Consider the following 121896-nt stretch of genomic DNA (forward strand, 5'->3'; position numbering starts at 1 on the left):
TAAAACTGGCAACCAGTTTGGCACCAAGTTTGGCACCCAGTGTGGCACAATCCAAAGTAGATGGCTTCTAGAAGCTGGAAAAGGCAAGGAAACTTGCCAGTTTTAGACTTCTGGCTAAAGTTTCCTTGCCTTTTCCAGCTCCTAGAAGCCATCTACTTTGGCTTGTGGTTTCACTTCACTGCAACCTCTGCTTCCACTGTCATATGTCTCTGACCTTGCCCCTCCTGTCCCCTTCTCTCTCTTACAGGGACTTTCATGATTGACTGCATTGGGCCCACCCAGATAATCCAGGATAATTTCTCCATCTCAAGTTCCTTAAATTTAATCACATCTGCAAAATCATTTTGCATGTACAGTAACCTAGTCACAGGATCTGGAGATTAGGACATGCAGGTCTTTGTCATTTAGGGGGACTTGGAACTACAAATTTGTGACAAGTACAAGTATGCTGGGGTGAAAATATAGAGAAAATAAGGAAATAACAAAAATGGTTTTTTTTTCTGTGAAAAGTGATCGTGGTGGGCACTCGTGCTAATCTTTCTTTTACTTATGTTTTGAAATCTTCCATAAGAATTTTTTGTATCCATAATTATGTATTTTAATTTTACATTTTTATGTTTATTAAGTTTTTTACTTTAATTCCAGTATAGTTAACATGCAGCGTTATATTAGTTACAGGTGTACAATATAGTGACTCAGCAATTCTGTACATTAGCAGTGCTCATCATGAATAAATGTCCTCTTGATAAGTATGTGATAAGTGCACTCTTGATCCCCACCATTTATTTCACCCATACCCCCACCCACCTTCCCTCTGGTAACCATCAGTTTGTTCTCTCTAGTTAAGAGTCTTTTTCCTGTTTCTCTCTCTCTCTCTCTCTCTCTCTCTCTCTCTCTCTCTCTCTATTTTCCCCCTTTATTCATTTGTTTTGTTTCTTAAATTTCACATATGGATGAAATCATGGTATTTGTCCTCTGACTGACTTATTTCACTTACATAATACTGTCTAGCTCCGTCTATGTTGTTGTAAATGGCAAGACTTCATTATTTTTATGGCTGAATAATATTCCATTATATTAAATATTAAATATACACTGAATATATATACTACGTCTTCTTTATCCATTCATCAGTCGATGGACACTTGGGCTGCTTTCATAATTTGGTGAATGTAAATAATGTTGCAAAATAAATATAGGGATACTTGCATCCTTTTGAATCAGTGTCTTCGAATTCTTAGGGCAAATACCCAATAGTGAATTACTTGATCATAGGGCAGTTCTATTTTTAACGTTTTGTTAAAAGTTTTGTTTTATTGTTTTCCACGGTGGCTGCACCAGTTTTCATTCCCACCAACAGTCCATGAGGATTCTCTTTTTTCCACTTTCTTAAATATCTGTTGTTTCTTGTGTTTTTGATTTTAGCCATTCTGTTAGGTGTGAGATGGTATCTCATGATAGTTTTTATTTGCATCTCCCTGATGATGAATGATGTTGAGCATCTTTTCATGTGTCTATTGGCTACCTGGATGTCTTCTTTGGAGAAATGTCTATTCATGTCTTTTGCCCATTTTAATTAGATTATTTGGTTTTTATTGTTAAGTTATGTAAATTCTTTATATATTTTGCATGCTAATTCTTCATAAGTCATGTCATTTGTAAATAATTTTTCCCTTCAGTAGGTTGCCTTTTAATTATCTCAATTGTTTCTTTTGCTGTGCAGAAGATTTTTTATTTTGATGTAGTCCCGATAGTTTATTTTTGCTTTTGTTTCCCATGCTTCAGGAGACATATCTAGAAATATGCTGCTATGGCCAATGTCAAAGAAATGACTGCCTGTGTTTTCTTCTAAGATTTTTATGGTCTCACATTTAGGTCTTGTAACCATTTTGAGTTTATTTTTGTGTATGGTGTAAGAAAGTGGCTCAGTTTCATTCTTTTGCATGTTGCTATCCAGGTTTACATAAAAAGAATTTTTTTAAAGAAAACCTTGATTCCACCAGACTAGATGTGTTTGGTTGCGTGTAACAGAATACCTAAAGAACAGTGGCCAACTTCATAATTATATTTACTTTTCACTTCACAGGAATTCCAAACAAAAGGTTGCCATTATTAATTCAATGCTTCCATCCAGTACCCACATTCTTTTTTTCTTTTTTTGAGAGAGAGAGCGAGAGAGCACACACAGAAGTGGGGGGGCAGGGGAGAAGGAAAGAGAAAATCTCAACCAGACCCCCTGCTCAGTGTGGAGCTGGAAGTGGGACTCGATCTCCCAACCCTGAGATTATGACCTGGGCCAAAATTGAGTCAGATGCTTAACCACCTGAATCACCCAGGCGCCTCCAGTACCCATGTTCTTTTTATCTTCCTGCTCTGTGTTGACTTTTCATCCTCTTCCTTGTCACTGCAGGGTCTCAAAAAGATTGCTATAAGTGAAGATGCTGTAACCATGCTTAAGGCAGGAAAGAAAGAAAGAGACAATCTCCAACCTTGTCAGTCCTTATTGTAGGGAAAGCAAGTACTTTTTCAGAAGCCAGCCAGCCCACTTGCCCTTATGTCTAGTCTGTTAGAACTGGATCACAAGGCCATTCCCAGGTGCAAAGGGGATGAGAATTCCAATAGATGGTAAACCAGCAGCAAATTGTCCTAATACAATTGACCAACCATGATTCATCACTTTCTTGACCAGGTCTTATAGGCCAGGAAGAAGGAGAAATGACTGTCAAGCAAAGAACTACACAGGTCTACCTAGCTGCCATTTTCTACTGAATAAACTAGCAGGGCATCCACGGACCTGCAAGATCATCTAGATGCATAGTCTCTCCCCAAGCATGCTTGACCGCAGTGTCCATGCCTCATTCACTCCAGCCTTCTCTAGTCCCACAGACATGTCCACGTGGTCCTGTTTTTGAGTCTTGTTTCAGGTTTATACTTGGCTGAGAATCCTCCCCCAATGCTCCCACCCACTGAACCCCTTCCCATTTGGAGAAGCTCTACTTAAAGGCTGCTTTCCACTTCCAGATGATTGTAGTCACTAGCATCATTCACTGTGTTTCTTCATGGTTTAGTTATTTGTGTGATCTCACCTCTTCTATGAAATTCCTAGATCCCGCAAAGCAGAAGCAATGCCCTCTACATTCTCATAGCCTTCTGATTCACCCACAGTGACCAGCACAGTGTCCATACATAATAAGTACTCAATACTCTTCTGTACAGTTGAACCCTAGTGAGTTCCCTTGTAAAGTGGAGAATCCAGTTATAATAATTATAATGAAGACCAGCACTTGTATAGCACTATATTCCAGGCAATTTGAAATGCTTTACAAAGATTGACCCTTTACGATAATTCTGTGAGGTAGGTATTATTATTCCCATTTTACAGATAAGGAAATCAAGGCAAAAAGGTTAGGTAACCTTCCCAAGATTATAGCTAATAAGGGATAGAAACTAAAGGTACAAATTTGGGCTGTCTGGCCCCAAAGTCTATGCTCTTGGCCATTCTTTTATATTTCCACATATGGCATAAAAAGTCTAACACCATGATTGTATAGAAAGTATTCAGTGAATGCTGGTTGGTTGACTGGCTGATTAGTTTACTGTAAATAATTATCCACATCTTTTGTTTCATAAGTAAAGTTTTTGAATAATACTTGCAGATGAAGCACTATTGTATACTTATTATGCACATGTATATCAGATCAATAGCTTTACTACATGACTACTTAAATACGTTTTTGGAGAGGAACACTACATAATCGGCTCTAGTATCAGGTATATGCTTATTTAATGACACCACAATGTAATTCCACAGTCTTTACTCTAGAATGACATTGTAGTTCATATCCACCACCTGCCTGGTCAATATTTATGTTCAAATTCATCCCCTACTTTGTACAAGGTCCTTCGGATCAACTCAAAATAGATGAGCACTTTACGCCATCTAGTGGGGACACATTTGGAAAAATATTTCCAGTGAGTTACTTAGCGAAGAGAATTATATATTGATAACATCCAAATGCCACAGATGGACTTACAAATCACCGTAAAAGCAGGCCCTTCGAATAAAACTGGAATCTTTGCTCCAATTATCAGTGGCTGTAAAAGTCATTCTCTCAACTCTTCCAGACTGCTACCCCCTTTTCCTGTTTCTGTGTAGCAGCTACCTACTAAAAACACTCCAGTGTTTCCTGGAAGGTACTATTCTCCTTATCAGTTGACCCCAAAGATTTATTTTCTCCATAATATGTTGAAAGGGCTCCTGGGAAAGTCACTGTTGTGTCTCGTGTCTAGAGGAGAGGACTGTAGGGTCTGGTCGAAGGAGCAAACTTGTGATTTGCAGTAACCCTTTGTCAGCTGGTCACCTTTGCTATCTAGGCCAATGTCATTTGAATGCACTATTTTCTGCTTGATGGGGCTGCTCAAGCCCCTCCCCTCACCCAGATTTCTGCAAATTCTGGAGCTGATTCCTATGGTAACATCTACTTTTATTTCCACTGAGCTCCTAACTTCTGGTTGCAGATATCAGTCTACACAAAAACCTAGCTTCCTTCTATTTCTAGGCATAGTGAAAGACAGCAATCCCTTGCCCTCTTGAAATGAAGTGTGGCCATGTATGTGCCTTGCTCTGGCCAATGAACTATGAATGGAAATCACATGTGTCACCTCCAGGTAGACACATATTCTTCATGTTTCCATTCTCCCTACCATGGCTTCCTCAGCCTGGGCCTCTGAATGAGGGCGATGGAGTACAGAACCCTCTGCCCATCTACAATGGACAGTTGTAAATATGTCTGAACTCTGTTGTTCTAAGCCAATGGGATTTAGGGATTATTTGTTACCTAAACATAGCCTAGTCTATACTGACTCATATACTTCCCAAAGTAATTCCCTTGCTCTCGATTGCTCTCTCTCTTTTACCACCCACTCACCCTATCTCTCTTATGCACTGATCTATCCATGAAATATACCTCCTCTTTTTTTTTAAATTCTCCAAAATACCACTTTTGAAATCTTCCATGAGTATAAAAAACATTTTTTTTAAGATTTTGTTTATTTACTCATGAGAGACACACAGAGAGAGGCAGAGACATAGGCAGAGGGAGAAGCAGGCTCCCTACAGGGAGCCCCATGTGGGACTCAATCCCAGGATCCCAGGATCCCAGGATCACGCCCTGAGCCAAAGGCAGATGCTCAACTACTGAGCCACCAGGGGCCCCAAAAACATTTTTAAATTAAGCATTATACATTCTTGTTCTTGAAGATTCTTTGTCCACATTCTCATCACACTTCTTTCTCTCTTCTCTCCCCGACTGCTGGTACCTACAAAGCATGTTAGCAACCCCTTTGTCTTATCTCCTTTTAAACCACTTGTTTTCAACTCTGTCAGACTTAATATCCTGCTTCTTATAATAAACATTATAACACTCCCTTATGACCTTGAAATAAAATTCATCGATAGTCTACCTACACCCATAATTTTTAAACCTCAATATAAACTTTTTACTGCATTTTAAAGGAGAAAACAATCTACAGTAAAATCTAATTTTCAATAGGAATCCTTACACTGGTACAGATTACTGTAACTTTGACACCACAAATGCAGGGTGACAAAGATATGTGATGCTAGTGATGCAGATTCCATAAGCAGCATTGTCATCAGTGACGTTATTTTCCAAAATGATGAAAACTTCTTGGTTCAAAGTACAGATACCTTAATGTACGCAGTAGTTGCACGTCCACAAATTTGACGTGTATGAAAACATTTTAAAAATATTATGTATTATAGAATTATGTTGTAGAGCCAAACAACTTTAAACATAAATTTCCATTTACACAAATGTCTGGCAGGGCATTCAAATGTCTTGTGAACCTCAGGACAAGACCTTCTTATTAGGTACCATCCTGTGCGTAGCAGGACAACTAGCATTCCTGACCTCTCCCAGCAAATTCTACTAGCAGCACCTTTCAATTATTAGGACACCCCCAAAAATGTCTCCATAAATTCCCAAAATGACCCCTAGTGGAGGCTCACTTCACTGTTCTAAGACATTTTAAATGGGGTTTCATTTTTACCGTAAAGTAAGATGTTGTGTAGTGTAGTAAATTCCTTTATATAGATCAGATCCTACTGAAAAAGTAAGGCCATACATATCTTACAAGGGATTTTGTTTGTTTGTTTGCTCTAACTGAAGAGTATCATAGAACCACACTGACCCAAAATGCTTCCTTTTGGGGGTCACCTGGGTGGCACAGTTGGTTAAAGCCTCTGACTCTCAGTTTCAGCTTAGAACTAACCTCAGGGTTGTGAGATGGAGCTCCTCTGGTTAAAGCCTCTCCCTCTCACTGGGGAGTCTGCTTGAGTTTCTGTCTCCCTCTCCCTCTGCCCCTCCCCCCTTGCTTCCTCTTTCTCAAATAAATAAATCTTTAAAAAAAAATTTTTGAAAACCTTATTTTGGTCGGCATTTTTGTACTGCTTTATTTTCAAAACCAGTCTCTCATGGGCTGTGCTATATAGAAGGGAAGAAAGAAGCTGAATGAAAGGAGGGTAGGTGCTCTGGGACAAGTGAGAAATGGGAGAAAGTCTTTTATTATCTTTTTATTGAATAATGAAAACTTGTAGTCCCTTAGAGTTTATCTTTCCACAGTTTACCCTCCCGCTGCAGGAATCTCTTCCAGTCTTTTCCTGAAATCTGATCTCGTGGTCTCTGTTTAGAGTTTAGACACTTTCATGACAGACATAGCATTAACAATAGAAATGATAATAATAATTTTATAATAATAGTTATGATTGCAGCAATTACTATTTAATAAGAACTTGCTATGTGTCATTTCAACTAACCATAATAACCTCCATTAGGCAGTCATTTCCACTTGTTATTTGGGAATCTCTGAAACTACCTTCCCTTTATCATCTCCTATCTCCCATTATTCCTTGTAGTGGATTGAAGGTGGCCCCAGATTCTTCACCATTCTTTTGATCACAGATGGAATCTATGTGCCCTCCCTTTGATCCTGGAGAGAGTGTCATTGTGTAACTTCCAAGGATGCTTCTATGAGATCTACAGCTTCCATTTGGGCACACTTGGAATGCTCCTCTGGAAACCCAGCTGCTATGCAGGGAGAAGCCCAAGTCATATGGGGAGGCCACATGGGGGAACACTAAGATGTTCTGGTCAGTAGTCTAGGATGAACTCCTAGCCAGCACCAACACCAGCTGTGTAATGAGCTGTGTAGGATGTCATAATCCATCTAAGCCTCCAGTGGACCATAGGCACAGCCAACACCACATGGAGCAGAAGAACCACCCGTTGGAACTCAGTCAACCCACAGATCCAGGAAAAAATATCAAACTGTTGTTTTAAAACATTCCATGGGGTGCCTGGGTGGCTCAGTTAGTTAAGTGTCCAACTCTTGGGTCCAGTCATGATCTCAGGGTCATGAGATTGAGCCCTGAGTTGGGCTCTGTGCTCATCGAGGAATCTGCCTAAGATTCTCTCTCTCCTTTCCCTCTGCCTCTCCTCCCATTCATCCTCTTTCTCTTTTTCTAATAAATAAATAAAATCTTTAAAAAAAAAAAGATACTGTTCTTGGGAAATATGGTGACAACCCATCTCCACAGGACAATTTGGCCCAATTTACAACCAATGGAACCTCGTCCCTGCCTGACAAATCCTGCCAAATTGCACCTCAAAGGAATGTCCTGGCAGGCTCTCAGCATTCATGGTGTTAGTTCCAGAATGGCCTGGTTTTACCCATTTGAACCTCCCCTTGTTCACAGCCTCTTCATACAGTACTGATCTCGCTCATTCTTCTGCCACAGAGATGGGCTACCTGCCCAGCTTCTTCCAGCCTGTGATTTCCTGGATTCTAACTTCTTTTGTCCATTCTGGCATGAACTCTCTGCAGAACGATCACCTCATAATGAACCTCCTCTTTAGCCAAGAGGTTGCATATTTGGATGGCTGTCATATCCATCCCATGTTCTCATTTTTGCATGGCCTTTTTCTTAAGATGTGTATTAACATTATGTCCTCATATGGTTGTTTTCAAATCCCTAGCTCACCTGACTGCCCTCCCTGGTTTACCTCTAATTTATTAAAGTCCTTCATGATCCTTCGTTTAGAATTGGATGCAGTATTCCAGGTGTAATGTACATTGGAGAATGCACTCAGGCCTTACAAGGACTTCTTTCAGAATTTATTTTTGCCTATAAAGATGCCTTTGAATTTTCAGTCTGCCATCCAAAACATTAGGCATCCTTCCCAACTACCTGTCATCTGAAATTTTGTTCAGCGTTTAATTCGAGTATATTTTATTTTGAAGAGGTTCTGTGAATTTTTGGACCCTGTTTCTCACCACTAAACTCATTCCTGCTAGTTAACATCAATCTGTTCATCAAAGCTTTTCTGCTTGGATTTGTTCAAACAACTGGTTCTATAATTAACCAGTTGAACAAGCATTCTATTTTCATTTTCCACTTCACCCATGATAAGCACATTAAAATCCATCTATGCTTATCACAAATCTGGGTCTCCAGTTTGGAAACACCATAGTCAAAAGAAGTAAAATTCATTCAATTTGACATTAATCAAGCACTATGTCATCACTGATCCTTTAGGCAGGAAATGGCTCTTTGCCATTCACAAGCTCAAAAATCCAGGGAAAGAACTTGGCTATGACATCTGGGGGCAGTGTTCATGGATTATGTGTGTTCCTAGTTCCCGACTCTGCTGACAAATTAGTTTACCATTCAGTGCCCAACCTGGACCGGGTCCATGTCTCTGGCTTGGACTCAAGATGACATCAGCATACATCCCTAAAGATGTTTTCATTTCTCCTGCTTCCTGACCTTTCAGCATCTCTTTTTCAACAGTATTCTCTCAGCTGACCCTGGTTTTCAAACTTCTCTCCTGCTTCCTTTGCACTCACTCCCTAGTATTTTGGTGCCCAGGCTGTCCCCTGCCCTCTATGGCCCGTTGACCCTCCAACTCCTCACTGATTTCTCATCATCCAGTGAACCTCTCACTGTATTCCTGCCCCACATTTAATGAGCCGTAGTTGTCAAAGCCCCTCCACATAGATATAATCGCTGTTGTTGTTTTTGCAAAATAAAATAAACTTCAAGCTCCCCAAACTATAATTTGTAGAATCTAAATTTCTTCCTTTTTGGAAGAAAATTGAAGCAAACTGATAGCACTAATTTACAAGCACTTTTGAGCTAGAACTTCTTTTAGTTGCCTGGAGTGTCAAGAGTCTGGGCCTAGAAATGATTCATTTTAATTACTTCAGTGCTCTCTTATTATCCACATTTCTCTTGAGTTTATTATCCCCTTATCCATGGTTGTGCTACTCTCTCCAGGTTGGTGGTCGTATTCCAAGGAAAAACCCAGCTAAGTAAGCTACTAATTAACTTGACTGCCTCTCATCCTGGCTGTAGACCTACTGCTTTTCTTAATTTTTCCCACTTGTTCTAAACGTAGTTCTGAAAGTAAGTTTAGGTGTGAGTATCTCTCACAAGTCTCAACTTATTTCCTCTTTTAGACTTTCCAGCACTGCTCTTAAAGAGTGTTCCCCCTCTTAATTACAATTTCTTCATTCCACTTCTTTATCCCATGTCCCTCTCAACTTTAGTCTCAGTAGAAGCAGGGAGAAGAGTGCAAGTGATGGAGGATAAAGAAGTGTAGCCCTTGATAAAAAGCTAATAAGGACAGCCTTTCTCCTTAGCTACGTTCATTCTATTGAAATACCCTTAAGTCAGCCTGAGAAGACAAGAGAAATAACATGAAGTGAAAAAAACAGTGTGCTTACCTGAAGATCAGAATTCCCGGGACTGAATTTGCTTGAATACTAATGCTAATAATAGCTAACACTTAGCTGAGCACTTAATGTGTCCCAGGCACTGTTCTAAGTCCTTTACACGTGCTTGTATGTAAGTACTATTTATTATCCCCCTATTCCAGATGAGGACAGTAAGGCATGCAGAGATTTGCCCAAGGTCATGAAGCTGGCTAGTGAGCAAGAGAGGCAGGTTAGGGTTGTGGTTGGTAGGGTGGCTTTGGAACCAGATGGCCCAACTCTGATCCCATTGTCAGTACTGGCCTGCCCAATACCTTATCTCCGCCCAATACCGCTTCTCTAGCCACTACCAGCTCAGACAGCCCTGAGCCTCTTTTCTACCATCTTTTAAATTAATGGATAAGATAGATGACCGCTCACACCCCGTTGGCTCAGATATCCAAAGATACTCCTTGCCCTATTTATACCTCAGAGGCAGCCACAATAAGTCATATGAAGCTGCTTCCCAGCCTGGACACCGATGCCAGATCATAGTGTTATGGTGAAAGCAGCTTCCAGGTGAGGTCCCTCCCCACCAGTAACACCCAGATGCCCTGGGAGGAACTCTGGAAGTTGCTACACTGCAATTGACGTATAATGGCTGACCACCGGGCATCCCTGGGTCCCTGTCTCTACTCGGGCAGCAGGTTAGAATGTGAACTTCTGAGGGAACACAAAACAGAAAAAAATTGAAATAACCTAACAGTAAAGCCAAGTTTCCATGGTCCAAGAACAAGGATGAAATCAGTCTCATACTCTCTAATTTCATATTCTTGGCTTGTGGTACCTCTATCCAATTGCTAACATTTCTGTTCCAAAGCTTCTTTACATTCTGGACCCAAAATTCACTAACCTACACCTGTATTCAGTGTGAAAAAAAAGCAAAAGAAAAAAAGATGTGACATGATAATAGAATGCTGTCTTGAGAAATTAAAATAATCCTTGAAGAGCCTAAAACAAAACGACATCACTTCGTGATGAGAAGGTAGGCATGAGAGTCCAAATACGTGTAGAAAGTAGACTTTCTCCATGTTATGCCTCATCTGAACCAATGGACAGGCATGTAAGGGTCAGATAGAGATATTTGTAAGTTAGTTCACTTTTGACTTTAGACTTTAAAAAATACACTCTTTCACAAAGGTGAAACTAGAACTGAGTTTTATAAATGTGTGCTAGCTTTTGCCACACTGTGAGCTAGGCTACGATGACTTATATTCAGAGTCAGGAATCTCAAGTTTATTGATATTCCTTAGAATCTCACTGAGTACTACACAAGTTAGTAGGTGGTTTAAACATTATAGTATGGTGAAATTTTCTTCTTTATCCTCCCTATTGATTTTTCACAAATACACAAGGGAATATTCTTATGGCATTTGCAGGAGTGATTTCCATCCTACAAATCAGGAAAATTTAAGTAACAGTAGATACTGTCCATTCACCAATTATAGCTGCCCTGGCCTGAGGCCGACTAGGAGAGCCCCAGGTTCAGGACCCAGTGACCTGAATACACATCACCCAGATAGGGAGCCGTGGTGCTCCTGAACATCAAGGGAGATCAAACATGGTGTTTTTCCAAGACCTTGGGATTAGGACAGAGGCTTATCAGCACGGAGAGAAGGGTGACCCAGGCTGCTGCTGGTGTGGCTTGTGCCAAGGTCATTCTGAATATCAGATTACGATCAGGAGATGAAATGATCAAAGGAAGGGGCCATAGCTTTGGAAATCATAATTATTTCTGAAAAACATGCCATAGAGTCTCAGTTGCTCAGAGGCATTATCTCAGCAGAGAACGCAAAACTGCGACAGCGAGGATTGGGCTGAAACACCCACTGGGCTAAGAGCTCAGTCAGCCTGTCTACACAAAGAAAGGGAGGATTTGGTTTCTCCCTCTCATTATTCCAGAAAGTACATTTTTACAGAAGATACACCGCTGTGCCATTCCGAAGGGGGAAAACCTAGACAGAAAAGGAGAGACATCTCTCGGCTCCGGGCCCTATGACTAGACTTCACATCCCAGTTGGTTTTCTTTCACCGTCTAGAATAATGACAGTAATGACACAAGCCCTGTGGCAGCCACTTGCTTCGTGCCGGGCACCGTTGGCTGAGCCCCCACTCCTCTGTTACTGTGTCACAGCCCTGGGCCACTGATGTTACATCGCCATCCTACAGATGAGGAAACTGATTTGCAGAGAGACAAAGTAGCCTCAGGGAACCTGCTTTTCCCTCTGCCTGTGTCTCTGCCTCTTTCTGTGTGTCTTTCCTGAATGAATGAATGAATGAATGAATAAATAAATAAATAAATAATCTTAAAACAAAACACTGGGGTGACCACTGCACACAGTGCTGGCACACGGTAGGCTAGCTATGAATGGACATTGAATGAAGGAGTGTGTGGGGTCTGCACTTGGGAAAATTCTGCAAGGCACATAACACCCCTCCTTGCAGGGAAGTCCCCAGATGACACACATGGTGAATGCCAGCCGTAGGAACCCGTGCAACGTTGGCAGCTGCATAGCAATTAAGCCGGCATTGGAAGATGGGTATGATTCTAAAAGGTGGGCCCCGGAGAAAGAGAGGGCCCTTCAGGTGAAGAGAAGCTTGTGAGGGAAAGCACGCAGTACGAGCACTTGGGGATGAGCAAGGAGTCTGGCGCTGTGGTGCACAGAGCGTGTACAGACGTCAGAAATTCAGGCAGAAGGAGCGTGAGGGCTGAGAGCCTTACACAGCAGGAGAATCAGTGGGCTGGATCCTCTCTAGAAAGAGAGTAGGGATTAGAAGCTATTGTTCTGTGTGTTTAAAAATTACACTTTTAAGTTCTGAAGTACATCTCCCTCCAAGGCCCTTCCAAAAGTCAGCAATGGGATGCTACAGTCCGGGGCTGAGAAAGCCCTCCTCTCAGAGCTGGCCCTTCCGGTACCTACACGGCAGCCACAAAGTGTGGCTTGGTGACTCCCCTCCGCTGTTTCTTAAGGGGCTTCCATCACCCACATCTGGACACGTAAACCAGATGCCCATGTGTTACCTGCATCTCTACAACCCAGGTATTTGAATAAATGTCACCCAAATTCCTATTTTCAAACCAGGAATGTTTGACACCCCACTTTTAACTCTGTGGCTTCCCAGCTGTGAATCTCATTGGCTCCCACATTCTTGGATCCTGTGTCCACATAGGCCACCACTCAATCTTCCTGAGAAAGGTGGCCTCGGAACGCCAAGATCCATCTTGGAGGGGCTGTAGCCATCTGCTCCCGCCCTACCCCTGGCCCGTGCTGCATGCACTTTCCCCTCACTCAACCCCACCTAAAACATGAGAGGTGCCTGAATAAATACTGACTTCTTTCCTTTCCTTGTAAAATTCCTACCATCAAAATTGTCACTGGGTATGGGACACAGAGGCCACCCGTTCAAGTCCCCTTGTCCGTTTGGCTGCCTCACTAGAGTGGGGACAGCCCAGCAGGAAGCTCCAGGCCCTCCGAAGCTGGCCTGGGCATGAGACCCGCTGCCCCATTACAGAATCCTTCCTCGGGCCAAGAGCACCAGAGCCCCCATTTCTTGTGCGGTGCAAGGGAAAATAAAATTCTACCAGGATTGGCTAATATATAACATTTCTTCACTGCCTCTGTCTGAAATGGGGGAACAGCTTTTCATGCCGATTTTACAGGGGAAGTTTGATGATAAACAAAGCATAGGGATCCCTGGGTGGCTCAGCGGTTTAGCGCCTGCCTTTGGCTCAGGGCATGATCCTGGAGACCCAGGATCAAGTCCCACATCGGGCTCCTGGCATGGAGCCTGCTTCTGTCTCTGCCTGTGTCTCTGCCTCTCTCTCTCTCTGTCTCTCTGTCTCTCATGAATAAATAAATAAATAAATAAATAAATAAATAAATAAATAAATAAAAATTTAAAAAAACAAAGCATAAACTCTAAGGCTTATATTATGATTGATCTGTGCAGAAGAAACAAAGACCAAAAGGTAGTAGCAGCTAGGGACGCCTGGGTGGCTCAGTCGGTAAAGCATCTGCCTTCAGCTCAGGTCATGAGCTCAGGGTCCTGGAGTCGAGGCCAGTGTCAGGCTCCCTGCTCCCTCTCCCTCTGCCCCTCCCCCTGCTTGTGTTGTCTGTCTGTCAAGTAAATAAATAAAATATTGAAAGAAAAAAAATCAACGCCCTAATGATACAAGTAATTCACAACTCTAGCTACTGCTTATTGAGCAGTGAGTGCACACCCAGTATTGCACGAGCGTTACTGTACTTACCGCTCACAAGAACTGTGTAAGGAGATGTGAGGGTTCCGATGCGCTAGGGCTCCTCTAACGAAGCACCACACACAGATGACTTAACAACAGGCATCTATTTCTCACCGTTTTAAAGGCTGGGAAGTTTAAAACCAATGCTTCATCAGCCAGCTGGGCATCTGGGAAGCGGTCTCCTCAAGGCTTTGCAGACAGCCTCCTTCTCACCATGTACGGTGCACTCACCTGGCAGGGAGTCAGGGGCAGAGAGGGAGAGAGAGGACTCTCGGGTGTCTCTTCCTATAAAGACACTAATCCTATAGGATCAGGGCCCTATCTCTATGACCCTCTTTATTTTGTTGAAGATTGTATTTATTTATTTGACTGAGAGAGAACACAAGCAGGGGGAGTGGCACGCAGAGGGAGAGGGAGCTGAGCAGAGAGCCCAATATGGGGCTCGATCCCAGAACCCTGAGATCACGACCTGAGCAGAAGGCAGACGTTTCACTGACTAAGCCACCCAGGCGCCCCTTTATGACCCTCTTTAAACTTAATTATCTCCTATAGACCCATCTCCAAATACAGGTGTATCGGAGGTTAGGGCTTCAATGTAGGAATTTGGAGGGCACATAATTCAGTCCGTAGCAGTGGGAGATGGTTCTCATTTTACTAACAAGACTCAGATTACAAGGCCACCTAAGGTCTCACAACTAGTAAGTGAAAAAAAACAGAATTATGAACACAAGAAGACAGACTCCAGAGCCCAATGCTCTTGACCACTACCCTAAAGAAGAAAGAATAAATTGTCCATAAACCCCCCACCTAGATAGGACATTTTAGTCACCAAGATTTCTTGGCTATTTGACAACTTACACATCTTTTTATAGCTGTAAATGTAAAGTCCTCACTAATCTGCATCTGCATGCTTGCTGTTGAGCATTAATCAGTAATAATTGGCAATTTATTTCCTTTTTTTTTTTGAGAGAGAGAGAGAGAGAGAGAGAGAGAGAGAGAGAGAGCTGGGTGGGACAGAGGCAGAAGGAGAGAGAATCTTAGGCAGACGGAGCCGGCACAGGGCTCGATCTCATGACCCTGACATCACGACCTGAGCTGAAACCATGAGTCGCATGCTTAACCGAGGCACCCCTGGCACATACACTTCTGTGGATCAAAAGCACACACTTGCAAACTGACATAAATACAGCATTTTCTGGGAGCATCCTAATGATGGGTCCTCGCTGCTGCTGCCTTGTTTAGACCCTCATGCCGCCACCCCATGGGTTCCATCAGCCTCCTCAGGAGCTCCTTGGGTTTTGTCTTCCATTTCCATCATCCTAGCTGCACCCAAAGTGATTTTATAAAATGCGGATTTTGTCCTGCCTCTCAAATCCTCCGTGGGATCCCCACTGTCTGCAGCACAACGTTGAGAGTCCCTTGACACGGCATATCAGGCTCTCCGGCCCTGGTCCCGGTGGCCATCTCCCGCCAGCCTCAGGTACGCCCACTACCCCAATGCCCTTGCCACCTCTGCACACCTTGAGCTTGCTTCCTGGGTGGCATTCTCCCATTGTCAGCCTGGACAAATCTGCCCTTCCTTCTAGACCCAATGGAAGCAATGTCTCGTCTGTACAATGTGCATCCATGTCTCAAAGGGAGTTGGCCACACCTTCCCCTGGGCTGCCTTTGAGCCACGTCCTATTCTCCAGTTTATCACAGGTTCCTGAGTGCCCTTCACACATCCTTCTGCCCCACCATTCAGAGCCACTTGAAAATGAGAACTTACTGGGCACCTGGGTGGCGCAGGGCTTGAGCATCTGCCTTCAGCTCAGAGCGTGACCCCAGGGTCCCACATCGGGCTCCCCACTGGGAGAGCCTGCTTCTCCCTCTGCCTATGTCTCTACCTCTTTCTGTGTGTCTCTCATTAATAAACAAATAAAATCTTTTAAAAAAAAAAGATTTATTTATTTACTTTCAGAGAGAGAGCATGTGCATGCCAGCTGAGGGTGGGGAGGGCGAGCAGAAAGAGAGAGAGAGAGAGAGAGAGAGAGAGGAACAGACTCCTGCTGGGTGCAGAACCACCTTAAGGCTCAATCCTATGACACCACCCCAGGCCCCTACCCCCACCCCCAGATCATGAGCCCAGCCAAAATCAAGAGTCTGACACTCAACCAACAGAGCCACCCAGGCACACCCAGGCCGTCCTCTTGGCAGGTGACACAGCAGGGTGCAGCTTGCCCCCCTCAGCTCTATGCTCCCATCCCACCTCCAGCCCCCTTGAGCCAGTTACTTAACCTCTCTGAGGCTCCAGGCTTCCATCTGTGAAGGAGGGGCCAAGATGGATTGTGGCTTTCACCCGTCCTGGTAAATCCTAACCGGTTTTGCTCACCATGTGTATTCTATTCATTTTACTGTTTTCTTTCTTAAGTGCCTAAAAAAAGACCCAGCACCTCATGGCCTACCCAGTTTTCATCTCTCTGTTTAACAAGAAATTTTTCAAACTATTTATAAATGTTTACATATGATATGAGGCATGGATTAAAGTTAATTCCTTTGCATGCCATTATCTGATTGTTCCAGGAGCATTTATTAAGGATTAAATTTCTTCTGTATTGTTTTATAGCTATATAGCATATTCTCTATGACGTGCATTTCTGGACTCATTATTTTATTCCACTGAATAGTATCTATATTTTTAAGGCATCAAACCATATTTTTTAGACTTGTATTTTAAAACCTAAAACACTGGGCATAATTCTAATTGTTTAAAAACCATGTTTCGACGGGATGAGCACTGGGTGTTATTCTGTATGTTGGTAAATTGAACACCAATAAAAAATAAATTTATTATAAAAAATAAAATAAAATTCTCTAAGAAACAAAAGAAATAAAATAAAATAAAAAAAAATAAAAACCATGTTTCGGGGGCACCTGGTTGGTTCAGTGGTTGAGCGTCTGCCTTTGGCTCAGGTCATCACCTTGGGGTCCTGGGATCAAGTCCCACATCAGGCCCCCTTGCAGGGAGTCTGCTTCTCCCTCTGTCTATGTCTCTGTCTCTCTCTCTCCATGTCTCATGAATAAATAGATAAATCCTGAAAACAAAACAAAACAAAAAATCACCTTGTTTCTTTGGCTTTGTCTTTTCATCCCATAGGATTTTCCAGTTCCATAAACTCTTCTATGGGACACTACCATCAATATTTCTTTTTTAATTTTTTTACCATCAATATTTCATAAAATATTTATATGAATCTAACTAATGATTTAATTATTAGCTCCTTGAACTATTAGCATTAACAAGTAGCATTTTTTGGATGAAAGATCTTAATGTGAGACAAGATTCCATCAAAATCCTAGAGGACAACACAGGCAACACCCTTTTTGAACTTGGCCACAGTAACTTCTTGCAAGATTCATCCATGAAGGCAAGAGAAACAAAAGCAAAAATGAACTATTGGGACTTCATCAAGATAAGAAGCTTTTGCACAGCAAAATATACCATCAACAAAACTCAAAGACAACCTACAGAATGGGAGAAGATATTTGCAAATGACGTATCAGATAAAGGGCTAGTTTCCAAGAACTATAAAGAACTTATTAAACTCAACAGCAAAGAAACAAACAATCCAATCATGAAATGGGCAAAAGACATGAAGAGAAATCTCACAGAGGAAGACATAGACATGGCCAACATGCACATGAGAAAATGCTCTGCATCACTTGCCATCAGGGAAATACAAGTCAAAACCACAATGAGATCCCACCTCACACCAGTGAGAATGGGGACAATTAACAAGGCAGGAAATCACAAATGTTGGAGAGGATGCGGAGAAAGGGGAACCCTCCTGCACTGTCGGTGGGAATGTGAACTGGTGCAGCCACTCTGGAAAACTGTGTGGAGGTTCCTCAAAGAGTTAAAAATAGACCTGCCCTCCGACCCAGCAATTATCCTGCTGGGGATTTACCCCAAGATGCAGATGCAGTGAAACACCGGGACACCTGCACCCCAATGTTTCTTGCAGCAATGTCCACAATAGCCAAACTGTGGAAGGAGCCTCATTGTCCATCGAAAGATGAATGGATAAAGAAGATGTGGTCTATGTATACAGTGGAATATTCCTCAGCCATTAGAAACGACAAATACCCACCATTTGCTTCGACGTGGATGGAACTGGAGGAGATAATGCTGAGTGAAATAAGTCAATCGGAGAAGGACAAACATTATATGGTCTCATTCATTTGGGGAATATAAAAAATAGTGAAAGGAAATAAAGGGGAAAGGAGAAAAAATGAGTGGGAAATATCAGAAAGGGAGACAGAACATGAGGGACTCCTAAATCTGGGAAACGAACTAGGGGTGGTGGAAGGGGAGGTGGGAGGGGGGCGGGGGTAACTGGGTGACGGGCACTGAGGTGGGCGCTTGATGGGATGAGCACTGGGTGTTATTCTATATGTTAGCAAATTGAACACCAATAAAAAATAAATTTATAAAAAAATAAATAAATAAACATTATACCAAGTTCTAAAAAAAAACAAGTAGCATTTTTAAGAGTACAGTGCTCACTTTATTCATGGCTTCCTTGTTTTTACCAGAGTTTTAGATATTTCTTGTTATAAATCTCTGTCCTGACTTAAATTCTTATGTGCTTCTCATACAATTAGAAAAGAACTTCTTTGTGCTATTTCTGATGCAATCACTAATTAAAGGAAAGGTAACTGATTTTGTGGGTTCACCTTGTACCTCACTGTTTGGCTAAACAACTTTGCTATTACTAGTCATTTTTTTTAATAAGAGTCTCTAAATTTTATGGATTAGTAGTCTCACCCTCAACAAAAACTAATCTTTTGGTGTCTCTTTTTAAGAGAAGTGACTTTTCTGCACCATGTTTCTTAATCTTTTCCAACTTGACTCTTGATTTTACACACACACACACACTTCCCATCAAGTTAAAAAAATTGCCTCCTGAGACTAATATTTTATGCAGTTTCATCTGAAACAGATTATGGAATTTGTTGAATGGCTTCTCAAGAGCCATCGAGATAGTGAAAAAATTTTAGTATTTTTGTTGCTAAAGTTTTAATTTGATAAATTTTCTTGTGTAATACGAGCCTCAATTTCCTAGGCTAACCCACTTTTGCTATCCAGGATTATTCTTTTCTGGTAAGAAAATGTCCAGGATAATATCTACTATTTTATTTTTTTAAGATTTTATTTATTTATTCATGAGAGACACACAGAGAGAGAGAGGCCGAGACACAAGCAGAAAGAGAAGCAGGCTCCTTGCAGAGAGCCCGACGTGGGACTTGATCCCAGGTCTCCCAGGATCACACCCTGGGCTAAAGGCAGCGTTAAATTGCTGAGCCACCCGGGCTGCCCAATATCTACTATTTTTAATAATGTGAATTGGTCCTAAAGCTTTTTTAGTGTGTACTTCAGATATGTAGGTGAAGACAGTATCCACTATCTACCTCATTAAATGAATTAAAAACCATGGTGTGTTCTGTAAGCTGTCCAGATATTGTACATCCTATGAAGTTCCAAAAAAGTAGTAGGTTCAATGATATTTTTTTATGTCTCTTTTTCTATTTCTTGTTCTGAGTTTTTGTCTGTTTACTTCTACATCATTGATCATTTTAAATATTTTACATTTCATGTAAGGTGTCTTATGAATTTGACATACTGGTCAATTCATGTTACTAATATACATCTCACTTTCATTTTTTAATTTATTATCATATCTTCTGCATTCATTAATCAGATGGATCTCTGTCTGATTTATCTAATTTTAAAAATCTAATTTAAATTTCTAATTTAAAAAATCTTCTAATTTAAAAAATCAATATTGTATCATTTTTCTCCAAATTGTTGATTTCCACTCAAATTTAATTCTCTCTTCTGACTTTTTTGGGTTACTATTTGCTATGACACCTATTTTAACCTGATACTATCTTTGTAGAATCTGTTTTCAAATCTCTGAAATAAAGAGATGTTTTTTTAAGATTTGATTTATTTATTCATGAGAGACACAGAGAGAGGCAGAAACACAGGCAGAGGGAGAAGCAGGCTCCATGCAGGGAGCCTGATGTGGGACTCGATCCCGGGACTCCAGGACCAGCCCTGGGCCAAAGGCAGGCACCAAACTGCTGAGCCATCCAGGGATCCCCTGAAATAAGGAGATTTTTAATGCAATATCAACTTTTAGTCTGTTTTGTCTCATTGAGATAGTCTCTCATGGAGATAGCATGGGTTTGATCTTTTTTAAAAAAATTGTCAGTAACCCTTCCTAATCTTACAGGTAAATTTAACCTATATGCATTTTATATTCTACTTGAACCTGTACTTCAAACTATTTTTGGCATGTGCTTGGGGGTTATAAATAAAACTATATTTTTTTTAAAGTACCATCCAGCATATTTCAATTTACAGGATTATCTTTCTGGCATATTTTTAAAAAGATTTTATTTATTTATTCATGAGAGAAAAAGAGAGAGGCAGAGACACAGGCAGAGGGAGAAGCAGGCTCCATACAGGGAGCCTGATGTGGGACTTGATCCCAGGTCTCCAGGATCATGCCCTGGGCTAAAGGCCGTGCTAAACTGCTGAGCCACCTGGGCTGCCCTCTGGCATATTGTTTTACTTTCTTTTTTCACTTGCATTGTTTCTAAAATATTTTAAACCATTTCCCTTTAAACAAAATCCAACAGCTTTCTCAGACAATGGCCCTGTGTTCGATGAAACTCTCACAGTGAGTCTTTGAGGCTCGAGGGAAGCTCCCAAGTGTGATCACAACTGAATCTGCTGGAAAAAGCCTTAGAGCATCATGTTTGAGACACCATAGTAGACTTCCTATGTCTCTCTGGGTGTAAATTCCCCTGTGTGAGTGGACTTTTAGAGAGTGATCATTTCCAGCAGCGGGTCTGTGGCCAGGTGCTAAATCACAGCACATTAGGCAGGAAGCCATGTGTTCCATTCTGAGAAGGAAAGCCAAAAACAACGTGACCAAACTGAGGTCCACAGCATCACCCATGTGCAAGCAGATGTCTGCAGTAGAGGCTCAGGAAAAAAGACTCATCAAGTAGACTTGCTACCCATATGGGGGATTACAGGTGAATTCTAGTCTAGATTCACACCCAGAACACTGGTTCCCAGGGATGGACGGCAGGTTGTAGCTGCTAGGTCCATGTGGTCATGAAGAGCAAAGGCTTTTGGGTCAGGCCAAACTTGCTGGATCTGTGTCTTCACTTACTAACCATAGATGTGAATAAAACCTAGCCTCGGGGCACCTGGGTGGCTCAGTTGGTTAAGCATCAGCCTTCAGCTTAGGTCATGATCTTGGAGTCTCTGTGTCTGGCTCCCTGCTGGAGGAGGAGTCAGCTTCTTCCTCTGCCTCTGCCCTCCACTGACTTCTGTTTGCTCTCTTGCACCCTCTCTCTCAAATAAAGGAAATTTTTAAAAAAAAATACTTAGCCTTGTTTTCTTCAATAATAAAGGAGGACAAATATAGTACATACCTCACATGGTTCTTTTTTAAAAAAGATTTATTTATTTATCCATGAGAGACACGCAGAGAGAGGCAGAGACACAGGCAGAGGGAGAAGCAGGCTCCTTGCAGGAAGCCCAACGTGGGACTCAATCCCAGGACCCTAGGATCGCGTCCTGAGCCACCCAGGTGCCCCTGGTTCTTTTAAAGATTAATAAATAAAAGGATTAGAGATAATACAAGTAAAAGCATCCAATCCCAGGAGGCTCAATAAATCTTAGTATACATTTTTTAAATTTTTATTTATGATAGTCACAGAGAGAGAGAGAGAGAGAGGCAGAGGGAGAAGCAGGCTCCATGCACCGGGAGCCCGATGGGGGACTCGATCCCGGGTCTCCAGGATCGCGCCCTGGGCCAAAGGCAGGCGCTAAACTGGTGCGCCACCCAGGGATCCCTCAATAAACCTTAGTTAATATTATCATTACATCCAGACCACAAATGGGAAGGCTTAGTACATAGTGCTTCCAGGCTGGGTTTTCTCTGATTCTGGAACGGAGGAGAATTCTTCCCCACCCCCCACCCCCACCCCTGACCTGAGTGGGGCTGATCGGGGGCAGCTGCAGGGACAGACATTATTCTCTTAGTCAAAGACTTTCGGGTAAGGCCTCCCTGAAGAGCGTGCCTTTGCACCTGGCTCAGCCTCACCGCAACAGGTACTTGCTTATCAGAGAGAGAGAAGGAAAAACCTCCAGCCGCGAGTGCTTGGCTCCTAACACCCTTGTGTTTCTTTTTCCACTTTTGCTAAACTTCACTTGCTTTTATTTTAAATAAAAGGATCACGTTTCCAGAAATGTCATGCTTTCACCCATTTCTCTGTGACTTTATTTCCCCGTGTGGCTTCCCACCTGGTACTTCAAAGAGGATGCTGCTGCTCTTAGGGCTCTCTGATTCCCAGAGGAAGGGAAATAAGCAGGAGCCAAAGAAAGCGGGTCCCTCTGACCCTGCCTTGTCCTCACTGGCCCCGTGGCTCCCTGTGGCTTCGCTGTTTGAATAACCTCCGGGTGTCCCATCCACCCCCACAGCTCCAGCTTGAACTCCAGAACAAATATTTGTCCCGTTTTTTTGAACGAAGTTTGGGAGCTTTCTTCTTCTTTCGACTTCTTTTAAAACACGGGCTCTTTCTGCTGCTCCTTTGAACTGGGTTCAGCGAGGGGTAGGATCCCCCCGGACCCTGCTTGGCAAAGCCACGCAGCAAAAATGAATCAGCTCAGGTGCCTCCTCATCTGCTTCTTTGTTTCTGAAACACAAGGCTTCGAAATCCCCACCAATGGACTTCCAGAAGTAAGTACTTCCAGAAAACTCTTTGCTGTGGGCCTCTACGCAGGTTCAGTCAATAGCCACTGGAAAGGAAAGGAAAGGAAATTTATGATAAAATTCATCTGAGTAGGAATGTTCACGGTTCTAATTACCCGGAATGGGTATTTACCTTTTAAAGGATTAATGGGATTTGCATGAAAATTCAGTCCAATTCAATGGAGCGGCCCTGCGGTGCAACATTTACTGAACCCAGCCGTGCACTCCTTATCCTAACAATGGGGATAATTGATCTAACCCCCTCAAAGGGTGGTGGGGAATTAAATGACATATGTAAACTACCCGCACAATGCAAGGACTAGGAAGCACTTAATAATTATTAGCTGTGATGAGGATGACACATCATTATCACTCTTGCACTAAGAGTGTAAGAAAAGCCATTATCAGAGCACTATTGTTTTTCCTACCTAAGTGAACAATGAGTCCTGTCATGAGGGCACTTTAAATATTCCTGGTAAGAGAAGGGGGGAGATGGCAAGTGGGCTGTCAGATTGCAGGAATTCTCTCCAGGGAGCTCAAGGGTTCCACTTTGGTTCCTTGGCCATCCCCAAGATCAGGAAAGTCGTGGACTGAGTCATTTTTAAAGTCAAGAAGAGCTGTTTTGACGCCTGAAAAGGAACGTGAGTTATGGGGATATCCTAAGAGGTGCAGAGGCTTTATAATGCTTGCAGAGTGGATTACCCACACAAATGCCAAAGAACAGGAGGGCATATTTGCAGGGAAAAAAAAAAAAAAAACTCTGTCTGCTTAGAAATATCTTATTCTCCAATACCTTAAGGAGCACCCAAGTGCGTTGGCAATCTCATTGACAGAGCCGGGGGTTGAAGCCAGGACATCCAAACATGTTTGTTGTGCTCTTTCAGTCACTTCTTACCGGTATTCCTTTCTTATCAACATCTTTTTTCAACATTTTTATTTTTAATTTTAAATTTGTTTCTATTTAAGTTCAATTTGCCAACATATAGGTTAACACCCAGTGTTCATCCCATTAAGTGCCCTCCTCAGGGCATGGCACCCAGTTACCCCATCCCCCCCCCACACACCTCCCCTTCTGCAACCCTTTGTTTCCCAGAGTTAGGAATTTCTCATGGTTTGTCTCTCTAAATTTTCCCACTCATTTCCCCTCCTTTGCCTTATAATCCCTTTCACTATTTCTTATATTCCCCGTATGAGTAAAACCATATGATGATTGTCCTTCTCCAATTGACTTATTTCACTCCGCATAATATGCTCCAGTTCCATCCACGTCGAAGCAAATGGTGGGTATTCAACATTTTTAATTGGCGGAGACCTATGGACACATTTGCCTACTCACATGCTTGCTAATGCCAATGTCTACCCAAACCTGATCACTGGGTTACTATGAGCCCAATCTGTAAGTCCCCATCATCTCCTGTCAAACTAAAAAATACCTTCCTTCGTCCAACAAATTTGAAGATAATAGCTTCCATTTTCTCACCTCTTAGACCAACCAAGCAAATATAAATACATTAAAGAGCTATGTGTTAAGAAAGGGGGGGGAGGGGATCCCTGGGTGGCGCAGCGGTTTGGCGCCTGCCTTTGGCCCAGGGCGCGATCCTGGAGACCCAGAATCGAATCCCACATCAGGCTCCCGGTGCATGGAGCCTGCTTGTGTCTCTGCCTCTCTCTCTCTCTCTCTCTCTGTGACTATCATAAATTAAAAAAAAATGTGATGAATGACCTTATGCCTGTCCCTATCTGCCTCCTTTGCTCTAGATCATTTTTATTAATAGAAATAAATATTCTTAATTCTTTTTTAAGTTTGCAGAATATGGAGATCTTGTGGAACTGGCCCCAGGCAAATTTCAGTTTGTGCCAGAGAACCGGAGGTATCAGGTACAGTAAGCCTTAGTCTCAAAAGGGAAAATAAGTAAAAGAGATCATGACTGATGGAAGTAAGATTAGGATTAAGATGCTTTTTCCTAGATTTTCTCAGAGCTTGTTTTTTTTTTATCCTAATGGTCACCTTAGTTCCTTAAAGGATGAATAGCTATGTGTTCTCTTCAAATTTTAAGATTATGGGATGATTTTACTGCCTTTTCAGGAAAGATTTCTTCTGAGGAGGGCATTTTTTTTCCCCCAGTGGTGGCAGACACTGTCCACTGAGTATACACTCTCCTTGGATGGTGTAGCCTTGGGGTGCAGCCCAGGGAGCATAGGGACTGGCCATGTCCAAAGCTACATCCTGGATGCCGCCAGCAACAGCACAGATGCATCCTGTAATTCATAGGGGTGAATTCTCCAGGAGGCCAGGAAGGGTGTGGCTTCTCCCACATGGAGCCCACGCGCTGAGAAAGGGGGTATTTAAGGAATCAACGCTAAGCTGACCAATGACTTATTTCGTATGGGTGTGAATTTTTGACTTTGTATTAGTCCAGGTTTCTTGTAGACCGATAATATAAAAACCCAATGGGCAAACTCTCGTGTCATCTAGCCACAAGAGAGAAAACTTCATCGAGAATTGCATTCAAAAAAGTTCAAAAGAAGGTGCCTGTTGACCTCACAATGTCACATAACATGACCTAAGACCTTAGTTCACCCCAAATCAAGCTAGCTAGCCTTACATCCAGCACCTGACTTATTCTGTTAAAGTCCAACAGACATTAGATGTTCACTCATCTCTTTAAACCCAATTCAGCTTTCCATGCCCAGAAGATAGTTCTTCATGTGGATAATTCCCCAGCATAGCAGTGAGGGTATGGGATTTTCCACATGCCAGTCACTATGCCTGGCTCCAGGGCCACCCCAAAAAGGAAATGCCTCAAAATCCCTACCCTAATGTAGCTGAGTCCAATGGAGACAGACATGCACTCCCATTGTCTTGCTTGGAAGGAAGAGCTTAGCTGCCATGAAAACTTAATAAAAGAAGCTTATCTTGTTTGGGGGTGGGCATGAGATAATTTGTGAAAATCCCCCTGAGCTGAGATCTGAAGGATGAGTGAGGGCTGGGCAGACAAGGGCACCTGGAAATAAAGCACTACAAACCTTGCAAATGGCACGCCCAGAGCCCCGTGGTGGGCGGGGGCATCCAGATTACCATTCTACTAGATAAGAAAATAAATCAACTACAACAAAGGGGAGATAGGCCATGCAGCATGAGTTTCATTGAATATTTTCATTTAAAAATATTTGCTCTAGCATTCTATCAAAGAATGGTGTGCTTGCAAAGTGGCCAAGAAGTGTGTCCAGAGAAACACACCAGTGGGAAAACAGTATTTGAGAATATTTGACATTTATGTCTCAGTTCCAGTGAATGAATTGTAACTCAGTATTGAAGGGGAAAAAATATTTTTTTTTTTGACTGAGAGAAAGCAGTTTTTGTCCTCTAGGTAATAAGTAACACACTTTTGAAGAATGATTGTCTAACTTCCTTCCACAGAGAAGTGTTTTTGGAGAATCTGGAGAGGTGATGGTGAGTTTACTTTGATTTTGTTAAAAATTGATGACCAAATGATTTTCCTGTTACCTATTATCTGGAGATCAATATAGTTGCCTCCTTTGTCTCTATCCCAGAGAGCATTTACCTGACTTTCGAAATACCCTCTTGCCCAATTCTGCCTGGAAGGGTGTCTAGAATACAACATGAGAGGGTATAGTATATATGTAGCCAGGAGACATGTCACCAGGAGCTGAAAATGTCCTTTCTCTCTGTTTTCTCAAGTTTTGCCAACAACATGGGTTTCATCCAAGCATATGTATTCATTCCAACTTAGCAGTTTTAACTTAAAATATGACACCTAAAGGATTTGGAGGGGGAAAAAGAATGGGAAAGGAGCTCCCAAACATGAAATGGCCTGATTCCCTGAGATGTTCAAAGAAGTCCTTCCTGTGGTGATAAAACATCAAAAGGAAGTGGTTTACGTTGGCTTCCTGCTCTGAATTGACAGAAACTGTTAGAAGCACGCATTTAAAGGGTAGGAAGGGGGATCCCTGGGTGGCGCAGTGGTTTGGTGCCTGCCTTTGGCCCAGGGTGCGATCCTGGAGACCCGGGATCGAATCCCACGTCGGGCTCCCGGTGCATGGAGCCTGCTTCTCCCTCTGCCTGTGTCTCTGCACCTCTCTCTCTGTGACTATCATAAGCAAATAAAAAAAATAAATAAATAAAGGGTAGGAAGGGCTGAGTAACTCAGCCTGGATTTTGTCTTAGCTTGAGGTGACCTGGCTGTTACCGAGTTGGGAGGCTTACTCTTGGCGGACGAAGTCCCAGAGATGACACTTAGTGTGGAAATAAGCAAATCCTTTTAGAGCAGAAGGCAAAATCTAACAGGTCACCTAATTGCCATGGCCGTGAAGGAGCTTGCTGTTCTCAGGCATCTCCTGAAAGATGTGTGCTTCTAGGGCCTTGACTTTCAGCACAGTGACAGACTGATTTGTTAGAGGGGAGCTGCCCTAATCAGTAGGGATCGGTAAGATCAGTAGACAAGGGTTAGCAGAGCAGCTCCAAGACCAATCATGACCTCAACAAGATACTTTCTCTTCATATTCTAACGGCTGCTCACACCCATCAGTGTGTCATATTTGGCTCTAACTGGGGGAAGGAGAAAAGGATGGGGAGAAGATGGCACCATGAAATGTAAGATGGAAGAAGGCAGGGGCACCTGGATAGCTCAGTTGGTTAAGCGCCTGCCTTCAGCTCAGGTCATGATCCCAGGGTCCTGGGATTGAGCCCTGAGTCAGGCTCTCTGCTCCATGAAGACTCTCTTTCTCCCTCTGCCTCTGCTGCTCCCCCTACTTGTGGTCTCTTTCTCAAATACATAAATAATTTTTTTAAAAATGGAAGAAGGCAGATAGCAGTATGGGGAAGATATGTGTACTTCCACCCCACTCTACTCTTGGCCGTACCTTGCTCTGAAGATACAGCGAGGGTCCCCAAAAACCCTGCCATCCTGCATCCATTCCCTTGCTAGGTCCTGCATTTGAAGTTATTTCTTGAACTTTCTCAATCCAATCTTGCATCCATTTTCTACTTTCTACGTCGTTATTTATAGACTCCTAGAGCTGAGAGCTCTCTTAAGAGATCTCAAAACAAAGGCAGGCTTCGGCCTGGCAAGGGGATTCCAAGCTAGGAGAATGCTTTATACTACCTGAGTTATAAGCTTAACAATGCCTGAGAATTATGCATAATAAAATGCAGTGCTCTTAATTAACATCAAAAACGTGGTGAAGTTCTATGTCATTTTGCTATGAGTAACCCTATGCTTTCTTGCATGTTACAGGAAGAGGCTGATCAAGTAACTCTTTATAGCTACAAAGTCCAGTCCACTATTACCTCTCGTATGGCCAACACCATCATCCAGACCAAACTGGTGAACAACTCCCCACAGCCTCAGAATGTCGTGTTTGATGTTCAGATTCCCAAAGGAGCCTTCATCTCCAACTTCTCCATGTGAGTAACTCCTATTTAGACTCTACTCAGAGAATCCAACCCCCTCATAGCTAGAATGGACCTTAATGGTCAGTTGCTCCCGTGGTTCTCATTCTCAGAGCCATGGACCCACTGGATGTCAAGAGTCATCGTGGGCTGGGTCCCTATAATTTGTTTCCATTCAAAGTGTCAGAATTTGTGAAGGATTTGCTTTTCATTTCTAAAAAAACTAAAGCAATTAAGCTATCTCTCTGGTAACAACTCTTACTTGGGCATTTTAATGTGCTTTCTGGGGTAGGGGGAGAAATATATGGGTTTGCTATGACTTACAGGAAACCATACACGACTGCAGAGCAGTTCTGTGTATCTTGTCATGTTTCTCTATGGGGAAAAAAACACGAGAACGACTGATTAAATCCAATCATCTGTCCAGTGATTGAATTCCTCTATTACCCCGAGGACAAATGGCTTATCCAGGCTTGACTTGAATATCCCCTTAATGATAAACTCACTACTTCCCAGAACAATCCACTCAATGATTGACAGGCCTGTTAGAATTATTTCTCATACTTAATTGAAATTTATTCCATTTCTACCCAGTGACTCTGGTTCTGCACGCAAATTTTTTTTCTAATTCTCTGCAAAATACAAACTGAAGGATGTATGATTTCATTTCGAGGATGAAATGATATACTGTCTGAGATTGACTTCAAAATAATCGAGATGGTGAGCACAGGGGTAGAGGTGAACTGAGACTGAGTACTGATAATGCTGTGGTTCAGGGATGGTTTCATGGAGGTTTCTTCTATTCTTCTATTTTTTTTTTTTGTATATTTGAAGATTTCCGTAATAAAAAATATTTTTCAACCATTCAAGGCTTTTTAGAAAGTGAGGTCAGTTATATCGTCCCACCTGGTGGCTACATTTTTCAGGGCTAAACATTCCCTGTTCCTCCAAGTGTTTGGATGGCTTTCTACCCTCAGTCATGTAAGTGACCATCCCTAGAGTGTCCACCTGGCCATGTCCTACTCAGATTGCCTAGAAGCACAGGGCTCTGCATACAGTTTGGCTTTTTTTTTTCTTTTTACTAAGACATTAGATTGAGTTGCTTCTCATTTGCTTTGGTCTTTCACCACCAAGTTAACCAGCAATAACCGTGAATAAATAAAGCATTCCAATAGCATGCACTTTGGCTTCTGAAAACTGTAGAGCTTAACTATATACTCTAAACAAAACAAAGTAGATGGGGAAAAGGCATTAGGTGACTTTGAAATGGTATCCTTTGAATTGGCTTAGAAATTTATTTTTTTTAATTTTTAGGCAACCTGTTCTGAAAATGTAGGAGGAAGAGCTTTTATGTAGTAGAATTATATGACACCATGTCTGAAAAATTATATTTACAACTATTCTAATACATTTTTATTTTTAAACCACATAACCGGAATTTATTCTAGATACTGCTTCTTTCTGTTTTCCTTTATTCCTTTCCTTCTTCTCCACCTCATGTCATAGATTTGAGGTGACAAAAGATAGAATTACAACATACACATTTTTTGCTCTCCCTCCACTCAGGGCTGAATTTATAAGACCAGAGAAGGTAGCCAACTCAATCACCACAGTTTTATATGAACTTCACAAAATATTGCTTCTGCTTTTTTCATCAAGATTCCAAATATTCTCCCATCAGAAGTAATTTCCTTTAGTCTTAAAGACTTCTTGGTCTTTGAAGCTGACTATAAGTTGAGGGGAATAGCACAGTCCCGGACACATGGGGTCCAGTTCTACTTCAGTCTCTGACCAACTATGTGACTTTGAGTCACTGTCTCCTGGCTCTGACTTCTCATCTAAAGAGGCGGCCTTGAAGTGAGCCTCACCAAGCCTTCCATTGGTACTTGGGACCAGAACCTGGCCCTCACACTGCAGGACATCTAGCATTCTCCATATGGTGAGGGATGCTGTCCATTTGAATGCCATAGGTCCCATTTTACTTCTGAAATCCTGTAATTTGACAGCTCTGACCAATCATTACTTGGAACACATTAGATGACAGTCAGTTTAATTAAGGTGGGTAGAGATGGAGTTGCAAAGGTAAGTTAGAGGTTCCTAAGGGAAATGTTAGAGGGGTAAACACAAATTTGCAAAGGGATTCCCCAATGCCTCCCTTCATCTTTTCTCACTCTCTTCTACCCTTGCTGGAGAGTATGAGCCCTGGGCTCCTAGAATGATCTTCTAAACAAATGTAAACCATATAACTAATGATTTTGCAGGCTCCTCTCCTTGACATATTTGCAATTCAGAAGAGTTACCCAAAGGGGACAACACTTACCCTGAAGGGTAAAACTTAAAAATCAGAATCAATTTTAAACACAAGCGGCAGCATCCAAGGGAAGGCTTTCAGGATGGGCACCTACCTCTTAACTCAACTCTCAGATGAAGAGACTCCTGACTATGAGATAAGCCAATGTCCCCCTTCTCTTCTCTTCTAGGTGCAAAATGTTAATTGCCCACATTTGCTAAATCATCTTGTTTGTGTTGTTTGTTGTTTGTTTCGTTGAGACTACTACTCGGGAAAACCCAACAGCTCAGTGGCCTCCTGTCATTTTTTTAGGACAGTAGACGGCACAACATTCACCAGTTCCATTAGGGAGAAGACAGTGGGTCGTGCACTCTACTCCCAGGCAAGAGCCAAAGGCAAGACCACAGGGTTGGTGAGGTAAGGGCTGGGCCAGCATGGGCTAAGGTCTCATCCAATAGCTGCTCCCACTCTATCCCAAAGTCCAAAGCATCCTCATTTAACAATCCTGCTGTTTCCTCTTTAAAACTAAACACCTCAAACAATGATCACAGTAAACTCACTATGTATGTGTTTAAGTAAGGGCTTATGCTGGAAATACCTATTCCACTTGTTGTGATCATAGATGTTTTCTTTCTGAAGACTTTCAATGATGTAAAGAATCTCTAGAATGAGCCTCTAGTGCAGCGGAGGCAGTGTGTGCTGTGGCTGGAATTGCCAGTTTGGGTCTGAGCCCAGCCCCACAACTGAGTAGCCATGTGATCTTGAGCTGGTCACTAATCATCAATTAGCCTCATTTGTTGTCATCTGGGAAATGAGAACAATGGTATCCATCCTGCAGAGCTCCCGTGTCAGAAATGACGCATGTCAAGGTCCCAGCATGGACTAGGGATCAGTAACTGGTAGCTTCCTGCAGATGACGCTCAGATTTGTAAGAAGCTGTGGAAGAAAGAGACCAGGTAGGAGAGGATACTAAAATGTTGGCAGAATTAAAGTTACCTAGAGGTTTCCGTGTCCTCGACTGCACCTGCTGTTCATTTGCATGAACACCCTGAGCAGACTTGATTGCCCACAAAAGCCTAGGTGCCCTCTGCATAGATGTGGGGTCTCGCTCTCCATCATGGATAGGGTGACTCACATCAGGGTTAAACCTTTAGGAGCCGGGCTCTTGACATGGAAAACTTCCAAACCGAAGTAAACATCCTCCCTGGAGCGAAGGTGCAGTTTGAACTTCATTACCAGGAAGTGAAGTGGAGGAAGCTGGGATCCTATGAACACAGGCTCCATCTGCAACCGGGGCGACTGGCCAAGCACTTGGAGGTGAGCCGGGTTTTGCAGGGTGCACAGTGACCCCATCTGCTGATGGCTTCTATCCCTGATTTATACATTCTGCTGGTCAGCACTCTTTGTGGTGTTGGATGTATTCAACTCAGCAAGACGGTGAGGTGGACTGAGAAGCTGATGGGTTTGGAGCCCACCAGGACACTTCCTTGGGGATTTCAATGCCAGCTTGGCTTGGCTCTTTATTAGTTGTGTTAGTTTCCTAGGGTTGCTGCCATAAGTGATTACAAACTGGGTAGCTTAAAACAATAGAAAATCATTTTCTCACAGTATGGGAGGACAAAAATCTGAAATCCAGGTGTTAGCAGAGCCTTACTCCTGAAGACTTGGGGGTCCTTACTCCTGAATCTGTTCCCTGCTTCTCCCAGCATCTGGCAGCTGCTGGCACTCCTTGACCTGTGGCCTCATAGCCACATCACCCCAATCTCTGCCTTGGAGGTCACGCCATGCTCTCCCCTATGTGTTTCAAATCACCCTCTGCCTTCTTACGAGAAAACTCATCATTGGATTTCAGGTCCACTGAATAGTACAGGATGATCTCAAGATCCTTACCTTAAGTTCATCTATGAAGATGCTTTTTCCAGATGAGGTAACATTCACAGTTTCCAGGGATTTGATGTAGACATCAAATTGGGGGGTTCCAGTAGGGTGGGGAGGTAGGGTGCCATTCAACCAATACACTAGCCTTCTGACATGGGACACATTATCCTGAGTGTCCATTTTTTCATCTGTGTAAAGGGGACAAGAACATATTTTCCATATAATTTATGGAAATAGGTGGCAAATAATAGGAATCAGTGAATATCAATTGTCTTCCTCTGTCACCCCATTGCCCTACAAATATGAACTCACCTTTGCTGTAACCTTCACCTGTTGCCCTAAGAACTGAGACACTCTTTGTGGGGCTTGAGTCTTTGTGACATCACATGAACATTTTGTATCAGGGGCAGAGCAGAGCCAGAAGCAGCCAAGGAGAGTATATGATCCAATCTGCCTCTCCATTTGACAGAATGGAGATAGGATAGATGATAGGAAGGTGAGGCCTGTAGGCAGAGAAGACTCCAGGGGATGAAGCGATCATGGTGAAATTTCTACTCTAATTTGAGAAGCTGCATATCTGACCAATGGAACCCCCCTTTCTTCTCATGACCACTGTGTGACATCAGCTTGCTCTCAGGGTAGATGCCATTGAGTTATTTGGTGCCTTTGTGAAAATTAGGAAAAGATGCCCTTTGTCCTGGCAAATTCAGCCCCATATCAGGACACAACACTTGGCAAGGGGGTTATGGGCTGGATCTCAGCACCCTCGTACAGTCCTGGCTGGGGGCTCTACACAACTCAACATGTGGCCCTGGCTATTTTTCTAGGAGTAATGATGAATGAGTGGCATTCTCCTTCTCAATCCTATGAATCTCATGGTAAATAGATATGATTAGCATCTTGCCTGCAATGATGCAAGTGCTGAGGTTGTTAATAATAATATTAATAGCAACTGAGTTAATGATATGAGGATACTTCTATACCATTTTAATGAGATGGTGATATGTCATTGACTTCTCCCCACAAGTTGTAAAGTAGATCTCATTAGCCCTGATATACAGATGTATATAAATAACTTGCCTAAGGAAATAGCTAAGAAACAAGTAAAATTTGAGATAAAGTCTACCTCTGAAACTGTGTTCTTAGCTATAAATCCAAGGATGTAGTTTGAGTCCATAAAGATAACGATTTTTAACATACATACCACGTAGCACATAAATCTTTCTTATATTTCTGAAATTTTTGTTCATCCTTAAATTTCCCAAGCTCTTAGAAAATCCCTGTTTTTAAAATAAGACGTAGTCTGAATAGCTTAGCAAGAGTGTAAGACAAAGTGGCAAGTTTCCCAAGTTCTAATCCAGAGTCTGCACTCACAGCTGTGAACTCTGGGCAAATCCATTTCCTGTCCTTCAGTGTTTCATCTGTGAAAAAAAGTTGGACTAGGTGAGTCTTTGGGCACTTTCCTGCTCTAATAGCCTATGAAATGTATCCAATTCTGAAGAGGCTTGATCTCATCCAGAGATAAATTAAGGAGAAATCATAAAATTGGACCTCCTTGTGTTTATTCCAGATATATTTTCAAATCACCATCAGAAGGACCACCCAACTGGAAATACATTTCCCTCACAGGAATCAGAGAATACATCACTTTTTAACTCCCACCCCGACCCCCCTGGATATGTCAAATGTTGGGAATACATTTTATTCCAACACATGTGTTCCTTACAGAAAAGCTAACCAACATGTTGAGTGACTCAAGGCCACTATGGACTGGTCCCAGCCTATCAGAGGGACCAGCTATGCAACCTTAGATATCCACCCCCAAAGCATAGCGTCCTACTAGATTTGGGGGGCATGTCTGCCTCAAATTGAGCACAGGAGTGCTAATAGCTTCTGCGACACTTGGGAAAAGGTCTTCCTGCCATTTGCATGCTCGTATGGAGAGACCAAACCTTGTCTTGAGTACCCTACATTTGTTTATAGGTAGAACCTTATGGAAGAATGAAAGCAGTGGCCCCAGTTTTCTGCAGCTCCCCAACTTTTCTCCCTTCCCTCCAGGAGCTGCTCAATCAACTACCTGAAATGGCTGGGTCAGATTGTCCTGGGATGTCTGATTCACCTGATTTTGTGTAGATTTAGTTCTTACCAACATGGAGAATCCAGAGCTAACAGAAATCTTGGAGGCAAATTAAGCTCAAATCTTACGCTGTAATTTGTAATAACCAAGAAAGAAAATGTTGGCTTTGCTTGGACAAGTGTACATGACTTTATGAAAGCAGATTTTTTTTAAGGATTTTATTTATTTATTCATGATAGTCACACACACAGAGAGAGAGAGAGAGAGAGAGAGAGAGAGAGAGAGGCAGAGACACAGGCAGAGGGAGAAGCAGGCTCCATACAGGGAGCCCAACGTGGGATTGGATACCGGGTCTCCAGGATTGCGCCCTGGGCCAAAGGCAGGTGCCAAACCACTGCACCACCCAGGGATCCCTGAAAGCAGATTTTTTTAAAAAAAATCAGGAGGCACTTGGGTGGCTTCAGTCAGTTAAGCGTCTGACTCTTGATCTCAGCTCAAGACTTGATCTCAGGGTTGTGAGGTCAAGTCCTACATTGAGCCCCACCCTGGACATGGAGCCCACACACACACAAAAAAAAAAAATCAGAGAAAAATTTGGCATGATTCCAAAGCCAGTTACTTCCAAAGGGGAGAGAACTCATCACTATTATAAATGATCCTAAATGAGGAAGAGGCAATAAGGAAACAAATGTGCATAGGGCTCTATCTCATGGCCTCTCATTTAAGTGGGTGTGTGCAAAAGATGGGAAATCTCATGAAAAACATATAGGATACTGTGGCATGGGGCTAATGAATAGTGTGGTGAAGTCAACTGAAAAGATGAAGCAGAAGCTACTGGAAGTCAAGAAGCAGTGTACAAAGTATTAGGAACTCGGGCCCTAGGTTTGAAGCCTGGTTCAGCCACTTATAAGCTGGGTCACTCTGAATCTGTTTCTTCATCCATAAAATAAACAATAGCAAATAAAACAACAGGTAATAAGAATATAAGAGTTAAATGAGTTCATACATACATGGTGCTTAGCAGAGTACTTTGAGTCTACAGAGAGAAATGGAAGCCATGACTATGGTTTTTCCAAGGATCACCCAAACGGATTTCCTCCTGCTTAGCTCTGTTCAGAGCACATAGACAGTAAAGGAATAAAAAAGCCTTGGGTCTACATTGACAGATGCACAGACTAAGTGCAGAATCATTTCGCAATGGCTTTCCTTTTTTTGTTTCCTTTGACAACATGAATCTCTTATAAACAACAACAACAAAAAGAACAGGATAGAGATGGAGAATGAGACAAGAGAAAGGAAGTACTGAGTTGCCCAATGAGTCTTCAGCCCACGTGCTGAGATGAATCATATCCCGTGGCAGGTGAGGTGATCGTGGAACTGTGCTGGGTCATCTCTGGGAAAGCTTGAAGATGAGAAGAACAGCAGAGGGTGTAGCAATTGTACTTTTTCCTCAAAAAAAAATGCCTTGAATGATAGTTTGATGCTTTGAGTAATTTTCTTTCTCATCTCCAGGTAGACGTGTGGGTTATTGAACCTCAGGGAATACGATTTCTTCATGTTCCTGACACATTTGATGGCCATTTTGATGGTGTTCCAGTCATATCTAAAGGACAGCAGAAGGTATCATACATAGTGCCTGTTGCAGAGAGTCTAAGTGGCCACGAGCTCATGAGTTCTTTGCCCCTCCTGTGCTCTGGGGAACAGAAAAGTGCTCAGGTGGTAGACTCTGTGATGGAACAGAGATCCCTGAGCAGAATCTAGCATCCCCACCATCTACAGAACACCACTCCCAATTGCTTCATTGCATTTTGACCAGTGACCATCCTCTTTGGGACACCATTTCCCTCAAGTCATGGGCTTGACCAGGAGCTAAAAGACAGCTTTCTTGTAATACGTGATAGGTTTTCACTGGTCACAGCAAGAGATACTCAGCTTAATTCTCTTCACTTTGTGACCAATAAGAACCAACAGCGGAGGCATCAAACTCCTCTAAGGACCTTTCACCAACTCTTTCTCAAGCTGGTAGCCTTCTCTCTGATGGGAGAAGGAGGGAGAAATTCTTTGGGTATCTTAAGAAGTCCTAAAACCTGGGCAGCAGCACCACGGGATGGTAGATGCCCCTTCCCAGGCCCAGCACCATCCCTTGTGTTGGAAATGGGGCTGCTGATGCTGCCTGGAGGGAGGCTGGCCATTGAGCCATGGGGATAGCTCTTCCCCTGTGTGCATGGGAAGGTGTCACCCCTCACCTGGGGAGGGAGAGGCACAGACCGTGGGCTCCAACATCCATCACTGTTCTTTCCAGGCACATGTGTCCTTCAAGCCCTCTGTGGTCCAGCAAAGAAAATGCTCCAACTGCTCTGAGACTGCAGTAGACGGAGAGCTGGTGGTGATGTATGATGTGAACAGAGAAGAGAAGGCCGGAGAACTCGAGGTGGGTGAAACCAATCTCTGAGAGAACCGCCATGCTGAGGCCCAACAGCTCCCTGGCTTCTAGGTGACTCCTAGCTGCCGAGGCAAGTGTCTAGTGGCAGAGAAGGGACTAAATCCTATTTCCCTAAGTGTTACTAAGCATCATCTTTTCATGTCAAGAAAACCAAATAGAGTGTCCTCGAGTTTCATATCCTTGTCCCAGAAAGATGCTTCTAGGCCTTATATGAAGTACAGTATGAAATTCACAAAATGGGAATTTTGGATGACCTTTGAAGGCCCTTTGCAACTAAACTATCAAAGAAAGCAGAGAGGTTATGGGGCTGGGTGGACGGAACAACCAAAAGAAAGATCTGGGCTAGTGGCAGATTCCAGGGCTACTGTTCATTTGAGAGATTGCTTCCTTCCTTTCCTTTTTTGTCGTGTCTTAAGTGTATGTCTGTATTTCCCTTGTGCTAAGATCAGAGCCCTTAGAGGGTATCCGAAAGCCTGTGCTTCTGTCCAGGATGGTGGTACAGAAGCACCCACAGGTATACATTCCACACCTAGGCCTTGTACCACCTTGATAGAAACAACCATAGGGCGGTGGAAAGAGAACTAGAGGAGCCAGGCATTAGGGCCCAGAGAAGACAAAGACATGGAATGGCCTTCTAATAACTTCAAGAAAAATCCAAACTCCCTAGAGTACTGATAAAGGTCTTCATGATCTGTCCTGCTGACTCTCTACCTTATTCCTCGAATTCTTGAATTATACAGCCCTCGTGGTGGTGCCGAACCACTTACAGAGCCCCTAGTATGCCATATTTTCTCACCCTTATCTGGATCTCTCTTTCCCACTCCTAACAGGCCAACTCCAAACTCACACTCAAGTTGAGTGTAGATTCCATTTCCTTAGGAAAGGCAACCCCCATCTGAGTCAGATACACATCCACTGGGTGCTCTCAGAGCCCTTTATTTTCCTGACCATAGCACATAACAAACAGTATGCTACAGTTGCTTCCTACTTGTCTGGATCCTTGGCTGGTCTGAGAGTGCTGTGAGGGCAGAGACTCTGCCCCATTGGCTATTGGTTAATGGGATCCCTGGAAAGCAGGTTCCCCAGAAGACTAGGTGGCTGGAGGGGAGTGAAGTGAAATGCCCTGGGGAGTGAAACTACCCAGAGATCCTGGGCCTTCCCAAGGGGAGGAGTGGGGGAGAACAGGAAAGAGGAGGGAGAAACATGGATGGATACGGAGCCTCTCCTTCATGACCAGCATGCCTCCTGTTCCCCCAGTGTTTGCCTCTTCTTAGTCCCTAGACCCCCCCTCTTCCTACCTTCTAAATATTGTGTTCTGTTTTCCAGGTATTTAATGGATATTTTGTCCACTTTTTCGCTCCTGAAAACCTGGACCCAATTCCCAAAAACATCCTCTTTGTCATTGATGTTAGCGGCTCAATGTGGGGAATAAAAATGAAACAAGTGAGTACCTCCCTGTCTCCTGTTGGCAGGGGTGCTTGGGGCTCCTCATTTTCTCTGATCCCCTCCCAACATGGCAGACATTCAATGCACCTTCCCCCTGCTCCTCACCTCCCAGCCTCCCAGGCCTCGTCTTCATCAGCTCAGGGTGCTCAAAGAACCACAGAACTGGTGGCTTATGAACAACAGACATTTATCTCAAAACTCAGGGCTCTGAAAAATATCATCTCCCTTCCTACTTGCTGGGTTCACTCTTGCATTTCATAGTCTTGTTCTGTATAACGTTTTACTTTACCATCTTGCCATTGTTCACAAGTGACTTTGAAACCCTTACAGGTGCATCTCTTCAGTGCACCGATGCGGGAGGGAAATTCTGAATGTGGGAGATGCAAGGGCCAGTTGCTGGCCATGTTCTTCAATAGATGAGGGAGAAGGAAAGCTAGCTCCCCAGGGGATGGATGTGCATTCTATAAAAATACTGCTAGTTCTCCTAGATTACGGGGCAGGAAGGCAGGAGACTGTGGAAGTTTTCTTCTGATTGCTTTAATTTGTCAGTGAAGTTGGAATCCAGGTCGGGAGCTGAGACAGGAAGAGAGAGGTGTTGGTAGTCTGAAGAGAAATGAGATGAGAAATAGCAATTTAAGAGAGAGGGTGAGTCGCTGGACTTTGATTCTTAGCCACTACTAAGGGGGCACTTGAAGTTTGCGATTCTTAACTAAATCTGAGATGAGTCAAAGTGGTTGTACACAACAAAATAAAACAGTCAAAGCTTAAGTATCAAAATGCAGACAGTACATGTTCAGGGTAAGTGACAGGTCAGTGTTGACCGAGGCGGTTTTCTGGAAGAATTGTCATTCTTGAGTTTGTACTTGGAAGATGACAAGATGAATTCTTGGTCCTCCCTCTTTTCTTCTGGGGCTTAGATCTCACGGAATGAGAGCCTTCTCCATTTTTTTTTTTAAATAGACAGTGGAAGCAATGAAGACCATACTGGATGACCTAAGAGCCGAAGACCAGTTCTCCGTGATTGACTTCAACCACAATGTTCGCACCTGGAGAAATGATTTGGTCTCAGCTACTAAAACACAGGTGACAGATGCCAAGAAGTATATTGAGAAAATCCAGCCCAGTGGAGGTGAGTGACTTTACCCGAGAGGCCACTGAGAAACGTTCATAGGGCTCAAATCGTCATTTGCTTAGGAAGTCCCCTTCCCTCCCATGGTGGTCTTTGGCCCGCCTTCAATGGCCTGCCATAAACAGTGATGTATTATTACATGATGAATCTTAATTTCATGTGAAAGCACAGTGCATGACCCATCCCACACAAGTCTGTAAACTTTCCAGTCTCCCTCAGAAAAGGGTCACAGAGGGTCACACTAGCCTTCTTATTACTCTCGTAGCAAAAAATGCAACTGTCCACAGACCAGTGACCCAGCACGTCAGCAAGAAAGCACTGCTTTGCGTGCCTTCAGTCTGGTGTTTAACAAAATGACAGATGGGTGCTTTGAAAGGACGAATTCATCTTTCAGGGACTAGTTCACTCCAAAGCGACTATTTTATTCCATTGGGGAATCTTGACCAGCATGGGGAAAATGTGTGTCACTTGGAAAGCAGCCAGATTTGGGAGCTGAATAAATTATGCGTGAGTCATCATCAGACAGATGAACCTAAACCCAGGATGTGATGGTTTTTGTGCAAAAAGAGGGCACATAACGGAGCGGCACATCCTGTCACCCTCACAGGCACAAATATCAACGAAGCACTCCTGCGTGCCATCTTTATTCTGAATGAAGCCAATAATTTGGGATTGCTGGACCCTGAGTCAGTCTCTCTGATCATTTTGGTTTCTGATGGCGACCCGACAGTAGGTAAGTAGCACTTCAATTTTCTGGTGACAAATGTTTTACTCCTGTTTCTTGGGAATGTGATTTGCTTAAAATGGAAAATCTGATGACACTTGCCTGAGTTTCCAAACCATCTTAACCCCATGGTTTCTAAAAGGAGGCTTCTTTTAACTCTGGAGCACTCACCCCACTGAAACCCAGTCCCAGACATTTTTTTGGGTGATGCTCTTAAAAGCACCAGTTTCACCTCCACAATGTGGGGAAACTTGAGTGTGAATTGTAATAGCCTGTAGCACAGTGCACCATGTAAGATGGTGTAGGGGAGCATACGGGATGAGCATTCGTCCCAAGCCTCCAGAAGACCTCTGGGGTCTGCAGGAACATTCCCTCCTTCTCCACACACCCCACCCTGGCCCCAGTCACTCACGGCAACTGGAGAAAGTACGTCTTTCTGATACACCTGTACACGATGCATTCTTCTCCACAAAATGGCCCAACATCTCCTGGCTACTGTCATGTGCCATTATTTTGATCTGCTTCATTTGTGTCTTTAAACTGGCAAATACAACAGTGCATGCTAGATTGCGTCACAGTCTGCCACACGGACAAGGACCCATGCTGAATGCAGCTCTGTGGAAGGAAGATGAGTGGGCCAATCATGACAGTGGCCACTGGAGTTTTAGTAAGACAAGAAGCAATCATTTTATTTTTTTCCTTTTTTTTTTAAAGATTTTATTTATTCATGAGAGACACAGAGAGAGAGGCAGAGACATAGGGAGAGGGAGAAGCAGGCTCCTCTCAGGGAGCCTGATGCAGGACTCGATCCCCAAGCCCTGGGATTAGGCCCTGAGCCAAAAAAGGCAGATGCTTAACTGTGAGCCACCCAGGTGTCCCACAAGCATTTTATTAATAGTGAGACTACAATGGGGGTCGTGAGGTAGTATTTGTGGCAGATTCAGTGTTTCTTCACTCTCAGATCAGATTGCTTTTAAAATTCAATTTGAGGGGCCCCTGGCAGGCTCAGTCCATGGAGCCTGTGACTCTTGATCTTGGAGTTGTGAGTTCGAGCCCCACACTGGGTGTAGAGATTACTTAAAAATAAATTAATAAGATCTTTAAAACAAATTCAAGTCGAGGATAAAATCGTAAGGAAGAAAAGGATGTGTAGCAAAAAATTAAGTCTGTTTCTTATTTCTGTCCCTTAATCACCTAGTTCCTGTCCCTGGAGGCAATCTTTGGTTAGCAATTTCTCGTGTATCATTTTAGAGATTCTGTGCATATGTGTATACTCCCTATATATTTATATGTGAATATATATATACACATGTACATGCACACATACATGCATGCCGGTATGCAGATACATCCTACTTATACCAATCCTTACATTGTTCTCTCCCCTTTAAAAATGTGTCTTTGAGATCATTCATTATAAATACATAAAGAGTTTCCTTGCTCTTTTTAATAACTGCACAATCTCTCACAGTCTGAATGTGTCATCATTTAGCCAGCCTCCCTTCCTTGTGTACATTTGTTTTCAATATGTTGCTACTCCCAATAATGATGCTAGGTATGATTGCCCGTACTTCATTTCCCTATATGTGAGGGCAGCTACAAAAAAAACCCTAGAAGTTGAGTCTCTGGGTCAAAGGGTAAGCGCATTTTTAATTTGACAAATTCTGCTAAACCACCCTCCGCAGATTTTCCAAAAACACTGCGGCATTGCCCCTCATTCTTTTCCTTTCTGTCATCATCAACTTTAGGTGAACTGAAATTGTCAAAGATTCAAAAAAATGTGAAGCAGAACATACGAGACAACATCTCCTTGTTCAGCTTGGGGATAGGATTTGACGTTGATTATGACTTCTTGAAGAGACTATCCAATGAAAACCGTGGAATCGCGCAAAGGATTTATGGAAACCAGGACACATCTTCCCAGCTCAAAGTAACACTTTTTTTCTGTTCTTTCTTCTTCCTCCACTCAAAATCATTCGACGAGCAGTATCTGATGCCTAAAAGAAGACGGCCAGATTTGAGTCACAATTGTCATCATTTCTGCTGTGTTAGGCCGCGAGAATGAGAAAGTCTTCAATTCCTTTCTCACCTCCTTTTGCATGTGCATCTGCATTGACAATGAGGCGGGAGATGAGAGAGAGATGGGCACACACTCCCTATGCCCTGAGCAAGACTTCCCAGGCATTATCGAACCTTCTGGGCTTTCCAGTTCCACTAACACACCTGGTCGTTCTTACCGTCATGGCCATTGTTCCCCCTTTAAAGTGCATTGGTGTCTTGGTATCAACTTTTTATAATGCAACACAGATCAAATGATAACTTGTAAGTGTCCTTAAAGGTAAAAGAGACAAATTACTTGTTTCGTTTGACTACATGGACAAGGAAAAGACGGAGGAGAAGAGGAACACATTTCACGCCACCCTCTGTCATTTCCAGGCTCCATGGGTCAGTTGCAGGCACCATATTTATAGTCAGGGACAGGAAAGGGTTACGAGATAATTTGGGAATATCAACTCAGCTGACTTTTCTTATTATGAGTATTTATGAGCTTTTTATGCTGATCATAAAAGAAAAAAATGCGCTAGGCTCAAGTCAGAATAATATTCTTAACAATTTTTTAGTTTTTCCATACCTCAGTTCATCTGCTAATTGTGAGAATTCTCCTGGTCCCATAGCTTTCCACAGAGATTATGTGAGGATAAATTAAGAGATGCCAGCTAAGCATTTGAGGAATCTCAGCAAAAAGTACTTTAGAGGTTCCTGTGTGACTCAGTTGATTAAGTGTCTGACTCTTGATTTCAGCTCAGGTCACGATCTCAGGGTCAGGAGATGGAGCCATGAGTTGGGCTCTGAGCTGGGTGTGAAGCCTGCTTAAGATTCTCTCTCTTTCCTTCTCCCTCTGCTCCTCCCCCCTCTAAAAAAAGTGCTTTAGACCCATGAAGTGGTATGAAAATAATGATTTCTCTGTTTTTTTTTTTTTAATGAATTATAGAAATTCTACAACCAGGTCTCTACTCCCCTGCTCCGGAACGTTCAGTTCAACTATCCCCACATGTCAGTATCAGATGTCACTCAAAACAGTTTTCACAACTATTTTGGAGGCTCAGAGATTGTGGTGGCGGGAAAATTCAACCCTGATAAATTGGAGCAGTTACAGAGCATCATCACTGCAACTTCGGTACTTCCGCTTATCTGCTTATTTTCAAAAATACTAATCGGTCCCCTCGAAACAGTCCATCTTGTATCTTAGCCGGTTAGTATTTTGCATTCCATGAATCTTGCATGTGGAATAAAAGCAATAAAGTGAAAGAGAAGACTTGAGAATATCTATGCCATGGTCAAAGCCATTTTGTAAATCCTTCCCTTTTCATCCCAAAGCCAATCCCAAACCTTGGATGTATGCACTTACTTCCTCTTCTGTATTTTTTGAATTATTTTGCATTTCCCCTGAAGTTACGTAGCTCCCTGATTCACTCAGAGTAGATATGAAAAACGTGGCTTGATTAACTGTAGTTTGGCCCCCTCGATATCTTTCAACTGAATCTTCCATCATCCAGGCTAACACGGAGTTAGTCTTAGAAACTCTGGCCCAGATGGACGACTTGGAGGATTTTCTATCAAAGGACAAGCATGCAGATCCCGATTTCACCAAGAAATTGTGGGCCTATCTGACAATCAACCAACTTCTGGCTGAGCGGTAAGAAGAGTATACATAATGGGGATTTGCAAAAGTAAGAGGTCTGCCTTGAGTATTTTGAAGTAATACACAAAAAGGATGTGGAACCCAGAAAGGCAGCAAATTAATTCAGGCTTTGGATGGTCAATTTCCACTGGTTCCAAACACCTGAAGCAAAGCTGAGTTCACTCCTTTTCCTTTTTTTATTGAGGTCTGACATACATAAAGTGGGTGAAGTGCATGACTTTTAAGAGTACAGTTCAATGAATTCTTATATATGCGTCACCCATGTCATCACCACCTGGATCATTAGAGGCCACTTCTGTCTTCCCTGAAGGGTCCCTTATTCTCCCCACAGAACCCCCACCCCCACCCACAGTGGAAACCACTATCACCATCATTTAGTTTTCTGTGACCAAACGTCTTGTAATGATACAACCCATATTCTTGTTTCTGGCTTCTTTCACTGAACACGGTGTCCATGAGAATCCATCATGTTGCTGGGGGTGTATCAGTAGTTCATTTGCATTTAGTTACTTTTGCAAAGTTTGTAGGCCAACGAGGATTTACGATTATAGTGCCACTGAAGGACATAGCTCTCTCCTCCATCGCTGGCTTCTCAGCTCCCCCCCCCCAAACTGCCCAACATAAGAACTAGGCTTCTAAGCAGTGCCTCGTTCTCTGACCATGAGCAGCAGGACAAGTCGCAGGTGCTGACAAAGAGAACCACCATGCCCAAGCCCCCTCCCACCTACCAGAGCACATTCCCGGGAGGATGGAGCAGAGTCTTCCGAACTAGGTCAGGGAGACATGAAATACGGTGATGGGACCGTACCCACAGAGGAAATCCACGGTGTCCAATTAGGAAGCAGCTACGGGGCTGTAGCGGTGGCTTTCAAGTGAGCGAGAACCATCCCTGCCCCTTTCAGAAGCATCCTGGTGCCTTCACGGCCAAAGTACACATACCCCGTGCCCGGCTGGAGTTAGAGCATAGGGACTTTTAAGAAACAGTCCCTGTAAAACGGATGGGTGGGTGCCGGGGGCTTGGGGGGCAGGACGACCAGGCGTCACACAGGAGACCTTTAGGGCCATGAAGCTGCCCTGCATGATTCGGCAGCAGTGAACACGTGTCATTGTACATGTGCCGGAGCCCATAGAACGTACCCCAAGAGCAGACCCTGATGTAAACCACGGATTTGGTGCTGATGAAAGTGTCAGTGCAGGTTCAGTGGTTGTAACAAATACACCACTCGGGTGGGGGCGGTGTTGATATTGGGGGCGACTGCGGTGTGCGGCGCAGGGAGTACATGGGACATCTCTGTGCTTTCCCTTCAATTTTACTGTGAACCTAAAACCCATCTGAAAAATGAAGTCTGTTTGAAAAAAAAATCCTTAGGATGGCGTGGCTAAATAAAATACCAGCTTCACGGAGCCAGTTAGCGTTCTTGTATCTTGTGGTCCCCAGGGTCCCGGCTGAGCCCCGAATCCGTGGGGCGTGGGCCTGAAGTGCAGTAATGTTCTTGAATTCCTCTATCTCCTAAATACAGAAGTCTGGCTCCTACGGCTGCTAGCAAAAGGAAAATCACAAAAACCATCCTGCAGATGTCTCTGGACCATCACATCCTGACCCCGCTCACCACGATGGTGATTGAGAACGAGGCAGGGGATGAGCGCATGCTGGCCGACTCCCCGCCGCAAGACCACTCCTGCTGCTCAGGTCAGTGCTCCTGGCTGGTGGAGAAATACGACAGGTCAGCTGTATTGTATTGTATTTTTTATTTTTTATTTTTTATTTAAATTCAATTTGCCTGGGATCCCTGGGTGGCGCAGCGGTTTGGCGCCTGCCTTTGGCCCAGGGCGCGATCCTGGAGGCCCGGGATCGAGTCCCACGTCGGGCTCCCGGTGCATGGAGCCTGCTTCTCCCTCTGCCTGTGTCTCTGCCTCTCTCTCTCTCTCTCTCTCTCTCTCTCTCTCTGTGACTATCATAAATAAATAAATTAAAAAAAAATAAATTCAATTTGCCAACATACTATATGAGTACCCAGTGCTCATCCCATCAAGTGCCCTCCTGCATGCCCTTCAGGGGTCAGCTTCCTCAGCCGACTTCAGGGTGCTCCCCCCCTGCCTCTCTCCCCCTGCAGCCCTCCTCGTGCTCCCAGCCCTGTGTCTCCGGGGGTCCGAGCTCTTCCTGTCAATTTACTTCGAGAGAGTCCATTGCTGTGGTCTTAGAACATTTTTGCCCACTTAGCTCCCAGAGGAATTTTGAGGACCTGTGGACCCCTACACACATGCTTAAGTCAACATTGAACCATTTTACACCATGCTTCAGTAGTTGCAATGAATTTAATTTGAGGCATAGTGTAAACATTGACTTTTTTTGTTGTTAAAGATTTTATTTATTTGCTCATGAGAAACACAGAGAGAGAGGCTGAGACACAGGCAGAGGGAGAAGCAGGCTCGCTGCAGGGAGCCCAATGGGGGACTTGATCCCAGGACCCCGTGGTCACGCCCTGAGCCAAAGGCAGATGCTCAACCACTGAGCCACCCAGGCGCCCTACATTAAACTTTTATTTTTATTATTTTATTTTTTTAGACTTTAAAATAAAATTGTTACATCACTGTTTTTAAGTGTACCCAAGGACACGGGATATCAAACTTGGTACTCTCCATCATCCATTAAAAAATAAATGAACAAATTCTGTTTTAATTGCTGGAAATTTTATAGTGTTTTCTTTTCTAGTTGAACTGGTATTTCCATTTCTGGCAGAATCATGTCTCTATGTAATAAATACACTGCTACCCAGGAAAGTCTTTTATTGATCATCCTGCCCTTCTGCAAGAAAAATGTATACAAATTTAAATTTTTTTCAATTTCTTGTGGCCATTAGATTCTGAGTGTTCGAAAAAAATTTTTTTAGCTTTTTATTAAATTTATTTATAATAATAAATAAAATAAATAAAAATAATAAATTTTATTAAATTTGTTTATAAAATTATTATATTATTATAATATATAATATACACATGATATATAATTATTAATATTTAATTTTATTAAATTTATTATTTGTTAAATTTTATTAGATTTTTTTTCTAGAGTTTTATTAAAACTACAAGTAGGGCACCTGGGTGGCTTCATTAGTGAAGCTTCTGCCTGCAACTCAGGTCATGATCTCAGGGTCCTGGGATCGAGCCCCACATCAGGTTCCTTGCTCAGCGGGGCATCTGCTTCTCCCTCTCCTTCTGCTTCTCCCCTTCTTGTGCTCTCTCTCTCTCTCTCAAATAAATAAATAAAATCTTTAACAACAACAACAAAAAACTACCACAAGTAGATAATTGGTCAAAATAGTGTACACCTATTATACATTCAATATCCATAAATAAAATTTTATTGGAAATCATCTTTTAATGAGAAAAAATGTGACAGTGTTTTTTTTCGAGTATCTATGGGTGAATGCTATTTATTAATAGATTGAAAGAGATCAGATTCAGTGTCAATGCTAAAGAAAAAAATTTAGGGGCACCCCTTGGCTCAGTCAATGGAACATGCGACTCTTGGTCTTGGGGTTGTGAGTTCGAGCCCCAAACTGGGTGTAGAGATTACTTAAAAATAAATCTTAAAAAAAAAATCTTTTTTAAGCCTAAGTCTTGATAAATCTTGTTGACACAGATAAGTAGACAGGAATGGAATGAATTTGGTTACAGCAATTGTCACTCATTTATAACGTCTTCAAAGTTATATGCAAACTCACATAGGATGTAGTATTCAAAAATTATTTTTAATGATCTAACGCATGACAGCTCACAACCTACTTCAATTCTGCTTAAAGCAAAGAACTGGAAATTGTCTGATTTGCAAACCAATCTGTTTTCCTGGCAATGGATTGGAGTCATTGCATTTTTCGGCACTACACCAATTTTCCCCAGAGGATTTTGGTGAGAGAGCAAGCCTTTCACTTCTAAACTAGGATAAAGAGTTTTCTTAGGAAAAGTGTATGTGGAAGCCGAGAACCTCAAAATTGTCATAAAAGCCACCCATGATTTCTGTGTCCTGTGGAAAGTCATAAGGTGTGCCCAGGGGCCCATGTACCAAGTTTAAAAGATATGGCTCATCACCTTCTTTCTGCCCTCGCTTTCTTAGGGACTGTCCTGCTGAAACACAGTGCTGACAATGGCCTGCATACCCCGGAGGGAACACTTTACACATTATCATTTTGTGCAAGTGACACGCCAGCTTTACTGCAACGATCCAGGGTTCAAGGAACTCTTACCTCTGGGTGCTAGTTGTAACAGCCTGGGTGCCACAGCTAAATTTATCTCAGGAGAAACTCACCCTAGATAAACTGGCATTTATAAGTGATTTTAATGCCTAGGTGAACTGCCATTTGTTTTCTCAACAACAAGAAGGCTGTATATCGGAAAGTAAAATGGACTTTGTTTCCTTTCTTTTTTTTTTAGGTTTTATTTATTTATTTGAGAGAAAACAAAAAGAGAGAAAGAAAGAGAGAGAGAGTACAAGTGGGGGGAGCAGAGGCAGAGGGAGAGGGAGAAGCAGACTCCTTATTGATCAAGGAGCCCAGTGTGGGGCTCGATTCCAAGACATTGAGATCATGACCTGAGCCAAAGGCAGATGCTTAACCAACTGAGCCACCCAGACACCCCTAAACTGAACTTTTTGTAACCAGAAGGGGAAACTACTTGGTTGAGAAACTCAGTTATTTAGATAGTTGTTTGGTGAGGAAATAGGAGCAGATCCAGGCAGAGACAGACTATAATCCAGGACTTCTCCAGGGGCTGCTGTGGACAACCTTCTCCAGCCTCCGTGGGGCAGTTCCTAGAGCCCCAGTCCCAGACTCTTCAGAGAACCCTATGGCAGGCCCATAAAGACAGAAGGAGCTGGAAGAGAGAAAATTCTGGAACAAAATTAATGAGAGAAAACCTTAGCTGAGAACACAGGGTCTGCATAAAACAAATTCTTGAAGTTGTAAGAAATCTCTCTGGAAAAGTAAGCTTGGAAACTAACAGAGACAGGTTTTTCCACACAGGTGCCCTGTATTATGGCAACAAAGTTGCTTCGAATTCAGTCCCATCTTGGGTCAACCCTTCCCCAATGCCCAGGATCCCAATGCCAGTGCTGGGAGCTCAAGTGCTGGAGGCCACACCTCCCCCACATGTGATGAGAGGTAAGAGACCTTTACCACTGCTTTCAAGTCCTGCTCCCAATCGGATCACAATCCTGTGGAGCATATACATACATTCGAGAGGTCCTGGTAAACCAGATGACTTTTATGGGCATGGTTGACCTCCAGTGAAAGAAGACAGTTGTGTGTGTTCGTCAGCTTGGGTCGCCATACCCAGAGCCCCTAGTTGGGCAGTCTAAACAACAGACGTTTATTTGTCACTATTCTAGAGGTAGGGAAGTCCAAGACCATCGTGCCAGCTAGGTCAGCTCTCCGTGTCTCTTCTCATCGGGGCACCAATCCCATCCTGGGGACCCCACCTCCAAACATCATCCTGTTGGTGGTTAGGGCTCCTATGTACGAATTTTGGGGGTACAACTGGGTCCATACCACTCCATCTCCAACTGTATGATGTGAACCCTCTGGAACGGAAGGGATGCTCTTTCTCATGCTGGGTGGGCCAATGGGGTATCAATGCAAAGAACATTCTCTTCAGAGATTGCGTGTGAACTTACTAAGTTACTTCATGTTGCTGCACATTGCAAGTAGGCATAACTATACTTACGCAGCCAGGTTGTTGACACCGTGTGAAGCCATCTGAAAGGGCTAGCACATTAGAGCTGATACATAAAGGCTATTATTAAGGATCAGAAGCCATAAATTTTGCCATAAAAATGACTTTAATGTTGTTTCCTATTGTTTTTCTCTCCTTCCAAATCTGGCATTTGCCACCTTTCCCCACAGAGGTGACGGCTGCCTGGCAATCAGCTAGCGAGTGTAGAAAGCCTGTGCACTTCCTCCCCTTTCTTTTTTTCTTAGAAAGGAGTACATTTCAACAATCAGAGAGACAGCACATCCCTCTCCCTGTGGGAAGGTCCAGATAGGGGGCTCGATTGGGGTGGTTTGAAATTTCAATAGCAGAGTAGCTCCCGATGTCCCTGGACATGTGCAGCTTTTCTAGACTGCCTGGGATGCAGACTTTTTTAGCAAGAACATTTCTGACTGTCGGAATGGATTTCTCAAGACTATATACCCACCACTCCCTGAAACCATATTGTAACAGAGAAAATGTAGCGGGGACATCGAATCTATTTGTAGAGTGAGTGCATCTCTCCCCCCAACCACCCTCTATGGCTTTTCTCTAAAATGACTATTCGTGGGCCCAAAGTGATTTGCTTCTTCGCTCTTCCATCAGGAGCAGTGCTTCTTCCAGAGGCCCCTCCATTGCCCTCCCCAGCACGTCCAACAACAGGGCCTGAGGAGGGACTCTGCCCCAAGCTTTCAGTTAGCAGTGCTAACTTGACAACACAGCACGCATGGGGAGGGCAGCCGTGTGAAAGGTTACAGTGCTGACGAAATTGCCATCTTTACCCTGTCGAGTGGCTCTCAGAGCAAGAGACAGGGCGTCGGAATACATGAAATTTGAAAGAATATTATTTAACCTTGTTAGAAAATGATTATTTGGGCTGCATACTAAAGAGAGAGTAAGAATAACAAAATTTGTTTGCTTTTGTTCATTCTTCTAAAAGCACCTATGGCAGGTGCACAAGCCGCTCACACTATTGCTTTGCAAAACAAAGCTTCTGTGGAAACACGGAGAGAGAAAGCTAACTTCGTTTTCAATATTCTTTCCAGTATGAATGTAGCGGTTCCTCCGGGTGTATGTAGTCACCCTTATGATGCAGTCAAAGGGACAAGGTCTTGAGAGTCCAAGAGTTCTGGGGTCAAACTCTGCCCACGTGACAGGGGGACCCAGGCTCTGGAACCCCCCTGGGGTCTCAGTGAGCCCACCTGTAAAATGGAGCTGGTGATAAATTGCAGAGTGGTTATAACGTTGGTTCCTGGTTCCTCATAGAGACTCATTAACCCCCGGTCCTCAGGAACCTATGAAGTCATCACAGAGTCCTCAATCTACCCTCAACCTGTTCTAAATGTAAGGCCGCACAGACTCCCCTAATTTGATGTATCATTTCTGCTGCCTAGAATGATATCAAATCAGTATGGCAGCACTGATTTGGGATTACTCACCAGCAGTCTGATTAGTGGGATTTTGGTAAAATTAAAATGGCAAAATCAATGATTATCTTTAATAAGAGCAATATCCTTCAAAAAAATTTCAAAACACTATATTTATGTAAAGGAAGAGGTTACCTTAACAAAATTATTTGGGGGGTGGGGGGAGGAAATGAAAACCTTTGTTCTGTGTTTTAATGATGCCCTCTAGTGCCCAGCTCAACACAAAATCAAATAACCAAGTATTTATTGACCTCATAGCAAGAGTTTAGTGGTGTGAGGGGTGCAAAGAAGTACAAGATCATATTCCTGCTCTGGATTAGCTTATCTTACATTTCGTGTTCCAAAACACACACTTGAAAATGAATGAGCGTATCGGAGTGGGTGGGACAGTGGACTTGTCATCGGACAGCTTGGCTTTGGTCATAGCTCTGCCACTTACTAACAGGTCACCTGTCCTCTGCGAGGATACGTGAGGATTTGAGTTGATGTTTGCACGGGGCTTCGCGATGCTATCTAGATCACGGCAGCCTCTCAAGGAGTGGAAGCCTGCTCTTCCAGTTTCATTCTGGAAACACAAGCACTGCAGTTCCTACCATACAGACCTTCCTCTCTCCACTGCCTTCGACGGCCGAGGCTGGAAGCCTGGCAGTGCTGAAGCATGCCTCTGCGCTCAGATCCTATCACCTGTCTCTGGATTTTTCCCTCCTGCACCCATCCCATTTCCCATTGAATCTACTGTCTCTTGCCTGGGTTACTGCTGTGCTGGCTGCTAACCGATCTTCTCACGTCCATGTTCCAAGACTTAATTTATACCTTGACAAGTGATTTCCCTGAAATCAAATCATGTCATATTTATTTTCAAAAACTTCACGTAGTTCCCAACTTAGAGCTCCATTCCTTGGCGCCATGCTCCATCTCCATGACCCCCTTTTCAGTCTTTTCCTCCATTCCTTCCAGAACCCATCCCTTGGTTACACTGAGCTACTTTGCACACAAATCACCAACATTTATACCTCCAAGCTGTGTCTTGTTCTGTGCACTCAGAATAAAATCTGTCTCTCCCGTGTCTCTTGCCTTTCCCAGCTTCGAGACGCTTTGTGCGAACCCCTTCACAAGGCCTTTCGCAGCTGGCCAGGTGGGGTCAGTCACCGCTTCATCTTTACCCTCAGGATGTTCCGCTTGGGCCATTGTTGTGTCATTTATTTTATTCTCTGACCTCAGTGGTTGTGTCTATCTCTACGAAAGAAAAACTACTAAGGAAACCAATTATTCACGATATTCGTTAGACATGCACCGTCACAAAGACTTTACTCAAGGGAGTGGGGGGGGGCGTCCCCATGGGCATGAGGACCCCCATCACAGGGCCTTGCTGTTGGGTGGGGAAGATTGGGCTCAGCTCCAAATACAGCATGGCACAGTGGGAGTTTATAGACAAAAACAGGGGGGAGGCTGTGGGTGGAAAATCACTAAGAGGAAACATCAGGAAGAAGGAGGATTCTGGCCAAACCCATCCAACAGGATTCTTGCAGAAGGCAGTCAGGATATCAGATGTCACCTGGAGGGCATTGGGGGATGAGGAGCCCACTATATCAAGGGGATCAATATGGAGGGTGGAGATTCTAGGTAAGCCAAGCTACTAGGATTCTTGCTAAACCTGGACAATGCAGGGGGTCTTGGGTGGCTGAGTCAGTGAATCGTCTGGCTTCAGCTCAGGTCATGATCTCAGGGTCCTGGGATGGAGCCCCACATTGGGCTCCCTGCTCCACAGGGAGTCGGCTTCTCCCTCTCCCTCTGCTCCTCCACCTGCTTGTGCACTCTCTCATTCTCTCTCTCTCTGTGTCAAATAAATAAAAGTCTTAAAAAAATTGATCTGTTAAAAAAAATTGGAAAATACAGAGACAGACATGCAAGTCCAAAAGCTGAGGACTAATTGAAAAGGTCGGGGGAGCCTAAGCAAAGTTTGATCAAGGAGAGAATCTTGGTCACTCTTTCATTAAATTATGACTTTCTTGAAGGTCTTATAAATAAGACCATGACTTATGTATAGGTACATCAAACATTGCCTGATTCAGTGCTTTGGACAGAGTTGGGTTTTTTTTCCTCATTAACTCTCTGTTGAATGATTAAACAAACAAATAAGAAATATCAGCCAGAATAAGGTCATCCAGTAGCAAAGGAGCTCTTTGTTGAGTGTACCTTGATGCTTCATTGCTCTTGGAATTGATTAATATCAATCTATATGCCAAAAAATAATATTATGTCGCCTTTATTTTTATGTATTGTCTGTAGCTACTCAAAACGTACATATTTTTATCTATCTACATACAACACTCGCGTATACATGTAAATATGTGTATATACATAGAGTGTATGTGTGCTTTTCTTATTGTGTCTTATTTATTTACTCTTTATCTCTAGCCTAGATCATATGTGATAGCTTCAGAATAAGTATACCCTATATTTGTAAAATAACTTAAAACTCTTAACAGAAGCTTCATGAGGAAGGGACAATGGGGACGGACCACTAGGCCCCGAAGCTCTAGAACAGAACCTGGCATCTAGTAGAAGCATTGTAAATATTTGTTAAGTTAAAGATGTTCAGGAATAAAGTGCTTGCTCCATGTCACCTTCCTTCTTATGATTTTGTTTGATTTCACTTTCTCTATATGTTTTCCAGTTGAAAATGACCCACACTTCATCATTTACCTGCCAAAAAATGAAAAGAATATTTGTTTCAATATTGACTCAGAACCTGGAAAAATTCTCAACCTTGTTTCTGATCCAGAATCAGGTAAAATAAAAATATACTATATTTGAAATAGGCAATTTATCACTGCCATCTTTCACTGTCGTACCTGGGATTTCTTTCCTTCCCACCTTAATAGGAGTCCTGTACTTCTCAAACCCTGACAGTTAGTGAGAATGAATTATAAACATTCCTAAGGGAATTAGAATAGCTAAGAAACTGAGTATGAACTAGCAGATCTTATTGTGATATAATTCATTTAAAGTATGATGAGACATAATAACAAAGTGAGCATGGCATAGGAAAAAATGTAAGTCCTGAAGCAAAAAAGATAATAATTTTCCCCTATTGTCCAGTTTTATAAATTTGAGTTATGGTGCCCCAATGTACAAAAACATGGTGCACAGAGAGAGAGAAAAAACAGCATGTTTTCTTCCACAGGGATTTTGGTCAATGGAGAGCTCATTGGTGCCAAGAAACCCAAGAATGAAAAACTCCGCACCTATTTTGGAAAACTGGGATTTTATTTCCAACGTGAAGACGTGAAAGTAGAAATCAGCACTGAGACCATCACCCTGAGCCGGGGCTCCCGGACGTCTGTCCTGTCCTGGTCTGACACAGCTCACGTCATTAATCACAGGCGAGTACAATCACATCCGGATTCGGGCCTGTCCTCCACGTGAGACTGTGTGAATAAATGCAGAAATCTCTGATAAAAACATAGAACTTACCATCGTGGTTTTAAATGTGAAGTTGAGGTTCAGGAAGAATTTTGTGACCTACTGCCCAGTCCCTGGCCGCAGAGTCCACGTCTTTTGGCCACCGAGTGTCTCAGTGCCAGCTGAGGCCTGGCGTGTAGTAAGGGCTCAGTAAATACATGTTGGATAAGTGAATGAACCCAACAAAAACCCCCAGCCAACTGCCTGTCGGGGCATGCCCAGAACACCAGGATTGCGTCTTATGAGTCATGGTTTCCTGTTATTACCTGTTAATTGTTTTTATACAAACATCTAAATGGATTGAATTCCAGAGCTGGGAGTGAAAACAGCATTCTGTGGCAAAAATGTTGTAGAGAGAGGGCTTCGTGTGCTAGTGGGACTGCCCAGGACGGGATGGCGAGCCCGTGTTCACGGCGGGAGGAATGGGTTCCTAAACAGTGTGTTCTGGAAACGCTGACTCCATGTTGGTTTTCACACCAGGGTGCTCGTCTCTGTGAAGAAAGAGCAAACTGTGACCATCACCCTGGATAAAGACATGTCCTTCTCTGTTTTACTCCATCGCGTTTGGAAGAAGCATCCAGTCAATGTAGACTTTTTGGGGATCTACATTCCCCCCACAAACAAGTTTTCACCTAAAGCTCACGGACTCATAGGTACAGTGTTTCGCGACCACCTGGCAAGTGGGGGGCCGCTTGGTCTCGAGCAACTTTGGAGGGTAGAACTTGGGCAAGTGACTGGGGCTCAAAGGACAGGTTGGGGCCATGCTCTGTGCCTGGCTCTTGATTTACACCAGTGACTAGGCCACACCTGGGCCAATGCTGTTGGGGCCAGAAATGTTTACTGTCACTCAGATTCCCCTAGAAACAAGGCCTGTGATGCAGGGCCTCGGAGGGAGGGCAGGCTCTAGTTTGGAACTCAAAGCAACAGGTTTAGGCCAGAGCCTCTGTGGTTTCTGTAGGACAAGGTAGGGTGAGGTGGTTCCAGGTTGGCTAGCCTGCAACATCTCGGCAGGCTTGGGGCTCTAGGGTGGCCTCTGCTCACCTGGCTCCTGGCCCTGGAATGGCTTCCAGGTCACGCAGGCCAGCTAGAAGAGGTCTGGCTTGCTCTGGTCTGAGTCCTCTGCTGTCTTTCAGAATCAGCTAGCTCTGGGAGGGGCAGTCTCTCCCCACCTGGTCAGGGTTTTTGATGTCAGATCATAATACATGGGGACACCTGAGTGGCTCAGTGGTTGAGCATCTGCCTTCGGCTCAGGGCCTGATTCTGGGGTCCTTGGATCGAGTCCCCACTTCAGCCTCCCTGCAGGAAGCCTGCATCTCCCTCTCCCTATGTCTCTGCCTCTCTGTGTGTCTCTCATGAATAAATAAAATCTTAAAAAAAAATCATAATACACAAAGGATAACAAACATGATTTGTACAGCCCAGCAGAGCCATGCAGGGTGACTCAGGGATCCTCTAGCCAAGACTGTTGGCTGTTGCAGGTGAGGTTTTCCCAGAACCAGGATTTCATCCTCACACTCTGGGCAACTTTGAGCCACAGGATACACTTTCAGTTTTATGCTGGAGATTTTTTTTCTAACTGAACAGGTAAACTGGTTTGGGAAGCCTATGATAACAAGCAAGGCGTCTAGGTCCTCTCTCCCTGCTTTCTAAGGAATGGTTCCAGTTTCAGCATGTGACATCACAAACTTGTCTCTGTGATTAGCTTAATGTGGCAGGTGCTTACCTATACCTCCCCACCCTAGCACCGGGGCGTTCTTGTCTACTTCTCGTCCAGTAGGTCAGCCTTGTATGTCAGATGAATGTAGGGCTAGCGGCCCAGCATCAATCTTGGGAAGGACCCATCCCTCCCATTGCTCTGTCCTTCTCTTAATATGTCTTTCTACCCCAGAAATTCTGGAGGGAGGACCAAAATGAAGCCGGGGTCAAATGATGATGAGGCTGTTTTAGTTATTTACCCTTGGGTTCCGCACAAATCGGTGTCTGCACTTTGTTTCGCTAGGCCAGTTCATGCATGAGCCAAAGATCCGTATCTTCAATGAACGACCCGGAAAGGACCCCGAGAAGCCCGAGGCGAGCATGGAAGTGAAGGGACATACGTTGATTGTCACCAGGTAGGTCATGGATGCATACAACAGTAACGGAGAGCGCTTTTACCAGGATTAAACTCACCCAGTGACACCGAAGCAAGGAAAGCTCTTGCAAGTGTTCCCTGTGTCACACAGAACAGCTCATCAGGAAGGGACACATCCACTACGGTTGCATAAGGACGCTGCAGGCAGGCCAGCTTCACTGCTCTTGGCATTTGACGGCACCTACTTGTCTAGCTAGTCCTTATTTGCAAGAGCCCTGGTCATAAGCTAGATTACTGAGAAAGCTGATCGAAGGAGGAAATTGTAAAAACACCTGTCAACCAGGGTGCCTGGTGGCTCAGTTGGTTGAGCGTCGTCCGACTCTTAGTTTCAGCTTGGGTCCTGAGATCGAGCCCTGAGTCAGGCTCTGGGCTCAGCTAGCTTGGAGGCTGCTTGAGATTTGCTCTCCCCCTGCCCACCTTTCTCAAAATAAATAGTAAAATAAATATTTAAAAAAAATACCCGTGAACCATAGAGCTAGAGAATGAATGTATATGTTTAGGTAAGACTGGAGTCTTCTTCCTGAGTATGAATCTAAAGAATACATTTCTGTGTAGCTTTTCTCACACAAGCCCTATCTGCGTGCTTCACTCTGAAGTGAGAATTGCAGATTGCAAAGCATTCTCAGTGTAACATTCGTATGGGTCTTTTCAGTTTCTCCTAATCCTCTACAGCAGTTTCCCCTGTGCTGATAGCATTTTAAAGCAGAGTTTTTTTTCTGGATTTTTTTTTTTTTTTTTTTTTTTTGCGTTTTAAGAGTTTTCACAATGCAATCCACTTAGCTCTATAAGAAATGACTTTCTTTGCACACGGATGTCATTGGCTTCCACGTAAGTATGCAATGACATTGCGGTGCTAATTAAGTCCGACGTACCACCACAAATAGATTCGGGAAGTAAAATGATGAACTCTTAGTGAGGATGCCAGTCACCTGGCTCCAGCTGACTGGAGACCAGTGAGTTACCAATGGGCGTCAGTGAGCATATTTGAAGAGGAAATGGTGAGCACAGTTAATCACAGTACTTATCTGAGATTTGTAAACGCTCATCGGCCATCCTCCAATGACAAAGGTAAATGATGGGCCTCAAGTTCAGGGACTGCAAGCACCTTGTGATGCAAAATACTTGAAAGATCGTGAGTGACAATACACCCTATGCCTTTTTAATTCATTGGCTTGTCCTTCACATGAAAGGCATGAATTTCTCAGAAAGAGCTGGCATCGCCCTTAGATAGAACACTCACCTGCCCAGGGAAGGTGAGAGGCATCTCAGATTCGTCCTGCAGGTGACACGTGCAGTAGGCCCACAGCACATCAGCGTTTGGGTCCCACCTTCTTTCCGCGTGAAAGTTAATTTGCACTCTTCACCTTGCTGGAAAAATCTGTATCGGCACATCTCCAAAGGGTTATTTGAGCGATCTAAGGATACACTGCTGATTCTCTGCTCTTCCAACACCAAGCCCCAGAGAATGATGTTCAGTACAGCTTGGGGAGAAGAGATGGGTTGGGGCAAGCAGAAAGGGTGCAAGAAGGTCGCAATGAACCGCAAGGCAGGGGTGGGGGTGGGGATATGTCTCCTTTCCAGACATGCAGGCTGGCCAAGCCTTGGTCTGTGCTCTAACCATATACACCATTTCCCTTGCAGAGGTCTGCAGAAAGACTACCGAACAGATCGAGTGTTTGGAACAGACGTCTCCTGTTGGTTTGTGCACAACAGTGGGAAGGGTTTCATCGATGGACATTACAAGGATTACTTTGTGCCTCAGCTTTATAGCTTTCTCAAAAGGCCTTAAAGATTGATAGCTTTGGAAATTATCTGTTGTATGTATGGCTTTTCCCTGCCACTCCTGCAGTCATTCTTCAGTCCAGATAATTAAAAAACTAACCAGACGTCATGGTGGTTTTATAAAACCTGTTAATTACATCTGAAGAAAATAAATACTTTGCAAAGAAGATCTAGGATTTTGTTGAGTTTTCCGATGTTGAGATGTGCTGATCAAGGTCATGCAAAGGAAAGCTGCTTTGGTGAGTCAGACTGGCATCCAGACACAGCCTGAAATTTGGCATTTACTGTGATGATCTCATTATTCTCAAGGGTCAGGTAGGCTGAGTACATTCTTATGCTGTCAGGTACATGGGATGTTCCTTTCGGAGAAGGTTATTTGGCGAATATTGAGTAAGAACGTGGAGGTTACTTGATCTTAATTGTTCTGTGGCTGTAAATACCAAGGCCCTGTCACCAGTTCTTGGGAGAGACTCGCCACGGTACCTGGGATGGCCCAATATGGTTAGCCAAGATTCCTTCGACAGCCTTGGCTTTCCTTTTTCGTCTATGAAAGCCTATGTAAGTCAGGGTGCTCCAGAGAAACAGAAATGTATACATATAGGGAGAGAGAGAGTTATTACAACAAATTGTTCACATTGTTATATAGGCTGGTAGCGTCCAACCTGCAGGCTGGGCTGCCTGATGGCTCAGGAGACCCAGGGAAAACCGATGTTTTTGTTTGAAGGCCATTAGGCAGGAGGTATCCGTGTTGTAGATGAAATTCACAGGCAGTTAGAGTTCTGTCTTTGCAGGGGGAGGATCATCCTTTTTGTTCTATGCAGGCCTTCAACTGATTAGATGAGGCCCACTTAGAGAAGGCCATCTGTTCTATTCAGTCTAGAATTTAAGCGTAAAATTCACCCCAAAAACACCTTTGTAGAAACACCCCAAAATCATGTTTGACCAACTCTGTGGGTGTCCCATGACCCAGCCAAGTCGCCACACATAAAATAAACCACTGCAAGGCCTTAGCTCACCAACCTCTTTCTGTTCTCAAAGCCATTCTCCAAATAAGATATACTACAGAGGGGTAGGCACCTGCCTCTTAAATGACAATCTCCCCTAACAGTCCTGCCTCCCTGACAGGCCACCTCCGAGATTGTGGTGCTCCCCAATTCTGCACATATTTAAAATCGCTCCGGACATTACCTCACATGGCTAATTGCACCCAGTGTTGAGTTACTATAAATTCTGAGACCATCAGAGTTCCAAATTCTCTGGAAGCCACACGTTTCACTCAGATTTAATGATTCTGAACACAGAGGCTTCCTGAGTATTCCTTGCGGACCTTTTGCATTTAAGCAACTCCTGAGACTAATGCCATTTACATTTTAAACCCTGTACGATTAGACTTTGTTTCAAAATAATTTTAATGAGCAAGTTATGTCCTCACAAAAGGCTAATGACGTTTAAAAGGCAGAATAAATAAACAAGTAATCAACTTCATTATGTCTGCATGAATATGGTGGATCTTGGCGGTATGGTGCAAATCTGAGTCATTGTAAAGTCTGTACTTTCCATAAAAATCAATTCCTAGAATTAGGATACATTTTCAAAGGCCAAAGTGGTAAAACTGTACTTAAAAAGATGTTTAAAGGTACATTTTTATGAAGCTTTCTCTCCACAATTGGTAGAAGTCATTTTTATTTTAGAAAGTACACAACTCTCTTTTTGTATACACCCGACCTCTATTTGAAAAATCAAATGATTATCTTTTACCTTACTTGTAAAATATTAAAGAAATGTGGTATTTCTCAGGGCTGAAGAGGTAAACAGCCTTTCAGCTTCATCTATGATTACCAACAATACATTAAAAAAAAGTCTGTATCCTTCCCACTTTCTACTTCAAAAATGATCTTAAAATGCTCATATTAGGGATCGCTGGGTGGCGCAGCGGTTTAGCACCTGCCTTTGGCCCAGGGCGCGATCCTGGGGACCCGGGATCGAATCCCACGTCGGGCTCCCGGTGCATGGAGCCTGCTTCTCCCTCTGCCTGTGTCTCTGCCTCTCTCTCTCTGTGTGTGACTATCATAAATAAATAAAAATTAAAAAAAAAATAAAAAAAATGCTCATATTAGCACAAACTTCAAAAGTGGGTTCATATCATTAATTCTGTTACTTGGTGAAAAAATTGGTCAAAATTTAGACTTTAAAACTTTTATACCTTTAAGACTTTTATACCTTTAGATACATAAGTTTAGTTTGATTCCTAGTACTTTACATGTGCTTTGTAGTTTTGAAAATAATAATGATGATCTTGGGCTGTGCATTTATATGCAGGATGTTGAACAAGAGTTCTATCAAATAAACTAGATTTAAAGTCAAATCCATGTTATTAAATTATCAAAACTTTTATTAACAGCTGGTGTTTTGAATAATAAAACTAAACTTGCATTAATACTGCCCACGTGTCCCCATTGAGACCAGTAATATGCCTTCTCAGTATCATTAGAGTTACAAATGGATAATCAATTTTGAATTTCAAATGAAAGAACTAAATTAACAGGGATAGTTGGAAAGGAAGAAACTCTTCCACTGTCTACCTCTTGATTAGTTTCTGAAAGTATTATGCTTTCAGCAATAAAGGAAAACAACCTGACAATTACCTATATTATGTTTGCTTGTTCTTTGGAGCACTTTGCAACCCACTGGGAATTGGTCAGTATTTAATTTTGTATGTAGTAATGGTATCCACCTTAAACCTCATCTAGAGTATCACAGGCTGTTATCTGTCATAGATATTTATCATCTAGCGTAGCTTCAAAGCTCTTCATAAATATAAATCTAAACAGTTTCCATTAAACCAAGCAAATATATACATCTTATTGTCAGGGAAATGAGAGCCTGTGTTTGAAAAAAACCAGCATCTCTGCCATAAGTTTATATGTTTGGTTGTGTTTTTAAATTACTGAAAATTAATAAATTTTCTAAGAGCTGGATAATTGGTAAATCAAAGAAATAACTGGAAAAAAAGGAAATTAAAGATCATCTCCTATGTGTCGTAAAAATGAACTAAGAATCAGGAACTATTTTAGTACATACTGATATGAGATCTTACACAAATCATTCTGCATGCTTTAAAGGATCACTTAATACCATATAAAGTAGCATTTTCTCTTCAGCCTTTTCCTAATTGAAAGAGATAGAAGTCACTCCAAAGACCCTGTAAGATCAGAGTAGAAGTTACCTGGCTGCCTGCATACATAAAAACGTTTAAATAATGTTCATATATATGCTGGATACATAAAAATGATGTAAAAATTTAGTATTATTAAGACTTTTTCACACTGGCCAACTCTATACTGGTGACTTTTTCTGGAATATCCATGTGGGAGAAAGAAAAATGAAGGATGCTTCCTTTTAACAGTATAATGATTCAGTTATCCACTTAACGTTTCTAGGGGTACTTCGTCAACTCTAAAACCAACTCAAGGCTGATTCATATTCTAATCCTTTGAGTCTATTTTAGCAAAGTAGGAACTGAGGTATATCCTGTTACCAGTTAATGGTCTCTTACTAAGGCCCAGCAAAGTTAGGGGGGATTTTTAAGTAGCTGCCCCAGACTATCAAGTTTCTTTTCATTGGCCAATCCTTTCACTTGAGTATCAGTTCACTGAACATTGTCAATTTCTAAACAACGCACCTTGGGTCTACACCCACTTCTCACATCTCCAGTACCCACTACAATGGCTAGCTAACTTACGGGAGGTACTCGGTACATGTTTGTTGGATAAATTTACTCAAGTATGAAAGCAAAAATGGATAGACAGAAGTAGACAGGAGAAAAGCAGCAGAGAAGGCAATAGGATCCAATGGCGTGCCCAATGAAGAAAACTCAGGGAATCTGGTTTCCCAAGACACTATTGAGATAATTTGATATGACCTCAATTGATATGATGAAAAGTAGCTTTCAAAAAAAAATAAGAAGAGAAGCCACACATACTGGGAAAAAAATGTTTGCAAAAGACATATCTTATAAAGGCCTGGTATCCAAAATACACAAAGAACTTTTAAAACTCAACAATAATGGGGCACCTGGATGGCTCATTTGGTTAAGCTTCTGCCTTCAGCTCAGGTCATATTCCTGGGGTCCTGGGATAGAGCCCCATGTTGGGCTCTATCCTCTCCCACTCTTGCTCCCCCTGCTAGTGCTCTCTCTCTGTCAAAGAAATAAAAATCTTTGACCAGGAAAAGCCCCACAAAAACTCAGTAAGAAAATGAACCCAATTAAAAAATGGGCAAAAGACTTAGACACCTCACCAAAGAAACACAGATGGCAAATAAGCACATGAAAAGATGTTCCATGTTATATGTCAATAGGGAATTGTAAATTTAAATAACAATGAGATACCACTACACACCTATCAGAATGGCAAAAAATCACCCTCACAACACTAAATGCTGGAGAGGATGTGGAGCAACAGGAGCTCTCAATCACTGCTGGTGGAAACGCAAAATGGCGCAGCCACTTTGGAAGACAGTTTGGCATTTTCTTATAAAAGTAAACATACTCTTACCATATGATCCAGCAATTGCACTCCTTGGCATTTACCCTGAATTGAAAACCTGTCCATATAAAAACTATGCATGGATGTTTATAGCAGATTTACTTATAATCCACAAAATCTAGAAACAACCAAGATGTCCTTCAGTAGGGGAAATGCATAGCTTGTGGTATGTCCAGAAATATTATCCAGTGCTATAAGGAGATGAGCCATGAAGCCATGAAGAGACATGGAGAAACTTTATGTGCATATTTCTAAGTGAAGGAAGTCAATTTGAAAAGATTGCATAGGATTCCAACCATATGACATTACAGAGAAGGCAAAACTAAGGAGATAGGAAAAAAAATTAATGATTGCCAAGGGGTTGAAATGGGGGGAGAGAGGGATGGACAGCAGAGCACAGAAGATTGTTAGGCTGGTGAAACTATTCTGTATAACACTATAACGGTGGCTACATTTCATTATCAACGTGTCCAAATCCACAGAATGTACAATACCAATAGTGACACAAATATAAACTAAGGACTTTGGATGAGGACGATGTGTCAATCATTATCATAGGTTTATTATAACTAATGTGCCACCTGGGCGGGGGATGTGAATAGTGAGGGAGGTTGTGCATGGATGGGGATAGGGGATTGATGTGAAATCTCTGTACCTTCTGCTGAATTTTGCTGTGAGCTTAAAATTGCTCTGAAAAAAAAAAAAGTCTGTGTAAAGAAAAGTAGCTTGCAATGCTTTGAAAAGAAAAAAAAGTCCATATGAAACTTGATATTAGGTGTCTGCAGCCACTTTGTGTAATGTAACCACTACTGGCCTCTTAAGAACTTATAGGGAAAAACGTCCTGTCGCCTAGAATCATATTTTTGTACTTCAGATTTTTGAAAGTTAAGAGCTACCTCGATTATGCTACTTATTTTCATTCTGAGATAATTTCAGGAATATTTTGGGGAAAATAGTTAAAATATGGGAGGTAGGGAGGAAACATTTTTTCCTATGAAGAAAACCAGGGAGGGGATTCCAAACTTAGAGATCTGGGGGAGGACACATGTGAAATCTGTCATGGTTTACTAATATTATTATCGGGGAGAACCATTCTCCCTCCTGAAACTCTCCAGGCCAGGCCACAGATGTGTGTCTCCATTACTGAATCAGTGCCCACCACATCTGACACTATGTATTCTCTGTAGTTCTCACAACCCTGCTGGGATGCTTTTTTTTTTTTTTTTTTTGACAATTAAAACATTAAAAACACTGAAATTCAAGAACATGATCATTTCTAAGATGACATAGCTGGTGAGCAGAACAGCCAAAATGCTACTGGAAGCCTGCTCAACTCCAAAACTCAGCTCCTTTTCATGTTCCTATGCTGTCAAGTTAGTTCAGACACACTTGAATTCATCCTGAAGTCGTGTTGGTAAAAGGTATCGGGATCATCCCCTTACTATTTCTTATGCTGTCTTCTGTTTGTTTCCCAGCACATATTCTCCTACTTTCTGACAAGAGAATTTATCGCCTCTCCCTGTGGCTAAGTCCAAGACAGATGGCCTAGAGGCTGGAACACAACCCAAGTCTGGCCAATCAGGATAGTCCAACCCTTGCATTTGGAGTGATTTGTCCCAGTGTGGACCAGTTAAACCTCAATTCTGATCTTCTGTTTGAACTGTGGGAGAGAGACTCCTGGGTGGCTCAGTGGTTGAGCATCTGCCTTTGGCTTAGGTCATGATCCCCGAGGTCCTGAGATCAAGTCCCACATTGGGCTCCCCATAAGGAACCTGCTTTTCACTCTGCCTATGTCTCTGCTTCTCTCTGTGTGTGTCTCATGAATAAATAAATAAAACCTTAAAAAAAAAAAAAAAAAAAAACTGTGGGAGAAAAGTAAGATGTGAAGCCAGGGATACACTTCCTGGTGTGAGGGACTGAGAGTGGAGCCAACACAGAGAAAGGAAGAGTGGTAGAGACCAAGCCCTGATACTCTCTGAACCCTACTGGAAGCTAAGGTCCGCTCCTTTTGTCATGTGAACTGTACATTTATTTTGTTAAATTCTTTTTCATAATCCAACTATGAGGTGCATTTCCTTTCTTTGGCATCCCTTTGGCTCTATAATTTAAAAATGTATAGTTTCACATTGTTGATGGGATTGTAAAATGGACTGCTCAAAATGTTAAACATGGTATCATGAGTTACAGGAAACCTCAGCGACTCCATCCCCAGGCGCTGAAAACGTATGTCCACAGAAGACCTGGTACATGAAAGTTCAGATAGCAGCATTGCTCACAACAGGCCAAAGCAGAAACAGCCAGAATGCCCATCAACTGACAGATGGATTTTAAAAGTGTGGCCTACCCATATGGTGGACTACGGTGCAGCAGGGAAGAGGAGGGAAGTACTGATCTGTGCCCGGATGTGGATGGTCCTAGAAAGCATGATGCTGCATGAAAGAAGTTCATCATAAAAAGACTATAGGTTGTACAATTCCACTGATGTGAAATGCCCAGAACAGGAAAATCATGGAAACCAGAAGTAAACTAGTGGGTGCCAAGGCCTGAGGGAGGACAGAGAGTGACCATGAGCACAGGTGTCTTTCTGCAGTGATGACAATGTTCTAAAATTAAACAGTGGAGGGGACGGGTGCCCAACTCCATAAATATACTAAAACCCGCTGAATTGTACACTTTAAATGGGCAAAGTTATATGGTGTGTGAGCTCTATCTCAATAAAGCTGTGACTCTATTTATAGTTTGACTTTAAAAAGTGTAATTGTATTTATAGTTCAACTTTACCACTTTACTACAGAAAATATAGAGTATATGAAGAATTTCCTTTAACTGCAGGGTTCTAAATCTTATATAAAATAGTTTTCAATAACATTATTTTAATGAAGATTAAAAAATCATTAAGGAAATATTACAAAGGAAACAAAACACGAACAAAATTACATTGTTCTGATACTTCGTGAGACATAATTAGATTTTGCTATAAGCTTTGCTGAACAACTATACAGTAATATTTAAATAATTCCATTTGCTTTATACAAAAGAAACACCCTAACACAGTAGAGTCTCATAATACCTTGGTGAACACCAATTTGATGCTTTAGGATTTTAATGTGTTAAAAGATTTTCAAACTCAGGCAAGTTTAGAAATGTCTTCGTATTGAATTCCTTCAACTCTGCGTCCTTTTAAAGGTCCCTACAAGTTAAAACAAATGGGGAAAAAAAGATTAAAAATACACAAGTACTTAAAAGACAAGAAAATGACACTACTCTTAAAGATCCATCTATGCCTTTTCCATACCCCTCCCTCTAATACCATTAGGGTAGCCAACATTTTTATGGGAGTATGAATTTTAAAATATTCTATGGCATAGTCATTAAGAAGTGCCATGACTTCTTCGGGACATGTGAAATGTGTTATCACGACATGTTGCAGCTGGGACCTGCTAGCTGTTGGGCATGTCCCCTGCCCACTGGACACTGTCCCTGCTTCCCTGTGTGGTGAGATGTGGTCACAGGATGGAGCTCCAGCCACAGAGTTGAACAGAAGTGACACACGCCACCTCCAGGCCCAGGCCATGCTGTCCTCACACACAGCCTGCCACAGTCCCTGGGGCCCATCTGAAGCACATGAACATGGCAACTGTAATAGCCACTTGCTGAAGGTGATGGAGACACGAGCTGGAAAGATCCTGGCCAGGCTCACAAACCACTCCTCAGAGAAGAGCTAGTCCCTGATCAAGAACACCCATTTTGGATTTTAGAATGAGAAGTTAAATTCTGTTGTGTGTGTTTGTGCCATTTGGGGGTTTCTTTTTCAATAGCGAATATTATTTTAAGCAATTCAGATACTCCCATTCAAATGTGTTTATAGTTGAGCTTTGACAATTCGGAGGGTCTTTCTTACAGAAAATGAGCCCAACTTTAAACATATTTGCTTTTTCTGTTTGTGTTTAAAAGAAGAGAAAAGGGGAAATCTGGACATTGGGAAAGAACAGCTGTCACAGAAGTGGACACCACCTGGGAGCACAGAGGCAAGAATGTGGCCCGAGCCCAGACTGACTGAGTTCAAATACCATCCTCAGCCAGTGACTCGACCCTTTGGTGCCCCACCATCCCCTGAGGGGAATAATAATAGGATCTCAGTTACTGGGCTGCTGGGAAATATAATGAGTCAATGAAGTTAGAATAATATCTGGAGCATAAAAGGAGTAGGAGCTCAAAAATTCTTGGCTCTTATTAAATCTTCTGGTTAAAATTTGAAAGCTGGTCCTCTCTCCTGCAAAATATAAAATGATGATGATGATGACTCTCACCTTGAAGTGAGATTTTAACTTTTTATTGAGGATCATACCTCTCCTTCATAATCCTTTTTAAAATGCTACTCCTTTAATATGTAATAATGACTGTGTTTAAAGGAGCTAAGTTCCCAGATAAAGCATGACTCAGGTTGGATCTTTTGTTACCAAGCGTAAAGGCCTGTGGACAAGTATGCTTTTCTGGTAAGAATACAAAGCTGGGGAATAAGGGAGCCAGTCATTTGGTTAATTAGGCAAACAGCTAAGGTAAAAGGCTTAGACTGTTTTTAAAAAATTTGTGGAATATTTAAAAATCTGCTTATTAAATGAGTAAATTTCAAATATTTTGATACTGATGCCACAATTTTAGACACCAGAAATGATAAACTAGTGGGAGAAATCATTTGGAAAGTTCATGTGTTTCATGGCAATGATGTAAAGGAACTGTGGGGACACAGCTAAGTGGACACACAAATGCAAACAGATTATTTTTAAATTGGGGGAAGGTGTGAAAGAAAAGTAAAGAAGCAGGTGGATCTCTTAAAAGTACACGCTGCTTTGCAGGCAAGCAGGCCTGTTATGTGGGTGTCCTCCTAGCTCCTGCCTCAGTTCAGCTCTGTACGGCATGCAAGCTCAGGAAGGAGCAGCTCGGGTCACAGCGAGGGAGCAAAGAATGGGCCCGCGAAAACCAGACTGCGACCCAAAGGGACCTGGACGGAGCCTAGAATGTCCTCCATGCTGATTAGACGTTTTGCATTGCCTGAGATGAAAGCATGAATTGAAGCAGGATCTAAACTGGAGAATATACAAAGTGCAGGAGAATCATTTTACCAAGGAAATATGAGATTTTCCATGACGTTATACTGACTGAGACAGAGAGAAAAACTGAGTTTTAATTAAAAAAGAACCTCAATCTATTAATTTAATTAGACTAGTAAATGTCTCAGTACCAGGAGATGCTCCTTCCTTTCCTTCTCTTATAGTTTATGTTAGTTAGTGATAGTTTTTAAGTTCATGTTGTCAGGGACAGAAAAAAAATGCTCAATTCATTTAAATGTGGTTTCTCTCAGGTAACGACCTACATGATTTTTCCAAACGTAGTCCAGAGATGGGTTTAGGTGCCTACAACACCACACATGAAATTGGGCAATTACTGTAAGTTCTAGAGAGGGCTCAGGAGGGTCCTCAGACTCTCCGAGGGTCTATTATCCCCCCAAGTGCTAACTTACTGCACTGGATGTAAAAGGATTCATAAGAGTCACAGCACCATTGCCTGAAGTTTCAAAATGCATTATATGGTTGGGGGAAAGCCTGTTTCAGGCCCTTCCTCCCCCCAGAAGACACCTCAGGCTTCACTGGGCCACACTTGCAGACCTGTCCGTGAGCCATCTGCTCTGCAGCAAGGACTTGCACATCAGATTTCCTTAAATTACTTTATTGACTCCACTACCTTTAGCCCTTTATGAAAGAAGGGAAGGACTCTTTAAAATAAGGGCTCTTCCTCCATTAATTCTGCCTCTATATTCCCCACTAATTATATATCATGCCAGATTGAGTTTTATATTACATGTGAGGGAAAAAAGTTGAGATGTGAAACTGAACATACCGCATACAATTTTATAAAATACAGACTGGAAAGGAGCAGGTCAAAATACTAAAGGGAGTTATCTGGCCAGGGGATTATGGGTAATTTTTAAAGTTATTTGTATTCAATTGACCTTTTCAGGTTTTACACAATGAATATTGCTGTAGACCGAGTGTGTCGTCCCCTCCCCCCCTCCCAATAGAATTCATGGCTGTCACCTAACGCCCAATGGGACCGTATTTGGTGGTGGGGCCTTTGGGGAGTGATGGGGTCGTGGGGGTGGGGCCCTCATGAATGGACTGGTGCCCTTATAAAGACCCTGGAGAGCTCCTTTGTCGCTTCCATCATGTGAGGACACAGGAGCCAGAAAGCAGGCCCTCAGCAGACACTAAATCTGCCAGTGCCTTGTTCTTGGGACTTCCAGCCCTCAGACCTGTGAAAACCAGATTTGCTTCTAAGCCACCCAGTCTATGGCATTCTGTTACAGCAGCTCGCGTGGACTAAGGCACACATGCGTTTCTTTTGAAATCCGGAAACGAAATACTTTACAAGGGCAGAGTCATTACAGAAACTAAGCTTACAGATTTCCATATAGAGAGAAGACAAACAAAAAAACCCAGACTCTAAAATAAAACAAAGACCAACCCAATGAAAAGGACCTATGGCATCTTTTTAAAGCATTTAGAAATTCTTTGTGTAAATGTACGTACAGTTTCAATGACTATTGTAGCTGAAAAAGTCTTCTCATTGATGGATTCTAAGGTGCCTTCATTTCCTCTGTAGCCTCCATTTAAAACAAGAATTCTTTTTCCTGCAGTAGAAGAGAATATCACACTGAACGCAAAGAAACGTTCACTTTTTTCTTCTACCTTGTTACAGCAAAGTGCAGTTACACTGAACGACACCCTCTTAAAAGTCCTTAATCCTTTTAGAACTCTAATATTCTAAAGGAGAGTCTGTAGGTGCCTTCAGGACTGTAATGTTATAGGAATCCTCATGGTTTTTTTCACTTGTCAAAGGGATACATTTTAGCCTTAGATTGCAAGTAGAAGGTACTTAGGGTCCAGAAATAATCAGAAAAGAAAAATTAGCTTACTTTGGCTTTTTTTTTTTTTTTTTTTTTTTTTTAAGAGAGAGAGAGGTGTGTGAGCAGAGGGGAGAGGGGCAGAGGGAGACGGAAAATCTTAAGCATGGAGCCTGATGCAGGGCTTGATCTCAGGACCCTGAGATCATGACCTGAGCCAAAATCAAGAGTCAGACACTTAACCAATTGAGCCACCCAGGCGCCTCACTTTGCCTCTTTTTAAAAATCACAGGATGGTTTGGCAGTTTCATAAAAAGTTAAACATATCCTGCCTTGAGTGAGCCATTCTAAGTATTTTCCCCATAGAAAAGAAACCCTATGTCCATATAAAGACTTGTGTGTGAATGTTCTTGGAAGTTTTACTTGTAATGGTCAAAAAACTGTAACCAACTGAAGTGTCTATCAAGAGGTGACTAAATGAAAAGTGGTACATCCATACAGTGAAACCCTACTTCACAACAGAAAGAAGCTACACATGATGTGACAACATGCAGGGATCCAAAATAGTTGCGCTTAATGAAAGATGCCAGGCAAAAAATCAGGACACAGAGTATGATTTCATTCATATAAAATTCTAGACAGATATAAACTTTTCTATAGTGATGGAAAGTACACAAGTGGTTGCCCCGGGGAACATGGGAGGCAAGAGTGGAGGGGTGGCAAGGAAGGATGATAAAGGGCAGTGATAAAACTGGGGGGGAGGGAGGTGATGGGTACACTGGTAAGCTCCATCGTAGGGATGGTTTTGCAAGAGTATTCATGGGTTAAAACTGATCAAACTGTATACTTTATACAAGTGCAGCTTTTTGAATGTCAATTATATCTCACTAAAGCTGAAAAAAAATTTTTTTAAGCCATAAAATGAGTTTTATTTTAGGAGGAAAGAATAAATGATCTGATAAGTGGAAGTTTTATACAGACTAACACTACCACTAGTGCCAGCGATGATACCGTTATGAAGGCTTCAGGTCAGAGGCAAACCACCTAAACAAGGTAGCATTCATACTAGATATTTAGAAGTACTTAAATGATAAAGACAATTAAGGAAGAGAAAAAGCAAAACAATACTGAATTTTATTTTACCATCTTAGGTAACCAAAGAAATATATTAATAACAACCAGAGTATGACTGATATTTTTTTCCTTATGAGTTTGTGTTTTGCTTCAGGAAAAAAAAAAAAAAAAGGATTCCAGGAAGGGGAAATTTATTCACACCACAAAACAGCTTTCACAGAGGACTGGTAAACTATCTTGTCACCTGAAATGAAGCACATCAGTTCTACTGGCACCTACAAATTTCTAGAAAGGAAATCCATGTCTATAACTGTTAGGTAGTGTTGAGAAACCCTGGTTTTAAGGATGGAATCACCAATTTTAATAGGATAGACATTAAATGGTCTGCAAAAAGATTTACCTGGTGCTGGAATTACTGTTTCTAAATGAGTCTGGTCAAGTTTCAGCTTGTCTCCAGAGTCAATCATCTTTACAACAGCTGTATATTTGTCAATTACTTCCTGTCATGTGAAATCAACACTTTTATAATAGCAGAAATAAGTGCACACAAATTTCAAAGGACAGAAATAGGTTAAGATGAAAACAAACGAAATTCCAGTCAAAAGGTAAGAGCAACTCCTGCTATAAATGACACTATTTTATAGATTCCATATACGACTTCTCATTCTGTGCTTTTTAATTTTTAAAAAAATGTATTACGTTTTTATTTTTTTTTAAGATTTATTTATTTATTTATTCATGATAGACATAGGGAGAGAGAGAGGCAGAGACACAGGCAGAGGGAGAAGCAAGCTTCATGCCAGGAGCCCGATGCGGGACTCGATCCCGGGACTCCAGGATCGCGCCCTGGGCCAAAGGCAGGCGCCAAACCACTGAGCCACCCAGGGATCCCCTTATTACGTTTTTAAATTTAAATTTCAGCAGAGTTAATACACAGTGTTCTATTAGTTTCGGGTATACGATATAGTGATTCTATGCTTCCTAATAAAGAATGCAATGCAAGACTTAGCAAAGTTTTTCATCTGTAAAGAATAAAATAATGGTTGGTGACCTTACAATAGAACTTCAGCAAACACAGTGAGAGGAAGAATGCCGAGCTTCAAGTACAACAGAAGGGCATTTGTGCATGCACAATGCTGGGTGCCAGAATGGAATGATTTAGAAATGGCAGTGAGGACTGGAGCGAAGATTTTTAAATTTTAAAATCCTAGGGCAGCTAGAAGTCTCTCAGGCAAAACACAACAAGGGAGTCGTCCTTGGAACTCTGGGGACTTAATCATACTGCCCATGGTTAACAAAGAGGCTGCATCTCACTGACTGGCAAGGCATCACAGTGAGTGAGCGAGTTTAAGCTGCACCATTGGGATTTCATACATACTGTTTGCTCCAGTAAGGAAGCACCAAAGTTAAATATAAACTATGTTGTTGTGAAATGAATCATTTTCCCAACAATTATGAATTCACTTTCCTTTCATGAACCATCAGGCACCTCAGACACAAGTCTCCCGCCCTGAGGATTTGATTTTTCAGGGACACCAAAATGGCCTGACTCCGCCAGTCACTAGCTCTTCACAAATTCCATTCCCAGTCTCCCGTCCTTACCTTAACAACACCCTTTTTCTTATGATATTTCTCTCCAAGTTTTTTGGTTATAATTTTCACGATGATTTCCTAGAAAATAACAACAACGAGAAAATAAAGATGAAAGGAAAAGACCTAAATCATCTTTTCGAGTTTACTCCTTCGCTTTAAATCACGTTCACCAAGAATCACGGCCAAAACGTAAACTGCTCTGCTAAATAGGAAATTCTGGAGTTCTAAGCCTTCCCAATTATGGCAGAGCATTCCCGTAGTGATGTTTTATTTCTTCTTTCTCCCTTTATTCAACATGACTACCAAGAGGGAAGACAGTACCTGCCTCAAGGCTGATTTCGACACTGAAGGTCTCTTGAAATCTAGGACTTTTATTTGCCAATCTCGACCCTATGAATCCACTTCTTTCACAAATAACTTCTTTCTCTCTCTTCATTCAAGGAAGTGAAAAGGGCCGAAGATATTACACTGCTGGTGTTCGCTGCTGATAAAAACTCAGATGGCATGTCTCACTGGGAATCGCAAGGAACTGAGTCTTTGAGCTCACGCATGACATTTTCCACAATGTTCTTTTCTCATTATGTTACTCTGAATTTTTGATACAGACTGGATTTTCCCAGATTAGCTTCGGCTAAAAGTATCGTTCCTCTGAACATCTAATTCTCAAATGGGAGAGAAATCTTGGCTTATTTCATATTAATGCATTCTGAGTTTGGTTCTTTATCATCATTTTCCTGATTTAGACGAGCTAACGGCTGATCATGAAAATTCAATCCTGACTTAATGCTACAGTCACTGTAGTGATTCTGTATTTGTTACTTCAAGTGAATGTAACAGAGGTACTAGATGGTCACAGTAAGCCAGTCTAAAAATATTATGAATCAAAATTCAGTAAGGATTTGGGGGGAGGATATATTATAGCAGAAAAACGTATTTAAGAGAAAACGTGAATGGTCTTATTCTTAAGTCTCTAAGGTTTTGTTTTGTTTTTTCCCCCTACTGGACAGCAAAGCAAGATTTATTAAATGATAACAAAGCAAATTTACTGAGTGATAGTACTAAGCTCCTAAAAAGGGGGGTGACCCAAGAGGGGTTGCCCAAGAATCTAAGACTTTCTAAATGAAGCCAACTAATGCCAAACAGCTTCTCTGATTTAGCCAGAGTATTTCCGGGCTGAGTTTCTCAAAGGCCCTCATGGGTACACGCTCATTATTTGGAGCTAACTCATTACATCATTGGGCTTACTGACACTTGCTCATGCAATAGATCTGTTCAAAGTATTTCTTTTCTGAGTTTAAACATAAAGCTCTCCAATCTATCTGTGTGGACTGCTGGTTATTTTAACAAACATATTGACCATTTTAAAAAAAAAAAAACATATTGACCATTTCAACGTAAGTGACACACAGGGTCATCAGAGCAACTGTTGGATGATCCTCATTTTTACTGTAATACTCTGTAGAAGGAACCAGGAAAAAAAACGGGAATAATTTATTATGAGAAAATTATCAAACATAGAATATAACTGAAAGTATTATCAGTGGGAAGAAAATTCTTGGACTAATTAAAACTTGTAATGCTTTCTTTCTTTTTTTTTCTTTTGGTTTTCTTTTTCCTTTAAACCAATGAAGGGCACATCAGAATCACCCAGGAGGATGGTGAAAATATGCATTTCGCTACAGGAGACTAGACAGTAATAGTAGTAAAATATCTAACCTGGAAAAAACACTTCTCTAAGAATTTGTGAATTTCTCTACAGTAAGAATGACTGCTTTCAGCAAAATTCTTGATTACATTTTCATAAACAATAATCAAACTATTTATATTCAATGCTAAGTGGGACTCCTGTGGGGCTCAGTCAGTGAAGCATCTGCCTTCAGCTCACATCATGATATTGGGGTCCTGGGATGGGGCCCTGCATTGGGTTCTCTGCTCAGCAGGGAGCCTGCTTCTCCCTCTGCCCCTCCCCCTGCTTGTGCACTCTCTCTTTGAAATAAATAAATAAAATCTTAAAAAAAAATTCAAATGCTAGCTACTGGAATGGAGAAAACAAAACAAAACATGGGTGGTTTCCTCCCTTCAGACCCACCCTTTACTAATCTTGACTAAACCTGTACTCAGAGATGGGGAAACAGGGGGCCTGACACAACCCAGGAAGCAGTACTGTTGACCAGTTGAAATCACAACCTTACAGAATCAGATTGCCAGGGAGATCCTGACTCAGTGCTTACTTATGGCCTTCGGGAAATTACTCAAATGCTTTATGCCTCTTTTCTTACCTATAAAATGGGAATTATAACAGGAATTACCTTATAGGATTGATGTAAGAGGACTCATTCCCTATTTAACACAGCAAGTATTTTCACATTAGCTAACTTGCTTCCTGATCCTTCTCATGGCCATGGATTTTCTGGAACATCACAGACTCTAAATGACTCTGCATTTACCTGGGCGTAAGGAATGTGAGACGAGGCCCCCCACCTTGACCTAGCTGGTGCCGCCAGCAACAAAAAGCAACCGTACAGGAAGTTTGGGATACACTGAGCTCAGGCATAAAACTGTCATGGCCAAAAAGGTACACAGGAAACAGCAAATGTAATCTACGCTGGAAAGAAAGCTCCAGAAATTGTGCTCAGTCCCTCAAAACCTGGGAATTTTTAACTTCTTCTTCTTTTTTTTTTTTTTTTTTTACAACATAATAGAGTCTCAGGGGATGCCAACTTGCGGTTTCGGGAAAGCTCTTTCAGGAAAGAAATGCCTCCCATGTAGAAGACCACAAACTAAGATATGGAAACAAAATTATTTTCAAGCTTAGAAGAAGCAGGACAATGAAAATGTGATTGAGAATGTGGGATTTCTTGACCTTCAAGGTTATTATTAATCTTACTTTCTGAATCAAAATGATCTAAATGACACACTCTCACTACTTTTCAGTCTCCTATTATTGATCAAACCAGCTTCTTTCAGGAGCTTTAATGAAGGAATCCTGAGCGTCTTATGAAAACTTTACATCTAAGTTCAAGACAGAGCATCAAGAAGTAATACTTTTTAAAAATTATTTAAATGTTTTAAAATTATTAGCTTATAATAACAACAATAATAAATACACGATAAAATACAAAGCTTTACTTGATGTTTGTAAAATTAAAACTGGCTTTTTTGACAAAGTACCTAAAGAGAGATTTCAAGTTCAATAAGCTATAAGTTGAAAACAAATAACTTTGACATTCACGATTTCACCTTTCAGTCCCATTTCTGATAACACAACCCTTGTCATAGAGCAAAAATTGGAAATAATTCCAGGCTTAAATTCAAGATGTCCACAAACAAATCTGACATTAAACTCAAGAAATCTGACCAGCCTGTAAAGGTGAAGTAATTCTCCAATACAGGTGCAACTGATCAGTTAAGATCAGATAAAAAGAAAAGTCATGAAAGTTATATATCCATACAATTTAAGTATATTTGAGAAACTCAGTCATTTATCCCAAATGCTCTTTACATTATTCACTTTTTTAAAAGCATTCAGGACTTAAGAAGCTCCAGCTGAGTACGTACCGGCTGTAGCCAGTGGTCTGTTCGGGCAGTTCTTTTCTTTTCCTCTTCAATCTGTAGAACACAGAAGACATTCATAGAATCCGCTCTTTAAAATCCTCCAATTATTTCAAATACCATTCTATGTAGCGAAAGACTAGCATAAAACATATACCTCAAAAAGAGATCCGTGGAATTTACAAGCTCTGACAAATACAAATAAACACTTTTTGCAATTAATTTTTGATTAAAAGAAAAAAAAAACCACTTTGGGGAGGGGCGCACCCATTTGGATCAGCTGGTAGAGTGTGTGACTCTTGATCTTGGGGTTGTGGGTTTGAGTTCCACGTTGAGTGTAGAGACCACTTAAAAATAAAATCTTTATACAGATGCAATGAAACTCCGGGACACCTGCACCCCAATGTTTCTAGCAGCAATGTCCACAAGAGACAAACTGTGGAAGGAGCCTCGTTGTCCATCGAAAGATGAATGGATAAAGAAGATGTGGTCTATGTATACAGTGGAATATTCCTCAGCCATTAGAAACGATGAATACCCACCATTTGCTTCGACGTGGATGGAACTGGAGGGTATTATGCTGAGTGAAATAAGTCAATCGGAGGACAAACATTATATGGTCTCATTCATTTGGGGAATATAAAAAATAGTGAAAGGGAATAAAGGGGAATGGAGAAAAAATGAGTGGGAAATATCAGAAAGAGAGACAGAACATGAGAGACTCGTAACTCTGGGAAACGAACAAGGAAGGGGTGGTGGAAAGGGAGGTGGGTGGGGTGACTTGGTGACGGGCACTGAGGGGGGCACTTGATGGGATGATAGACTCCTTACTCTGGGAAACGAACAAGGGGTGGTGGAAAGGGAGGTGGGTGGGGTGACTGGGTGACGGGCACTGAGGGGGGCACTTGATGGGATGAGCACTGGGTGTTATGCTATATGTTGCCAAATTGAACTCCAATAAAAATAAATAAATAAATAAATAAATAAATAAATAAATAAATAAAATCTTTTAAAAAAACCCACACATAGGCATGACCCTGGAGACCCGGGATCGAGTCCCACGTCGGGCTCCCTGCATGGAGCCTGCTTCTCCCTCTGCCTGTGTCTCTGCCTCTCTGTGTGTGTCTCTCATGAATAAATAAATAAAATCTTTTAAAAAAAAAATCCACACACACTTGGATTTACAAAATTATATGATAAAGCATGTCAACTGATCAAGAAAATAAACATGAGCAACCTCTACTTAGTTGACAGTGCAAGGCCTCGTGCCAGTGCTATAACACCCTCTCCCTGCTTCCCCCCATGTGCCTGTTACAAGCTGGAAAACCCGCCAACATTTTCATGTGGTAAAAACACACTTATAACTAATTTTGCACAGTCTGATGGCAAAAAGGGGCTTCTCTGTTTGAGAAGGATAATAAATCTTGTGAATGTAGGGCAAGAAAAATATAATGAGAGATATAAGCAAAAGGGTGTCCAAGGAAAGAGTGCTGTCTGGCGGGAAATACACCTTTTTCTTTCTCAGAGGCCTTAAGTGAACCCTAAGTACCAACTTTCAATGGATCAAACCACCATGATCCTTTGGTTGATAATAAATTCCATTTAAATTTCTCCAGCTTTCCAATGTAGCAAAGAACATTCTAAATTTAGCAGGTTTTACAAAGGTAGGGGGCAGATCTGGCTTCCCATTTTACTTTGAATTAGATTCAGGGACTCCCTGTTGTGGCCTATCGAGACGTCTAAGATGTTTCTACTTTTCTATCAAACTGCAAATGGCATTTACTCTTGTAATCGCCATGCTCCAGCCATGTGGATCTTTCCTTAAGATGCTGAACTCGACCTTTCCTGCCTTGGTACCTCTTCACAAGCTATCCCCCATGGCCTGCCCTTAGGTCCCCCTAGCACTTGGCATTTTGTAATAACTTACTCACTGGTTCACTTGTTTGGGGAACACCTCTCTTACCAGACTGAAAGCCCCGTGACACATAGGTTTCTCCCTGCTACAACAACACAGGACCTCACACAATGCCCGGCACAGAAGAGCCACTCAGTATTTGCTCAGTGATGGAGCGACCACACTTTCTAGTATACATATTTCATATTATACTCTATATGGGTTAGACCGCTCGGCCTTGTAAGAGCACCCAGTAATGGGGAACACCAAACAGCTGTCTCTATCCCTTCAGAAATGAGGGGAGGGTTGGGGAGACGAGAGGAATGATATTACAGGAAAAACAAGTCAGTTCTTATATCCATTTCTTTTCTCTTTGCCTGTCCTTAATCTTTCTACTTACTTCATAAACGTATTGATAAGGCTATGTGTGGAAACAGAGAGAGGAAGATTTAGAACTGCTCTTAATGTGCACGTAGATTTAGAGCCAAAGAATGGTCCTCGATTCTAAATCACAGGTTTTCAAGGATTCATCATATAGGCTTAGCCATTAGGTTAAGTCAAATTCAAAATACGTCATAGCTTCCTCTTGCTGGCTAGGAGGTGGCCCACGGAAGTCAGAGGCAAGAGGAGAGCACAGGATGGTGGGAGGAATCCACGGAGGATGCCAATTTCACAGAGCCACAGAAGGGGAACAAGGGTTTCATTTCTAGCTTCATGGACCACCAAAGTCCGTGACCATGAACACATGGAGAGTTCTGAAGGCAGCACTCAAGGAAGGAAAATAAACCTGTGACGAGGGGTTCCAACTCTGCTCAGATGGAACTGCATCCAGACTCCCTCCCACTAACCTAGCCTGTATACATTTTCTGACTTTACATTAATCCAAGCACTAGGAGACTATTTAACTTTCCTTAGTTTGAATTATGCCATTCCTCTAACTGCTAAAACGTCAATAAGCAGCTCGTAAACTATACCTCCATGATTTCGTCGAGGGCAGATTTCTTTTTTTTCTTTTCTTTTGACTGAGCTGAGCTCCGGGAAGATTCTTTTCGTTTAACTGATGCTGCGTTCCCGATGGCATTCAATGCGCTCGGTCCCAAGGAACTGGTAAAAAGAAGAGTCAAGCTCATTAACCAAAACTATGCACAGAAGAAGGCTTTCTAACGTGCAGGATAACAGTACAGATGAAATTTGTTACATGATTAATGTACAACAGATTAGTTGAAACAACAGAGGACCCGTCCTTATGCCTTGCAGGTCCCTAAGCACCGCAAGAACATAGAACCTTTCCTGCCTGAACGCCCTCTCCCCTCTTTTCACCCCCTCACTCATGCCAACTACGAGCAGTACATCAAGGTGCTGACAGCGCTGGCTTCAGGGTTAGTTAGGTATGTCAGGGCTTAAGGAGACTTCTGCTTCTGACCTTGAGTGATTAACTTTTCTTCAGTTCCTCATCCATAAATGAGGATAACAATGTGACCCAACTCAGAGCTCAACCGCAAGGATTAAATAAGAGGTTTGCAAAGAAGTCTAATGCATTACTGTCAGTTCTGTTTTTCAAAAGCAATTTCACATTGTCACTTAATTTCTGGTTGCTCCCAAATGCCTAAAATTGACAGTGTAAATTCTAACTTTTTTTTAGCGTGGTATACAATTGTCACTACTGGCGCAAGAATGCTATCTAACTTATTATATATATATATATATATATATATATATATATATATACACACATATACACATACACCAGCCATTCTGAATAAGAATTATTATTGAGGGATCCCTGGGTGGCGCAGCGGTTTGGCGCCTGCCTTTGACCCAGGGCAAGATCCTGGAGACCTGGGATCGAATCCCACATCGGGCTCCCAGTGCATGGAGCCTGCTTCTCCCTCTGCCTATGTCTCTGCCTCTCTTTCTTTCTCTCTCTGTGACTATCATAAATAAATAAAAATTTTTAAAAAATAATTATTATTGACTGAGCCACGCCATGTTTCAGGTTTCATGCCTTTGCAAATTTGCATGTGCCTCTTTTATACCTAGAACGATCTCTGCATTTACCTGTTTGTTCCAGTTCTTTAAGATCCATCCTTCATGAGGGTTTGAACTGCCATAGCACCTGGTAGTATGTATCATATTCCACCTTATAATCATTTACATATATGATTTGTACAAATAATCATGTGTACGTATTTGTATATACTTATTTTTTCCTGTAAAGTGAGTCATCATCTGGCGACTCACATAAAATACATGCTCAATTAACATTTGATGACTAAATGAATATCTGTATAATCACTTAGATTATCATATTTGCAAAAGATGAACAAAGGATAAATATATGCATGAAGCTACCATGAAGATAACCAAGGAAATAAATGTGATTAACAGAAAAACAATGGAATTACTACTTGGGACTTTTTTTTTTGAGAGAGAGAGAGAGAAAGCATAAATGGAGGAAGATGGAACAGGGGCAGAGGGAGTGGGGGAGAGAATCTTAAGCAGGCTCCCCGCCCAGCACAGAACCAGATGCAGGGCTCAATCTCCTGATCTCTCCAAGATCACAGTCAGACGCTTTTAACGGACTGAGCCACCCCTATTTGGACTTTTTTTTTAAGGCACTTAAAGGTAGCATTAGATTTACTGGCAGCCAGATTACTCTCTGGATTCCCATTCAGCCTGGAATCACTATAATCCTGACTTCTTTTCTATACAAGGGGGGTACAGGTCAGGATTCCCCCACTTGGTCTTCAGAGCGGCTATTCTTCCTTCACCTAACTGGTAAGGTTTTACATCTACCCTTCTGAAATTTCACTTACATAATTCAATCCTCTGAATATCTAGGTTCTGACTCTGTTACCGCACAAATCCCCCAGGTTTATGACAACTGTAAGTAATATAGATTTGGTTCTGAATGGATTAAGTTCATATAGAGATGAACTCTTCAATTTACTGCTTAAAAAGAAAATTCTTTAGATTGAAAAGTACTTTTAGCTAGGAATCTACCAAACTTAGAACTAATTCCAGATCACAATCAACCACACTACGCTATATAAGAGGGATGAGTAACAACCCTAGCAAATGGGGAATGATGACTGAGTGGATATTTGGGGTCCAGAGATCACCACTACCTCCTTGTATGTTTGCAAACCACCTACTTCCTACTAAAACCAGCAGGAAAAGCTTGCTACTGTTTTCTGAAGATTTTTCTCCACTTTTTAGAAAAATATTTGCTTATTTTTCTGCCTTCTCTTTACATTCTCAATTCCTTGAATTTTTTCAACAAGGGTTCCTAGAATGCCCTAATAAATTACTTCAGTAGTTCGCTATTTGTCTCACCCCAGAAACATGAGTTTACTCAAGGCTATTAGATACTTTTCTTAAGACTAAGCTGCATAAAAAACAAACAACCCAGGTGGCTCAGTCGGTTAAGCATCTGACTTTGGCTCAGGTCATGGTTTCAGGGTCCTGGGGTCGAGCCCAGCATCAAGCTCCCTGCTGAGTAGGGAGTCTGCTTCTCCCTTTCCCTCTGCTCCTCCCTTCGTTCTTGCTCTCTCTCTAATAAATAAATAAAATCTTAAGACAAACAAACAACCGACCCAATTAAAAAATAAGCAAAAGTGAGGCATCCAACTCTTGGCTTCAGCTCAGATCACAATCATGGGATCGAGCCCCACACCAGATTCTGTGCTCAGGGTAGACTCTGCTTGAGATTCTCTCTCTTTCTCCCTCTGCCCCTCCCACTTGTTCTCTCTCTCTCACTCTCTCTCAAATAAAAATAAATCTTTAAAGAAAAATAAGCAAAAGACATTTCTCCAAAGAAGACCAAGAGCACATGGAAAGATGCTTAACATGACTAACCACTAAGGAAACAAAAATCGAAACCACAAAGAAATACCACTTCACATCTGCAAGGATGGCTCTTATAAAAAAAAAAAAAAAAAAAAAAGCAAGCAGTAGGTGTTGGCAAGGACAAGGAGAAGCTGGAACTCCTGTGCTCTAACTGGCACAGCCACTGTGGCAAACAGGAAGGCAGTGCAGTCACCCAATCTGGCATTGGTACTTCTGGGGCTACACCCCAGGGAACTGAAAGCAGGGACCGAACAGGCCATCTGTACCACTGTGTTCAGAGCAGCACTGCTCATGACTGCCCAGAGGTGGGGATAACTGAAAACATCCACTGACCAATGAAGAGATCCACCAAATGTGGAACATACATACAACAGGATATTATTCACCCCTGAAAAGGAAGGACATTCCAACACATGCCGCAACCTTGGAAGAACCTTGAAGACGTTAAAGTAAGTGAAAGAAGCCAGTCACAAAAGGGCAATCGCTATATGCTTGCCTTCCTATGAGGAGACTAGAATTGTTCAATTCAGAGAGATAGAAACTAGAAGAGGGGCTCCTGGGGGCTGGGGACTACCAGGAAATGGGGAATTAAGTGTTTAATGGGGACAGAGCTGCACAATGGGCTAATGAGCAAGCCCTGTAGATGGATATGGTGACAGCTGCACAGCAATGGGAAGCTACTTATCACCACTGACTTGTCCACTTAAGAATGGTGGAAATGGTAAACTTTATGTTACATAAATTTCAGCACACAAAAAAACTAAACTGAACAGAAAAAGTTTCCTGTAGAGAAAATGTATTTGGCATTCTCAAATGTCCACAGTGTGACAAGGGGATAAAAATATGAACAGACAGCCCGTCAGGATCTCACAACAGAACAGGACAGGGGAGGACAGGAGACGTAAAGACAAGGAAGGGTGAGCCACCACAGGTCACTTTGGACTGCATAAATAATTTAGCATAGCTGGAGCGCAAGTGGCGGGAGAGGCACCAGATCACAATGGTCACACAGCAGCGTGAACAAAAATGACAAGTTACCCCTTACAGGTGAAAGACAGACATGATAGGCCTTGACACTTAGAAAGATCCTTCTACTCACAGTATCAAGACTGTATTAGAGTTAAAATGAATAAGGAAGAATAGAAGAAATGTTGACAGAAGAAATTATGAAGGACAGAACCAAAGAAGTGATATATCAAGAAAACAAAAAGTTGGTATGCTAAAAGATTAGTAAAACATCAAATTTGAGAGCCTAGATAAAAAGGACATTCTAGAAAAATCAAAATTACATAAATTATTGATATTTGTATAATCAAAATTATATTGTAAGGTTGGATAAACTAATGACCATAACGAAACTGAATCAATAGTAAATGTACACCCTCACCTGCAAAAGATATCAGCTCAGTATTTTACCAAGCTTTCAAAAGAAGTGATAGTCTATCCTAAAGATACTAGAGTAAAACAAACAAACAAAAACATACAAATCATTTTAAGAGCAGAAATTAAATATCAATCTCAATAATGAACATAAAAGTAAAATGCAAAACAATTTTTTTCAGCTGTATCTTAGTATTATTATTTTTTTTCTTTTTTAGAGAGAGAGCACTTCCATGCATATGGGCGCACAGCAAGGAGAAGCAGAGGAAGAGGGAGAGAATCTCGAGCAGAATCCCTGAGTGGGGAAGCTGATGCGGGGTTCAATCTTATGACCCCAAGGTCATGACCTGAGCTGAATTTAAGAGTTGGACAGTTAACCGACTGAGCCACCCAGGAGCCCCAGCTGTGTGTTATATTTAATCCTACACTAGCTGCTCTAACAATAACATCCCTCCTCCCCCAAAGATTCTATTGGAGAGTGACTAACTGAGACAGGGGCAAGATGGGGCTAAAATCAAGACAAGAAATGAACAGTAACAGATTGGAAATGGAACATTTGCTTCTAGAACAGCCCTAGAGTTCTGCTTGCAATAACTGGAGTGGATCCTATTGCAATTAAAGAAGAGAAGGCCCAAAACAGAAATGGAAACTGGGTAACCTTTGTCCAAAAACTGGAGAAGCAGGGCTTGTCCTTGTGCCTCAATATAATCTAAAGTATCCATTTTTGGTATCTAGATCGTTTCGTTCATTCTGAGTTTTAGATATACGAGAGCTATATAAATCAACAGGAAAATAGAGCCTGTATAAAAATGGGCCATAATCTTAGAAAAAGAAAATTTAGACGGGTCTTTCCACTGTATTATCTGTGACACTACTTATCTGTTATTATATTGAGACTGAAGTCACAGAACTTGGTCGGTCAAATAAAACTATTTTTACTAATAACATCAGAGCTGGCTTAGGGGGATAGAAGACTAACTAGCAGACCCCAGAGATAACAGGTCCTCATCCTCGCAGTTCATAAAAGTTACCTTATTTGGAAAAGGGTCTTTGCAAATGAGATCAAGTTATAGATTCTGAGATGAGATGATTTATATGCAACCACACACATCCTTTTTAGAGGGAAACAGGCAGATTTGATGCACAGAGAAGGTGATGTGAAAATGAAGCAAAGAGAAATTTGAAGACACTGCTTTTGAAAACTGAAGTTTGTAGCCATAAGCTAAGGAATGCCAGCAGCCCCACCAGGAGCTTGGAAGAGGCAAAGAATGGAATCCTCCCAGAGCCCCTAGAGGACGTGCAGCCCTGCACACGGCTTGATGTTAGCTCAGGGATACTGACTTCAGACTTCTGGCCTCCAGAGACAGAATAAATTTCTGTCGTTTCAAGACACTTGGTTTGGGGCGCCTGGGCGGCTCAGTTGGTTATATTAGCCTTCGGCTCAGGTCATGATCTCAGGGTCCTGAGATCGAGCCCTATATCGGGCTCCCTGCTCAGCAGAGAGTCTTCCTCTCCCTCCCCCTCTGCCCGTCTCCCTGCTCATGCTCTCTCTCACTCCGCTCTCTCTCTCTCTCAAATAAATAAAATAAAATCTTAAAAAAAAAAAAAGACACTTGGTTTATGGTAATTTGTTACAGCAACCATAGAAAACTAATACAAGGGAGACGAGTTTGGGGGCCACCGGGATCAATTTTAACATTGATAGACACTTCAGAATAACAATAATAAAGGAGAATGGTGAGAAACATGTATGGATCTAAGAGGCACATATGGTTTGATATATTTGAATTTGTCTTCCAGACCATGTCACACCAAGATTTTGAAAAAGAATTTTTTCTTCAAATATACCAAATGTGGAATCCAATTAACCATTTCCTTCATGACATCTCATGCAGGTGTCAATTCTGAAACATTTAGATCAAAGTGAAGATCTCTGACAAGCCATTCCAAAGCAGTGATACATGGCTACTCTGTCTACTTCCTTCACTTCTCCTGGCTACTTATTCAGTTGTGCAAAGAAACACTAGCCTATAAATTAACAAAGAAAACTGAGGTCTTTAACAAACATGTAAAATACTAAGAAAAATAACAATTATTGGCCAACTCAAACCTAAATTCTGGTAGGTGCTGGGAAGTACCAGTAGAATGGTACCTTCCTGAATATTTTTTTTTTTAATATCTATAACCAAACTGGACACAATGCACATCACAAACAGTGGAATAAATACTTAGTGAAAGACTATATAAGAAATGCAAGAGAAGAGAACATGAAAAGTGAATAGAAGCATCTGACTATGTGCTATTCCAGGGTTTGGCAAACTCCAACCCAAGGGCCAAATGCGGCCTCCTGCCTGTATTTATACGTGAGATTTTATTGGAACAGAGCACATTCATTTGTTTACATATTGTCTATGGCTGCTTTCTCACTCTGACCTCAATCAAGTGGTTGCAACCAAGACACATAGCCAACAACGTCTGAAATATGTACTATGCGGCTTTTTCCAGAAAAACTTTGTCAAGCCCTGTTCTGCTACTACACCATGCAGCAGGGAAGCCATGACTGAGTGCCCACTGGTGTGTTTACACTGTACCAGGACTAAGAAGTTGGGTCACTGACCTAGTCTCCATTCTCACAAAATCTCAATATGGTAGGCAGAACAAAAACTGTATGCACCTGCTCATATTTAAACTTGGTAAGTGGGCTGTGAGAAAAATCAATAGCACTGCAGTAGCACGGAGAGAACCAATCTGTGGAGAAGGGCTCACAGAGAAGTAAAACCTTGTCACGTGGAACATTTAATCAAAATGTGCCTGGCCTCAGAAGAATCATACCATTGTGGGTAAGTAAGGAAAAAAAAAAAAAACAGTCGTTGACAAACAAAACAGCCATCAAACAAAAACGAAACAAAGAAGAAAATTGCAACCAGAAGAAAAAAACTGTTTACCATACCACAGCTTTTAAAATGTCGTCATCAACATTTCACAACAATTCTCAGGTTCTAAGATGTCTGTCCATGTAGCTCACCTTGATTTGGATGACGCTGCTGCTGAACTACATGCTCCTTTATTCAAATTAAATGTAACTGGAAGAAAAAGAAATGATACATTTTTGCATGTATATTTCATTATATATACATATACATACATATATATATATATATATACACACACATACAAGTGTATTTTTTTTTCAGAAAAATTATAAAACTTAACAGATAAGATACCACAATATCTCCACATAGAAGTTCATGGACATTTTGAATAAACGAGCGCTGGAATGCTCCCATCCTGAGATGATAAATTTCTGCAGATAAGAATACTGGGCGGATGCTCATAGAGCTGGGAAGATCTACACATGATTGACCTGTAGGGGACAGTCATGGCCACTTCCGGCTCCACGGCCCCCTCTCCCCTTACTAGGGGACAGGATTGCAATTTTGTTTAGGTGTTCATACCTGTCACATATGGCTTGGAGGATGCTAGGGTATGAATGTTCATATCCCCCTCAAATTCTTATGTTGAAAACCTAATGGCCAAAGTGATGGGATTAAGAGATGGGAGCCTTCTAGAGGTAATCAGTAAGGTTCTTTTGCTCTAAACCAACCAAAATCATCTCACTTCCTTTCCCAGTGACTGCTCGTAAGCTGGAGGCTAATACAGACTGGTCAGTGACATTCAAAAGGAAGTCTGCAGGCCAGAGGAGTGTCTTATAGGAAAAGTTTCCTTGCTCACTGGGGACTCCAGAAAAGTTGCCCCTGTCATTCTCTGGACAATGTTGGGTGTGCATACGATGGCCAAAAGTGCCCGCAGCCACCTCACATTCAGCTGCTGACAGGATACGATGGCATCCAGAGCCGCCCAACCTCTGGGGCTCTTGTTACAGCAAAGTATTTACATACTATTTAGGCTGATTTTAGTTGTGTTTTTGTTTTTTTCACTTGTAGTTGAAGGCATCCTGATTCATTATTACCTTTTCATAAAGTGGTAAAAACAATGCAATCCAGACAGATCATGTCTTGTCCGCAAACATGTTGCTAAATTTTTGGTAGCGCTAATACAAAATCATCCATAGTAAAAGAAGAAAAAAGTAAAGCTACCTTTTTCTTCATCATTTTCTCTGCTTAACTCTGTAAAAACAGGAGCCTCCTTAAAAAAAAAAAAAAGAAAAAAGAAAAAGAGAGAGTATGAATGTTTGGTTCACAGTGCATTTACAATATTCAATCATCCCAAATTGTGACTTGCTACCCATATTGTAAGACAGCTCCAACATGCAGTTCTAAAATGATTAAGTTCCTAGTTAAAAAAGTTATATGTGTCATAAGTTTTCTTCAACTGAGAATTATTCTAAAGGGGAAAAAAGTAGCTTCTCTGTACTACACTGCAGAAGTTTATCTACATTTTTATATCTACTACAATTTAAACAGGATACAACATAAAACAATAAGCCTTAAGAATTTTAGCTAGAGGATTACTTTAAAAAGCAAAACCTTTCCATAGTGGAGGGGATAGTTTAGTGTAAGATCAAGAGCCTAAGACTAACTCAGACCCGAATGTAAAACCCAGTCACCTCTGCACACCATTACCTTTGTCGCCTGTCAATCTCCTGCTCTCCCTGGGCCTCAATTATTCTGTCTTTAAAATAGGAATAATATGCATATTTAGAGGTGTCATAAGGGTAAAACAGGAGGATATAAAGAAGCATTTAGCATAACGCCTGTGATAGTGTTTGACAAATGTTAATTATTGTTTCTACTAATAAAAATGTTCTTGAGAAACAATTGAGCTGTTCTTTTCTCCATTAAGATCCCACAAAGGAAGGCGAAAGATATATTACTTTTTAAAAACTGATAATATCTAAGAGTGGAATGAGGAAGTACTAATAAGCAGGACTTCCCCTGCCTTTTAGGGGGGAGATGCTATTCGCACCTGAAAAGTACGAAGTAACTTGAAGATTTTAATGGAATTAAGCTAAAATGTTACAAAACAAAAATATTCCAAAAAGTAAACCACTTTCCTCTGTACAAGATGTGATCCTTCTTTACTTCCATAATAGGAAATTATCATTTTCCCTCTATAGAAAATAGAGGTTTATATTTCAAAAAGGTGAGAAAATTTCAAGAATAAAAAGCTTTTAATCTTTGGCAGGAGTTGAAATTTGACAATTACAGCAGTTTAACCATTGTTTTTATTTTAATACAGAAAACTCCTAAAAGACTGTGTGAATGCACGCATATGATAGTAGTACCGTGATACACATGTGCACCCACCCACTTATCAAGGAGGTCAATTGACATGGTATATAAGTTGACTCATAAATGGATCTTAGGGACACCTGGGTGGTTCAGCGCTTGAGTGTCTGCCTTCAGCTCAGGTTGTGAGCTTGGGTTCCAAGGATCGAGTCCTGCATTGGTGTCCCCACAAGGAGTCTGCTCCTCCTTCTGCCTATGCCTCTCCCTCTCTCTCTGTATCTCTCATGAATGAATGAATGAATGAATAAATAAATAAATAAATCTTTTAAAAAACTTAAATAAATGGGTCTTTACTTTCCTCTTGCCTGCTACCTCTTGCGTCACTCTGTACTAAACAGCGTCTATAAGACAAGTACATTAATGATCAGAATAGCTGTATTCACAATAGCCAAAAACTGAAAACAAGCCACATGTTTCTCGACAGGAGAATGGATAAACTGTCTGATGTTTCTACAATGGAACAGGAGATATCAATTTAAAACAAGACTTAAACACTGATAGGAAAGAAGATAGGTGCAGTGAACATGAAGAACGTTCTGTTTGAGTTAAAGCAGTCAGATAGAGAGTATAATATAGGATCACATTTCTACAAAGTTCAAGAACACACTGATAGATAATCAACAGTGGTACATTAGAACACTGGTTCCTTCTTGGGAATGAGGAATTTAATTAGGAATGACTATGACCCTAGAAACATTCTATATCTTGATCTGTGTGGTCACTACATAGGGTCTTGGTCCATCTATTACCCATCCATTCATTTACATATGCATGTACATATGTAAAATTTCACTGAGCTGTCACCCTAAGATTAACGCACATCATATACTTTATCACATGTATCTTATACCACAATAAGGTTTTAAAAAATACTCAATGGCTAGTAATTTTACATATATACTAAGTTATGTTTTCCTGTACACACATGATTTTTGATACATAAATACCATGAGTTGGGGGGATTTTACCTTTTGTTTACTGACTTATCCCCAGTGTCTAGAAAAAGGCCTGGTACATAAGGGGAACCCAATAAATATTTGTTAAAATAAATGCCTTACTCTAGTTATGCTAACACCTGAACCACCTGAACCATGTTCTCTTTCCCCTATTTGCTGGGTTTTGTGGGTTCATTCTTTGAGCCCAGAGGTTGTATCTACCTTCAGGCAGTCTATACCCTCCCCAGGCTGGGGCAAATGCTGGCCCTCTAGGCTCTCACGCTGTTTTTAATTCCAGCACTACATTCGTTACAGCCATGCAGTATGATCTGCTATGTCTTCCCCATTAGCTATCGCTTCTGCCTCAGAGATACAGAAACTGAGGTTTAGGAGAGTATATAACTCTGCAAGATCGTGAGTCAATCAGCACACAAACCCAGGTTTGTCTCAACTCCAAAACCTGGGCTTTTATACTTGGCCACAGTTTTTTCTTCTCTTAATTAAGGAACAAGACCTACAAAACCCAATTCAACACTTAAAAATTTTGCTTCTTGAGACCTTTCTCTGTTGCTTCCTGGAATAATATTGTCACCCACCTGTTCTTTCCCTTCCAGTCCTCTTCTCACTTGTTCTTCGATAAATTTGGCTGTTTTTTCCTCATCATCAAGGTCCTGCTTCTTTTTTTTCTCTAGTTCCAGCTGCCGGCGGATAGTTTCTGGGTCTCTGTCTATATACTGAATATACCAGCCTTTTGGAGTCTCATCCACCTTGCACAAGCCTTAAAAAAAAAAAAAAAAGACAAATTCGTATACAATCAAAACTAAAAGTAAATACAAATGTGTTCTATCTCTCTGCATCATACGCTTATTCATTCAAATACATCCATTCAAACACATTCAAAAACACACATTCATGCAGCACACAAATTTTCCATATTCATGGTTGATGAAATTTAGGTTTTAAGTAAAATATTTTATGTCCTTAAACAGAAAAAAATTGTATTGTTTTTAACTAGCTAGGTTAAGTCAACTATTTAAGCAAGAGAAATACACAGAAGTATTATCTTGCTTAGTAATTATTTAACTATTTAACATCCAAGGAATACATGATATTCTACTAACTTAACTAAGTAGAAATTTTCCCCATAAAATGAAATAAAGTTGGGCAGCCCTGGTGGCCCAGTGGTTTAGCACTGCCTTTGGCCCAGGGTGTGATTCTGGAGACCTGGGATCGAGTCCTGTGTCAGGCTCCCTGTGCGGAGCCTGCTTCTCCCTCTGCCTGTATCTCTCTCTCTCTCTGTCATGAATAGATAGATAAAATGTTAAAAAATAATAATAAGTTTTTAAAAAAATGAAATAAAGTAACACACTGAATAAGAAATACACTGACAAAATTTCCTTCTCCTCTCTTCTCCTGAGCTTCAGTCTATGAAGGTCAGAAATGGAAAAAGCTGCAACAAATTTTTAAAAGGCTCCTTGGGGCGTCTGGGTGGCCGAGTTGGTTAAGTGTCCAACTCTTGGTTTCTTGATCAGCTCAGGTCACAGTCTCAGGGTCATGAGATCGAGCCCTACATCAGGCTCTGCACTCAGTGTGGAGTCTGCTTGAGATTCTCTCTCGACCCCTACTGCTCAGGCTCTCTCTCTCTCAGACTCTCTTTCTCTCTAAAATAAATAAATCAATCTTAAAAAAAATAAAATAAAAAGCTCCTATAACAAAAGTTTCTGAAAGTAAAATGAGTATGGGGATAAGAGAGGGAAAGGACTGACAATAAATTTTAATCCAAATGAAAATTTCAGTGATACATCTCTGCCCAATCAAAAGAACCATTCCACTCATAATCACGTGTAACACACAAAATCAATCCTAGAAGATTATATGTGTTTCCACCTATTTTGAATTGCCCTACTCGCCCTCGTTTCAATAAATTTACTCAGAAACTATGACAATTCTCTCTCCCCGCACTGGAGCCATGTAACAACTACTCAAATCATGGTCTTATTCTTACCTTCTCTGCCCAGCCACTTCGTAAAATCAGTCAGAGTCTCCCACTGAGTGGCATTCATATGGATATGCTCCCGGTGGCTGATATATTCATTATAAACGATGTTGTTGTGGACTCTTTTAGTTCCTAAGAACAAAATATGACATCATCATTCCTGTGCAGGTTATAAGAGCATGACGTTATTATATGCACAATACCTGGATGCTTACCAAAGCGTCTCCTGAGAAGTTCTAGAAAGTCATTTCGGAATTCCCTAATAAGGAAAGGAAAGAGTGCGTTACAGTAATTCTACAAATATAAAGCATCATCTTGCTGAAATGTAAGCCATCATACAGTGTGAATGCCCAAAGGACAGATGAAACATCTATGTATCTGTTACAAACCTTTAAAAACTGAAAAAGGAAGGAATTCCCAAAAGATTATAGCTTTCAAGAATTACAGTGAAAAGTCAATCTGCTGTTGAAACCTTTGGCCTTAGCAGAGTAGCCGTAACCAAAGCGACTACACATCTTTGCAGAGGCTCCTTCAACAAGTCTCACTGCTACTGAATGTGGCATAATAACACCATTCTTTTGATGGTAGCAAACTCCCCTTATTACATGTGAAATTAGCATTTACTGTCCCTCTGCGCTGAGTACTGTGTTACATGCTAGGTAAACATGGGTGAATGAGACATAAATCTTGACCTAGGTTACAATCTAGCAGAATCCACCATAACAGAAATCAAACTGCAAAAGAAACATGAGAAAGTATCATGGGAGTTGAGGGAGATGCCCAGAGGTGATCTCCAATTTGGGCAGTGAAGTATTAAACAGAACTTCAGAGTGAAGAGAAGGCCATTCCCAGCAGGCAGAGGGACATGAAAATATCACGTCTGGGAGGGAAATGATCATCTAATCAAGCTAATGTTGAGAGTAGTCAGGTAGGAGGGATACAGTGGGACAGAAGAGAATAACGGGGTGGGGGTGGAACACATAGCTGGAAAAACTGGTAGGGCTTATCTTAGAAGCACCTTGAAGAGGGTGGGTCTTATGCATGCAGTGGAAAAGCACCAGATCATTATTTAGGAATTAGTCCGTGAAAATCTGTGATTTAAAAAGATAATCCTGTGGAAAGTACCAAACAAGAATTCTCCAAGGGTGGCCCCCAGAAGAGCAGCATTGACATTGCCTGGGAACCAGGTAGAAATGCCAAGTCTCTAGCCCCAGCTCGGATCTTCTGAATCAGGACCTGCCACTGTTGTCACAAGCCCTCCAGGTGCTCATGATGCCTGTATGGTTTGTGATCCACGGGCAAAAAATATGTGCAGGAGGAGAAGCTGCAGCTGGGAGACCAGTGAGGGGAAGTCACGGAATTACTTTAGGTGAGAGATGATGGGAACTATTGCTAGAACTGTGAGAATGGAAAGGATACATGTTGAAAGGACACTGTGGAGGAGAATCAAAACAGGGGCTTCAGACAGCCCAGGATAACAGGCAGGTGTGGTGGGCAGGATACTGCCTTTAGTTTTAAAATGTTGGCTTTGAGAGAGACAACCTTCAGAAATACAGAATTGTGCAGAAAAAAAAAATCTGCAACTTAAGACAGATGTTAGGAATGAAAATTAAGATTCAGGAGTCATCCCACATGAAGGTTAGCAGCTGGAAGAATGGAACTCCTGGAGCCTGCGTGCTATGGATGAAAAGAAGCCAAGCAGGCACCCTGAAGAAAATTCCTGCATTTGAGCTGCTGTGGGGACAGGCAGAGGGGTTAAGGAAAAAAGTAAGCAGAGGGAGGAGGAGGGTGAGGAGGAAAGCCAGGAAAGAATGGTAAACAGAGAGGTGTTCATGGACAGTGAAAACAGATACCCAGGAAGATGGAAATAGGCACAAGCGACCCTTCAGGAGGCTGTTGGAGGCGGAGGGCAGCTACTGTGGATGCAGTGAATGGCGGGGTAGAGAGGAAGGCTCCAGTGTGGATGGTTCTTGCCAGAATGACATTTCCCCAAGTGTGGCACATGCAGCCCAGTGGTATTCCAGATGGTTTTAGGTGGTTCACAGATAAAGAACTTTTGTCTTTTCTCTATGCTACTTGCCTTGATGGCACAAAAGCAACGCAGGGTGAACCTGCTGGCATCTTAGCCAAGTCAAGGAGGTGGGTGGTGAGACCAAACTGTACTAGCAGCCCAGGTATGCTTCATGTACTCACAGTGAAAGTCAATGCCCATTTCATTGAGAACATCCCTGATGAAGCACTATCATTAATGGGATTCAATCTCAATCTTTGGGGCTATATCTTTCTAACATCCCGTGTGATGAAATGGGATTAGGAATAAATCATTTCTGTTGCTGCACAGGGGTTGTCTTAAACAAAGTACTTGTGTGAATGTTTGAGCTATGTGCTGAACTACCTTTTTCCAAAGAGCACCATTTTTATTTGAAAGAATGACTGACAAATCAGCCATGATTATTCCGGATTAGATATTTAGTAGACATTTTTTTCAAAACTAAACAAAGTGTGTCATGTCAAGGAGAACAACTGACAGTATTTTGTTGCCAATGATAAAATTTGAGCTGCAAGCAAAAATTTGAATCTGGTAAACTAGCATCAGCCACTGTGAGTTCGATGTATTTCCCAAAACTTAAAGACATTTCTGATAACAAGTGCTAACATTAATAAATATGATTTTATGCTACTGTGTAACAAAACGTGTCACCATTTGGGATACTCAGTAAATGAATATCTTCCAAATGACCAATACATGATGCTATAAAATCATGCATGGGTACAAGATCTGCTTAAAGTGAAAGATCGAGGGACATCTGGGTGGCTTAGTGGTTTAGCGTCTGCCTTTGGCTCAGGTCATGATCCCAGAGCCCTGGGATCTGCCTATGTCTCTGCTTCTCTCTTTGTGTCTTTCATAAATAAATAAATAAAATTTAAAAAAAGTAAAAGATCAAGAGATCATAAGGTACTAGAGTTTAAAAAGTTCACTGATATGGTTTCAGATTCCACACAACAAATCTTTAAGGAACTACCATGCCAGCGTGGCCTGGGGGCTTCAGTCAGTTGAGCCACTGACTCCTGATTTCAGCTCAGGTCATGACCTCAGGGTCCTGGGACTGAACCCTGCATTGGGCTCCACCCTCAGCGGACAGTCTGCTTGTAGATTCTATCTCCTCCTCTGCCCCTCCTCCAGTTTGTGCATGAGTATGCATGTTCTCTCTCTAAAATAATAAAAAAAATAAGTTAAAAAAAAAAGTTTAAGAAACTACCATGCTATCGTTTTGATGCAGTATCAAAGAAGAATATCCAAAATTAACTGAAAAAGGCTATTAAAATATTACCCCTAGACCCGTGGGTGGCTCAGCAGTTAAAGTGCCTGCCTTCAGCCCAGGGCGTGATCCTGGAGGCCTGGGATGGAGTCCCAAGTCGGGCTCCCTGCATGGAGCCTGCTTCTCCCTCCTCCTGTGTCTCTGCCTCTCTCTCTCTCTCTCTCTCGAATCAATAAATAAATAAATAAATAAATCTTAAAAAAAAAGAAAGCATTAAGACACTAAAGAGATTTGCAAATATGTAAACGTCATTCTTATTTTTGTTTTGTTTTGTTTTAAAAAATACATTTTTAAATTAAAAAAATTATTTTAACATGTGATAGGTTTAATACTGTTATTTTAAATGAATTAATACATTAATTTTTTCATTTTTAATCCCTATTTTACAAATACCAATATATTAAAATCAAGTATCAATATCAAACATAAACAAAAGCTCTTCAGGGCTGCTCTTCAATAATTTTTAAGGGTGTAAAGGGATCCTAAGTACAAAAGGTCTAGAACTTTGGAAAGAAACAGGTAGAAACAAAACTAAACATTAATAGTAATAATTTACAGCTATTCATCGAGTACTGAGTACTCTTGTAAACACTTTAAAAATATTAATTCATTGGGACACCTGGGTGGCTCAGTGGTTGAGTGTCTGACTTTGGCTCAGGGTGTGATCCCAGAGTTCTGGGATCGAGTCTCACATTGGGCTCCCTGGTGAGGAGCCTGCTTCTCCCTCCGCCTGGTCTCTGCCTCTCTCTCTGTGTCTCTCATGAATAAATAAAAAAAAAATCTTAAAACAAAATAAAACTTTTAAAAAGTATTAATTTATTAATCCTTATATAAACTTTATAAAATAAAAAGAACGCTTGGAAGAGGGTGCTGTCTTTAGGTCCATTTTACAGATGAGAAGACAAAAGCACAGACAAATGTGTTTCAGCCAAAGTCACACAGCTCATGAGTAGAGAAGCCTGGATTTGCAGGGTTCAAAGCAGACAGTCTGACTCCAGGGCTGTGCTCTTAGCCACAACTGAGTTGGAATGAAGACAGTTTATGTTGGAAGTGCAAGACTAAATTGTGGGACCCACTTCTGCAACAATTTTATGTTAAAAAAAAAAAAAAAAAAAAACAATTTTACGCTATAATAAATTGTCAAAGGAAAACAAAACCTGAGCACAAGATAATACAGCTATTGTGTTAATGTGTAAAGAATGAACAGAGCTCCCAATATAGAAAATACTAAGCATCTACTAAGAGTCCAACAGAATAAAGCTTATGAGAAAGGATGTCCTCAAGCTACTTACTCTGAAAAATAATCCATAAACTGCTGAGGATTTTCAGAAGCCAGCAAGAGTTGTCTCTGATGAGATTCAGACATACAGTGACATTTGAAGCCATTCTACAAAAATGGAAAGGTAGTAGTTACATTCTGATTTAGGTCATCTAGGTCATCATAATAGGCCCTAAAGAAAAGTATTTAATCAACCCTAAAAAGCTGCTCTTTGATGATAAGTTGAAAAAACAAACAATAAAGAAAAGGGAAAAAAAGAGAAAAATAACTAGCTCTAAACACACTATCATTTTTTTAAACAAGTTTTTTACAAGGTTGAGTTATGCAACACTGTTATTAAAGAATAATCCAGGAGATTAAAAAGGCAGAAAAACAGTGCTTTGGAAAACACACATTAATAAGAAACATGACTGGGCACAGTAACAAAAGAGTGACTTTTTAAAATCACTTTAACAAATTCTATTGGACACCTACTTCATGTAGTGCTGTGCAAGCACTTAGAGAGATGTAATGAAGTAAAATGGGTCAGTAGTGAATTTCTTTTAAGGGGACTATTTTCACTCACTTTTCTCTACTTCAATTCATTTTTTTTAATTTAATTTTATTTATGATAGTCACACAAACAGAGAGAGGGAGGCAGAGACATAGGCAGAGGGAGAAGCAGGCTCCATGCACCGGGAGCCCGACGTGGGACTCGATCCCGGGTCTCCAGGATCGCGCCCTGGGCCAAAGGCAGGCGCCAAACCGCTGCCCCATCCAGGGATCCCCTCTACTTCAATTCATTATCCAAAAGATATTGTGGCATACTACAGAAACCTCATGTTAAATATACTAAATTTCATCTTCTTCTGATGGTTAATAAAAAAAATTCTAAGTTTTGGTTTTGTATCTACTCAACATTTACACCTGATTCTTCACTAGAAATAGAAATGAAAATGTGTCCGTCCTCCCATATTCCCCACTCAGTGAACAGCACAATCACACACCCGTCACCCGAGCCAGGACCCCAGAGTCAGGCATCCTGGAATCCTCCTCTATGTCTGCCTTCCATCGTCACTAAGTCCACTCAGCCTCCTTCAGAACTCTTCTAGTGTCCCTCTGCTCTATCCCATGTCTCTGGCCTGATGTCAACGTTCCATCTTGCTTAGCTTCCTAAGCTTTGATCACCCACAGTCTACTCACACTATTTCTGCCTCATCTGTGTACCACCTGTGCCTTACTTTTACTTAAAGATATCTTAAAAGGAAACTTAGTATCAGTCTCATGAATGAAAACCAGTACTACATTCCCTAAGTTAAAAATAAATCAATAAAATGAAAACAAAATGATGTTATTAAATTCAAGAAACCCATGAGAGTGGATGGGCTGGTGGGGGGTGGCAGGGAGTACTCTGGATCTGACCTCCTCCCCCTCAATGTTTGGATACTGAGAGCTAGGGAGACAGGGGAAGACCTTGGAAGGGTCAACTTCTCCTCCCGCAGGCCACCCTCCCAGGTAGGGAAGGCAACGAATAGATTTGAGGGCAAACAGGACAGAACCACCACAAGTATCTTACTCTGAAGTTGGCAACTAAAAGAAAGAATTAAGCCTTTAATCTCCTTTTCCCATAGGAATTATATTTTAGGGTAACATTTAAGGATAACCAAACAGTCCTAATTAATGAGAAAAAGCTCTTTTTATAAAAGAATGGTAGCCAATAATACATTTAGAAAAATATAGAAAAATAACCACTTTGCAAATCTTATGGCAATAATGGACTCAATCACAGATACTAAAACACCTAAGTAAAAGGCTGATGGGAACCTAGGTAATTCCTTACCAGTTACTTGCTAGTAAGGGAAAATATTACTTTCTAACATTACTTTACAGGCTGTCATCTTTATTTAAAAATCTTAGCACTATCAGACATTATGGGCTTCCTTTTGTGATATAATACGAAATACACAGGATCACCTATAAAGTAGTTCTTCCCTAAAATATTTAACCTGAACCTAATCAAGCCTTCATATCTAAGTTCTGGTTTATAGAAACTATAAATTAGAGAAAGAAGGTGAAAGATAACCATAAGAAAACCTGATTGTTTTATACCAGAAAGTGGCAATGCTCCAAGGCAGTTACCAGCCCAGTCTCTTCAAGTCAATGTCAGAAAAACAAAAGAATGACAAAGCAATCAAGCATCCACTGATAGATGAACAGACAAAGAAGATGGATAAAGAAGACATACACAGTGGAATAGTACTCAGCTGTATAAAAAAGAATGAGATCTTGCCATTTGTGACCATATGGATGGACCCAGGCTGTATTATGCTAAGTGAAATAAGTCAGAGAAAGGCAAATTTTTTATGATTTCACCTATATGTGGAATCTAAAAAACTAAGGGATAAACAAAAACAAAAGCACAATTGGACCTATAAACACAGAGAGCTGACAGTTGCTGGGGAGGGGGATTAGAGGATGGCAAAACAAGTGAAGGGGAGTGGGAGATACATGCGCCCAGTGATAGAACGAATGTCATGGAAATAAAAGGTACAGCATAGGGAAAATAGTCAACGCTATTGTTAATAAAATAATGTGATATGTGACAGACAGCTACATTTGTGAACACAGCATAAGGTATAAACAGGATTATAGTCTAAGATATAAATTAGGTTGTACACCTGAAACTAATGTAACTAATGTGTGTGTAATGTGTGTCAACTATACTCATATAAAAAATTAATTTAAAAAAAAGAAAAGAAAAATAATTGGGTTTCAGGGGTCAGGAGAAAGGGTGAGGGAAGTGGGGTCTATATTCAGTTTAGAACTGAGAAAGGATTAAAAGTTCTAATAATCCAGAGCGCAGAGATTTTTAAGGCAGTGAAACTATATTCTGTATGATACTATAATCATGGGTATATGTCATTATACATTTGTCCAAACACATAGAATGTCCAACATGTAGAGTGAACGGTACCATAAACTGTAAACTTTGGAGATGATGACGTATCAATGTAACTTTATTGATTGTAAAAAAGTACTGCTCTTTTGCAAGATGCTGATGGGGGAAGCTGTAGTGAGGCCTATCTATGGGAAAGCTCTGTACCTTCCACTCTTTATTGCTGTGAACCTAAAATTGCTCTTAAAAAATATTTTTTAAAGTCCTAATAACACATCCAATTCATAGCTTTTGATTTGATCATGGTTTGAAAAAACTTTTAAAAAGCATCTGTGCAGGACACCTAGGTGGCTCGGCAGTTGGGTGTCTGCCTTTGGCTCAGGGCCTGATCCTGGATTCCCGAGATCGAGTCCTGCATGGAGCTCCTTGCAGGGGGCCTGCTTCTCCCTCTGCCTGTGTCTCTGCCTCTCTCTCTGTGTCTCTCATGAATAGTTAAACTCTTTTAAAAATAAAAATAAATAAATAAAAAGCATCTGTGGGAACAAGGGAGGGAGGACAAGTGAATATGGAGTATGTTTCAGAAGACAGAAGGAAATTATTAATTTTGTTATGTGGGCTGATGGGTATTGTGGCTACCTAGAAAAAGGTCCGAGTGTTTTAGACGGGGACCCTGGGTGGCTCACTTGGTTAAGCAACTGTCTTTGGATCAGGTCCTGGGTCCTGGAATGAAGTCCCAATCATCCTGCTCCTCGCTCTGCCTTTTCCCCTTCCCCTGCTCATGCTTTCTCTCTCTCAAATAAATAAGATAAAAATCCTAAAAAAAAGAGAGAGAGAGAGAGAGAGAGACCCAAATATCTTAGAGATGCATACTTAAGTATGTAGTGATGAAATGTCCCAAGGTTTGCAATATACTTTAACATATTTCAGAAAAAAGCAAAGACAGACAAGTTGCTTAGAATGTTAAATACGGGGCAGCCCGGTGGCCCAGCGGGTTAGTGCCTGCCTTCGTCCCAGGATGTGATCCTGGAGTCCTGGGATTGAGTCCCACATCGGGCTCCCTGCATGGAGCTTGCTTCTCCCTCTGCCTGTGTCTCTGCCTCTCTCTCTGTGTGTCTCTCATGAATAAATAAATAAAGTCTTAAAAAAAAAAGAATGTTAAATATGGGTCATAGATACATGCATGTTCATGGGATTAGCCTCTTGTTTTCTGTGTGAGAATTTCACCTTGACTACTAAAAAAAGAGAAGTGGAGAGAGATAAAAAAGAAAAAAAAGACTGTGTCGGTGTTATTCAGTGTGAGTCCATCCCGAAGCATCTAATCCCCCGCCGGCGGAAACCCTGGAGGAGGGTTATCCTTCTGATTATCCAACATTCCCCTGCACCTACGCAATCCAACTCAATGTCCAGAGATGATGAGCCTGTCACTAGCTTGCTCTCAGTTCTTCAAGGTGCTTTATCATCCGCCTCAACAATGAGAGAAAAAAATATAGACTTCATGGGACCCCTATACCAAAGTTTCTAAGAGCTGCCCAAAGACAGCCCGCCTTCCCCAGCCACGGCCACATCATTCATGGATTTAAAACTCCCAATCTAAAATAATAATAATAATAATAATAAAAAAAAAAAACTCCCAATCTTACCGGTAGGTACAATCCTCCCTTTAAAATTAAAAAAAAAAAAAAAAAAAAGCTTGTATTTATTCATGAGACACAGAGACAGAGAGAGGCGGAGACACACAGACAGAGGAGCCCGGTGCAGGCCTCGATCCCAGGACCCCGGGGTCACGCCCTGAGCCCAAGGCAGATGCTCAACCGCTGAGCCAGCCACCCAGGGGCCCTCCCCTGCTTGGTGCAATTCTTATTCCCACTTAACGAGACTAGCCAACAGGCAGGGGGAATGCAAGCGACCTGCCCCGCACTACACGGGTGGGAAGCGGCGCGGCTGCGCGACCACGGTCCATCCACAGCAGTGCTGCCCGCGCTGCAGAAACACCTGCCAGCGGCGTCGTCCGACCCCGACAGGAGGCCTGGAGCCTAGTCACCCCGAGCCTCCCGGGCCGCGTCGAGTCAGGACTGCTGCTATCCCCAGGCCTGGCGCTGCCCCCTCCTGCGCCGCCGTTCTAGGACGCGGCTAGAGGAGCAGCTTCCCGTCCCGGAGAGCTGCGGAACCTTTTCCCAGGTCACTCCTTCCTGGGGTAAGCTCGCGGAGGGATGAGGCGCCCGACCCCCCGGCTCCCCCCGCGCGAGCGCTGCAGGTGAGGCCGCCCGGGGAGGCGGGCAGCTGGTCGCCCAGCGCGGACCCCCCCGCCCCGGGACACCCCCCCACCCCGGGCCCGCTTACCTCGTCCCGGCACTGCTTCTGGCACATCTGGCAGTACCAGCGCAGCTTCTGAAGCCCCTTGGACTTGATCCTGTTGGCAATGGCCTTCGGGGTAAGGAAATCGGACTTTCCCATCGCGACCACCGGCAGCGACGACTCTCCCCAAGCCCAGCGCCCCGCCAACCGGAAGCGGAAGGAAGCTGGGTGGGTGGGCCCAGAGCCGGAAGGAGGTGGGGCCTCGGGAGGCACAGCCCCCTCCAACGCTCGCGAGGCTTCGCCGTCGGCGGCGGGAGGAAGCGAGACTGCGGGAGAGAGCGCGGAGGGCGGGCGCGTCGGGAAGGCCCCGCGCAGGCGCGGTGAGGCCTGTCTGACCGACCTTCAGCGGCGCCGGCGGCACCATGTTCTCTCGGGCGGGCGTCGCCGGGCTCTCGGCTTGGGCCGTGCAGCCGCAATGGTATGGCAGCTTGCGGGAGGGCCGGGAGGGGCGCGAGGAGTGGCAGAGCTCGGCCCGGGGGGCGCGGACGCGGGTGGAGGCGAGCGGCGCCGGCCGGGAACCGCAAGGCCTGCTGGGCCCGCTGCCCCGCGGAGGCCCTGGGCAGCCCCGGCTGCAGGGGAGCGGCGGCCGGGACGCGAGGAGCGGCCGTCTGGGGCCTCGCGGGGCGAGGGGGGGGAGACCCGAGTCCGATTCGATTTGGGGGCGGCCTGGGAGTCCCTCCTCTGATGCCTCCCTGCGGAGCCCCCCCTGCGCGCAGGTGCAGGTGCAGCCCGGGGAGTCGTTCCCCGGCCCGAGGGGGAGGGGAGGCCCCGAGGCAAGGTCTAGGGCCTCCTGAGGCCCTGCAGAGCCGGGCAGAGGCAGCCTGGGCCGGCGGGAGCTGTTGGCCTCAGCCCGGAGGTGCTTGACGCCCTCAGCGTGTAGCGCGGCCGGCCGCTGCTGAGTGCACGGAGCGAGTGCCCTCCGCCCGGGGTACTTGGGGTGCAGAAGGGACCCGGAAAAAAAGGCCCGCCTGATGGCGATCGGAAGGGAGAGACACCTAGTACTGCCTCGAAACCAGCAGGTTCAAGCAGTTACCCTGCAAGGTCATGAAGCTGCCCCCCAAGGTCCCCAGGAGGGGGAGGAGACAGCTGGGCGGCTTCCAAACGCCATCTGTGAACGGCGGTGCAAGGTTAAGGATTTTATTTTTATTTTTTTAAAGATTTTGTTTATTCATTCATGAGACACACACACACAGAAAGAGAGAGACAGGGAGATGCAGGGAGCCCGACGGGGGACTCGATCCCGCGTCTCCAGGATCAGGCCCTGGGCTGAAGGTGACGCTAAACCGCTGAGCCACCCGGGCTGCCCAGATTGAGGATTTTAAACATTGGTTTCCCGGGGAGGAAAGAAAAAAAAAAAAAAAAAAAAAAAGCATGTCAGCCCAGCAGTAGGCAGAGTAAACGTTTTGTGGGTGGTACCATATAATAGGATGAAATGTCTTAGAGCTAGACAGAGTCTGGAAGAAGTTCAGACACGGTGCTAAGGGGATTATTGGCTAGAAGCTGAGCGCACCAATTCCCGAGTTTTTACAGCAAAGAGGAATTCTAAGGAGCTGCTGCGCAGAGCTAGGTTTTTGCGTCCTGATTTTCACGTGCAGAGACGATAAAGGCTTTAATGGGAACAGGTTATGTTTTTCATTAAGCAAAGGATTCGTAGCAAGGGACAAAAAGAGTCTTAGGATAGTGAGGTAATGACACCGGATGCAAATGCCTGCGTGAAACTGGGTGGATTTGCCTTCAAAGTCAGGATTGTTTCTAATACTGAAAAAGTATTCATGGCAAGTAAGTCCGCTTAGTTGGATTCTCAGTCATGTAGGTTGTCCGTTTGTCAGTCACTCCTCACACACGTGTTGGTCCAGTACCTGGACCACGTAGGTACTGTGGACAGTACTAAAAAGTGGTGGTCAAATCAAATGGAACTCCAATAATATATATATATATATATATATACACACACATACATATACATACATATACATATACACACACACACACACACACCCCCAAAAAAAAAGAGTGGTGGTCAATAAATACACGTGGTCTTAGTGAGCTTTGTGGGACAGTGTCTGGCCAGCAGTGGTGCTCAGAAAGCATCAGCTCTCCTTCCTTCCCCTGTTCTGCGCAGCCAGGTCATCTGTCAGCATTTTTACCTGATGGAGTATCCAAGGTGATTGTTCAGGAATGGAAAGAGTTCCTGAAAGGAGAACAAAATATTTTGCATGAAATTGTAGTAGTTACTTAAAAAAAAAAAAAAACTTGTAAGACAGTTTGAAGATATTATAACAAGGGATTGTTTTAAATAAGCGTTGTCTTGACACATCTGCTCGGCCCCTACATTGGCAGATACAGGTTGTAGTCCTGACCTTAATGCCTTTAGAAATGTTGGTTTTAAATTGGTAGGTTAGGAATATTCATCAAACATTGATGGAATGCGTCATGCATATTCCATTGCTCTGGGTGCCCTTTTGCTTCCCGCTCCTAATTGCCTTTTAAACTCAGAAATGAAAACCATCTTAATGTTTCACACTCCTCAGAATTAATTTGGAAGAGGAGAAAATAGCTTTGCCTTCACGGAAGCACGAAGGGGTGGTGTCTCTGTTCTGTTTTGGTTATTGGGAGCTTTGAAAAATGCAGTTTGTTATCGTTAACAGTCTTTGTTTCAGGGAGGTTAGCTTACATTAGCTAAGTATTAGGCCTTATTATTTTATTTATTAATGTGAAATTATGTTAATTGTTTAGAGTTTCAGTGAGATACCCTAAATTTCAGAAATTAAACTTGTTATTAAGTAGCATTTAAGAAAATGGAAATAAGGGATTTGGGGAGAAGTGGGATTTTTCTGTCTTCAAATCAGGGGACATGTTCCATGTTCCCCATTCTCTAAAATGGAACTGTTTTATAATAGCATGCCAGTAGCCATGAATTGAATTACATACACTGAAAAGGAAGGCAGATTGCATTCTGAGATTGAGGTAGCAGATATTTCTTTACTTGTAAATGTAAAACATGTGAGGTATCAGGATGTGTAGTGTAGGAGATCCACTCTGGAGCCAGCTACCAGGATTTGAATCTCAGCTGCCACTCACCTGACTATGTGACCCTGAACAAGGTACTCAGTGTCTCTGCCAGCATTTCTTCATCTGTTAAATGGAGGTAATGATAGTGCACAGTTCATTAAAGAACAGAGCGTGGTGGGGAAGTGCTGGTATGGATCCAGATACGTAAACTGAAAAATGTAGACGGCGTTATACGGTTCCTACTTAAAATGTAGTGTGAGAAGGTTTATTGTGCTTGCCCAACAAGACTGGATCTAGGGTGGTCGCAGGGGTGCCAGGGAGTCATTTTTTGGTGGAGAGACAGGTGATGGACTTTTATATTTTACAGCATTAGACACCTTAACATTCTTGCAAACTCTGTAATTTCTTTGAAGAATCATTACCCTAGCAACCTCCCTGACTCTCTCCTCTACTACATTTCTCAGGTTTGATAACGATGCTATGTGGTCATAGTAAATGGTGGTAATCACAGCCACTGATATTGCTGTCCCTGTATTTGATATGTTTCAAGTGTCTCCAGTAATCTCCTGAGGATTTCCCAGGACATGATGCATGAACTTTATGTTTTCAGAACTTTATGTTTTCATTTGCAAGAATTATGTATTCAGTAGAGCAATGTCCCCCTAAAGAGAGTTGGATCAGCTTAAGGTTACTATGTAGGTACCCAAACCGTGCTTAATAATAAAGTAACATAGATGTCTTTAGAACTGAATGAACGCTAAACAGGAGAGCACTTCAAATGGGAAGTTGGGGTGAAAAAGTTGATCCACAAAAAAAGTCATTCAACAAATGATGTTACTTGCTGATCTTACTCTTGCTGCAGATTTGTCTTTTCTGGAATGCCAGATAGTCAGAATCAGACAGTGTAAAGCCATTTCAGATTGGCTTCTTTGCTTAGCAATATGCAGCTCAGGTTTCTCCATGTCTTTCGTGGCTTGGTAGCTCATTTATTTTCATTGCTGAATATTTTTATTGCTGAATAACTCCATTGTATGGATGTACCAGTTTTTCCATTCATTCACATATTGAAAGACATATTGGTTGCCTCTAGTTTTTGGCGATCGTGAATAAAGCTGATATAAACATTCATGTGCAGGTTTTTGTGTAGACATAAGTTTTTAGCTCAATTGAGTAAATACCTAGAAGCATGATTGCTGCATCATATGTTAACACTGTCTAGATTTATAAGAAAGTGTCAAACCATCTTCCAGAGTAGCCATACCATTTCATATTCCCACCAGCAATCAATGAGAGTTCCTGTTGCTCCACATCTTTTTCATCATTTAGAATCGTCTTTTGTTGAAAATTTAGCCATCCAGGACACCTGGGTGGTTCAGTGGTTGAGGGTCTGCCTTTGGCTCAGGTCGTGGTTCCAGGGTCCTGGGATCAAGTCCCACATCGGGCTCCCTGCATGGAGGGAGCCTACTTATCCCTCTGCCTATGTCTCTGCCTCTCTGTGTCTCTCTCATGAATAAATAAAATCTTTTTTTGAAAATAAAGATTTAGCCATTCTTGGGGTGCCTAGGTGGCTCAGGTGGTTAAGTGTCTGATAGTTGGTTTCAGCTCAGGTCATGATCCCAGGGTCATGAGATTGAGCCCATGCTACACATGGGAGGCTGCTTACTCTCCCCCTCGTTCTCAAAAAAACAAAAACAAAAAAACTTACAGGTGTGTAGTGATATTTCATTGTTTTGATTTGCAATTCCCTGATAATACGATACTGAGCATCCTTTTTCTGCTTATTTGCCATCTGTTTATCTTCCTCCGTGAGATTTGCATTCAGATCTTTTGTTCATTTTTTTTTAAGATTTTATTTATTTATTCATGAAAGACACAGAGAGAGAGGCAGAGGGAGAAGCAGGCTCCATGCAGGCAGCCTGATGTGGGTGGGACTACATCCTGGGTCTCCAGGATTACGCCGTGGGCTGAAGGCAGGTGCTAAACCGCTGGGCCACCCAGGGACCCCCTTTTGTTCATTTTTTTATTGGGGTTTGTTTTCTTGCTGTTGGGTTTTAAGAGTTTTCTGTGTATTTTAGATAGCAGTCCTTTATCAGATAAGTGTTTTGCAAACATTTTCTCTTGGTGTATGGCTTGTTTTTTCCTAATAGTGTCTTTTACAGAGTAGAAGTTTTTTAAATTAATAAATCCCAGCTTAATCATTTTTCTCTTTCATAGGTCATGCTTTTCATGTTTATCTAAAAACTTAGAGCCATCCTGAAAGCACCTAGATTTTTTCCTGTGATATCTTCTAGAAGTTTTATAGTTTTGTGTTTTACACTTAGATCTATGCCTTAAGTTAATTTTTGTGGAAAGTATAGGATTTGTTTTCTGGCTTTATTATCTGGATTAATATTTTCCCACAGATATCCAGTATTCAGGATCACTTGTAGTAAAGAGTGTCCTCTTTCCATTTAATTACTTTTGCTCCTGTATCAGACATGAATCAGTTGACTGTATTTGTGTGGATCTGTTTCTGGTTCTCTCTTCCTCCTGCTGTGTCTTTTATTCCCCGGACTTAACTCCACAGCTGGATGCCTGGGCTTCCTACTCCCCTTCACCCACTGTCCCCATCCCCTCACCCCTCTCACCCTGGCAGCCATCAGTTTGTACTGAGTTTGTAGGCCTCTTTCTACTTTCGGTTTGTGTATTCATTTGTTTTTGTTGCTGCTTTTGTTGTTTTGTTGCTTTTTAGTTCACTTACGCTTGAAAGTCTGGGCTCAGGTAGTATCAGTTCTCTGGCTTTGTTCTTCAATATTATATTGTCTATTCAGGGTGTTTTGCTTTCCATGTAAATGTTAAAATCAGTTTATTGGTATATATAAAATAACTTGCTGAGATTTTGTCTGAAATTGTATCAGTCAAGTTAGGAAGAATTGACATTTTAGTAATATTGAATATTGATAAATATGAACTCTGCATTTAGTTTCTTTCATTGGTTTTGTGGATTTCTTTTCCTTTTTTTTTTTTTTTAGGATTTTTATTTATTTATTCATGAGAGACACACACACACACACAGAGGCAGAGACATAGGTAGAGACATAGGCAGAGGGAGAAGCAGGCTCCATGCAGGGAGTCTGATGTGGAACTCGATCCCGGAACTCCGGGATCAAGCCCTGAGCCAAAAAGGCAGGCGATGTTCAACCACTGAGCCACCCAGGCGTCCCGGTTTTGTGGGTTTCTTATGGCCTGTTTTCTTAGATTTATATATAGTCTTTTTTATGTGTTTTTTTATTGTGATAAAATGTACATAACATAAATTTACCATCTTAACCCTTTTTTTAAGATTTTATTTATTTATTTGAGAGACCGCATGAGCTGGGGAGAAGAGGGGCGGAGGCAGAGGGAGAAGCCGACTCCTGAACAGAGAGCCCACTGTGAGGGATCATGACCTGAGCCACCAGTGTTACCCATCTTAACCATTTTTAAGTGTACAGCTGTATGACACTGTTTTTCTTTCCTTTTTTTATGCTATTGTTTTTCTAAGTTGAAATTCCCAATTGTTCATAGCTGCTATAAAAGAAAGCAGTTGACTTGTATATATTGACTTGTTCCCTGCAACCTTACTGTAATTGGTTCCAGGAGAGGTTTTTGCCGATTCTTTGGGATTTTTTACATAGGCAGTTGTGTCATCTATGAACAAAGGCAGCTTTATTTCTTCCTTCCCAAATTGTATACCTTTTTTCCCCCCGTTTTGTCTTACTGTATTAGCCAAGACTTCTGGTACAATGTTGAATGGGAGTGATGAGAGAGGACATCCTTGCCTTAGTCCCAATCTTAGGGGGAAACTCCTAGTTCTTGTCATTAAACCCTAGAGGCTTTTGGTGGATGTTCTTTATCAGTTCAGGAAATTCTCTGTTCATAATTTGCTGAGGGTTTTTTGGTTTGTTTTTGTTTTTTACTGTGAATGTGCATTAGATTTTGTCAAAAAAATTTTTCTGCATTTATTGGCCATATGATTTTTCTTCTTTAACCTGTTGATGTGATGGATTATATTATTTGATTTTTAAGTGCTGAGCCAGCCTTGCATACCTGGAATAAATCCCACTTGGTCATAGTGTCATGCTGTATGATTCATTTTAATACGTTGTTGGATTCAGTTTGCTAATCTTTTTTCTTTTTTTATTTTTTCTTTTTTCTTTTTTTAAAGATTTGTTTATTTATTTGAGAGAGAGTGCAAGCAGGCAGAGGGAGAGGGAGAAGCAGACTCCCCGCTGAGCAGGGAGCCCAATGTGGGGCTTGATCCCAGGAGCCTGGGATCATGACCTGAGCCAAAGGCAGGCACCCAACCGACTGAGCCACCCAGGCACCCCCAGTTTGCTCATCTTTTATTGAGGAATTCTGCATCTGTGTTCCTGAGAGATCATGTCCTCAATTTTTCATTTCTTATAATTTTATCTGGTTTTGATATTAGGGTAATGCTGGCCTCATAAAATTAGGAAATGTTCCTTCTGCTTTTAATTCTACTTCCCTATTTTGTCACCAACTTACAGATCTGTATCAAAAGTATCAAAAGTCTCATGTGTTTCCCAAACCCATTGGACATTTCCACTTCTCCTATGGTCTTTATTCATTAAAATTCATGATCTCTAGAGAGATCATCCCCACTCAGTCTTTCTGCCTTGGTTAATGACAACACTATCTACTCAAGTCATTAAATTGGAAATCATTCTTATTGTTTTCCTTTTCACTCTTAAGAACTTGCTCATAAATCTATTCTCCCTGTTGCTTTGCCCACATGTTAGTTTTATATTCTTGCTTTCTCACGCCTGGAGGCTGCAGCAGCCCTCATATCATCAATAATACAGTATCATTTTGTGCTTTTCACTGCCATCTGAGGTACTTTACTGAAAAACTAAACTGGGTGTGGCTTATATTCAATGTTTCCTTGCTAACCTATAAAATAAAATTTAAAATTATTAACCCAACCTATGTCTCCAGCTTCAAAACCATGTACTATTTGGGAATGCCCTCCTTAGGCCTTCTTTATGTATAAATTTACAGATCTTTGGTTCGCCCATGGAGCTTTCTGAGCCAACACAGGCACTTTGTAGGGACTTAAGAGCTGAAATAATTTATATTTAATGTGCTGTCTTCCTTAGGGTGGGGTGAGCCTCATGTATTTATCTTTTATAAATATATGCACGTATGTGTGTATATTTAACATAAATTTAAGTCAAATCATTTTTTATGCATTAGCACTTTAATCATAAAGACCAGAAAAATATTTAATGTAAATCATAAGTTTTTATGAATCTTGTTTATGAGAGAATAGTATGCTTCCTGTGGTCACAGAGCATGTCCTGAAGCATAATAGCTGCTTAGTACATTTTTTATTGAGTGGAGTTGGAGAAGTAAACTGTACTTGCACACATGTGGTCATGTTAGAAAGTATAATTGATCTACTTGATCTTATTTGAGAAAGTTTTGATGAACTAAGGAAGTCAAGGTAGCTTTTTAGAGGTGCCTGACCTTGGTTTTAAGTATAGTTGGATAACCTAACAAGGGGAAGGGCTTTTCTGTTGTGGAAACAGTGCAGGCATAGGCATGGAAGCGGGATTAGAGCAAGTGTGAACACCACGTGACTGCAGTGGAAGGTTTGTGTTGCCAGGTCACACAAAATGAGGCCTTTGGTAATAATAGGTTTGCTATCAGTATTAAGGGATTAAATATGTGTGTGTGTATAAATATATGTATGTCAGAGTCCTATATTTAATAGGTTGTTTCTTTGTGGGGCATTCTTTAAACTTACTAACTTTGAAGGTTTTTCTTGCATTGGGCTATTTTTCAGAAAACTAAAATATTTTTAAACCTTTATTTTCAGGATCCAAGTTCGAAATATGGCAACTCTAAAAGATAGTAAGTACTTAATTTCAGTATGTGAATTAACAAAAACTAAATTTTGACCAATAAAATACTTTGAAAAATATGCTGCTTTAGCCCATTGTATATTTGGTCAAAATCGACAAGATGATTCTAGGTCATATGTGCATGATATGTAACTTATTTTGGAGTGAGGCAACACATGGTTGTTCTCATTCTTTTGTCTATACAATGATATGAGTGGAAAAAGCTATATTTAAATTTTTTTAAGATTTATTTATTTATTTATTCACAAGAGACACAGACAGAGAGAGAGACAGAGGCAGAGGGAGAAGCAGGCTCCTCGCAGGGATCCTGATGCGCGGGACTCAATCCTGGATCCCGGGATCACGACCTGAGTGGAGGTTTCACTGACCTCAGGTGCCCAACCACTGAGCCACCCAGGCGTTCCTATTTAAATGTCTTAAATGTATGATAAACTGCCCTGCTCTGTGGCCATCCTGCCTGTCCTGTGTGAGTGGCAGCTGGGTTGACCTTCTGTTAGCACTCACGTGGCCACCTTGCCTGTCCGAAGAGCAGCTGGGTCACATCTGCTTGGTACTCATTCTTAATTTCAAGCCTCAGCGTCATGCTGTTAATCAGTGTCTAAGTGCTGATTATTCTGCCTTGCAGTTTAGAAAGTTATTGCAATAAGTTCACAAGTGACATTATAACTCCTATAATGTAACACAGTACTTTTGTTTTTCAGTTACCCGGCGACTAAAGTCCATCAAAAACATCCAGAAAATCACCAAGTCTATGAAAATGGTAGCAGCAGCAAAATATGCCCGAGCCGAGAGAGAGCTGAAACCAGCTCGAGTGTATGGAGTAGGCTCTTTGGGTAAGAGAAGGGTGTAGTAATTCAAAAATTATGAAGAACTGCTTAACAGAGATCACCACTAATGACTTATTTGGTGTTTGGTGATAACAGGTCTATTGTGAGAGTTTGACATTACTCATTTTTCATAGCAACCCTATGAAGGTCAGAACTGCTAGGGTTCCTGCTTTGCAGATGAGAAACAGTAAAGTCCAGTAACTTGCCCGAGGTCACGCACTTAGGTGATTTGGCATCAAAGCCTGCCTCGTAACCTCTGTAGGTTCTCTGAATGTTTAAAATACTCTGAAAATGTTTCCAGATTATTAACTATACATTGAAAAGAACTTAGAGATATAGTGCATTCAACTCAGGTGCTTGGCTTTGTCCTATGACATTGTGATGTGCTGTTTTAGGACCGTGGGGTGGGGACGTGGTACCCTACAGTGGAGTTGACTGAGCAAGCATGGATACATGAGTGGAATGTGTCAACATCAACTGTAAAAAAGGCAAAATTTGCTTATTTCCAAGTTGAAGAAAATTTATGTATTATCTGTGCATTAACATAATAGATGTAAATTACCTCGTGCAAAAGTTTTCTTGTGTTCTTCCATGTTTTTTAAATGTTCATTTATACTGGTAAAAACTTTGCATGAGAAAATGATAGAACACTAGGCCTTGGTGGAAATGGGTCCTCTCTCTCAAAACGCTACATTTAGTTTCACGTAACAGTACAGAGGAGGGTTGGCAGGTTAGGTTCCAGCAATCCTTACCAGCACCAGCTCTTGTGAATCCCATTCGCTGCATGATAAATACGAAGCACCCTGGTGGCTTAGTTAAGTTTGGTTGATAAATTACTCTAGCCTATTTATAAAAAAGGGAAAGTTATTTCACTTATTCACCTTTCCTGTTGATATGATTAAGTATAATAAATGTTTTTCCCTCTGAAGTCCATAATCACGAAATTAATAAAGAAGTCTGATTAGAGTATTTGCAGTAAAATATTAAAAATTCAAGCCAAGGCTTCCAGTCAGTTCCGAAGTCCTTCAAACCAAATACTAATGGCTAGATACTAAGTGGCTGATCATTTTAAATGTTTAAATTAGAAAATTTTAACAGGCATTTTATACTATATAATATAAAACTTAAAAAGAGACTTAAATAGTACTTTGGAGTTGAGTACTTCTCTCTCCTTTTTTTGTTTTGTTTCAAATTTTTATTTAAATTCTAATTAGGGGGCACCTGAGTGGCTGAGTCAGTTAAATGTTTGACTCTTAATCTCAGCTCAGGTCTTACTCTCAGGGTCGTGAGTTTAAGCCCCACATCGGGCTCCATGCCCAGCATGGAGCCTACTGTAAAAAAAAAAAAATCTAGTTAACATATTAGTGTAATACTGGTTTCAGGAGTAGTACCCAGTGCTCATCCCAACGGGTGTCCTCCCATCATACTACTTTCTTTTTATGGAGGATCCCCCAGTTTAAGCATTTGAGAATCCCTGCTCTCTAATGAAAAAGTTGGTAGCAGGAATTTAGTTGAAATGAGTGAATGTGGTGGCCGTGAAGATGCTCTGCACCTGCAGGAGTCCCAGCCACTGGAATTCCCCCAGCGTTTACACCCAGGCCACGCTTCCCACGGGCTATGCCTAGCCAGCACCCGAGCAGACAGAATGCCCAAGCAGGCATGTTCCTGGGAGACTTGCGGTCCCCCCAACCTCCTTGCTGAACTTCCCCTTAACTATACAGTAGTCCAGGAAGCTGCCACCCAACCTCACTTCCCTCCTTCCTGGACCTCAGACATGTGTCATGATGTGAAGGTCCTTCTGACTCCTTTCCCACTTCTCCCACAGCCATTTCCTGAGCTTCCCAGTAAAATCTGTGCATATTTCATCCAATTTAATCCTCTCTTGGCCTCTGCTCCTTACAAGACTAGACCAACCAAGTGAGGTGGTTAAGGCAATCCCCAAAATAAAGTCGCATCTGCTATTTTAATGCCAATAGTTTTTATATGAGTTTGATTATAGAAGCAGGTCACTAAATACTTCCTACTTTTTGCTTGTATACTGAAGGTTTGCATTCTTCACGAGTTTGATGTGTAGGTAAGTTGGTACTCTATATAATTCAGGCCTCCTTACAAGTTCTTTAATTGTACCAGAGATTTCTTTAAGTCAACGTTTGAGATTAATTGGCCCATGGAGCCTTTATGATATAGAGATTTAAAGCTTTATGGTTTTCAACTTGATTGTGAATTGAATAACAGATAGTTTTGATTATATTAGTTAGGTACCTCCTAAATTAAATGCATCATTTCAAAAACAGCCAACTCTTTCATCTCTTTTGTAAATCAGGGATTATTGCTATATTTAGTGTATGTTACATATTTTAAAATTCTTGTTTTTGTCTGTTTGTATTTAAGCCCTGTATGAAAAAGCTGATATTAAGGTGCCTGAAGACAAGAAGAAACACCTTCTTATCGGTGTGTCTTCAGATCGAGGGCTCTGTGGTGCTATTCATTCCTCGGTTGCTAAACAGATGAAAAATGAGGTGGCCACACTCCAAGCAGCTGGGAAAGAAGTTATGCTCGTTGGAATTGGTGATAAAATCAGGGGTATACTTCATAGGTAATTTAAGTAGATACTATTTATGTGTAAATGGGTGCAAACATGAATAAACGGGAATGTCTTTGATGGTTTATTTCAGCAAGGGGTCCTTTTTTGGTTACCTATTTTTATACTCTCAGAGGGTTGGGTTTTGTTTTTATTTTTTTTCAGAAATACCAGAATATATAAGTTTCTTTTTTTTTTTACTTGGCTTGTGTTTCTCCATCTAGTACAAGTGGAATGCAACAGGAATATCAAAAGCTAGTTGGCATTTTAAACAAGCAAGGGACTCTGGGTAGCTAGCACAGCCTGGAAATATCAGAAATAAACAGCAGTTAATTGAGATAGAAAGAAGATAAATAAAGGCGTAGAGAAATCTAACACAAGAGAGGACTGATTATTAGTCCTTATTCCTTGCAGCCACTAAATAATCATGATAATGGATAGAACAACTCTACTCAGTGAATATGCCCTTGCCTGCCCCCCCCCCAAAAAAAAACTTGATCCACAGTGAAATAAATAATCACTTTTCCTTGTTCTCGTGTTATTTTGGCAGAAATATTCCTTTAAACTGCTCTGCGTGATCTCCTGATTCTCTTGTAGGACTCACTCTGACCAGTTTCTGGTGTCCTTCAAAGAAGTAGGAAGAAAACCTCCTACTTTTGGAGATGCATCCGTCATTGCCCTGGAACTGCTGAATTCTGGATATGAATTTGACGAAGGGTCTATCATCTTTAATCGGTTCAGGCAAGAAAAATTTAGAAATCGAAGCTTTTTCATGCTTGTGTTCTTTAAAATAAGTAAATTCTTAAATTTTAAAATATTATTTTAAGATTGACATTTGCTTATTAATTTTTAGGTCTGTCATCTCCTACAAGACAGAAGAAAAGCCCATCTTTTCCCTTGAAACCGTTGCAAGTGCTGGTAAGCAGTTTTTGTAGGAAATGTATTTTTCTGTGTAGAAAGCAGAGATTTGTGCGTTCAGGAAAATAGTGTTTGTCAGGTTGGCCTGTAGCAAAATGATGTTGTGCTCTTCCTGTCACCATCTATCAGTGGTTTCCATGATCTCTTACTCCATTCCTTCATTAACTGAACATAAATAAATAAATGATTAGACATGCTTTCTTGTTCTCGAAGATTGAAGACCCTAGCTAGAATTGGCTTTGCAATCTCTGTCTGGGAACTCTACCAAAGCGCAGTATGATCAGCAGCTGGAGCAGTTATGTGAACAGTGCTCACAACAAATTTATGTTGCCCCACTCAATTCTCTTGTCTTCTTTAAGGAACGTCATCGTTGCTCAGGGAAGTATCCTAGAAATAATATTCTGGAACCAATTTTATTTTCCTGAGGCATTTTTCCTTTCTCCATATAGTATTTTATGTATTAAGATATACTTTTTTTTAAAAAAACATTTTAATGTCTTTGACATTGGATGTTTCTGACAATCACATGCCATTCTTAATTGACTGTCGTCATTTTTTTTCTTAGTGGTATAAAACTGGGGTTATCATCCATAGCATTTTGTGTTGGCTTCTGATTCCCCTCCCTTCTGTTTTCCTTTTCCCTCTCATTTTCCTGATGGATACCTGCAGATTTCTCCAATAATCAAATGACTAATTTGGGATTTTTGTATTCCTCTAAACGAGCTTCAGTTTTTTCATTAATTCTTTTATTTTTTTAAAAAAATTATTTGCTGACATTGTGCCAGGCACTCTGATGCTATCCAGAGGACTTCATAACCTTGAAATGCAGGGAAGTTATTTTAATCGTTGGCCTCTTGGTTTTTACTAAGTTAAACATTTGCAGTAGAATATCAAATGTTTTGTTTACACATTGTTTTGCTGAAAATCTGTTATAATTGATAGTGTGGAAATAGATGAAACTTTTAGAACTGTTTTAACCTATATCTTACATTGACTTCTGCTCTATAATTACTTAGGGTTTCTATACTAGTAAGCTGTTCAGATTAAATCCCTTTTTGCACTGTACAACTTCAAAGAAATTCATAACTTGTAACTTGTTTTAACAGAGAGCATGAGTATCTATGATGATATTGATGCTGACGTGCTGCAGAATTACCAAGAATACAATTTGGCCAACATCATCTACTATTCTCTAAAGGAATCCACCACGAGTGAGCAGAGTGCCAGGATGACAGCCATGGACAATGCTAGCAAGAACGCTTGTAAGCACATAGTGGATCTCTTCTCAGGATTCTCTTGCTGAGTAGCGTGTAGATCTTTGCATCAAAAACATTGCCATTCTTTAAGTAGACCAAGAGACGAGAGAACAAGGATCTAGTCACAGGCTCTGCCACCGATTCCTTTTTTTGTTGTTTTAAGATTTTATTTATTCATAAAAGACACAGAGAGGCAGAGACACAGGCAGAGGGAGAAGCAGGCTCCCTGTGGGGGGCCCAGTAGGGGACTCAGTCCCAGGACCCCAGGATCATGACCTGAGCCGAAGGCAGACACTCAACCACTGAGCCACCCCGGCATCCCTCTGCCACTGATTGTGACATTTTTGATCAATGACCATCCCTTTCCTTGAATATTTTTACCTGAAAAGACAGAAATACCATCTCTGCCTTAAAGGAAGTATAGGGCACTTGGTAGACAGTAAATTAGCAAGTATTTTGAAAAGGTATCCATGGAAGAGGTAAAATTACTTTATAAAAGTTTCGAGAGGCCAGGTTTCATACCAAAAAGACATGCAAATTCGTAATCTTAAGCAACATACATCTTTGAATATGTTAATGAACAAATTATTCTCTTGTAGTGTTGGATTGTGTTGTCTAATCCCTTTGTTTTGTTTGTAGCTGAGATGATTGACAAGCTGACTTTGACGTTCAATCGCACCCGCCAGGCTGTCATCACTAAAGAGTTGATTGAAATCATCTCTGGTGCAGCAGCTCTGTAAGTAGCAGCAGATTGCCTTCAGACACCTTCCCTCATCTCTCCCCATCTGCTGGCTTAACATAAGGATGTTTAAAAGCTCACTTTTGTTTTGCGAAAGGTGAAATGATCCACTGCCTAATCTTGTAATTTACTCTTAGGACATAAAGATTTGGTGAAAATGAAAGCTCTGATTTCTTTTACTTGTTTTAAGCTGAAACTTTTGGCATAGTATCTTCTTTTTAGAAATCAATATATTGCTAGCTCTCATTTTCCTAAAGCATTAGGAATAAGGATGTATATAATTCGGTATCGTTTATAAAATCTGCCTTTAAACCAAGCTTTCTGACTTATAGGACTGCTTTTAGGCTCAATTTCACATAAATCTTGGGGTTTTTGGTAAATCTTGGTAAAAATTGGTTATTTCATAAGTTTTCTATGTCAATGCCATATTATAATGTATTATTTTCCTCAAGAAAACTTCTTGGTTGTCTGGATTATGTTAGTGCTTGTGAAATCAGGGTTGAGAAAATAGGGATTCTATTTAAAAAGTGACTAAAGTGAATCCCCACCATGTGCCAACCTCAGTGCTAGGCAGTATCAAAGGATGTGAACAAGGCATTGATATTCTAACAGGGTAACAAAAATACACAGGTAATTGTGACGAGAGGTAAATATATAGTAAGTTATCTTTAACTCGTTCTTTCTCACCACCTACTAATCAGTCACTAAATTCTATAAATTCTACCTTGTAAATATCCCTTGAGTCTTCCCCCTTTAGGCCTACCTAATGCAGATAGAACCTTGTCATTTCTCTCCTGAATTAAAAAGGATATCAGGTGCCCCTTATGTGGCAGGGCAGACCCTGTGCTAGACACTGAGGATGTGGTGGTGACAATATTTGCCCTCAGCTTACAGCCCCAACAGCAAATGCCTCAGAGGGGATCCCTGGGTGGCACAGCGGTTTTGCGCCTGCCTTTGGCCCAGGGCGCGATCCTGGAGTCCCAGGATCGAGTCCCACGTTGGGCTCCCGGCATGGAGCCTGCTTCTCCCTCTGCCTGTGTCTCTGCCTCTCTCTCTCTCTCTCTCTCTCTCTCTATATATATATATATATATATATCATAAATAAATAAAAATAGATCTTAAAAAAATGCCTTAGAACAGCAAACTGTGGCTCAGAGCCAAGAGCAGTTTTGACATTTTTAATGGTTATTTTGTTTTAAAAAGAGATAGTATGTGGCTCACAAAGCCTACAATATTTACATCTGGCCTTGCAACAGTGTTATGAGAAAAAGAATAGAATCCATTCTCTTACATAATCATCCTGCAAAACACCTTAGCTTGATATACATGATCCTGTGTTTTCCGGCCACCAACTCTAGTCTAGTCTTAGCACCACCACGTCTTACTTCCCTGGAGCTTCAGCCACACTAATGTACTTCTGGAGACCACTGTATAAGTAGTCAGCTCTGCCAGCCCAAGTGTCTTTGTCTTATTTTGCTTTCTGAGCATGACTTTGTTAAGACTAACTAACCCATTTCTCAGTCACTAACGTGCTAGCCATTAGAATGGCCCTGCCACTTACTAGCTTGATAAACTTGGCTAATATTCTCTGACTCAGTTTTACCCAGTATCACATGAGGGCTCATGCGAGGATTACGTAAATAAGTTATACGTTCTCCTCCTCCCTCTATATCCTTCTGCTAATGTTAGGCTATTTTCTTCTTGGGTGGTGAAAGAGGCCCCAGGGGAAAGAGCTGCATCTGAAGGTTTCAGGGGCTGTGAGATCCAAAGAACCAAGGATCTTGTTTTGCTCTTGAAAAGGGAATGTGAGGATAGAGCATCTGCAGAATTGAGGATCACACTCTTCCTTAACTAGAAACATGGGAAACCTAGCTAAACAGGAGCAAAATAAGGGAAATGTGAGGGAAATTGGGACATAAAAACAGACCCAGAACAAAAAAATCAGAAATCGATTATTAAATTTCAGCTTTCTAGAAAGGTAGTCTAAATCCTTAATTAAGGGCTGGCTGTGCATTCCAAGCCTGAATTGTTGGTATGAATGGATTGCATGCTTAATAACCTATTAGTTATTCTGGTTAAAACTTTATTATTTAATACAAACATGTTTGGCTCTTTAGTAATATACTGTGTTCTATTGATAGCAAAAGTAGTGGCTTAAATTACACTTGTGCAGTTTTGCCTTGCATCATCATGGTTTTATTGTTCTAACCAGACCAAAATTAGTAATTTTTTTTAACAGTCATTGAATCTGTTTTGAAGGAATATTTTGGTAGCTAATTTACATGATATGCTCAAGATACTGAATGAAGAAATGGATGTTTTTAGTTGGAAACGATACCTGATTAACTAGCATGGATTGCTTCTTGACTGGCTTGTTTTGTCTTTTTCTTCTAACATAATAACCAGGGATTAATGAAAACCGAGTTTCATCCTCAGATAAGAGGTAAAGTGGCAGTATTTCACACTTTCTCCCCAACCCCTCCAGAAAGAAATCTAAATATGATTGAAGCTGATTTAGCAACAGTGAAATGGATTCTCAGAGATTTAGATTTTGACCCATTTATAGTAGCTGCCAGCTTGTAGCATATGGGTAATGCCAGGGGGCTTTTTTTTTTTTTTAATAAACTTTAAGGATAGAGAATTAGCATTATTTTGAAATATGAAATATAGATTAGTGAAGAGTGGTGGTTCTCAAATTTGGTGGTCTCAGGACCCCTTCATGTGTGACATAATAGAAGAGCACTAGATTCTCATCTATGTCTGTATTCATTCTGTCCTGATATTACATGTCATGTAGCCTCTGGAAAATGCTACCATATACTCGAGTAAAACAGGCAAATAAGAAAATAGTTTTGCCTTCATGGATCCTATGGAAAGATCCCCAGACCAAAATTGAGAACAACTAGTATATAGTAACGTTTTATTATGTAAAGTCAGTTCTTTAAACCCCACTTAAATATGTGTTATCTCTTGACATCATTATTTTTCCCTCCAGAACTGATTGTTATTTCTTCTGTACTTTTTCAGGTAAAGAAGGGAAATTCAGCCCGCTGATTTTATTTTTAGCTTACTGCTGTCATCAGAAGAAATTGTTGGTCCATTGTTTAAACTACTAAAGACAGCAAGATGTTTGTAAATTATCTTACAATAAACAGCTTACCATAAGAAAATCACTGTCTTTTCTTATTATATAGGAACAAGTTAGTTTTCAAAATGAGATTTTACAAGTATTTAAAAATATTAACATGCTACTACTAAAATTTGTTGGTAAGCAAGATAATTTAAGAGGCTCTGCTGATTTTACGGTTCCAGAACACCTTTGGGGGTGGGGGGATAGGCAACAGGCCACAAGTTAGCCCAGGCTTTTCACTCTTCTGCACTCTCACAGAACATCCATCAGAATGAAATAAAAATGCTACTGGAGTCATTTAATCTTTCTCATCTATGGAATATAGAATTCCAGGCATATACTTACTTTAAATTTTTTTTTCTTACTTTAAATTTTAAGTATCTTTTCCAAGCACATAGGAAGCTTTCAGTATAATGCATTCCATATTCACATTCAGATAACCATTAAGATTGGATGCCTGACCTGATTTTGCACATTGGCCACGTCAAACTGTCATGGTTGTCCTATTTATTTAAATTAGGGAACTTAGTTTTTAATTACAAAAGTAATACGCATATAAATTACAAAAAGACTATTAAACTATAAAAATACATAAAGATATATTTCCATTCTCACTTGTTTGTATGTTGCTTTTGACTTTTAAAAACCACTGAATAAATACATGTATTTGAATTCTTCAAATACTTTATTTTCCCGACAACTGTTTTCACAAAAATGAACTGAACAGTGAGTCATATAAAAGTTGATAAGCGGGATCCCCGGGTGGCGCAGCGGTTTGGCGCCTGCCTTTGACCCAGGGCGCGATCCTGGAGACCCGGGATCAAATCCCACGTCGGGCTCCCAGTGCATGGAGCCTGCTTCTCCCTCTGCCTGTATCTCTGCCTCTCTCTCTCTCTGTGTGTGTGACTATCATAAATAAATAAAAATTAAAAAAAAAAAAGTTGATAAGCAACCAAAACCCTGTCAAGAGCAGTACTGCCACTGAAGGAAGGCTGCCAGAAAATAAACAACCCAGGGTCCTGTTACAGCTTCCCTGAGACTTTACAAAAGTCACTTGATGGGTCAATGAATGAGGCTGAGGCACTGGACAGACACCTAGGTGTGTTCAAACTACCAGATCCCCCGCCAGGAATGTAAACAAGGAATGGGGCTAGGTGGCGTTTTTATCTTGCTTCTAAACACGCTGGCACATCTCCAGTTTTGAGGACAGCAGAGCACTGCCGTGAGGGTGGACTACCTGTCATAGCACAACAGGAAGAAAAGCAGGAATTTAGGCACATAACCAACAGCAGTAAAAGTCTGTCGAGCAGAACATGACAGACTGTCACAGGTTCAGAAGTGAGGACAGCAGTTGGCGTCCCATGGTACCAGCCCCTCCTTTGTCTTTGGAATAGGGACGTCCTAGACTGTCAGCAGTCCTGTGTCACACTTCTCCCTCCCAAATATTTTAGCAGTATACGTCTTCCAGGTAAGTAGGTAGACCTTTTAAGACCCTGTGTATCTTAAATTACCTATTCTATAACATTTCGGTGGAGCAAAGTGGGATGGAGTTCCCACTCACCCCTCACCCCAGCTTGATCTTGGGCAAGTGACTTAATCTTTCCGTCTTAACCATCTGTGAAATGGAGATGAAAATAGTTCCTACTTCATCAGTTGTTGATTGATTTTCATTGATGAAAATCAAATGAGCTAATGCTTGCAGAAATACTCAGGGGATGAGTGCTAAAGAGAAAGAAAGCAAAGCCCCCCCCCCCCCCCCGCCCCCAGTTTGGAGCCTTCAAGCCCGAGCTGTCAACCTGCTGGGCAGGGTTTGCTCATCCTAGTCCCCAGCACTTCCACGTTGCACCAGGACCGCATGATAAGGACCAGAGCTCCTAGAAGGAGTCAGCTCTGCTTTCAAGATGAAAGTTCAGTCCACAGGTCCTGAGTCCTACCAGCAGGTCAGCAGATGGGGTGACACTGCTCTGAGGGACAGCAGCCACCCAGTTCCCGTTCCTGGGGCTGCAGCCCTCACAGGAAGCTCCTGTCTCCTCACCACCACTACAGCTCACCTTGAATCCATGTTCTTTCAAAGTTCACACCTTCGTTGAGAGGAAACTCACATGCAGTAAAATTCACCGTTTTAAAGTGCATAATTCAGGTTTTTAGTAATGACAGTTGCACTCTAATTCTGCATGCTATTGCA

The 121896-nt window shown here is 41.7% G+C and overlaps 3 protein-coding genes across 5 annotated transcripts; 2 read left to right on the forward strand and 1 right to left on the reverse strand.

The window, feature by feature from the left end:
• The first annotated feature begins 22676 nt into the window (after positions 1 to 22676).
• On the forward strand, positions 22677 to 64928 carry ITIH2 (inter-alpha-trypsin inhibitor heavy chain 2). Its single transcript, XM_055331797.1, has 21 exons — positions 22677 to 22881; positions 24697 to 24771; positions 26315 to 26347; positions 28152 to 28321; positions 30909 to 31013; positions 31751 to 31913; positions 36064 to 36171; positions 36854 to 36982; positions 38321 to 38437; positions 39401 to 39569; positions 40177 to 40302; positions 42042 to 42223; positions 43286 to 43471; positions 43851 to 43990; positions 45517 to 45686; positions 49015 to 49152; positions 53843 to 53956; positions 54353 to 54551; positions 55111 to 55283; positions 56630 to 56741; positions 58403 to 64928. Exons 1-21 carry the CDS (start codon positions 22798 to 22800, stop codon positions 58548 to 58550), a joined length of 2841 nt encoding a protein of 946 aa, XP_055187772.1. The 5' UTR covers positions 22677 to 22797; the 3' UTR covers positions 58551 to 64928.
• A 1015-nt stretch (positions 64929 to 65943) lies between these two features.
• Positions 65944 to 101485, reverse strand: KIN (Kin17 DNA and RNA binding protein). The gene is made up of 13 exons (XM_055331799.1): positions 101328 to 101485; positions 96126 to 96220; positions 91729 to 91772; positions 91523 to 91645; positions 90114 to 90295; positions 87431 to 87479; positions 86359 to 86416; positions 79079 to 79208; positions 76217 to 76267; positions 72668 to 72736; positions 71466 to 71565; positions 69678 to 69778; positions 65944 to 66280 (listed from the first exon to the last, which is right to left on the reverse strand). Exons 1-13 carry the CDS (start codon positions 101439 to 101441, stop codon positions 66218 to 66220), a joined length of 1179 nt encoding a protein of 392 aa, XP_055187774.1. The 5' UTR covers positions 101442 to 101485; the 3' UTR covers positions 65944 to 66217.
• A 120-nt stretch (positions 101486 to 101605) lies between these two features.
• On the forward strand, positions 101606 to 119751 carry ATP5F1C (ATP synthase F1 subunit gamma). Of its 3 annotated transcripts, XM_055331510.1 has the most exons (10): positions 101606 to 101760; positions 110215 to 110249; positions 110962 to 111093; positions 113479 to 113683; positions 114266 to 114409; positions 114522 to 114586; positions 115693 to 115848; positions 116482 to 116578; positions 118988 to 119024; positions 119609 to 119751. In XM_055331510.1, exons 1-9 carry the CDS (start codon positions 101705 to 101707, stop codon positions 118992 to 118994), a joined length of 897 nt encoding a protein of 298 aa, XP_055187485.1. In that variant the 5' UTR covers positions 101606 to 101704; the 3' UTR covers positions 118995 to 119024; positions 119609 to 119751. The 3 variants fall into 3 exon arrangements, with proteins under 3 accessions (XP_055187485.1, XP_055187487.1, XP_055187488.1); XM_055331512.1 differs by lacking the exon at positions 118988 to 119024; XM_055331513.1 differs by lacking the exons at positions 118988 to 119024; positions 119609 to 119751 and having other exon boundaries at positions 116482 to 116582.
• The last annotated feature ends 2145 nt before the right edge of the window (positions 119752 to 121896 follow it).

This window comes from Nyctereutes procyonoides, unplaced genomic scaffold, assembly GCF_905146905.1.
Source record: "Nyctereutes procyonoides isolate TBG_1078 unplaced genomic scaffold, NYPRO_anot_genome, whole genome shotgun sequence".
Lineage (NCBI taxonomy): Eukaryota > Metazoa > Chordata > Mammalia > Carnivora > Canidae > Nyctereutes > Nyctereutes procyonoides.

Coding starts and splice junctions, on each gene's coding strand:
- ATP5F1C (XM_055331510.1), top strand. CDS start 101,705: ATGTTCTCTCGGGCGGGCGTCGCCGGGCTCTCGGCTTGGGCCGTGCAG. Junction 114,410..114,521: donor ATCATCTTTAATCGGTTCAG/GCAAGAAAAATT, acceptor ATTAATTTTTAG/GTCTGTCATCTCCTACAAGA. Junction 114,587..115,692: donor TGAAACCGTTGCAAGTGCTG/GTAAGCAGTTTT, acceptor TTGTTTTAACAG/AGAGCATGAGTATCTATGAT.
- ITIH2 (XM_055331797.1), top strand. CDS start 22,798: ATGAATCAGCTCAGGTGCCTCCTCATCTGCTTCTTTGTTTCTGAAACA. Junction 22,882..24,696: donor CCACCAATGGACTTCCAGAA/GTAAGTACTTCC, acceptor TTCTTTTTTAAG/TTTGCAGAATATGGAGATCT. Junction 43,991..45,516: donor AACCAACTTCTGGCTGAGCG/GTAAGAAGAGTA, acceptor TCCTAAATACAG/AAGTCTGGCTCCTACGGCTG.
- KIN (XM_055331799.1), bottom strand. CDS start 101,441: ATGGGAAAGTCCGATTTCCTTACCCCGAAGGCCATTGCCAACAGGATC. Junction 91,773..96,125: donor TTTATGGATTATTTTTCAGA/GTAAGTAGCTTG, acceptor TTTCCTTATTAG/GGAATTCCGAAATGACTTTC. Junction 66,281..69,677: donor CTACAATAGTCATTGAAACT/GTACGTACATTT, acceptor TTTAACTTGTAG/GGACCTTTAAAAGGACGCAG.